The sequence below is a fragment of the Bidens hawaiensis genome, unplaced genomic scaffold (genome assembly GCF_021521415.1).
Source record: "Bidens hawaiensis isolate Kalapana, Puna unplaced genomic scaffold, B.hawaiensis_p1.1 tig00006961_1, whole genome shotgun sequence".
NCBI lineage: Eukaryota > Viridiplantae > Streptophyta > Magnoliopsida > Asterales > Asteraceae > Bidens > Bidens hawaiensis.
In genome coordinates, this window is record NW_027491477.1 from 583,442 (window position 1) to 727,620 (window position 144,179).

General features: G+C 38.7%; 5 protein-coding genes, 1 long non-coding RNA gene, 1 other non-coding gene and 4 pseudogenes across 10 annotated transcripts in view; 4 read left to right on the forward strand and 7 right to left on the reverse strand.

Annotated features, from left to right (window-relative positions):
- Positions 1–1,435: 1,435 nt before the first annotated feature.
- Positions 1,436–6,628, forward strand: LOC143633987 (putative NOT transcription complex subunit VIP2; annotated as a pseudogene). The gene is made up of 14 exons (XR_013153767.1): positions 1,436–1,463; positions 2,303–2,423; positions 2,523–2,631; positions 2,767–2,945; positions 3,280–3,672; positions 3,750–3,941; positions 4,012–4,108; positions 4,158–4,251; positions 5,052–5,195; positions 5,286–5,710; positions 5,855–5,907; positions 5,991–6,032; positions 6,168–6,312; positions 6,389–6,628. The product of XR_013153767.1 is annotated as a putative NOT transcription complex subunit VIP2 (transcript).
- LOC143634014 (small nucleolar RNA snoR35) lies at positions 2,551–2,631 on the reverse strand. The gene has a single exon (XR_013153772.1). It is a non-coding gene; the product is annotated as a small nucleolar RNA snoR35 (small nucleolar RNA).
- Positions 6,629–6,930: 302 nt separating the features above from the next.
- LOC143633986 (ankyrin repeat-containing protein At5g02620-like) lies at positions 6,931–9,151 on the reverse strand (annotated as a pseudogene).
- Positions 9,152–23,289: 14,138 nt separating this feature from the next.
- LOC143633960 (uncharacterized) lies at positions 23,290–27,010 on the reverse strand. The gene is made up of 7 exons (XM_077102165.1): positions 26,897–27,010; positions 26,707–26,812; positions 26,580–26,623; positions 24,816–24,926; positions 24,644–24,736; positions 23,708–23,817; positions 23,290–23,595 (listed from the first exon to the last, which is right to left on the reverse strand). The coding sequence occupies exons 1-7, from the start codon at positions 26,980–26,982 to the stop codon at positions 23,462–23,464; spliced, it is 684 nt and encodes a 227-aa protein (XP_076958280.1). The 5' UTR covers positions 26,983–27,010; the 3' UTR covers positions 23,290–23,461.
- Positions 27,011–30,166: 3,156 nt separating this feature from the next.
- LOC143634008 (uncharacterized) lies at positions 30,167–30,598 on the reverse strand. The gene has a single exon (XM_077102200.1). The coding sequence runs from the start codon at positions 30,596–30,598 to the stop codon at positions 30,167–30,169; it is 432 nt and encodes a 143-aa protein (XP_076958315.1).
- Positions 30,599–53,610: 23,012 nt separating this feature from the next.
- On the reverse strand, positions 53,611–56,370 carry LOC143633961 (nudix hydrolase 9-like). The gene is made up of 8 exons (XM_077102166.1): positions 56,314–56,370; positions 56,167–56,241; positions 55,199–55,255; positions 54,902–55,022; positions 54,671–54,819; positions 54,445–54,588; positions 54,147–54,305; positions 53,611–53,983 (listed from the first exon to the last, which is right to left on the reverse strand). Exons 1-8 carry the CDS (start codon positions 56,368–56,370, stop codon positions 53,885–53,887), a joined length of 861 nt encoding a protein of 286 aa, XP_076958281.1. The 3' UTR covers positions 53,611–53,884.
- LOC143633962 (uncharacterized) lies at positions 54,463–55,336 on the forward strand. Its single transcript, XR_013153761.1, has 2 exons — positions 54,463–55,057; positions 55,117–55,336. It is a non-coding gene; the product is annotated as an uncharacterized LOC143633962 (long non-coding RNA).
- A 2,009-nt stretch (positions 56,371–58,379) lies between the features above and the next one.
- On the reverse strand, positions 58,380–59,546 carry LOC143633963 (dirigent protein 10 pseudogene; annotated as a pseudogene).
- Positions 59,547–80,404: 20,858 nt separating this feature from the next.
- LOC143633965 (ABC transporter B family member 20-like) lies at positions 80,405–85,443 on the forward strand (annotated as a pseudogene). Its single transcript, XR_013153762.1, has 9 exons — positions 80,405–81,022; positions 81,120–81,174; positions 81,292–81,467; positions 81,559–81,759; positions 81,833–82,092; positions 82,173–82,483; positions 82,701–82,924; positions 82,996–83,336; positions 83,422–85,443. The product of XR_013153762.1 is annotated as an ABC transporter B family member 20-like (transcript).
- A 36,159-nt stretch (positions 85,444–121,602) lies between these two features.
- LOC143633966 (aquaporin TIP1-2-like) lies at positions 121,603–122,793 on the forward strand. Its single transcript, XM_077102167.1, has 3 exons — positions 121,603–121,798; positions 121,998–122,248; positions 122,336–122,793. The coding sequence occupies exons 1-3, from the start codon at positions 121,666–121,668 to the stop codon at positions 122,582–122,584; spliced, it is 633 nt and encodes a 210-aa protein (XP_076958282.1). The 5' UTR covers positions 121,603–121,665; the 3' UTR covers positions 122,585–122,793.
- A 20,625-nt stretch (positions 122,794–143,418) lies between these two features.
- The window catches only part of LOC143633967 (transcription factor MYB59-like), a 1,750-nt gene continuing 989 nt past the window's right edge, over positions 143,419–144,179 (reverse strand). The window contains exon 3 of one of the 2 annotated variants that reach the window (XM_077102170.1): positions 143,419–144,179. This exon is cut by the window's right edge and continues 108 nt beyond it. In XM_077102170.1, coding sequence (XP_076958285.1) covers positions 143,750–144,179 — 430 coding nt within the window. In that variant the 3' untranslated portion in view covers positions 143,419–143,749. The other variant, XM_077102168.1, reaches the window with a different exon arrangement.

Sequence of the window (144,179 nt, forward strand, 5' to 3'; positions counted from 1 at the left end):
ATACGAGCATATACAAGAAATTAATCAGAAGGTGCTACAATTATATTACAAAGAAGTATAGTAAAATGACACATGAATAATTACGAGGACATGAAGTTGAAGTTTCCTAACAGAGTGGCTTTTGTTGTTGACATCACCATTTAGGGTTGAGGGATTAATGTTGTTTAATCTTGTAAAACTCCTTATAAAAACCTGATGTTGGAGTGGAAGTAAACATTTGGGTTAGAGATAACAAGGTCTCAAGTTTGAATCCGTTATCCGATTCTAACCGGGTTTTACCGCATGGGACTTTTGGGTGACGAGTTTCCCCGAAACAGTAGATGGCAGGCTTGGTTACCAACATTGTTTATGACGCGGATAAATAAGAGTCGCCTTTTGCCGTTGTGTTATCCCAAATAAGCCATCTTTGGTCATTCAAAAAAAAATAGGTCAAAGGATAACAACCGAAGAGAATTAATCAACTTTTGTCTACCCATTCATTAGTGATTTAGCTCAAATCATTGTTAGGTACTGAGTACACGACATAACTAACTAATTAGGGCTGTCACTTTTACCCGAAACCCGAAACCCAACCCGAGAAAACACGTACCCGAATCCGAACTAGCCCAACCCGAAAAACCCGAACCCGAGAAAAGACTAACCCGAACCCGAACCGAAGTAATTCCGGTTGATTCTCGGGTTTGATTTATAAGTTTCGGGTCAACCCGAATAACCCGAATAAACATTTAGTTTTAAAATTAAATATATTTTTAGGTATAATAGGCTTAGTCTTTGCCACTAATGTTATCAAAATCTTGTCATAATCGATTGTTGTCATTACAATTATTATAGATCGATTGTTTATTGTTAATTTATGATTTCCGTTTAATATTAATAGTAACCGTAATCGGACAACCAAATCACATCCGATTGAAAACGGTTATGGTTCGAGTTAGTTTTACTTTTCATTTGGATTATTTTATCAAGTTGTGTTAGTTTATTATTTGATTATTTGCTTACGAGCAGCGAATGATATGTTGTTTTAATTTTAGCATTATAGTTTTTAAATTTTTTTTTGTTTTGTTTACTAGGATACTCGAATCCCGATTAACCCAACCCGAAAAACCCGTGAGAGATTCAGGTTGGGTTTCGGGTCAAGATTTAAAACTTTGAAACTCGAAGAACCCGACCCGAAAACCCGAAACCCGATAAACGAACCCGAAGAACACCCCTATAACTAATTAAGTAAGTAAGTAAGTAAGTAGTTACAATAATAAACCTCCCTACTTAGAAGAACTACAAAGAAGTCCTTTTTATTTAAAACTATTAAATGTTGACCCCTATACTTCCTGATACGTAACAAAAGAAGAATATTGGAACCCTGACCTCCTTTTTTCTTCTTCGTGTTGAATTCCTTCCTCGTTATCAGCTTTGGAAACACACACACACATCTCAGTGACAGATCCATTTCCATTTAGCCTCAGGTAAGGTAATCACTCTTTCTTATACATGTGAGTTTCAGTATCTTACGACCTAGGGTTTCATAATTCCCCCAATCAGTAGTGGCCATTTGTCATGGTTAGACACTCTAGTTGCTGTATATAAATATATATATATTTTATTATTATTTGCTTCACCTATAGAGTTTTAGTTAACTGCTAGGGTTTGCTGTAATTGTGATATTTATGAAACAACAGGATGCTTGTTTCTAGGTAAATAATGTTTATATTGATGTAAGAAATGTAGAATCAATGTGTAACTAGGTTTAAGCTTGATTTTAACTTCTGATTGAATCCGAAGAAAATTGTACACTTATATTTCTTGATGTATTTTCATTATATCATGACCATGTTTGGTTTATCAAATGAGTGCAGGAAATTGTTTTTCTAAAATCAATTATGGCCATAGTTCTTAACCATTTCTAGGTGTCATGTGATAAAGTATATTTTAGATATATTATGGATGCGTCGGTCGGCGATTTTCGTCTCAAACAAGATGGAGTTTTTAATTGTTATAAGAAAGAGAATGAGTTATAAGCAAGTCCTATCTAAGGCATGTCTTATTATGTTTTGTTTTGTACCGTACAATATCTGATAATATCAGTTGAACATCTTGGTTTAGGGCTATAGGAACCTCACTAATATAGGATACACTTCAAAACGGAAGTATAGTTTATAGTACCCCTGCGACATTTATTTTCATCATTCAAAAGTTGGATATCATGTTATATGATCTGTATGTGCATCTGTTTGTATATCAGTCGTTTCTTACTTTTATTTTAATACCTTTTTCTAACCTGCTCCTCTAATCTTGTTCTTTTCAGATAATAATAGGCTAATAGAGAAGGCTTCGAAGTTTAAATTTTTAGAAGAAATCTTTTATCAAGCAAGGCGTAGTTTAGTTTTCTGCATGACATTTTTGCAATGTCAGGGTTACTTAATAATGTACTGGAACATCTTTCACATAACCCACATTCTAGTCTTTTTACTTTGGATATGTTCTGTTTTTGGTTATAATCAATTTATTATACTTTTTTGCTGCAGTCATCTCTGAGCGTGCCAGCTTCAAATCTTCAAGACAACACCGGGCGACCATTTTCTGCATCTTTCTCAACTCAATCTGGTGCACCTTCCCCTGTTTTTCATCAAAGTGGTTAGTGAGCTCTACTGCTTATTATTTCTTATACGTTAAACTATACGGAAACTTTTATATGTAAACAGGCATGCATTGTCACACCGTTTGACATTATGATATGTAAATATCTTACATGCGAAGTTCTGTTTATAGGATCTCTTCAGGGGCTCCATAACTTGCATGGAAGTTTCAACATGGCCAATATGGTGGCTACACTTGGATCAAGAAATTCAACAACTGCTAATGTACCTTCAAGCGGGCTTCAACAACAAAGTGGAAACCTTTCTGCTGGAAGATTTACATCAAACAATATGCCTGTTGCTCTTTCTCAGGTACTTCTCCAGTATTATTTTATTATATATAGGTTAACATAAGTTTAACAACTTATTGAACTTGGTGTCATCTTATAAGCTCAATTTAACATCAATGTTTGAAACACTAGATTTATCTCTGCAGACAAACTTGTTTTATTGGTATATTTTCATCACTTGTTAGTTTGTATTGTTTCTGAGCTTCTCATCAATGTGATAACTAGCAGCCAAACCACGATCCAATAAAGTTTCATAGTTATTTAAACTTTTTGTCGAAATAACATCTATTCTATAAAATCTCTAAAATATTGATCAAATCTGAAAGTTGATGATAAATCTCACTCATTTGTTCCAGATAGCACATGGCAATTCACACAGTCATTCAGGGCTGAATAATAGAAGCGGCATGAGTGTTGTTGGAAACCCTGGGTTTAGTAGTGGCGCAAATGCAATTAGTGGTTCAATTCCTGGAAGCCTACCTGCCTCTGCACCAATCAGTAACTGTAATTCTATTCCGGGAGTCAGAGTGACACCGGTTTTGGGAAGTCTGGGTTTCCGGATTACCAGCTCAACTGGAAACATTGGCGGCGGTGGCGGCAGCAGTAGCATTGGAAGAAGCTTAAGTTCTGGTGGCGGTTTTTATCGATTCCCGGCCTTACTTCTCGATTAAATCTAAATACTAATAGCAGTGCAGGAAATTTAGGCGTACAGGGATCAAATAGATTAATGGGTGGTATGCTTCAATAAGGTACTTTTCTCATATATTTTCATAATTCATACAAATAATGTATTTTCAATTATGTTTTTTAATGATTATAAATGCAGCTTCCCCACAGGTTATGTCAATGCTTGGAAATTCATATCATTCAGGTGGACCGCTTTCTCAAAATCATGTTCAAAACTCAATGGGAATGCTAAGTGATATGAATAACAATGACGGTTCACCTTTTGATATAAATGACTTCCCTCAATTGAGCAGTCGTCCTAGTTCATCTGGAGGAGCCCACGGGCAAATTGGTAAATCTGGAGTTATATTTGTCACTAATTTTATTTCAGGTGTTTATTTTATTTTTCATTACAATTTCAGGTTCATTAAGGAAACAAGGTCTAGGTGTTAGTCCTATTGTTCAGCAAAACCAAGAATTCAGCATCCAGAATGAAGATTTTCCCGCTTTTGGGGCTTTTTTTAGAACTTGACACCTCATGTTATTGACTGAATTTTAGATATTATTATTCAGGTGGCAATGCTGATTATTCTATGGATCTGCACCAAAAGGATCAACTTCATGAAAACAATGCGTCCATGATGCAATCTCCACATTTCTCTGTGAGTGCCACTTTTGAGTAAAGATGGTAATACGGGTGGGTTGGCAATGGGTCAAAGCTGGTGGGGTTGATCCAAAACACTTGGTTCCATTTTTTCTTCGGTTTTTTATCGATACACTTTGGGCGACTTTTGATCCTTTTGTTTTAGTTATTTCTTCGGTTTTTTATCGATACACTTGGTTCCTTTGTTTCTGAGTTTTGGATTGGGTCAAAATTGCCACCAATATAGACCTATAAACGAATCAAACAGACACGAATGGGGCTTGTTCGTATTTGTTTGTTAACTTTAACAGAACAAATGAACAAACACTTAAATGGACAGATTTTATTGTTTGTTCTTTTGCTAAGAAAATGGACTTTTTCTTGTTTGTTTTGTTTGTTAATATTAAATGAATCGTTCGCGAACATAAACGAACGCACATGTAAGAAATCAAGAACGTAAACGAACAATAGTTAAAAGTAAATGTGAATATCCAAATTATAGTCTAAAATACCATCATCTTTACAGTTATATCCCACATTTTCAAAGTTAAAACTATACATAGATATGAAACTGATTTCAATTTGGACTTAGGGTTTTAACATATGAAGCCAAATTAATTTGAAATTAATATTGGTAATAAATAAATTTGAAAGAATACGTGTAAAGGAATGGACATAAGTGAAGAAATATATACAAACATAAATGAACGAAAATAAATGAACTTACCGCGAACAGTTCAGTGAACGTTTGGTCCGTTTACGGGCCTAGTGTTTTCTGGTTTGTGAGGTTCCATAATAAGTCCATGGTCCATGATGCAGATCGGAAGATCTTCTGGATTCAACTTAGGAGGAACATTTTCATCACATCGGTCACAACCACAACATATTCCATCTGTAAATAATCAAGATCATTTGCATGGTTCAGATATGTTTCAAGGATCACATTCATCTTATCACTCACAGGTTTCCTTGCTTGATCACGATTAGTTTAAGTTTTAACTTTACATTTCTTAATAAGTGGTGTAATATAAACTTGAATTTGAAATTTTTTAGGGCGTTGGATCGCCAGGTATTGGCTTGAGACCATTGAACTCTCCAAACTCTGTCTCAGGTGTCGGTTCATACGACCAACTTATCCAACAATATCAACAGCAACAAAATCAATCTCAATTTCGATTGCAGCAAATTTTTTCTGCCAGTCAATCTTATAGGGATCTCGGAATGAAGTCAATGCAGGGCCACAAAGCGCCCCAGATCGATTTGGGTTACTCGGATTATTAAGTGTAATTAGGATGAGTGATCCTGATTTAACGTCTCTTGCACTCGGAATCGATTTGACAACACTTGGTCTCAACTTAAATTCTTCTGAAAATCTTTACAAGACGTTTGGTTCCCCGTGGTTGGATGAACCTACCAAAGGACCTCCAGAATTCACCGTCCCACAATGTTATTTTGCCAAACAACCGCCTGTTCTTAATGTGAGTCAACTGTTGGTATTGATGACATGGCAAAATGGGTGGTTGGGATGATTGGTCAAAATAGTCACATCCAAAAGAATTTGTTTCTTCCTCATTTTTAGTGGAGATTCTAATGTGTTTAAATATTTGTTGGTATATTTGCAGCAAGGTTATTTGTCGAAGTTCCAGTTAAATACTTTATTCTATATATTTTACAGGTAATTTGAGTTTTAATAATTTCATTTGGTGATTATACTTTATCAACAACTAAAAATGTGTTTCTTGTTTTTGAATTATGTAGCATGCCAAAAGATGAAGCCCAGTTGTATGCTGCACATGAGCTGTAAGTTATCTAGTTTCGTTTTATTTGAGGTCGTCTTTTACAAAAAAAGAAAAAAAGGTTTAGGAGGCTATGCGCTTTAGCAGCTTTTGAGCAGTTGACACAGTTTGTTTTACCTATTTGACCCATTTGTTGCAGGTATAACAGAGGGTGGTTCTACCACCGGGAGCATAGATTGTGGTTTATGCGGGCAGCAAACATGGAACCGCTTGTTAAGACAAATACATATGAGAGGGGATCTTACGTCTGTTTTGATCCAAACACATGGGAAACAATACGCAAGGTAGAAACAAGTTTGTGGCACATGTTTTTTTTCTGTTATTTTTAAAGTTTCAAGCTGTTTTTATGTCTGTTTGCAGGAGAATTTTGTGGTCTACTACGAGATGTTGGAAAAAAGACCGACGCTACCTCAACATTGACTGTTTTACATGTAAAGTTTGTTGATAGTTCATTGGTTATGGTAGTCAGGTTTCAGGTTTAGGATTAGGTTCATGTTGTCTAATCCTTTGTAATATGAGTTATTCACTTGTTCATTATGAATATCATTCTAGTGTCTTTTTTAAAATTGATATTGAACAGTATGAAGCAACTTTATACAACTTTTGTTATTGTTTGTAGGCAAGTTTTAGTGTTTGAAAATGAATTTGACGCTCGGTGTGTAAGTTGTAGGGATGAGCAAATAGTACTAGGTACCGGTACCGAACGAGCATTTCGGTACCGGTACTGGTATTAAGTTTTTGTAAATTGACCCATTCAAGTCTTTGTAAGCTGTATCCAGTGGGTTTATCCAGTGGGTTCAACCATCAAGCCCATTTATTTATAGGTCATGACTGCATTTATTCTATTGTTGCTACAATTAGGATGGAACTTAAAAAAGATTGATAAGATTTTGTATTTTTCTTCAAATCGCATACATTTTCTTGAACTCAGTATTAATCACATCCGGATCGGAAAGTGCAGACATTGACCATGTTGTAGACCTTGACCTTGACCTAATTCCGCCATTTGGCGTCGAGTTTTTTCTTAGTCTTCTCATATTCTTACTTTCGATCCTATGCATGATTACCCAATAACACATTAAACCCAAGGTCGTAACCATTATCGTTGTTCCTATAATGGTCACACAAACCGCTAGCCATTTCTCACGTTCCCCAACCACAATGAACGCGAGTGCCAAAAATGCCACCGACACAAGCACACAAGCTAACCACATTAGTTTGTTTATTATAGCCATCTTTGCTTCTTTGCTTTGCTTTCTATAGCCACCACAGATGTCTGAACCACAACCACTGCTAACGAAATAAATAGAGCCACCGAGTCGAAAACAAAAAATACTATAAATAATGGTTGTGGGGCTATATTCGCCTCACCTAGGGAGAACCCATTGGGTATGTTATTCCGGTCATCTGCATATTGGCCCGGGACTGTAAAAATTGCAGCAAAGGCAACAGTAGCAATCAAAACTGCCACCACGGTGGTAGAGGCTATCGCATTGTTGAGTCCCTCGGCATGCATTTTATTGAGGTGTTTTGCAATGCCTTGGACTTGCCTTTGAGTTTGACGCGTGTGTTCTAGCTGGTGGTGGACCTCGAGCTTTATGTCACTCACGGTTTGCTTTAGCTCTCCGGTTGGAGTTGGTGGTGCTTTAAGTACCCGCGCTCTTGGGACACCGTGTTCTTGTAAGATGGATCCAATGTGGGGATGACCCATTTTATGGGCCGTGTCGAAGGCGGTCTCGTTTGACCTGTTCACGACTTTTGTGTTGGTTTCGCTACACGCCAGTAGCACCTTAACAATCTACAAAAAAATTAAAAAAAAATATTTGTGAGAAAACAGAAACTAAGAATCCTCATAGCCCATTGCATCTTACGTCATAAAGACGTCAGACGCGCTCAAAGAGTACACTGAGTGCATCTGATGTCCAAAACTTCGTAAGAAATCAGATGCACTCATTGATGTCTTAAAATGTCATCACTAGATTAAAATAAATTAAAACTTTATTCTTTTACCAGCACCCGGCCTTTGCGGGCCGCTATATGCAAAGCGGTATTTCCCTTAGCATCAATCATATTAATCAACGATGGATCCGCCTCGATCAACTCCTCAACCACCTCATGCTTTAGCCCTTTGGCCGCCATGTGAAGGGCGGTCTGCCCCTTCTTATCGGTCCTTGCTGCTATCCCCGGCGCCTTCTCCAAAAGAGCCTTCGCCACTTGAAGATGCCTGTTTCTTGAAGACGAATGTAACGCTGTTTTCCCGTTACTTCTCGCTATGGACGCCAAACTACTCTCTAAATCCAACAAATAGTTCGTCACGTCAAAGTTTCCTTGCACGGCCGCTGTGTGCAACGCCGTGGTGTTCGATATATCCACGGTCATAGCTACTCCGGGTACGCCTCCATTAAAACTTTTACCACTTCTGTAAATCAAAAGAAATACAATAGATTTAAAACAAGAAAACTGTATATTACTGGGTCTATCACATCATGCATGTCATATGATATGACAAAAAATGTCATATGAGCTATAATGCTATATGACTTTACCAGTGATCGCATTAGTCATATATGTGTCAGTTAAACACATCATATGACTCGTATGAGCAATTTTTGTATATCATACGACCCGTAAGCCATATATGATGAAACGCTAGTGGTGTATAAAATAATGTGTCTAGTGGTTAAATTAATAACAACAAAGAGTGATTTGGTTACCTAAATCTCCTTGCTTAGCAGCAATATGAAGAGCATCAAAACCATTATTAGCTTTAATGCTAGCAGTTGCAATATCACATTGATCAATCAAAAGCCTAACCAAATCAACATGACCACATTCCGCGGCCACATAAAGCGGTGGTTCACCGGCATAATTCTGTTTCGACAACAACGAAATCAGCTCTTCTTCGCTGTAACAGTCACCTAAAATATTCATTATCGCGTTAATATCCCCGGCCCGGGCTGCAGTATGCAAAGGCGAATCATCCCGTTTTCCCATCATCTGCTTCGACATCTTTTTAGCCGGTGGCAGCCTTGTTTCCATATGAGAAATTTGTATATCGCCTCACAATTAAATTATTTTATCACACAATGCAAATGTTGTCCAAAAGTTACATCACAAACTTCATTATAGATGTGTTGCAAGATCTTGGGCCTCAAAAGTGTGGCCTGTTTAAACACATAAATTATAAATAATAACAATAATAATAATAATAATAATAATAATAATAATAATAATCTATAATAAAAATGACAATATTTGGGATTATATATAAATGAAAGACAATAGGACGAAGGAAGACAATAACCTTGGTAGGAAGAAAGGTGGTGCTTTTGGTGTCTTCCATTTACAAGGAAAAAAGGCCATGAATTGAATATGGCTTTTAAGAGATCAATCAATCTGTAAAATGGTATTAAAAATAATAAAAAAAATAAAGAAAAATCTACGGTTGTACGTGTATCTTTTTGTGTTTAATGAAAGACAGAGAGAGAGAAGGGATGTCTATGGCACATGCATGCAACAAAGGCTTTTAGACTTGTATTATATTTCATTAAAATAGAATCCGAATCACTCATACAAAGGCCTTTTCTTTTTTATTCAAAACGAATATTTGATATTATAGATGGAATTTTCTTTAATATTGTTATTAGTTTATTTATGTATCTAAATTCGAACATGCATTTATCGACATGAATTTTTAATAAACTATTAATAAACTATTTCAGTTTTTAAGTTGTAGTAAAGGCTTTATAATTATATAACAATGTAAAATCATAAAGTGTGTGTTGGCATATGATTGATCGATGAGTTTGAAGTGGACCTTACCCATCAAAGGAGAACAAGGCGTTAAGGGTGGTGGATTGATTTGGCAGCGGAATTGTAATTGGGGTGTTGTCGTTTGGCGGGTTAATGGATGGGGTGGTTTTGCCGCTTTCCTTAACGCCTCCACAACGAACCACCTAATTAGAAACCGTATATGATAAAATTTAATTGAAGAGGTAAACAAGTGGTGGGCCCTACATGTGTTACTATCGATGGTCCATACATGAGCAATGGTCGTAAAAACACTGCTTATTATTGATGCATACACAAACATGTGAACGCAAACAGTAGGGATGAGCAAAATCGGTACTGGTACCGGTACCGGTACCGAAATCGGTACCGATTTGGTACTATCGGTACCGGATCAGTACCAAAGTTTTGAGTTTCGGTACCGGTACGGTACGGGACGGGACCGGTAGTTCCATAATTTTTACCTTCAATCCCGGTACTGTCCCGGTCCTGTAACGGTACCGGTACCAAGATTTCACGATTTTTGGGACCGGTCGGTACTGATACGGTCCCGATCTCATCCCTAACAAACAGTATTATGTACGTACAATAAACGTGACATTATTTTTGTGTAGCTAGGCCATGTTAATAAACATGGGGCAACCGTACTTTACAAGAAAAAAAATCACTTTTAATTTAAGTCTCAGTCCCACTTCCAAAATTGTATGTTTTTTATTCACCACCGGCCATGCACTAGTGGAATATTAGGACAAGAAAACAATCAAACCACAAGGTCGGTCTCCCAATTTTTTATGGTTTTGATATGAAATGGGCGTAAAAAGGTTTGTAACTTCAATGTTCGATTTATGGATGAAGAGATTGTTGTCTTAAGGAAAAAAAAAAACATGACCTACACACCTGGTAGTCTGGAGTGGTATCGTGTTTGTCCTGCCAAGTATGAAACGGCGGGTTTAAATCCTTACAGTGCAAGGTTATGAGGATTTTATGTGAAAATTTTTTGCTGTTAAAACACTTGGCAGTTTGAGTAGTAATTCAAGGGAAAATTCTCTAAATGGTCTAATTTAGAAGAGATAAAACAAAAAACAACCCTATTTTTTTTTCAAGATTCCATAAAGTCCCTTCAAGATCTATCGGCGGAGACATGTTTTGAATCAAATCCGTCTTCTCCGACGAGTTTTGTTTGAGCCAGTTAAAACCATCCACTTGTTTCAAATCCGTCTTCGCCGATGAGTTTTGAACGAAATCCATCTTCACCGATGAGTTTTGAACGAAATCCATCTTGAACGACAATTTTGATCCAAACTTAATACTTTTTCTTTTTTAATATTTAATTATTAGGGATATTGATTTTTAATACTAACAATTTTCCTTCATTGGTAGATAACACTCCCAACTTTCGATTTGTCATCTACCACTCCCAACTTTCACCCTATTTTCCTGTACCATCAGGGATTTACCTTTATACGCTTGGAATGGTGAAAATATTGGTCAAATTGTTAGGGCTATTGGAAAGCTGCTTATGTTTGATAAGGCAAAATTTAAAAGATGTGATGAAAAGAAACGGGCTCTTAGTTATGCAAGAGTATTAGTTAAGGCTCATGCATCTAACGGATTGTTAGATTGTGTTAAAGTTGAGTTTCCACCTAGAGATAGACATCTTGGGAAAGTTGGATATGAGTTTGGGTATAAGTGGAAACCTCCATTATGTACTAAATGTGGTGTTTTTGGTCACATGACTTCATCTCATGATCCACCAATTATGGAAGTTAAACAAAATGAAAAGGTTCATTTAGCCGAGAGTGTTAATGAAAATGAAACGCCTAAGGAAAATGGTAGTATTCTTAAATGGGTCCAAAGTCATAAAATTTTTGATACAGATGGGTTTATGATTGTAACAAAAATGAAAAGTAATCCAGTTTGGGCTAAAAAAAACTCCTCATGGCTCATGCCCAATTAATATTAAACTGGGTGTAGGATTAGGGTCTGCTTCATGCCCAGCTGGTTCAAAGCCCACTTATGCAGCAACTGTTGGATCTAATCAGGCTCGGCCCAATCATGTTTCTCCTATCCAGCCCAGTTCACAACCAATGGAATTAAATGCTGCTGGCCCAAGAGTGAAAACCCATGTGCCAGGTCCAAGATAAATTTTGGTTGGGTGAAGAGGTGCACAAATCGGGTTTTTTAAATACCCGGGTTCGGGTATTACCGGGTACGGATGTGACCGGGTATTGGTAATAATCGGGTCAGGTTCGGGTCGGGTATTGTCTCTAAAAACCATACCCTATGCATCGGTTTCGGGTCGGGTATAGAATTGAGTATTCTAAAACCGGGTATTTGAATACCCTATTATCAGGTATTGAAAAACCCTATTTACGGGTTTTTTCGGGGTTTTTTTCGGGTCATCATCATCATCATCGTACTCAGTATATCCCACCAATAGCAAAGCTATGGTAGGGTCTAAGGAGGGTAAGATGTAGACAGTTTGCTCTCTATGCATCCTTCATTGCATCTTATGAGAACTACATCAAAGGTAAAATAGTCGACCCTGCAACTTTGGATGAAGACTATGATCAGATCGATGCTGATGATTTGGAGGAGATGGATCTACAGTGGCAGATGGCTATGATAGTAAGAAGGGTAAAGAGATTCATGAAGAAAACGGGCAGAAAGTTCATTGGGGAAAGACCAGGGATTGATAAATCACAGGTACGATGTTACAACTGTCAACAAAATGGTCATTTTGCTAAGGAATGTACAAATGAGAGAGTAGAACGAAGTCAGAACAGGCCTGCACAACAGAATGGGGGTGGTAGTGAGAATAGGGCTATTGTATCTAGAAAGAATGGTGGATACAACTGGAATATACAGGTTGAGGAAGTGTTCGAACAGGCTAATTTGGTAAACATAGAAACTGGAGGAAGTGAGCGGGAGACGGGAGAAAATCAAGCATATATGGCAGAAGTGAACGATCAGCTCTCTGAGGTAAGTTCTGAACTTCATTGTATGCAATGTGAAAATCTGTCTGAGCAATTGAAAACAATAACTGATCAGTTTGTTAGTTTGGACGCTCAATTTAAAACATTAAAAGAAGATCATCACTATACTAAAACTAGAGAAAACAGTTACTCGGTAAAAATAAAAGCTAGTGAAAAGGATATCAGAAGTCTTAAAGCCAGTCTAGCTGATAAAATACAAGCAATTGATCTTAGTTATGAAGTGCTAGAAGAAAAAACCAAACTAATTGCTGAAAGAGATAAACAGATAGCTGATTACCAGGTAAAAGTGGTGGAACTAAACAGAAAAATTGAACAATTTAGAAATTCATCAGCTATGCTAGATCACATCATAAGTGTTCAACGTTCCCCGGTTAAAAAAGGGGGAATTGGATTTTCTGAAGTTCCACCACCGTATAACAATAACTATACCTATAATCCTAGTAATCAGAAATCTGCTGATGTTGAGATTAGTCAGACAGTTCCAGTCAAAATTTCGACTAAAGAACCTGAAGTTAATAAGCGCGAAACGAGTAAGCCAATTTCCAATGTAGAGGTTTCTGTTCCTAGCTTTGTCTCATCAAATTCGGACAAGTCATCCGAATCGGGTGAGATAAAGGAAGAGGTAGTGTTACTAAAACGTGGGGAGGAATATAAGCCTGATGAAAAGAATTCTTCCCTAAACCCGTTCGTCCCACCATATGTTAGACAAACGGGTAGTAATGCAACCTCGACATCTGCAACAACTGTTGAGACGAAAGTTGAACACAGAAGTTGTTTCAGATGCAATCAAATAGGACACCTTATTGCTGATTGTCCTCTAAACCAGACAATATTTAGAGGTATGAGGCCTTCGAAAACTGAGAATAAAAGGAATTTTAATTATCATACGGGTAAGATCGCGAACTCATCAAATTTCAGATATTGGACTAATCCAAGATTTCAAAGAAATCGGTCTCATTTTTCCCCAGTTAACTACCAAACCAACAATTATAATTCAGTTAATTCACTAAGGTTTGGATGGCCTCATAGTCAATCCTCGAAAAGGTTTCCTTTCAGAACTTACAGAAACCATCCTCAAACTGACTTTGGGCAACCAAAGTACTGGATGCCGGTAAACAGATTTAACCGACCCAAGACCAGTAGGTCTTGGGTCCCCAGATTTTAATCTTTTTCTTTAATTGTGCAGGAACAGTCGAACAGAGCTGTAAAAAATCTGTGGGTAGTTGACAGTGGCTGTTCCCGGCACATGACTGGTAACAAGAATTTGTTACATGACTGGAAATCTGTTCAAGGAGGAAAGGTTAGTTTCGCTGGAGAGAGTGAAGGTAGAATCACTGGTATTGGAACTGTGACAAATGGAAAAATGAAGTTAGAGAAGGTGAATTTTGTTGAAGAATTGAAGCATAACCTGTTGAGTGTACCTCAGATTTGTGACAAAGAATACACGGTGCACTTTACTAAAAACGAGGCAATCGTCCTTTATCCTGGTTTCAAGATACCAGAGGCATGGGTGGTTATGAAAGCTCCAAGAGAAAAGAACACGTATGTAATGGATATGAGGTCAACTGAAATGACAACAGAAGAATCATGTCTTCTGTCAAAGGCAACTGAGTCTGAGTCAGAGTTATGGCATCGAAGAATGGGACATATACATCTTCGCAAAATGAACTACATTGTCAAGAATGGGCTGGTGCTTGGTGTTCCCTTGAAGAATTTTAACCTTGAAGATCAATGCTTGTCGTTCAAGAAGGGAAAGCAACACAAGAAACCTCATCACTCCAAGAAGGTTAACTCAATCGTCAGTACCCTAGACCTACTTCACATGGATCTCTTTGGTCCAGTGAATGTAAAGAGTCTAGGTGGAACGTCATACTGCTTGGTTGTAACCGATGATTACTCTCGATACTCTTGGGTATACTTTCTGAAGGCAAAAGATGAGGCGGTTCAGTTGGTAATTAACTTGATTACCAAGGTTGAAAATATTGTTGGGATAAAGGTTAAGTACATCAGGAGTGATAATGGTACAGAGTTCAAGAACTACCAGATGGAGATGTTCTGCTTACAGAAAGGGATAGACCATCAGTACAGCGCCCCGTATACTCCGCAACAAAATGGGGTGGCTGAGAGGAAGAATAGAACGCTAATTGAAGGAGCCAGAACAATGCTGGCTGATTCTAAACTTCCCGTGGTGTTCTGGGCTGAAGCTGTTGCCACAGCCTGTTATATCCTTAATCGTGTTTCAACTGTTAAAAGATTAAATAAAACTTTTTATGAGCTCATGCATGGTAGAAAGCCAAACTTGAATGGTCTCGAACCTTTTGGGTCCCCATGTACGATATTAAAGACAAACTCAAAATTTGGTGAGAAAGCCGACGAAGGTATTTTAGTCGGATATGTTGTTGGGACACCCAACAGAAGAGTCTTTAATTTATCGAACAACAAGGTTGAGGTGGTATGTAACACTGACATCACGAGTTACAAATCACCAAAACCTAGTATGGGACCCGCTGAAGCTTTCGACTATGATAAACTGTTCAAATCTTTTAATATACCTTACTTGGATTTTGCATAAGTTGATGAGAAAATTGCTTCACAGATTCTGTATGACGAGGAAAAAAATTTTGTGAAACGTCCGCGATACGACGAAAGTCAACCTTCCTCGTCAAGTGCCGTTGATACTCCTGCTGCCTCTACCGAAGAAGAATTCTACAACCCATTTTTTTCTCAACATCAATCACCCACTGATGAACTCTCTTCGAATTTAGAAAACAATCTGGAAGTTGGTCCGGTTCAGACTACTGCAATTCACAAAAATCACCCTTTGGAGAATGTGATAGGTAATCTGTCTGACGGTGTTCAAACAAGAAGAAGTTTGGATGAACACACATGTGTTTACGCAAGCATTAAAGACACAGGTATCATAAATGAATGCTTGTACGCCTGCTTCATCAGCCAGATTGAACCAAAGAATTATCAAATGGCTCTAAAGGATAACTCGTGGGTCGAGGCAATGCAAGAAGAATTAGCACAGTTTGAGAAAATGGAAGTATGGAAATTAGTTGAAATACCACGGAATGTCACTGCTATCGGTACAAAGTGGGTTTTTAAATGCAAGAGAGATGAGAAAGGGATAATCATTCGGAACAAGGCAAGGCTGGTAGTAAAAGGGTTTAATCAGCAAGAAGGAATCGACTACAACGAAGTGTTTGCTCCTGTGGCAAGATTGGAGGCAATTCGACTATTTTTGGCATTTGCTGCTCACAAAGAGATGAAAGTGTTCCAGTTAGATGTGAAAAGTGCCTTTTTAAATGGTAAAGTCGATGAGGTGGTGTATGTTGAACAACCTCCGGGTTTCCCTGACCCAGATTTTCCTGATCATGTGTACAAACTGAGTAAAGCTTTATATGGGCTACATCCGGCCCCTCGTGCCTGGTACGCAACATTGTCCGATTACTTGCTAGAGAACGGGTTCGAAAGAGGAAAGATTGATAGCACATTGTTTGTCAAGAGAAAGGGGGGAGATCTTCTACTCGTTCAAGTATATGTGGACGACATCATTTTTGCTGCATCAAGAGTCGCCATGTGTCAGGAATTTGAAGCAGTCATGAAAAAGAGGTTTGAAATGAGCGCCATGGGCGAATTAACTTTTTTTTTGGGATTGCAGGTTGATCAGAAGAAAGATGGGATGTTCATTCATCAAACAAAATATGTCCATGACGTACTCAAACGCTTCAAGATGGAGGATAGCACTCCATTTGATACTCCAGTTTGCGTCAATCACAAATTGGGTACTGATTCTGACAGTGATGAAGACGTGGATCCCACCCAATATCGGGCAATCATAGGTTCCTTAATGTATTTAACTGCATCTAGACCTGATATTATATTTGCAGTTTGTCTTTGTGCTCGCTTTCAGGAAAGCCCAAAGGAATCTCACATGAAGGGAGTGAAGAGGATCTTGCGGTATCTCAAAGGCAAGCCTAAGTTGGGATTGTGGTACACGAAAGGGGGAGAACTGGATTTGGTAGCTTACACAGATTCTGACTATGGAGGTTGCAATCAGAACAGGAAGTCAACAAACGGTAGATGTCAGTTTCTGGGAGGAAGATTGGTGTCGTGGCAGTGCAAGAAGCAGACCTCAGTAGCCATTTCCACCTGCGAAGCAGAGTACATGGCAGCATCGAATTGTTGCTCCCAGGTTCTTTGGATACAACAGCAATTGCGCGATTACGGTCTGAATTTCACTCAAACTCCTATTTGCATTGATAACACTGCGGCAATCTCAGTAACTAACAATCCCGTCAAACACAGCAAAACTAAACATATTGACATTCGTCATCATTTTATACGGGATTGTGCTGAGAAGAAATTAATTGTGCTTGAAAATGTTGATTCGTTGGATAATTTCGCCGATCTCTTTACTAAAGCGTTTGACCGATCCCGTTTTCAAAATCTTGTTGAGCTGAATGGGATGATCAATCCCGAGTAACCTTGTTTTTCGTTTTTATTTAAAAAAAAACCATCACTGTCGCTTAGAATTATGTCGGTTGCTTCAGTTTGAAGGACACATCTTCGGATATGTTTGGTCCTTACTTCTACTAGTAGATTATGAGGATAACCATTAACCAGATGACTGAAAGTGACCGGGGGGGTTTATGATGGGTTTTTTATTCTTTCGCTGAAAAGTAGTCGTTCATACTTAGTTAGAAGGACACATACTCGTATGTGGTCGGTCTAGCTGATCCATTAGATCTTCAGGATAGCCGTTACCTGAAGACTTTGACTTGATTGGGGCGATAGAATTAAAATTTTTTTTTAGGGAGATGATATAATTTTTCAAGTCTTTAACTTCGTAAGAAGTTTCAATACAATGTTTAAAAGAAAATTGATCCAACCCTGGAAAGTGATAGAAAAACTAATTCTGTGTGCTTAACTAGTGAAGTTATTAAGCCTAAAAGACTCTAGAACAGCCATTGTAAGTTATGGTAGCTTTATATGGTGCGTAAAAGTAGAAGTGATATAAACTAAATTTCCTCGATTTGATGTGGAGACGCACTCTGAGTTGTGTATGTCTCCATATACATTTTTCCGAATGATAGGCAGAAAAGTGATTACCCAGTCATACACGAGCCCGTAAATGTTCTGATTCCCGAGAAGATAAATGTCAAGTACCTGCAGTGATCCAGATTCGGGACTTGCAGTTGTCTATATTTTGAAGCTGTATTTGTTTCCTTAAAAAAATGTTGTTAAGCCTTTGGAGCTTATGTTATTTCAAATATCAATCATGAGGCAAGAAAGAGAACGGGAAGAAGACTCTAAAGATCGAGATATACTTACTGTTTAATCAGACACTACGGGTCGAGGTCAACTCGGGGTGACTTGGGGAAAGCCAAATACGCTTTGAGAATAGATAGGAGGCATCACAATCTCTCATGTGATGTCCATCTAAAGTTTGAGCTTAATTGAACCTAATTGTATCACAGAAGCGATGAAAACCATACTAAGTTTTATACCTACTTACAACCTGTTTCTTTATGTCATAATACTGCTGAACATGGATCTAAGTGACAGTCACTTAATTAGTATGATTCCTGTTCGGATCTTTTATAAAACATGCCGGTTCTCGTCAAGACTGAAATTTGATCCCGTTTATTTAATTACTGAAATTTTCATTGCATAGTTTGTTTTAGGGTTTAAAACTTGGTTACTTGGTTCTTTGATCGTAAAGTTTAAATCTTTATCGGAGAATTTTAAAAGACTGTTGCATTTTGATCAAATTATAAGGGACTGTTGTGTAAATAAAATAGGCGAAGTTACTGGTAAAGTTCACAAGCGAAGTTGTTCAGGGGCGAAGTTAGGGGTAAGCGAAGTTATCCTTAACTTCGCCTAAGTATTTTCAAACCTATATAAAGGGTTAATCTTGTCAAACTTTTTAAAGAAAAAAATTTTCAAACAGTCAGCGAACTTATATCTTATTCTAACCCTCGGCGAACTTACACATTGAATCGAACCTCGTTATTATCTGTTTCCAATTCGTGTTAAAGGTGTGTAGGCTTGTTATGACATGTAATTCTTGTCAATGGTGTTAATCAGAAATCTTTTTGGTCCGATTCGTGACTTAGTTCATGCAACCCTTTAAACACCCGATAAACATTCTGTCTCTAATGTGTTCGTAACCCAGTTGGTCTTCTAGATCTTAATAAGAAACATCTTATCATGTTTTCATTCACAAATTCACCAAACAATACCATGATCGGACATCAATAATTCGCCGTTTCATATTCAGGCGAAGTTGGGTTTAGGACAACTTCGCCCTAGGCATAACTTCGCCTGCTTATTTTAATTAATTAATTAGCCTGGTTGTTCTCAGGCGAAGTTAGGGTGAGGCGAAGTTATACTCAACTTCGCCTTATGTTTAACTTCGCCTGCTGCTTATCATATTTAATTTAAAAGTTCTAATTTTTATCAGGCGAAGTTAAAGTTAAGGTGAAGTTGTAATTAACTTCGCCATATGGATAACTTCGCTTGCACATGAGATGTTATCATAACTTCGCTCATCGTAACAGGCGAAGTTATGATCTGCTACGTCGATGTTCTAACTTAGACCGTTTGTTGTGCAGATATGGCTGCTGTGGCAGGAGTTGGTGGTGCTGGTGGTGATGAAGGTGGTGACAACAACCGACAGTTCTTTCCGGGTAACAACATGTACATTACTTTGGATCCGGATGCTAGTGGTGTCGACGACTATCGCGAGATCATCTCCTTCCTCGTTCGCTCACGAATTTTTCAATCCATCACTACAACTCTCCCCATTTCTCTACCGAATATTGAAGATTTCTAGCGAACGGTAGAATATGACTGTAGAGTTGAGCCTCCGGTTATGCGCGCCACAGTGAACAATCAGGAGGTGCAGTTCTCAGCAGATCAGATCAGAGTCGCCTTGCAGTTCGGGACTGAAACTAGAGATGATCCTACAGATTATTCAGCTCCATTCAGAGATGGTGCATTTTTACGTATGGGCTATTCGGGTCCTTTGGGTGACACTCAAAGGCGAAAGGGATTCTTGCTGGATCAGTGGCGTTTTCTGATGCACGTGATGATTGTGTGCATGTCGGGTCGTAAAGCTAGTACTGACGGTATGGGGGCAACGATGCAGTCTGCTATGACAGCCCTGACTTACAACAAGCCCTACAGCTTCAGTCAGATGGTGTTTTATGAAATCGATCGTCAGAGACGCGCGGTCGCTCGTGAAAGATTTTTAATGTACCCCAGATTCTTACAGATGATTTTGAATCATGTAGCACCTACGCTACCTCAACGACGTCCCATCCGTTATGTTGAGAGTGTAAGTAAGAGGATCTTTGCGCAATGTAGGTCGTCAAGCGCACGTAGCAAACCAAAGCTTCGTCCGCGGCACACTCCATTGTTTGGTTATTTGGTGAACCCTGCCTATATTGCTCCTCTTGGAGATGAATTTCGGGACCCGGCATCGCAACAAGCTGATGTTCCTCAACCACCACCTGTGGTTCAGCAAGCATTGCCTGCTGATCCTGTTGCAGCTCCGGAGGAACAGGTAGATCTTGAAGCTGCTTTTGGTGGCCAAGGCTTCTTTGATATGGAGCAAATTGATCCAGCTGCAGAGGTTCAAGCCCCAGAAGCTGAGGCTTCTGGTGTGAATGTTTTGATGGTAGCTACGTCTGTAGCAGATTCTGAGAGAACCGATTCTGACTCCTCCACTGATGATATTGCTGAAGCACAACAGATTCTGGTCAGACAAGAAAGAATACATGGCAAGAGAAAGAGAGACTCGGATGACAGTGAATCTGACTATGAGGAGGAGTTAGACAAGTTGATACGAAGATCGAGGAAAGTCAGAGCTGGTGAGAGGTCAGGAGTTGGTGAAAGCTCAAGGGTGGTTCGTTTCTCTCCACCCTCGTTATCTGGTATGACCATGGTTCCTGCTTCTGTGACTGTGACTGTACCGATCACCTCCAGTGTTCCAGTGGTGACAACGTCATCATCATTTGGTATTCCACCAAACACGTTTCAGTTTTCGACTCCGAAGATTGTTTCCTTGCCACCTCCTACTGTTACTCCATCGGAGGTGGTTGCAAGATTTGTTGAGTCAACATTGGTTGCAACTGCGGGGTTATCTGTCACAATACCACCCGCGGTTACTATTCGGCCTGCTTCTGGTATTCCAGTCAGTTTGGGAATACCTCCACCTTATGCTCAAGACGTTTCTCACATGCACTTTGATTTTGATGCTACCTTGTCTGATTCTGAAAGGATAGCGGCTCTTGAAAGGGTGGTTGCTGAACAGTAGAGAATAAATCTAATCCAGACACAAGCTATCCAGCGCCTTGTAGCAGAAAATCAGATCCAATCGTCCCTCCTTGTTGAACACGGTAAACTTTTTGATGCTCTAAAGCAGTTCTTAGCATCTCAGGGGGAGACGAGCTGCAAGGGCGACGAGTTGAGAACAAAGAAGAGTCATGATAGAGACGATGATCCCAATGCATCGAAAGGTGCAGGTGGTGAGTTGCCAAGAACTGAACAAACTCTTGGGACTTCCACATCTCAGGGGGAGTCAACTGGTACAGCAGGTGGATCAGCCGGTGAAGATGTTGTGGTTGTGGATGATGAGGAAACGTTGGGTGATGATGATGTGGGTGATGACGATGTATTACCTGTTGAAGAGATTGAAAAGATAGGTGAACAGATTGTGATCGATAGTGAGATTGAAGAGGGTGAGATTGTGGATGACAGTGTAGAACATGATATTCCAGGCGTTGACAAAGTAAATGTGAGTCAAGATATGGATGTGACGGATGAGTCTGAGTGGGAAGAGCAGCCGAGATGGAAAGAAGGCTACGCTCAGTGGTTTGTAAAGACAAAAAGGCCAGCGGTTCCAACCATGTTCAAGAAAAGTTACAATATCAAAGGGTATGCTGATTCGAAGAAGGGTATTATATGCTGGTTGTATGATGAGCAGTTGAGGTTATTTGTGATTAAACGCTTTGATGGGATTCAGTACTTTAAACGGATGTTGAGATCTCTGAATACCTTTCTTGAGTGTGAGGTGAAGGATTTGGCTAAATTAGGGTTGATTAATAGAAGTGATGATAATATGGCCAGAATTATTGGGAAGATTGTGTGGAAAGAATGTGTGAAAGAGAAAAAGTTTGAGTTGTTAAAACCACAGAAAGGGAAGCTAGTTGAAGATAAGGAAAGAGGAATGAGAGCTGAAGGAAAACCTTGGATGGTGATAAAATATAAGCCGGTTCGGTGTTTGAAAGAAGTGCCGATGAAGAAAATGCCCAAGAATGTTTTAAAGAGTCTAAAGTGGTGGTATGTTGATAGCCAAATAGCTGAAGCGGTTACCAAGTAAATTTGTCTCAAGCTGACTTGCAGGTGCTAAATGATAAGAAGATATTCTATATTCCTGCATGGAAAGATGAAGCCAAGAAGTACCAGAGGGTGGTCTCTGTTTGTGTCAGACAGGGCGTTCATGCTTGAAGACGGGTGACACAAGATTTCTGGGATTACAAGACACGTGAATGAAGATAGAAATATGAAGCTACTGCCAAGGGGGAGTCTGTTGGTACATAATGTCAGTAGTTCAGTATTTAGTGTTTGAGGATTATATAACCTCAGCTTCGGCTTGTTTTGAAATAGGGTTTTTTGGGCAGAACGTGTAAGTGATATTGAGATCACGTGTTGAAGTGTTGCAATACAAACGTGTTTATTAGTATTGTAACGTGTATCGTCTCAACGTTTTATATATCTTACGCTCGTATCGTATTACGTGGGGATTCCGCACCCTCGTGTTACGAGATACTCCTGTGTAGATCCGGCTGGGAACCTACATATTGGAAAAACCCGGTTCCAGGTATGGAACCGGTTAGGGTTTTCGGGTATTACCGGTTACAAATCGGGTCCGGTTCGGGTTCGGATTTTAGTGCCAAAGTGCATACCCTATCCGTACCCTACGGGTAGGGTAGGGTACGGGTTAGGGTATTAAAACCCGAGTATTAAAAAAACTGGTTTCGGGTTTATTTTTTTAGGTTCGGTTCCGGGTTCGGGTTTTTTTTCACCTTTAGGTGAGGGATCAATCTTTGAATTGACGAACCGGTTAAAGAAAATATTTTCAATTTAAATAAGTATAGTTTGTTGGATGACACAGGAGGTTTTAGATTATTCACATGACGATCGTGGCACTTTGGATAAGAAAAAAAACATATAGCACAAATTTTTTTTATTCAAACGTGGATCCAACAAGTCTATTAAGTGAAGCTAATGAGGTGGAATTCGAAGAAAATGAGAAAAATTTACGAAAAGGACTAGGTTTTGGTTTTTCGGATTATTTATTTTTTTGTGTTTTGATAGATTGGGCTTTATTGGGTAGGCCTTGTATGTTTGGCTTTCTTTGAGCTTTGTTCATTTATGTTGGTGGTCCTTAGTCTATGGAATAAATAAGCAAGTGATAAGAGAGATGATTGTGATTCAGAGAATCCATAATTACATTGCACATCTATGAACAATCTACACATATCAAACCAATGATCTTAGCATTGATCCACAATACATCAAATTTGGCAAGAGATGCTATTATCTAAAACCATAATAAACCCATGTCAAGAATTTATCAATGTCTTCGTTCTTCATTTTCGTACATGTCTTCCAAAACTAAATACTGAAGTGAAATCGAATACTTCGCAACCTTTGTTCTCGCCATATCCAGACCACTAGTGCTAATAATAAACGACCCGATTTCATCACCTTCCAACCATAAACATATTGCAAAGTTAAACATGAAAGCATGAATCATAAAATGCTACAAAATGAACATTAAAATGTTGAATTTGAAACTATGAATTATAAATGTACAGACCTTTGATGGTGTAAATACAGTTGACCCATCTGTTGTAAATGTGAAGAAATTTAGGGGTGTCACCAAGGTGTGTATCGGAGAACAAAAGCATACAAGTCCCTCGAGTTTCACTGTGATCATAATATGTGACAAATCAGTTATACAAAAAAAAACACACACACACACACAATCAGCTTTCCGGTAGAGGTGGTGATTTGGACAAGATTGCTTTATGAAAAAACTTATAATTAGTCTTTCCAAAACCTATATGATCTCTTTTAAAACGACCCGTTTTGCCCTTGACTCGTTTGGCTCGGAACCATACCGACCCAAAGCTACCCGACCCAACTCCATTTGGGCTAAAATCATTATGCTTATAGTCGATAATGACCCGAACCTGTTTTGACCTGAACCCGTATTGACTAGTGATCCAAACCTACCTAACCCGCCCAATTTGCCAATTACCATAATTATATTTGTAATCCAATTCAATACGCTTTTTATTTATTTATAGAAAAAAGAAAATGGCAAGCTTATGGATGAAAAGTCATCAGGGTCAACCCGTAGATAAGGTTTTGACCAACCCAAACATCATGACTTGCCCTTTTTGTCACGTCTACTTTGTAATAACAAACATAATTCAGACTCAAATCACTTAAGAATGAATCAATCTGGGTTATGTTAATCTCCATGGAATATTTAATTTAAAACAAAGCGGGTCAAATGGGCTAAAAGTCACTTAAAAGGATATTTGTAATCCATTCAATCTCCTGAATTGTGTTATTCAAAGACTAATATTATTACTATAAAAATATATAGAAAAACAAGTAAAAATGTTTGTCGGAAACATCCAGGTCAACTGTGCCCATGTTGACCCGTAAAAAACGTTTTAACCATAAACCAACCCACCCAACACGTCCATTTTGTCACAATAACAAAAATAACTCATTTACTTACTTAGCATGACTAATTGCATTTCGACACAAAGCTAAAGTTCTAACTATCGCCAGCTCTCTTCCACGTGGACTATTGTACCTCTGTTGGCAATTCCTTCAATAAATATGCAAAACAAAATTATCAAACCAAAGCCAAAATTAAGGTTCTTAATTCAAAGTTGGGGCTTTTATACCTTTCATTGAAAAATTCTCCAAAATCATCAATTATAACCAACCCTGGAAAGTTATCATACATGTGAAATGCAGCAAAAAACTTGTTAATCCCTTCTTCATCCTCCACATACCTAGAAAAATCAAGCAAACTACTAGTTACTGGGAGAAATCTATTATTTATTGAATTGTAGAAGATGACAAACTTTAATGCATATTATGCAACCAATTAATATTAAATAATTGGTTCTTTTTTATAAGTAACAATTCTTTTAACCCATTTAATTTTTTGGTTCTTTTAATTTTCTCAAACAACCTGCATTCGTTATATTTTTATTAAAAAAAAACAATAAATTCGCGATTTTAGGTAATTTTATTTTTCTCTAACAACTTGCACTCGTTAATTTTTTTTATAAAAAAACAAAAAACGAAAAAAAAATACGCAATTGTAGTTAATGTTATATTTTTCTCAACGTTGCTGTATAAAATTATTTAATTAAAAACAGAGTTGTATTCGAAACAAAACATTTTTTTAATTCATAAAGTATGTTGAGTGCCATTTAGGGGTGTAAACAAGTAAAGCCGCTCATGAGTTACTCGAGATCAGCTCGATATAAACCTGAATCAGGCTTCTCTTGAGCTTTTATTGACACTCATTTAATAAGCAATCTCGAGCCTGAGCTACGCATATCAAGCTCAAGCCGGCTTGCGAATCAAGCTTTTTATTTATATAACTTTTATTAAATATACTTAAACAATAACGTATATGTTATATAAAAAAAATTACCTCTCTCATCTCCTAAAAATATGGGCACCTCCATTTATCTCTCAAATCACAAATCCGGTTGAAAATGCGTTACATTATTCACGTTTCCAGTTTCTTTGATTTCTTTTAATTCACGTATACCCGATAGCTTTCAACTTATTTACATAATTATTTAGTTCACTCCTATTAGCCAATTACATGGGGGTGTCTTGATCGAATAAATTTGGGCTCAATGATAGAACATTCAAGATTCAATATAATTACACACATGTAAATAGTTTATTATTCACACATTGTGTTGAACACATATGTACAAGCATATATAAAACAAAGTTATATACTACAAATTACATATATTGAAAATTTACATATATGCATTTTTCTTGATGTTAAAAGAATTTCATTTTTCAAATCTACAGAATTAAAAGAATTGCATATATGCATTTTACTAGATGTTAAAGAATTTTGTTTTGATGAATTTCTAATGAAAATCATATAGAATGTAACAAAACAATTTTAGTTGTTTGTTTCAAAATAGCACACATGAAGATTAAATTTAAAAAAAAAATCAGCAATCATATTAACTAGATTCCTTTAAAAAAATCATATTAAATAAATTTACGAATAAAAAAGTAAAGGGTTTTGAAACAAGAACTGCGGATTGGATTTTAATAATCCCAACTTTGAAAATAGTTGTCACCGGTCCAACTTTCACACTATATGTTTTCAAATGAACTCCGTTAAATAAAAACCTAACGACGTTAAGTTTTTTCCAAAATTCAAACCGATAGTTTAGGGTTTTTGATCGGAATGAGGATACGAGCCGATTGATGTAAAACCTACTTCCAAATGGTGGTCCAAACGACTAAAGGATGCTTCAATTCCGGTGTTTAAACTTTTAACTAACAAAAATCAAGTTGTTTGAAGCGCCATTTCGAGTTAAGCTTTACATCAATCGACTCGTATTCTCATTCCGATCAAAAGCAAAGAGAAGAGAAGAGAAGAGAAAAGGGGGGCATACTTAATTTGGATTCGATCAAACGCATTATCTGATGCATCAACGCCCTGTGAATGAAATTCAAACAACACTGAGTAATTAAGAATAAAACTAGTAAACTAATTGTAACACCAGTGAAAGAATGAGTGACCTTAGAGAGAAAGGGGGGATTTGCGTGTAATTTGCGACGGCTGCAAATGAAAACGGCAGAGGAATTGTTGTTAAGAGCGAATTGGAAGAGTAGCGATGTCTTCCCACTGCAACAAACAATATTATTATTATTATTATTAATGGGTTAGATATAGGGTTTGTGAATATAAAAGAGGAGGGTGAGTACGAACGAGGATGTGGGGCCGGAGAGGAGGATGATTGAATCGTTGAATGGGTTTGGAGAGTTGACGCTGGAGAAGAAGAATCGAGATACCATTATCCCAAATCCTTCCTTCCTTCCTTCCTTCCTTCCTTCCTGCATTTCTTAGCTTTAATATTTTCAAGATTACACTTCATTTAATGAGAGAGTGAGAAGAAAGATAATTAAAAGACAAAAATAGGAAATAAAATATGTAATGAAAATGAAAGAAAAGAAAATTAAAGTTCCTGAGTTTGAAAGAAAGTTATAATCGTAGTTTATAATTATACCCTTTGAGTGAAATTATAACAAAAAAATACATGTTATAATTACATGCATACCATTTCCAACCATGACCCATGAACTCAAAAGTGGTCAAATTACTTTTGTATCTAAACATAAATATTTATTAAAGAGCCGAGCTAGAGCATAAAAATTTACTCATGAGCCGAGCTCGAGCTTTGAAGATAGAGATCGAAATGAGTCGAGCTCGAGCTCCGTGTAAGTTAAACGATCCAAGCTCGAGCCTGGTCGAGATCGGGCTCAGCTTACCTCGTTTGCACCCCTACCCTTGACCTCTTTAGCAAAACTCAAAAGTGCCTAAACTACTCACTTGAATACATGAAATAACTCAGTTATACATGAAAGAAAGTTACACTCAAAACACTAATATTACAGGTTATAGCTTATTTGATCTTGGCGCGATAGGGGCTGCAGCATAGTCAGTGCAGAAAATGGGGAACCATAACTTCAATGGATGAAAGTGTGTGACGTATGAATAAACAACAGCATATATATAATTTAATGAACCAGTAATGATATTTACTATTATTCAACTATCACGCTACTTTTATTAACCTATCACAGTAGCATATATATTATTTATAACTCATGAATGATAGTAATTCATGACAACATTGTACCAAATATCAAACATATACCCTAATGCAGTTAATCGATTCGGTAAATGAATGTAATTTTGTTATACGGGCTACCCGGAATAACCCGACAAAGTTAAAAATTGAACAAGTGTAAATGTGTAATTTCCCTTGACATCACAGTTGACTAAATCCTAGTCAAACTGCCAAACCACAATTTAAATTGGTAAAAATATCAATTTTATGCAGCAATATTCGTAAAAATCACTTATAAAAGTGATATTCAAACGCAACAAAAATGGTAAAAAAAAATGATCAGCCGACTACGTCTTAGTCAAACAGCATAAACTCTGTGCACGAAAATGAACACAAATATAAACGTTGATGCATAAATTCTAATTATACACCTAGTTGCAAATCAAATTGAGGTCAGAGAATTAAATACGCATCTATTAGTAACAAACCATAAAGCAATTAAAGCTACATAAATGCACCTGTGAATCATCATACCTGTAGCATATAATAATAGGTAATAGTAGCTGAAACCACAAATTCATCAAAAAAATAAATAGCTAGCTCTTTTTCTATAAATCGAGCTTGACTCGTGTGTTGTTTTTTTCAAGATCAACAATGAAATAGTCACTGAAACAACATATATACACCTGTTATTTAGCATCCAAACAGACCCGAAATTTAAGGATAAAAAAAAAGCACGCCCGAGTTTGATTGACTGGTAAACATAGTTGCAAAAACAACATAAACAATCCCAAGACAATAAAATACCCAACAAAGAAATTAAAGTCATAAATGTACCAAGTTACTAAAAAAGAAAAAAAAACTCTGACTAGATAAATGCATTATAAACTCGCTTAGTTACCGGAATCCATCATATCTCTTAGTAAATCCAACCGCATCTGAGGAGGACAACTAAATAATGTCCTTCCGTCTGCTTGGTTGGCCGCAAAGTACCTTAAAGCTCTTTGCATTTCATGGGATTCCAAACCCATCGGCTCCAATGCATTGCAAATTATTTCACCCGTGTACTCTTGATGATAAACTCTTTCAAGTATTTTATTTCCTTCTAAAATAGCATTAGCCACACTGTGAACATTACACATAATCAGAGAGGCTAAATCTTCATTTTCTTGTTCAGCTTTCCTTTTTCTACTCTTACATTTCTTTGCACTTGAAGACTGCTCAGGTACCACTTGAATGTCATCATCAATACTGAATTGGGTTTCCAGTATTACATCATTCGCAGCACATAAAGAGTCCAATTCTAGAACTGTTTCTAAGTTAATGATGCCATTCTTCTGGAAGCGAGCATTTTTCTCTTTAGCAGTTTCAGCTTGTGCACCTGATGCCCGGTCCTTTGCAAAAAGTTCAATCATTTCATTAAAGTTTGAGACTTTCTTCGTCTTCAATGCTTCAGCTTCAGGCTTCGACTATTAACAAAAACAAAATAATTAGTTTTATAATCGATCATCTAAATATTCATGTTTATAATTAAAGAAGGGGTGGGTTTTTTTTAACCGCACCCGAACACCGAACCCGACCCCAGGTGAACCAAGACCCATTATAACCAAACCCAAATATAACCAACCTTAAAGAACGATAAGCCCGAACCTGAATAACCCACCCGAAAACCCGAAGAACACCTTTAATAAATATTCATGTTTATAATTAAAGAAGGGGTGGGTTTTTTTAACCGCACCAGAACACCGAACCCGACCCCATGTGAACCAAGACCCAATATAACCAAACCCAAATATAACCAACCTTAAAGAACGATAAGCCCGAACCTGAATAACCCACCCGAAAACCCGAAGGACCCCCTTAAATTAAAGCTTACCTCTATTAACTTTTTACACACTTCATCCTCTTCTTCAATTAATTGAGTAATAGAATTTCATGAGAACCCACTCAATGACGTTCCACGAAACAAATCTTACCATTGAGAAAAATGTTCTTTCAGTGTTTTTAATCGGCTTTTCAAATGTTTTTTGGAGACCTTCATTTGGAACTTTATGCTTAGCTCCTCAACTATATTGTCGTACGCGGTTGAGGCCAAAGTTCCATTAACCCTATTGCCGTTATCCTTTTGCGTTATCATAGCTTGTATGAATGTGTTATCCATATTTTCTGTCCACTTTAGTGTTTCCTTCTTTACGGTTGCTTCGTGTTTGCTCATTATAGTTTTCTACATGGCAACATAAATAAAATTCGACTATTTAAATATATAAATAGTTGCTTATGCTAAATAGAATTACTATATGCACACACAAGTAATAAAAAAAGAATCAAATAAGCAATTAATTAAAACCATAATTACTTAACAGTCAATAAAAAATCTATATGAAACAATAAAATATACTATTCTAAAACTACTTTGACATATCTATTTCATCATTTGGATACATCATATAGTTGGGCCACATGTTTGTTGCAATTGAGTTCTGTTGTTCATATTTGGCACTTCCCTCACATATGTCTCTTGTATTTCGACGTTCTTCCTCTTGCGGTCCATCTAACACCTCTTGTATGACATCATCTTCAAGATCTTTGTCACGGTCTTCCTCAAGTAAAAAGTTGTGTAAAATACAACATGCCAAAAAGATGTCAGATTGTGTTTCGCAAGAGTAAAATGGTTTGGTTATACTTCTAATGATAGGGAACCTCTTTTTCAGGACACCAAATGCTCTTTCAATTGCGTTGTGTAATGATGCATCACGAAGGTTAAAAAACTCCTTTGCATTCTGAGGAGCACGAGTGGAGTACTCTTTCAAATGATACCTAACACCTCTATATGGTGTCATTAGGATACTCGTATGTGGTAAACCCGCGTCTATTAGACAATATCTACCTATAAACATGTTGTAATTAGTATTATAATATATATTTACACAATTAATTAAACTTGGTTTAAAAAAATACCTGTTGGAATAACTAGTTTATCTTCTCTAAGAAATGTGTTTTTTATAATGCTAGAGTCGGATGTTGTACCCTCCCATCCGGTTAGTACATAAGTAAACTTTAAGTCGAATGTACAAGCAGCTAGTACATTTATCGTAGGGTATCCCTTACGACCACGATATCTAGGGGCATCTCTATTAGGTACTTTGACACGTGCATGTGTTCCGTCAATTGCACCGATACAATCCTTAAAAAAAGGATAAAATTTCCTCTTTTCTTGATTTTCTGTCGGGACAATATCACCTTTAGGTTGTTGTATATAACGATCTTCTAGTGATATAATCGCTTGCAAAACTCTATGGAGGCACCGACTAGTTTTTGATACAAAACGACGGTATAACCAAGAGGTAAATCGATTTCTCAAATCGTTACCTACAATATTAGGCAGAAACTAACAATGTGATTCAATATAAACGATGTACAAACACAAATAAACACACGATGGACTTTAAAACACACGTTATTAACATCGGGTGATTAATCCCTTAACGAGGATTACAAGGTGATAAGAATACGAAACAATGTAACCCTACTCACCACACCAACCTCTTGAATGATCGACACCTCTAATGACCTAATACAATCTATATATAGTCCAACATAATACAACCCAAGCCCAATACATAAGCCCACTGAAAACAAGTGGTTTCGGTGTTACATACTCACCACACCCAAGCCCAAAGATCAAGTATAAACCAAATAATAAGCCTGGCCCAATAGTTCATGTACCACCATTACTCTTTGTATTCCCAATTCAAACCATAAAAATAAATGAATAGATACAAATATAGAAAACTAATTGAAAATTGACTATTCGTGCATCACCATGACTTTTCGAATTTTCAATTTTAAATCATAATAGTAAATGAATATATAAATATAATAATTGAACTGAAACTCGACAATTCATGTATCACTATGACTTTTCGAATTTTGAATTTTAAATCCTAATATAAATGAATATAGAACTAAAATAATCACACTGAAACTCGAAAATTCTCGTATTACACCACAAAAGTCAAAATGCGTAATTAAATCAAACAAAAAGATGGGTATCGTGTACCACCAAGACTAGGCATACTTTTAGTTAAAACACATGGTAAAACATTAAGGGTCGGAGTCACATGTCGCACGAACTACCATGACTTGTATGGCATCCTTAGGAGTGCAGCCATATTCATTTTCACAAAGAGGAAGTGGTCACGTGAAAGCTTTAACGTTGTGATTCATATGGCGTTGCATTGGTATGTTTTGGCCTAATAAGTTTCATACCCTTTCCGAACTCTCCAGGTAGGCAACCGGGTCCCGCTTCTGATTGGAATTTGTGTGCATTGCTTATCCTTAGGTTTCAATAACCTTGGTGTCAATAGTTGAAAAGAAGCACGGTCCCCTTCCAGTTACTACACACCCACCAAGTAGAATCATCTTTAAGAAGAAGAAATATCATAAAACCAAAATAAGATTGATTGTTGAAAAATGTTTGAAAATCTTTGTTTTAGGTATGAGCCTTGGACTTGTGTGTGACGTTTATGTACATGAGGCAAAGTATAACAGCATTTGTGTACATGAGGCATGAACAAATCAATAATAACCAAGTAATGTGCATTGAACTAACAAGTGGGGCCCACATTACGTCTAATGTCCTATCTTATAGTCACGGCCCTGATACCAATCTGTAACCCCCCGGCTTAAACGGAAACGCCCGAGTGTAACGTACAGATTATTCAAAACACATGTGACACTATTACGTGGCAATACTATCATTAATTCATTTAAAGCATTCAAGTACACAAGTTTGAAACATAAAGAAATACATAACATATAAAACATCTCAATATTTATTTTAAGATACCCTAAGTCTAGTGTCTTCGTCACGACATCATCCTCTAATAAAGGTACATGTATCATATATATAAATTAATGGTCAAACATATAAATAGTTTATGTACATAGAAATATACATCTTTAAAATGCGCATACTATCTCGTTAGTGCCAAATATGCTCACTTAAGGTTTAAGGAGCTATCTATCATATATTGCTATGGCAAGTTTATCACATGTCCAAATATTAATTATCAATGTTAAAATGGAGTGGATTCTTGATCTTAGATGGTAACCTTCGCACAATTGAACAACTCGTTTAGAATCTCTTGTCTTGGTCACCTATATATATATATTATATATAAGTATTTATATTTAATAAAAAAGTTCAAAAATTAACCCCAAAATGATTAAAACCTCTTATTGAAGTAAAACAACGATTTATTATTAGAAACATTTGTGTCCACGGATCGATACTTGGTTCTTACCAATACTATTCTATATATACGATAGGTACACTTGCCTATTTTGTGTGTGTTTAGTCTTTGTAAAATCACTTTTATAAATTTAAAATATGATCTTGTGCAAGAACAAATCATTCCATCCTTTTATATTTTACTACTACACGCGCACACGCATCAAGTTTTTGGCGCCGTTGCCGGGGACACGGTACGTTTCTAAGAACGATCCAAGTTTTAATTTAATCATTGTCTATAATTGTACAAATTTTTAACTTCTATTTTATTTTGTTTTACCTTTAGTTTTTTACTAAATATTTAATTTTACGGCTAGCCTACTTTTTAACCTTTATTTGCCTTACTTTACTTTAGCTTAACTAATTTAGACTTTAGTTAAAATAACTTAGCTTAACTCATAGTTTAATTTAGAGTAACTTTAGCTAACTTTTACTTTAGTGTTTAATTTTGATTTAGTCCCATGTATGTCCTCTACTTTTGAGCCCGAGCTTGTTTCTCCACTTTCTGAACCAGAACGACTCTTTCGTCGACAAACTCGTAAACAAACTACAGAAATCGCTGAAGCAATCAAAGACGAATCAGTAGACGCCACTACATCAGGAGAAAATCAAACTGAAGAAATGATGGCGGCCCAGAACAATGAGCCGAACATGAGCCAGTACGCCAAGCCATCTCTCGAAGGCTACGGCAATGGCGTGGCTCCACCCGAAATTACCGAAAATTTTGAAATCAAATCAAGCACCATTCATATGGTGGAAAATTCAGTTCAATTTCATGGTCTCCTCGACGAAGACCCTCTTTCTCACATATCGCGATTCTTACGAATTTCCGGAACTTTTAAAATCCAAAACTGTTCAGAAGATCAAATCAAGCTTAAACTCTTTCCTTTCTCTCTGAGGGGCCAAGTCCTAGAATGGATAGAATCTCTTTCTTCTGGTTCCGTTACCACTTGGAACCAGATGGTTGAACAGTTTCTCCTCAAATATTTTCCGCCCAATAAAACTGCCAAATACCGAGCCAGCATTACTAGATTCCGGACCGATGATGATGAATCGTTACACGCAGCATGGGAAAGATGCAAAAATCTTCTAAGAAAATGCCCACACCATGGACTGAGCGTACGGTTACAAGTTCAAACTTTCTTTGACACACAATCCAGTCAAAACAAACAGGCCATCGACCAGATCGCTGGTGGAGACCTGGGATCCAAATCACCTAACGAAGCATTTGAAGTCCTAGAGAAGGCCGCAAAAAAAAGTTTCGCTTACAACCCACCAAGATCTACACCTACCCATAAAGGAATACACCACGTTGATTCTAACACTCTTGTCACAGCACAGCTTGAAGCCCTTTCTAAAAAATTCGAGCTATCAAAAACCAGACTCACCTATGACACTTGTGGAGGAAATCATAAGACAAGTGACTGTAAACAAGTCATTATGGACATGGAAGAAGTCGATTTCATCGCTCGACAGAACAACGCTTTCAGCAATAACTACAATCCAGGATGGAGAAACCACCCGAATTTCAGCTGGAAAGGCGGAGGTAACACTTAACATTTACCCGGATTCGAAAAAAGACCAATGAATCAACCCTTCCAGCCTAAACCTCAATTTCAAGATCAAAGTTATAGTAGCCATCAAAACCCAAGCTACTCTATAATCGAAGAAATGTTAATCCAACTAATGACCAAAACAAATGAAGCAGAAAAGAAAGCCGACTCAAGAGTTGTTGATATCAGCGGAGTATTATTAAAACATGAAGCCGATCTCAAAAGTCAACAAGCATCACTTCAGAACCTAGAAACCCAAATCGGACAAATTGCCCGAAAATTATCCGAAAGACCACCTGGCACTCTTCCAAGCAACACAATCACCAACTCGAACGCAACAGTTAACGCTGTTACACTCAAGAGCGGTACAACCACTGTTGTCTCACCAGTTATGGAGAAAAAGTCTCCTGACGAAACGTAGGAAAGGCTGACCCCAACAAGCACAGTACAGTCTAAGGAGCCAGTCTGAACCTATGTTCCGCCTATTCCGTACCCTATAAGACTGAAGCAGGAACGATTGGAAACCTAGTATGGGAAGTTTCTAGAACTCTTTAAACAACTCCATATCAACATCCCTTTTGTCGAGGCTATTTCTCAGATGCCAAAATATGCCAAGTTTCTCAAAGAAGTGTTGACAAACAAAAGGAAGCTGGAGGAGCTCTCGCATTTCCCCCTAAGTGAAGAATGTTCAGCTGTCCTCCAAAGCAAGCTACCGACAAAGATGACCGATCCAGGGAGCTTTACTATCCCTTGTCTCATAGGAAATTTATCCGTTAGCAATGCCCTGGCTGACCTAGGAGCTAGTATTAAATTAATGCCCTATGCGGTTTTTGCAAAACTAGGGATAGGAGAACCAAAGCCCACCCGCATGAGCATTCAGTTAGCTGACCGATCCATTAAATATCCTCGGGGTATTGTTGAAAACATGCTTGTCAAAATTGACAAGTTTGTTTTCCCAGTAGATTTTGTGATTCTAGACATGGAGGAAGACAAAAGCGTACCTCTAATTTTAGGAAGACCTTTTTTAGCCACCGCAAAGGCTATCATTGATGTTTGCACCGGTAAACTCACTCTCAGGGTCAATGACGAGGCAATCTATGCAATATCCGTAACAGCACGATGACACCTTATATTGTGTTGACATCATAGACTCCATCGTAAGTTGCTATATGCGAGATTCTTCCATCAACACTCCCTCAGAAACACAAGTCTTAGACAAAACACTCAACAAACCCATTTTAGAGAACGAAAATCTCAACAATAACTACCACGAAGAATCAGAAATGATATACGAAATCAGTGAAAACAATGAAAAATCAAAAAAATCAATCGAAGAACCACCAGCCTTAGAATTAAAAGAACTACCAAAACATCTCGAATACGCCTTTCTAGAAAAAGATTCTCAACTTCCAGTAATTATTTCATCTCACCTTTCTAAAGAAGAGAAATACGAGCTTCTTAAGGTTCTTAAAAACCATAAGAAGGCCATCGCATGGAAGATCATGGATATCAAGGGCATCAGTCCTTCTTTCTGTACTCACAAAATCCTCATGGAGGAGGAATATAAACCCGTGGTCCAACATCAAAGACGTCTCAACCCTAACATGCAAGATGTGGTGAAGAAGGAAGTAATCAAACTGCTTGATGCCGGATTAATCTACTCGATCTCGGATTCACCTTGGGTTAGTCCCGTTCAAGTAGTACCCAAGAATGGAGGAATGACGGTTGTAATGAACGGAAAGGACGAACTAATACCAATGAGAACCATCACAGGCTGGCGAGTTTGCATTGACTACCGAAAGCTTAATGATGCCACAAGAAAAGATCATTTTCCACTACCTTTCATAGGCCAAATGCTCGAACGATTATCTGGAAAAATGTTCTACTGTTTTCTTGATGGATTTTCCGGATACTTTCAGATTCCCATTGCTCCTGAAGATCAGGAGAAAACCACTTTTACATGTCCATACGGAACCTTCGCCTACCAAAGAATGCCATTTAGACCATGTAATGCTCCAGCCACCTTCCAGCGTTGCATGGTGGCCATCTTTCATGAAATGATCGAAAACTCTATGGAAGTCTTCATGGACGACTTCTCAGTCTTTGGAGACTCCTTCGATCACTGTCTGAATAACCTAGACAAAATGTTGGCTAGGTGTGAAGAAGTAAACTTAGTACTCAACTGGGAAAAATGCCATTTTATGGTCAAAGAAGGCATTGTTTTAGGTCACAAGATATCCCAAGTAGGACTAGATGTTGATAGGGCCAAAATAGAAACCATATCCAAACTTCCGCCGCCAACTTCAGTCAAAGCCATAGTTTTCTAGGACACGAAGGTTTCTACCGCCAATTCATAAAAGACTTCTCAAAAATCTCAAGACCTATGACCAAACTTCTGGAAAAAGACGCACCATTCGTCTTTTCTGAAGAATGTGTTGAATCATTCAATACATTAAAAAACAAACTTGTCAACGCACCAATCATGACCACACCCGATTGGACCCTTCCATTCGAAATCATGTGCGATGCAAGTGACTTTGTAGTTGGAGACGTACTCGGACAACGCAAAGAAAAGCACTTTCACCCAATTTACTATGCTAATAAAACTCTTAACGATGCACAGGAGAATTACACCACAACAGAAAAAGAGTTACTAGCAGTAGTATTTGCCTTTGAAAAATTTAGATCATACCTAGTTCTTTCCAAAACCATAGTTTACACCGATCATGCCGCAATACGTTACCTATTCAACAAACAAGATGCTAAACCCAGACTCATCCGATGGATCCTACTACTCCAAGAATTTGACATCTAGGTTAAGGACAAGAAGGGAGCAGAAAATGTAGCCGCAGACCATCTTTCACGTTTAGAATGTCCAACTCCCAAAGAACTTCACGAAGAAATTATCAATGATAATTTTTCACATGAAATCCTCATGCGCATTCAAGGAGTAATAGAAGAAAAAGACGAAAGTCCTTGGTATGCCGACTTCGAAAACTACTTAGCTTGTGGGATCCTTAGAAAAGAGCTTAGCCACCAACAGCGGAGGAAATTCTTCTCCGATCTTAAGTTTTACTTCTGGGAAGATCCATACGTATTTAGAATAGGTGCGGATCAAGTCATTCGTAGGTGCGTAGCATGCAAGGAGGCCTTAGACATTCTCAAACACCGCCATGAAGGACCAACAGGTGGACACCATGGTACCGCCACCACGGTCAGGAAAGTGTTTGATGCAGGATTTTTCTGGCCCACTATATACGAGGATACACATACTTTGATCCAAGCATGCGATGCTTGTCAAAGAGCCGGGAACATCTCATCAAAAAATGAGATGGCTCAAAAGGGCATTCAAATTTGTGAAATCTTTGATGTATGGGGAATAGATTTCATTGGGCCATTTCCTAACTCATTCGGAAATAAATACATCGTTGTAGCAGTCGACTACGTATCTAAATGGGTAGAAGCACAAGCTCTTCCCACCAACGATGCTTGAGTAGTTGTACGATTTCTAAAAAAGTTATTTTCAAGATTCTGTACTCCGAAAGCCCTAATCAGTGACAGAGGTACCTGCTTCTGTAACACCCTGATGGACAAGGTCTTAGCACGGTATGGGGTTCATCATCGATTTGCAACACCAAATCACCCTCAGACCAGTGGGCAGGTAGAGGTCTCGAATTGAGGAATTAAGAGAATTTTGGAAAGAAGTGTGGGGATGAATCACAAAAATTGGGCAGAAAAGTTAGATGACGCATTGTGGGCCCTTAGGAAGGCCTACAAAACTCCCATAGGAATGACACCCTTCAAGCTCGTTTACGGGAAGGCATGTCATCTGCCAGTAGAGTTAAAACACAAAGCCTACTGGGCCCTCAGAGCAGTGAATTTTGATCTAACGTCCGCCGGAGCAAACCTGGAAGATCAAATTCGTGAGCTCGGGGAACTGAGAACACTGGCCTACGAAAATTCCTGGTCCTACAAGGAAAAGACTAAACGCATACACGACGCTCATTTAAAAGGAAACAAAAAATTTCAAACTGGCGATCGTGTACTGTTATACAACGCCCGTTTACGACTTTTCCCAGGAAAACTGAAATCCCGGTGGACAGGTCCATACGTAGTTGAATCAGTTTTTGACTATGGGACAATCGAAATTTCAAATTCAAATGGCCAGAAGTTCAAAGTGAATGGACATCGATTAAAACCATACATCGACGGTCCACTTAAAGAAGTGTTGGAGGTATTAACCCTCCAAACTTTTTAAATAAGAAATTAAGAAAACAAGGTCGGGCCCAGACCTTCACAAAACTAGGCCCTGTAAATATTTATTTTACTAAAATATATATATATATATATATATTAATTTTAGAAAACCACGGGGGTGTGCTTTCAAAAGCACGGTCCCGTGCCTAAAAATGCGGGCCGGCATCTATGCTGCAAAAATCTCAGTCAGACTGGTTTGTAACAGAATTGTCAGAGCAAAAACACGGGGGCGTGCTTCCAAAAGCACGGTACCGTGCTCGGTTTCCTGTTTGGTTATAAAAGGCACCTTGTGTCATTACATTCCTTGCACAAACCAAAACCAAAAACCTCTGAAAATTCAGCATGCCAACTGAGATGAGTGAGGCAATACCCGTTTCCCGACATCCGAGAAACGATGCCCGCCATGTTTTCAAAACCGAGCTTCTCTTGAAACTTCAAGCACTCGTGAAAGAAATCACCGAAATGAATCTCCTTGTGGAATTGCGACTCGTGCAACTCACCGAATCAGTAGAAAACATGAAATGGAACTCCGAGACATCAACGAGCAGCTCCAGTTTCAAGTTCTCGGTTTCACGTATTTTCCACCACCAGGACCATTCGGAGGAGGAGAGCCTTTCGGGGAACTCTAGGAAACTTAACTTTCTGTTTTCATTTGTAAACAAGTGCATTAAGCACAATGTGTTAGGACTTCGGGCTTAACCCGATTATTTTCTTTTCTTAGGAAACCCGGGCTTATCCCGTAATTGTTTTAGGATCTTTATTTAATGAAAAGTAATTTTTAAATAACCAAACTTCCAAATTATCACAATAAACGTCATTCTAAAAATTCTGGATCTTGAATCATGTTGAAAATTAAAAAAGAAATTCACTGTGACAAAAAGCACGGCCCGTGCTTTCCTAAGCACGAGGCCATGGTCCCCCCAGAATCTTCAACATGATACGTGCTGACTCCGTACAATTCTCTGACTCAGAAACATTTATTCCTCTAGCAGCACGGGGCCGTGCTTTTAAAAGCACGGGGCCGTGTTCAACTTTCCAGTCTCTATATAGTGCATGCATAAATTCACTAATTCATTCACACCAAACACAAACTACCTAAATGGAAGGAAAACGGGTTGAATGGAGGCCAGTGAAGAAAGGGAAACAGCATGAATCTTCCTTCCTTGAGGAGGAAATCATGAGACTCCAATGCATTGTAAGAGATCAAGTTGAGAGCAACATGCAAACCGAGGCTCGAGTAGTCGAGTTAATTAACAAAGTCGACCTGCTTAGTTTCGAGAATTTCCATGTTGTGGATGGCCACCACAAAGATGTGACTTCCAAACTTAACTTTCTCAACCGAGAAATCGTTACGCTCAACAAAAAGCTTGACGAACTTTTGGAAGCCAAACGAGCACCACCACACATCCAGGACTTGTTCGGGAGTGGTGGCCGTTGAAGTTCTGACTTCGTTTCGTGTTTAAGTTGTTCCCGCTAATACTATGTGTTAGGACCCGAGAATTTTTGTTGTACTGTTCATTTCATCTATATTTAAATTATGTCTTTAGTTTTATGTTTTAATGAAATCTAGGATATTTAACTACCATGTTAATATAATAATAATAACTCAGTTAAAAACAAACCAGCTAACCAGTTCAACAAATAAACAAAATTTAAAAACAGTACTGTCTGCACTAAGCAGCACGGTACCGTGCTTCTAAAAGCACGACGCCGTGTTTTTGGTCACAGAGTAGTTACGAGTTTTTATCTAAATAAAATAACTTTCTCCAACCACCAACCCTAATATCACTGCATTCTGAACCGAAAACCGCCGACCTTCAAATATTTTGCTAATTTCTTCATCAAATCTTCGATTCTAAACCTAAGGTATGTTAATTTAACAATTGCATTATCCAAATCCGTCATTTTAGGTTTAGTTTAACCCTAAAATCGCTCAAATCGAACAAATAGGGTCAAAACCCGAAGAGGATATGGGTTAATTTGCTTGCATATGATGAATAGACTGTTGAATGTTTAATGGTTAGGGTTTAATTGAAAGAAACAATTCGGGTTTTGGGTGTTAGAATTAATACTCGACACACCATTAAACCTAATTGATATAATCGGTTAGAAACGAGGGTTCGAGTATGAGTAAGTTAGAAATCGGTATTAAAAACACGAGCCGTGTCCAAAACAACACGAGTCGTGGTCAACCAAAAAAGTCAAACATCAAAGGAAACTGAACCAGAAGCACCAGCACGGGGCCGTGCTTCTGAAAGCACGCCGCCGTGCTTTGCTCTCTGTTTCAGCAAAATTGAAAATTTTTCATGAATTTTGACTAATTTGAGTGTAAATTGCAGATGGCCGAGTATGGGGAAGAGTTTCACGCATTCCTAGTCTTCGGAACCACAATACAAAGGACCGAATGGCAAACAAAATATTAACTTATCTCAACAACAGATATCCTGAAGCCCACTTCCATGCATGTGAAGAAACCCTGAGACAAATCAACCAATGAGACCGCTATCAGAACATTGTGAAGGGACCTTGGAGACGGGTTTTTAACCAGACAGGGGATTCAGTGACGGAACTCACAAAAGAATTCCTGGCCTCGTTCAACATAAAGAAGAAAAAGTTTGACATGCGGGATAACAAGGCAATCGAGTTCCAATGTGGGGGTGTTTAACATACAACTTCTGTCACCCAACTGAGAGTTGATTTGGGTATTTACACGGCCGAGGAAACTGACACAGATATCTGGTTCGAGGCTAAAACAACATTTACATATGAAGGTGATGATGATGAAGCTGAAGCAGGTGCCATAAGGAAAGAAGCTTGGGAACAGTTGAGTTATGGAACAACAACGTATAGACCGAGCGTCTCAAAAAGCACAGCACTACATGACCCGCTGATGAGGTACATCCACCGTTTGCTAAGTCATACCGTTACAGCTCGAGGACAGAGTGAAGGGGTTGTACTGCATGAAAAACGAAATACCATGCAATATCACTATGCTATTTTGCAAACTTTTCATGTCAAATGCTAATGCCCGAGGAAATACCCCGATCTTCGGTGGTCCCTGGATCTACAACCTCTACAGGGCTTATGGTGCAGACACAGAAGGAACTCCAAGCCCAGACCCGATAGCTCTCAACCTTGATTCCTGTGAAAGCACGCAGATGATTCAACAAATCAGCCCGGGTGTGTGGAGATTTTGTGATAAGAACAATCAAGTTTGGGACCCAGAAGAGCCATCAGAGATGATGATACAGGATGTGCATGAGAGACGACAATCACCACCCAGACAACAACGCCGCCGAACCTACCATCAGAGAGGAGGCCCTTCTTCATCAGGGTCCGGCCCTAGTTCGTCACACGATAGCCGATACTCTTTCGAGGGTATATATGGACTTATTGATCAATTCTCAGCTAACACTACCGCCTCATTTAACAGGATTACAGAGCAGATGGCTGCCTCATATGCACAGCGAGCAGCTGAATATGCAGAGACGAGGCGAGAGATTGATCGTTTGGGCTATCGCATGGACAGGCAGTGGGGACCGTTTGACCTGGACACGGGTAACTGATGACTGGCAGCACTGGTAGGTCGGGCACGGGCATGGGTTGGTAGTATTTTATGAACTTATTATTTGTGTTTTGAACAATTTACTTTTCGCCATACTTGTTTGTTTGTTTTTATGTTGGTTTGAATATTTTTATGGCCGTGGGTGCCATAGACATTATGTTAGGAACTAATTTAGCCCGATAGGGCAAGGGATGGATGATTCCATACCCAATTTTCAGCAGTTTATGCTTGGTTGTTTGTGGATGTTTGCATTTTTATATTATACAGGTACAAAAAAACAGGAAAACGGACGAAAAACAGGGGACGCTCTGTCGAAATTTCGTTAACCCGTAGGGAAGTAACTCTCCATTTTAACCCATAATACTCAATTAGAATTTTTATATTTTCATGAATCTTGTCACATTGAGGACAATGTGAGAATCAAGTGTGAGGAGGGGAATTAATTGACCAATTGTTTGTACAACTAATTATAAAAATTCTCTAAAACAAATATTTTTGCAACAAACAAAGACTACTTAAAAAACCTAAAGAGAAAACCAAGAAAATTTTTTGCAAATAACCAATCATTACATAAAAGTGAAAAAGTAAGAAGAAGTTTTGTAATATTGAGAATAAGTTTATAAAAAATATGGCGTTAATACCCAATTTGTCCGTTACTGTGAGATAAACCTCATGCCATATAAATATTTTTTCGGAAGCTTTGAGTGAGTCATATGTTTCGTGTGATTTAGAACTTGTCGCAATTATTCATTTCAAGACCGCACGAAGCGTTGTATAAGGAAGAAGGTAATATTCCATCAAACCCACTACCAAATTACAAAACCCAAAAACCATATTACTTTATCCATTTTCACCGGTAAAATACAACACTGGTCTTTTACCGACAGACCCTAAAGAACAGGAAATGCATTCTTTCGATTTCAATTTCCTTCGCTGCATATACTTCACAAAACCTAGGTTGCCTCCAGAACTTAGGGAGAGAATCTTTCTCTTTAGCAATGAGATGAGAAAAGAGTGGCGCCAAAACGAACAAAGGCCACTATTATGTGGAATTTCCAAAAACGCAATGAAGAGAAGAGCAAAAAGATATGAACGATGCTTAGGTTGCAGAAACTGGTCCCACGAAGGAAGGTGTAGAAAAAGTCAAACTCAGTCTCAGCATGAATATACCGAACTAATGAGGGTGGGGGCTATTAGGCTCAAAGTCGAACGATCCATTAGAGTTGGAAGTTATATTCAGAATAGGATTGAGGAAGAATTGATCCACATCCTCGATAAAACTGGTCTTGACGATCTGACCTTAAAAGAGTCATTAGGTATATATATATAAAAACAAAAACTCGGAGAAAAGGAGCTAACCATTGAAGACATCTCAAAACTCCCGACAATCAGTGGAAGTTGTATTTACCATTCTCATTAACCCTTGAACCACCACAAAATACCAATTCCTACTAACACTAAACCGAAATCCCTTTTTACCTTCTGATCTATGCAACCCTTCAAAAGGTGGAGATTTGAACTTGTTACAAGCTTATTTATCACAAGTTGCATTTTGGCTAAAGAGTGTTCACAAACATACATCACAGGTATGATCAGATATAAAACCGAGTGTGAGTGAACATTGTGAGAACGTGACGTTTTGCATAAACGGAAGCTCATAAAAACAAAAAGTTCCCTCTTATTTATCACTAACATAAAGATTGGTTATTTTGTTTCATCTTCTTGGAGCTCACTTAAGGAATAGCTATAATCCAAATTTGCTGTTTTTAGAGGATATTTATAAGAAGATAGCTTGAGGACAAGCAATGTTCAAGTGTGGGGATGTTTGATGTACATAGAAATCTACATCTTTTCGGCATCAAATAATTTCTAAAAACTGCAATTTCTATCTAATAACATAGCATAAATGGCTACTTATCATAATAAAACATAATTTCAGGTGAAACCAAGCCCCAAACAAATAAACAAGCAAAAAAACGAAGAAAACACAAGAAAACAAAGAAACACGCCCCCATGCCTCAAGAAACACGCCCCCATGCTTCTGACACAAGAAAAGACAAAATTTGGAAGCAAAAGCACGGGGCCGTGCTCATCATGCACGGGGCCGTGGACGAGAGTACAGAAAAGACAAAGAAGAATTGAGCACATGTCACTAAAAAACACGGGGCCGTGCCAACCAACCACGGGGCCGTTGCCACCTCACAGAAAAGACAAAACAAATCTGGCACATGTCATAAAAATGCACAGGGGCGTGCTCATCAAGCACGGGGTCGTGCCTCACCATCCAGATTGCCTATAAATAGTGGCTCATGTTGCACTCATTTGGTGTGCATTGAAAAGAATTCTCTCCGGTTTTCACTTATAAAAACACACACTAACACTCACTTTGAAGATTTAGTGAAGAGTTTGAAGGCTTGGAGGTCATCACCACTAATCATCATCATCAACCATCATTACCATCATTAAGAAGAAAGATTCATCTACATTTGGTTAGATTTTTACAAGTTTAATCATGTATTTGTTATTATCAATCATCTTAATGTTTATCATTATGCTCATTATGAGCTAAACTCCTTTTACCATCTAAAATCTATGAAGAAGCTTTGTTTTACTTGATAAATAATCAAGACATGTGATGTAGTCTAGTAAAGTACATGGTTATATTACAATTATCTTTTGATGAGAAATGGTTCACCATCTTAAATCACTAATTCAAAGTTGGTGGTTGTCAATTTCATTGGCAATCGTTCATGATCGATTCATGTTCTTGAAAGGTAGAAATACTTTGATACATTATCGAAACATGGATCCTTATATTGTACTTAAAAATGATGAGATATAAGTTATGGTGTATTTTTCTAAACCTTGGTAATCCGAAAATGGATTTGCTTAGGATATCAAATTAGTTAAAGAAACCATATGTTAACAGAATGTGTAATTATAATCTACATAAATCAACCAAGGGGAGGTTGTGTGATGAAACAACCACCCGAAGTTGTTAGAATTGGTATTTGAGAAATCGGAGTCAATCCTAATTTTCTACTTTACGAAACTACTTGTCAACTTAAATTGACATCATTGAGATGGTATGACATTAGGAAAGGGTAGGCTTTAAAATGCGCATACTATCTCGTTAGTGCCAAAGATGCTCACTTAAGGTTTAAGGAGCTATCTATCATATATTGCTATGGCAATTTATCACATGTCCAAATATTAATTATCAATGTTAAAATGGAGTGGATTCTTGATCTTAGATGGTAACCTTCGCATAATTGAACAACTCGTTTAGAATCTCTTGTCTTGGTCACTTGTATATATTATATATAAGTATTTATATTTTATAAAAAAGTTCAAAAATTAACCCCAAAATGATTAAAACCTCCGATTGAAGTAAAATAACGATTTATTGTTAGAAACATTTGTGTCCACGGATCGATACTTGGTTCTTACCAATACTATTCTACATATACGATAGGTACACTTGCCTATTTTGTGTGTGTTTAGTCTTTGTAGAAATCACTTTTATAAATTTAAAACACGATCTTGTGCAAGAACAAATCGTTCCATCCTTTTATATTTTACTACTACACGCGCACACGCATCAATAGTTGATGAGCTTCCATAGTTTGATATAAATACATAAAAATCTAAAATTCCATGAACAAGTGTAAATGAGCAAGTAAGGTCCTTTCCAGTTGGTAACAACCAACGTACTTGGATAATAGCGCAAGTATGTGTCTTTTCCGTTGGTAACAACCAATGTACTCGGATCGGGGGTCCCTATTCCACTCATAACAAATAGTCCTGAGTGCATAGGGGGTCTTATGATCATACTTATTGAGGAAACCATGAGCAAGTAGTCTTTGAGCAAGTAATCAAGTAAGCACACAAGTCTATGTGACGAATTGTAGTTTATAAATAATGAATAAATGAAATTGTAATGTTGATAGGATATATATGATACCCCTAAAATAGTTAAAAGGGTAAAAATGAGTGTGAGAGTCTCACCTTGAGATTGAAGAGAACTTGAAATGTTAACCGAAAGCGAGTTAACAAACCGAAACGATCGAATCTTATAAACTATAATAATACAAAATCAAGGACTAGCTACCGTGATTATAAAGTTAATTAACTTGGTTTTAGATATTTTGTACTATTTTAATATATATTTTATTCTTTTATGGCATTATTTTATAATATTATTTTAAGCTTTAACGGAATTTTAACAATTAATTATTATTTATTATTATTTAACTACTAATTTAACTATTAATTTAACGCGAGATTGAGGATTATAACATTCATGGAATATTGATTTTAACGAAAATTTTAACTTGAAAAGAATTACGTTAGCGTGTTATAAAGTTAACAAAGTGATATTGAATAATATAATATTAATAGGATTTTCATGAAACTTTAATGAAAACAAAAGTCGGTTTTTAGGTGAAAAGTGATAAATATGATTTATAACTAATATTATTTAACTTAAATTTATTTCATTAAATATATAAAGATTTTTAATATACTTATCTATCTATTTTAATAAAAGCCTACAATTTTTGCCACTTGTCAATCTCATAGCCCTCCTCATATTTTTTTCAACCAATTTTCATATATGGTCCTTATATTTTAAGTGATTTCAATATATGACATTAAAATTATAGGTTTATTCCAAGTAATCCATTACTACATATAATAAGTATTCTCCATATGGATTGACAAGAGACGTTAGTGAATTTTGAAGTGTTAACTAAAGTTTTTATTATGATTTATATTCAAAATAATAAATAATAAACATTCGATTCATAATATGTGGAATGAGAACAATCGACTTGGACTAAAACCTGATAACGTCAGCAGCTAAGGCTTAGCCTTTAATACCTAAAAATACATATGATTTTAAAACTAAAAGTTTTCGGGTTGACCCGAAACCTAGAATTCGGACCCAAGAACCAACCCGAATTACTTCGGTTCAGGTTCGGGTTAGTATTTTCTTGGATTCGAATTTCCAGGGTCGGGTTAGTTTGGGTTCAGGTACGGGTTTTTTTGGGTTGGGTTTCATGTTATGGGTAAAATTGACAGCCCTACTTTCAACGATTATAAGTAAGAATCACTACATTCACTTTATGCAACTTTAAATCTTCTAATATTCTTCTAACTCAGAATAATCACACTATTATTTGAACATGGTTTAATGTTAGTATGTATTTTTCATTTTCCTGGCAATTACATTCATATGAAATAAACAAATAATTTTGTTATATTTAAATTTTCGGTTTTTATGTTGCTTGGATTTTTTAGTTGTAAAATATAAAGTCAATTAAAAATTTGTCATCTACAGAATATTAATGGCAACAAATTTATCATGATCAATCAATTTCAAATTTTAAAGATTCTAAGGATGATTATATCATCAAAGTTCATGTATATGGTTTTTGGGTTAATCATGTTTTTTTTTATAAACATCAGCAAATGTTCTCAAATGACATCATATTAATTGATTAACAGCTATGATATTTTATGTGTATGAATATTTTTTTATTAGTATCATGGATATATATTATGAGTTATCTAGAGTTAATATGTACTTGGAGAACCTTTTTTGTCACACGGACAACTATATATGGCTATATCGAGAGTTATAAGCAGGCCTATATGTTACTTTATTAAGAGTTACAAGCAGACATGGACTAAAGATTTTGATTTTTGATAAAACAATGTATATCTACTAATACAATCACAAATGCAGTGTAAAAAGAAGTTTTTATCTATTTATAACATATTTGTGTAATCTTAGTTATGTAATTTGTAATTTTAATTTAATTGTAATTGTATTAACAATATATGATCAATTTGTTGATTGTATTTTACTTAATTGTCAAAATTTAAAATTTTCAAAAATTACCCGTGTAATACACGGGCCTCAAACTAGTTGATTTATAAAAACAATAAAAGAAAAGGGTTTTTAAAATAAATACTAAAAACGGCTTGACCCGGGTTCAAACTCGGGTCCTTCTGCCCAAACCCATGTGTCTTAACCACTAGACCAGGAAGTTATTTTGTTAACATACTAGAAACAAAAATGTATATATATATTATACTACAACTTCATCTTCGTCAATCAAAACCCTAGAATTTAAATCTGTTAATCCGTTCATTATTTGCTCAATCTTTGTTAGGGGTGTTAATTTACGGCTAAAAACTAAACGAAAACATACATTAATTACATGGATATGTAAAGAATTAATGGTGAACGGAGCTCCCCGGAGTTCGAACTTAGGACGAATGATTACGGGATTTAAAGAGTTTGTTTGGTTGATAGGGACGAGTTTAGATGATGTTAAGGGTCCTATTTATATTATCAATTTGAGCGTATAGATGTAAATGCTCATTATTGAGTTTTTGATTATTATCCGGCGGTTACCCGGATTAATTTAGGTATTATATGATGTTATAACATGTTATGGGTGTTTAATATAATTCACCGTTATAGTCCAACGAATTACGAGCTTTTAAAAACGCACATTTTAAGAGGTTGAAGGTCGCCAGATATGTAGGGCCGCCATCGGTGGCGGCTGCCAGAAAATCGTGGGTACGGGGGTGGGGGGGGGGTGGGGCTTAGTAATTTAATATAATTATTTTATTATAATTTGACAATGTTACCATTTACACCCTGAAGTTTATGCATATATATAAATCTTATTTAAACTTTAATTACACTTTGAACCTTGAACTTTCAAGTGTTATATAAACTTGATATAATTTTGTATCCTTGGATTATTTTAAAATTATACCTAGTTAGTTTGCATATCGTTTAACATAATAAAAACTTTAAATCTCGGAGTCCGTTAATTAAACAAATTGAAACGAACAAACGATAACCGTAAATTCTTGGAATTCAACATGAATAGAAAAGGAACGATCGATATGCTTAAATCATCGAGAATATTATATTAATGATAAACGATGAACAAAAATACCCTGAAATGACAAAATGGGTTGGTTTAATGGATCTAAATTCAAATACAAATAAAAGTTGACGAGCGTCACCCAAATACAAGAAATGAAACTTGCAATTATAATATATTTTTATAAAAAAAACCCCAAAAAATTTAAAATGGATCGGGTTTTCAGGGTTGAAAATTAACGTTATTAATTCTTCAATTAAGTGCTTTCAAACTATAAGTTGTTTGAGATTTTAGTTTTTTTGCGATCTTCAGTCTTCAGCTCTTTCAGTATCTGGTAACATCAGTCAATCCAATCTTCAGTACTAGCGTCTTCAGTCTTTATCGAGGAGGGTATCAATCTTTGTACTTGTAAATCAATTTTGACTTTTATTTAGTGAAGGACTAATCAGAGAGTGCATAAATTTGGATCACCGGTTCTTACTTGACTCAATAGACAGCCCTTGTGGTATGTTTAAATTTTGGTTTTAATCCCCAAGGTCGAGAAATTGCACGCTTGGACCAAAGGTATGCACAAACGTAACATGTTTCATGTTTGACCCCTAGAGTGTATGCACGTTAACCACTAAGTTGTAGGGCAACAATTTAATGAACAAAATACAATGAAAAATAAATACTACTTGAAATAAAAATATAGTATGAATTATAATTGAAAAAGGAAATGCCAAAAATGGGTAGAAGAGGAGAAAGTTAAGCTCGTGTTTGACATACTTCTCTTAAAATAAATTTCGTGTCTTCTCCAAGATTCCTTCTATAATACAATATGAACAACAAATTATAATACTAGAGTAGACCATCGTGTTTTCACTATTTTTCTAACATAAATTTTAAAAGAATTAATGAAAGGTAAGATGTTCCAAACTAAGGTTAATTAGCTTTATACATCTACTAAAATGAGCATATCTTCTCACACAATTTTGATACAAAACACCTAATTAAAATTTAGTTTATCAAACATTAATTATGTTACAACTAATTACAATATATCATCTTTTGCTAAACGTTTAACTTCAGTTTTTTCAACTATAATGTTAGTTTTTTAGTTAAGATTTTTCAAGGATAAGCTATAATTCATGTTTTAGTTTATAGGAAAAATATAATATTATTAAAAGTAAGAAAATTATAATATAAATAATACGTAAAGAATCACAGGTGAAGTCAATAAATTCTATATCAACAGTAGGAATTGAAAAGCAGAGGATGAAATTACTTGATGGTTGTGTCACACAATATGTTAAACTAGAATATTAGAATTAACTCCTCTTTGCTTATGAATCAACAAATTTTATTGGGTATGTTTGGCAAAACTAGCTGGTGGCTGTTAGCTATAAGCTGATGGCTAGTGGTTGAAAGCTGATAGTTGTTAGCTGTATTTTTTTAGATATATTTATGTGTTTGACAGAGTAGCTGAAGCTTTTAATAAAACTAGTCGCTTACTTGCGCCGTGTGGCGGAGTGGGCGAACAACCTGACATCAACCGCATAATCAGTGTTGGTATATGATTCACCAGCTGACAGTGCACACATAACCCGAATGTAGACGTGTAACTCGCGCAAGGCAGTAAGCGTGTAACCGGTGACGAAAATCAAGAAGCAAAACTGAAATCTACAGTAATTTCAAATAGATAATTATTTAAACCAACTTGTTTTGATCTGAATCACTTTCCGACCCAGCATTGTTTTAATATGAAACATGTTCTGATCTGATCCCTTTAAACTCAAAACCGTACCGACACGAACCGAACTAAATTAACCTTTTGTATTGACTCGTTCTGGCCCTAATTTGGTCATACACATGACCCGAGCTCGCATGACCCGACTTGTTGCCGATCCTAACCGGAAAAACGTAGTCTGTTAATTTTTTAAAGTTAAAAGTGTATAGCAATATCACTTAAATTAAAAAGAATATAATATTTGTTTTTAGGATGTGATTTTTTTAAAAATATTAACGTGCGAAAAAGTTATGGTCTCTTAAAAAATCGTGATGTAGTTAGTTTTGAATAAGGGTTAAATGCGCGACTATTATATAAATTTACAAAAGTTGATAGAAACTAAGTAAAAAACTTATAAATTCAAATATAAAAGCTTGTAGTATTTTTCTCAATCGCTAGTAGCGTTTAAATATGGAGTTTTTTCTCCTAACCCAAAAGCTTCAAACTCTTTCAACCAAACAAAACTTTCTATTGAATATGAATTTTTTTTTAAAAGCTTGAAGCTAGAAACTTTTAAAAACTCTTAAAGGCTTCCTACCAAACATACCTATCGTAAGATGAGCAACTTGTGTGGTCTAAAAATCATCTATGCAACTGAATTCTAATGTTCGGTATATAGCAGGCGAATATTGTGTGACCATACTTTGATGTTGTGAAATTAAAGCTTGATCATTCAAGATAATGGAATGGAACCATTTATAAACTTCACCATTTCAAATGTCATGGTGTAATATTCCATGCATTTCAAACACTTAACTTTCATTCAAGCAATATATGGACACATCTTAAAGCTCTTATAAAAAAAATAAGTAAATAAATAAATAAAACACTTGTTAATTACATACACCAAATATACATAAAACTATAAGTGTTCATAGTTAGTAAAAATTATTCACTTATATTTTAAACGATTTCAACTAGTTTTGTCAAACAAAGCCATAAAACAAACTTTTTACATTGATATGTTCTTGAATTCTAGCTAGAGAAAAGTCGGTATGTATGAAATAATCCATTTCATATAAAACACTTCACTCTTGTTTTGTAGTAGTTGTCTCTCTAATTTTCTTCCTTTTTTAAGTCTTGAATTAGCCTTGTTTTGGTCGTTGAAGCTAGGGCAGTTTTCTGTTATATATATCTTTAATTTTGGATAAAAAATATTTGTTTTCAGAATACCAAATGTATTTTTGTCTGGAAGCTGAGGCCATGTGATTAAATGAATAGCTAATATAATCACCGAAAACCAAGTGGCAAAATTCTCTCATGCCACAACTGTATCTATGGTATGGTTTGCGACCATTGGGAAGCTGGAGATTCTAATTCTCCACCCAAATGGAATTTAATTTTAAAATTCTTATTTTACTTACAAATTTGCAATACAAAATGTGTCTATCTTCTAATATTTTAAAAAAATATATCCAGCTTTTTAATTATAAAAAGAACAAGACTTTCGGCACATGTTCCTTAAATCTTTTTTCATCAAAACTTTGCCCCTAGTCTTATTTGATTTTTTTCTTTTTTAATACTTCAGGCCATTTTATGAAAATTTGTTTCCTTTTATTTATCTAAATCAAACACAAGTTATTTATTTTATGTTTTTTTCCTATTTATTTACTATTTTGTGTAACTATTGCTAGTTATTGCCAAGGGCGATGTTTCCGCTGGTGTGTGTGTGTGTGGGTGGGGGGTGGGGGGGGGGGCTTCCCGCTCTCAGATTCCCCCTAAATTCTTCTTCTTTTTACCTTTTCTTATCTCGATTGGGGTGAGCAAACAAACACCCCGAAATTGTTTTGTACCAATTTGTTGGCGTGTTGCGTGGCTATCATCCTGATCCTTCATCTTTTGGGCACTCCCTCCGTAAATATATTCACATGAATATCAAATGTGAAAATGATTTATTCAACATTTTAAGTCATATCATATCAATTAGTAGAACTAGAAAGCACGTGGTGTATAACTTGACTTGATTAAGTAATATATTTGAATTATCACTCTAAAAGTCTAAATGATGATTTTGCTTACAGTTTTGGTTAAAGATTTGACAATTTATATCCACAAAACATTATAGTTTAACAAATCCAAAATTTATTATAAGAATGTAATTTTGAACAATTTTGGTACATAAATATTATCAAATTTATAACAGTACATGTGGGCTGTGGCTAGAAAGAGTGCCACAAGAGGCAAGCTACAGTCGTTAACTATCGCCTACCGTATAGACAGGGTGTTAGCGGTGACAGCCGTTTTGGCATATGTGACAGTGCTGACTGTGGTCGTGTCAGCGATGGCGGTGGTTGTGTTGGCAACAACTGGTAGTTGACCATGGCGTTACGTGATGCTCACATTTAGACCCGCTGCGGGTTAGCTAGATTACTTTCATTTGAGCAACTCATTGTATAATTTGAGTGATCTAAATTAACCCATAAAGCTAACAAAAATTACCCGCATCAACCCAGCTCAGGTGTAAACTAAACAGTGCAGAAAAATGATACAACTTGCCAATATTACTTTCATATCATTAGTTACTACAAAACGATTACAACTTTGATTTGCTAAAACTCACCAAGCCGAGACTAGTGGCCATCTAATTACCCAAAAACAGAAACTAAGTATGATAAACAGTTTATAACAAAATCGATGATCAATAAAACAAGAACAAGTAGTTAACAATTTTTACCATACTCATATTCAAATGTGGTTTTGTTTAGATAAACAAGTATCATGAGGTCCCAAATTCAAATTAAACAAATAAATAATAATATGGGGGTTGGTAGTTTGAATACATTCACTTGACATCATTCCCAGCTTCTAACATCAACTTGTAAAGCACAAAACCTCCTCGATGGCAACCGGGCATTTTGGATGCCATGTTCTCCAACTCACTCTGAATAATTTACAAAAAATTCAGAAACAATCAACAAAAAAGTTTATGCAAGTCAAACCGAACCCACCCTGTTTCAACCACCTGTCTTGGCCCGTTACCCAAACCCGCCCATCTTGCTACCTATATTTTGAAAAGATAAAAATGATAGTATTTAATTACTCACGTGGCCGATAGCATATAGTTTTGTTGATTCATACCCATCTTGTGCACTGGAATAGAGTTCTTGAACTTGTGTTGATTCAAGATTGCACTTAATGAAGAAAAATGCAACGGGCCTCACATTCATTACCCTGCGTGATATACCGATAAATAAAGGCTCGTTCTGCATCAAACCAAATTGTAACACATTAAAGGTTTTTCTTAAAACCTCAAGATTAATAATAATAATAATAATAATAATAATAATAGTAATAATAATAATAGTAATAATAATAATAATAAAAACTTGGATAAATTCTGACCAAGGTTGCAGCAGGCACTCCAATCTCTTCAACCACTTCACGGATAACGCTGTCAAACATCTCCTGAGAAACTTTACTGTTGCTCGATTCTGAGTTTTGCATCCCGTTTTCACACTTATATGATGTAATACCAACTTCGTCCGGCTACAAACGGTTGACTTTTTATATTATCATAATTGACCACAAGCCGCCAACTATTACATTGAGAAATATAAGAAATTTGTACCTCAGGATGGCCACCTGGAAAAACCAGGTATCCGGGAAATTCACCAACATTATTACTTCTTTGGAGCACAAGTATCTTATTGTCAAACGTTTCTACAACTGCACCGTTACCTAATGGACTAGACATGTGTTGACACTGCTTACAATCATCTACAAAAATATCAAATTGGGATTTTGCAGATAACTAGATACCATTGCATGTAACATGAAAAAAATGCATTATTTTACTTACCTTCGGACGAAACAAGAAATCTTTCCCATAAAGGATTTAGATTTGTCCCCACAAAAGTCTTATAATCTGTTAGACCAAGGTGAAGGCATACATTGGGTCCCACGACATCATGTCCTCCATACTAGTTGCAACAAGAATTAAAATGGTTAAAGAGTTGTGTACATAATGCTGTCATCTTAAATTGCATCCAAATTATTAATAAATTTAATTAACAGGTGAATGTAACTTGACGAATTCGATTCCTTAAAGCAGGTGAAGGTGTTATAAAAATCGGAGTTGTTAGATAACTTAACGCACCCTAAACTTTTTACCATTGAACAATGATGAGCTTTGTTGAACTCTTTTATCCCATATCTGAAAATGAGATAAAAGGAACCATATTAGCTGTATAAAAAAGACATACAGAATAATAAATCAATGAATTAAATCAAAGAAGACACCATAAACTAACTTAGGTGTGTTCAAGAAACCCGAAACTGAAACCGAAAGAAATCCATCCGATTAATGAAGAACTTTGTCCTTAAATTATATTTCATCGATCCAAAATCTTCCACCATGAAATAATCAAGGCTAAATGTACACAGTAAAGTAATTGAAACAAAGATTAAGGTTTACTAATATTAAGCCCACCAGCCCCATTTGGTATCCAGGGTTACTAGGGCTGTAAACGAACCGAACAAACACGAACAAGGCCTTGTTCATGTTTGTTTGTTAAGAAAATAATGCGTTCACGAACGATTCACAAACACTTACCGAACAATGTTTTATGTTCGTGTTCGTTCATTAAGGAAATGAAGGGTTCACGAACACAAACAAACACAAATAAAATCGATAGAGCCTAGAGACTGAGACCGATATATTCATCAATGTGAATAATGAAAGCCTGTAAACAAACGAACACGAACACAAGCATGTTTGTGTTTGTTCATTTTACTTTAAAAGAACACAAACACTTATTATTAATTGAACAAATATTTATGTTCAAGTATTATATTCATATTGATGTTTATATACATATATATATTATATGTGAAAAATTACATATAAAAATTATAATCCAAATAATTCTAAATCATCCCGATCAATCCTAGGAGGTACCCGGCCACTCGACTAGCGACTTTTGCAACACTCACATACTAAAGCCCTAAATAGGTTCCAACATCATGTAGGCCTATTTCAGCAGCTCCAATAACTAAGTAAAATCTACAGATTTACAACTAAAATACAGTTTTAGCAATGGTAAGAAAGAAAGAAAGAAAGAATACCTGAGAAATGGAATATTCCAAGTCAGTGTCCGGATGAGGAACTCTATCGTACGATTTGTCCAAATTCACCGATACCTAAATGTAAAAGTTAAAAATCATAGATATTATTCGACAAATAAGTAAAGGATCGGAAAAATGAAATGTTACCTGCGAAGAAGAGAGACCAGAGGGACATGAGAGAAGCAGTTTGAATGCATTCTCCATGATCGTATCGTACGTTTGTCTTGGAATTGAGTTGGGGTTTTAGGCTGAGGGGTGTTGGGGGCGCGAGAGGGGGCGCAAGCCAATAATATTGTGACGTGTGGCAGAGAGAGAAACTTGATAAGATGGGTGTTGGTTGTGGTGCTCGCGCCCCTGGCCCTGGTGTGGAGGGGCGCGAGAGGGGGCGCGAGCGGTTTTTTTTTTATTTTTTTATAAATGTATTAAAAAAACGTATTATTAAAAAAACTCATAAATTATTTAAAAAAACACACATTAATTAAAAAAACACATTAATATCTAAAAAAATTAAAGTACAAAATAAAAAAAAACATTAAATATCCAAACTATAATATGCTAAAAGTGAAAATAAAGCTAGCCATCTAAATTATAATAAAGCTTCAAAGATCAAGGGCTAAAAGTGAAAATACATTTAAATTATAATATGCTAGCCATCTCCTTCATTCCCGTTTTTCCGATTTGGGTTTCCGGCCGTCGGAATCCGACCTTGGCCACCTTAAAAAGCCTCCTTAAACTATTATTTTAACTGGATTCCCAAGCCCAACGGCTCTTCACGCATTCCCAAGCCCCCTTTACGCCTCTTCCCTCCCGCTACCCCTCTTGCGCCTGCGTTGTTTTTCGTGCTCGCGCCCCTCTCGCGCCTCGGTGGTGTGGTGCTCGCGCCCCGGGGCGCGAGCGGCTGGCCTCACGCGCCCTTTCTCGCGCTCCACACCCCTCAGCCTATAATTGTAATTACTTAGTTAGAGTTTATTAGCCGCTTTTATTTATGTTTATTACATAAATCAAATCAAATCAAATCATATCAAATAATTAATTTATTACAAGTCATTTATTTCACAATTAAAGTAACCATTAGGTCAGTAAACTTTTTTTTTTTAACGGCCAACTAAGTAATGCCGGGTACTACGTACGCGGCCCCCATTGGCTAAAGATAGCCCGAGCCGGCCACTAGTCTGGACGGACGGAGCCCCCTAGCGGTCCACTTGTTGAGGGATTCACCGGATAAAACCCGACCGTTTGGCACGACAGCGAGGAGCCGGTAAAACCGGGTGAGATCAGGAACTCTGGCAAGCCAGGGCCATCCCTCATATCTCCCATATAAGTTGGTGGTAGTGAGGTTTGATCCTCCTACCTCTCATTTGTAAAATGAGTGTTCTACCATTGAGCCACAACCAACTTATATATTAAGTCAGTAAACTAGTAGTGAACAATTCTTGCACGGTTTGACGGGAAATTTGTTTATGTTCAAACGGACATGAGCAAAATGTTTGTGTTCATTTGATTAAACAAACTAACATGAACACATGTCTTGTTCGTTTATTTATGTTCGCAAAGTTCGTCTATGCTTATTCATTTATGTAGGTTCATGTTGGTTTACATATTAAAAGAAAATAATTAAACATTATTTGTACTTTACAACTTAAATCATCCTAATATGTTTTACACTTGTTCATTGGTGTTCATTTATGTTCATATATGTCCGTTTTCAGTTATGTTCGTGAACTATTCGTTTAGATTTTAAATGAACGAACATGAACATGTTTTCTATAACTTGTATAGATGTCTAGAGTAAATTCATAAGGGTGGGAGGGGCGGGCGTTCAATGGTTTATTTTCGCGTGTTTTCTAACTTGATTGTACGAACATGTTTTATAACTTGATGGATTTCTTTCTTTCTTTCTTTGTTCTTTATAAAAATAATAGCACGTGATGATGAGGAATCTTCATACACCCTGATAAATCTACATAAACTTGTTAATTTTGAGATGACAATCCCTCATTGGTCTATTTATTATCCGTCCCTTAATTAATCTTCATGCACCCGAATACCCATGTTTTCTAACTTGCATAGATGTCTAGAGTAAATTCAATTAAAATCATAATTTAATGGTTTCATTGATGATATAAGCATAAAGAAATAAATGACATAAACCCTTGAATGTTTTCATATTTGCACACAAGTTTCTCATAAAAATCACATAAACATAAAAATGATAAACCACACACACAAACTAATAAGCAAGATACACTGTAAAATGAAGCAATGTCTCTGTACCATCATTGTTCTGCTGATCAGTACCCTGGAAAGTCTTCACCACAGCATGCCCCTTAGCATTCACATACTTCCCGGTACCGCCCATCACTGCCAGCTGAGACTCCGCCACCGCGCTCCTGTGAACCCCCATAAAACTCAAACTATCAATATAACTCCCATGCATAAACATCACAGTAAACGCCATTGTTTGACTCTTCCCGTCTATCGAGCTTGATACGTAGAACCCTTGAGCCTTCCCAATCAAACCGGACCCTAGCTCGTGCCCTTCGGTCAACTCGTCATCAATCACGGTCAATGTCCCGAACATGAATTGTTGTAACGCGTTACCTTGAGGTAATTGTCCACCGTTAATGGCGGCAAAAAGATTATTGTTATTTTTGTTGTTATTGTTTTGGAAAACGTTTGAGGTGGTCCCACCCACCTAAGCCAGTGAGGAACGGGAGATTATTATTGTTGATAATCCCGTTGTTCCCATTGTCTTGTGGGACCCCATTGTTAACCGGGAGGTTGGCACCGTTTGGTTTTGCAAACGGGACCTGACCGTTGACAACCGGGTTAGTCACGGCTCCAGTGACGGCTTTAGCCGAGGGGTTTGACCCGCCAAGAATGTCGTGCATGAAGAAAGTTAGTGTGTGGTCAGGTCCTTCTACCACGGGGACCACACTTGCACCGGAAGCGGGGTTAGGTGGGATAGCGCCTAAGGGGGTCATATCATCGCCCGCTTCTGGTGCAACCACTGGGGCCACGGGCTCTGTGTCCTCGATGAGGGTTCGAGCCGAGGCGGCTAGGAAAAGAAGGGAGAGGATTGTAAAACAAGTGAAGGTAGAGGTTGCCATTGGAAAAGTTTGATCAAGTGTAGAAGGTGAATGATTGATTGATGGTTTTATGTGGAATGTTATGTGTGTATTTATACAAGGAAAAAAGAATAAATTGGTGTAGTTGATAATATGGAGTTGGTGCCATAAGAGTTAGTAAGCTAAACTCATGTTATTATTAGCCAAACAACTCATCTTTACAAATCCAACTCGTATTTATGATTATCAAAGGTTATTTAGATCTAAAGTTTTTGTAGTGCTGGATTTGTGTTTCGACTGCTTCAGAAGTTTTTTCTTTTTTTTTACGGTCAAGTTATATAATTAATTTTCAAATATTCAAATAATAATATAATGAGGGTAAAAAAACGGAATTAACAACTTATAAGTATGGCTGCTGGGATTCGAGCTCAGGTCTCCACGGCCACAACGTGGAATTCTTACCACTAAACTACAGCCACTTAATGTTATTTTGTTGATTTAATTAACCTAAGAGTCTAAGTCTAATATTGTTTGTTCCTAAAACTTTTTCCTATGATACATAACCACCAATTGACGTAACCAATGTTGAGTCTTATAAATGGAACATATATTCATCCACATGTCTATTAATTTAGGTTGCTCTCAATGGGTAGAGTACTCAATTTTTAAGTACAGCTAGGATCTCCTGACATTTTTCTTGATACTCACAAGTTTAAATACTATATATTAATAGCTTAATCTTTCATATTTCTTGTAAATGTTGTTGAGATCATATCTTTAATATGTTATTGAACTATTGGAGGCTGAGTAGTCTTGAGGGAGATGCGTTTCTACAAACGTGAAGTTCGGTTTACGTAATCGGAATGATGATTAATACTTGAATGATAGTTGTATTTGTTACTTCAAAAAGTAGTTGTTTAGAAATATTGGTTTTAAAGATGTAAGAAATCATTCCCAACAGATGAAAACACAAAGAGAACAATGGTAAGGAAACTGCATCTTTATTATGTATCCTTACTATCATGTATTTATAATACATTAATACGTGTCTTCTGGATTTTTTGTTATATCTTTAGTTTGCGACTCGATCCAAACTGCATAAGCAACTACAGAATCTATAATCGAGCAATAGAGTTGAAAAAAGTTCTTAGTTCGGCAAATATTAACTAAACGGATTTTAACAAGCTACATATAAGAACACATTATCTGATAAAAACGCGTATATATACAGTTATTTTTATAAGGGAAAACTGTACATTCATAATCTAGGCCAAATATTACCAAGTGTTGTTTGTCATTATAAGAAAACGGCAAATAACACCAAAGAACCGTATGTTGGTGATTGACTACGAATTCAATTTTCCAAGTTACATAAAAACCTATATATATAAAACATGCATATGCAACCACAACAGAGTATTTCTTTCTTTGTTATTTGTTTTGTATAATTATCCCTTCAATATAAATAAAAGGTGAACTAATAAAATTATAAAATAAAAGTGTTTGTAACTGAAGAGGTAGGTCCCAGCAGAGCCTAGTTGGACCCGCAGGACTCACCTTGAAGAGAGACGTCTGCGCAGAAACCAACTGGATCCGCAGGACCCACCATGCTCAGAGACGTGACGTCCTTACGCGCAGTACGCCAGCTGTTCCCGCAGGGAAAGCCTCCCAATGGTGAAGTACCCCGCTTGTTCCCGCAGCTGCGGATACAAGCCATCAGGGAAGGCTACCCGCACTAATAGCAAGGCTACACGCACAAGGCACTAACTCTTGATACTTCAGTAATGTCACCTGAAGGAATGAGCAAGGCGGGAATACTCCCGCCCAAATGAGCCAGTCCGTATGCTTCTGGAAGATCTTTTGTACTATACCTGCCAAGGTATGGGCAAAATAGACGATCTAACCAAAACAGCCCATGAACCAATCACAGGGTGACAGCTCACCGACAACAGTACGAGGAGGAGCACCCTCTAGTACTGTTTGTCACTATTAGCCGCTGCCTACTCACCAACCCTCACTGTGGGACGTGCGTAGCCTACAGTTGGTGGAACAGTGCATAGCCGACAGTAAAGGAACAGTATACAGCTGGCCCTGTCACTATCGGCCGCAGCCTATCCACCAACCAGCATGGCTTGTGTGTAGCCCACTGTTGGTAGAACATGAATACTATTCAGCCGGCTGTACCTTCTTGGAAACTTACCTTCGGCTATAAATACTCCAACACCTTGGAATGGTAAGGACACTATCGGATATCTCATTATCTTATCTTCTCTAGCAATCTCTTAATATACACTTATATTCAGAGCAATCTAGTCTGATTCTCACGCCGGAGGGTGGTCACAAGGAGGAACCCCCCCTTCTCAGTGACGAGCTTACGGTTTCTGTTTTGCATGTCACCTGAAGAACAACTTTCTTTGCTGGACCTCATCCTCGTGGGAGACATCTATTTAACCCCCAGATTATCCGTAATCTGCCCGGGGTTAATTAGTGTTTCTTCATTGGCGCCATCCGTGCATAAAAGCTAGAACTAATTCTTAGTTTTTTCAAAATTTCAGAAGAAATGGTTAACGTTACTCCGGTCCCAAAGCCAGTAAGTGACCAAGAAACCCCGGTAACCACAACCCCAGCAACTGGGGGGAACACCGGCGGTTATACAAATTTTACGAACACTACCCCGGTTACCCAAGCCGGGTCAAGTGCAGTAAACAATATTTCACTGGGGTTCACTGATGCCCAGTTGGAGAAACGGACGAGGGTCCCTCGCCAAACACTCGATCAAGTTAAGGCATGGGCCGAAGCACGTCAGAAAGAGTTCCAAGCCGAGTTGTATGAACGCTTGCGTTCACTTCAACAGGCTGACGAATTCGGCAGTACTCGCCAACATCTCAACATGAACAGTGAGTGCGAGTACTCGGACGATGAGTGGGAAGAATCCGATACCGACGCAAACCCTCGCCATAAGGCAAAAGGGAAGCGTAAGGAAACGGACTTCCAACCGACAAGGAATTTTGGAGAAACCTTTAAACCAACGAACGCGGGGAGAAACCCACGTGACTTCTCCAAAACCTTTAGACCAACTGCTGCAAATGCAGGAAAGTCCAAGTTTGCAAGGGACATTGCGGAAGCAATCGCCCCGAGAAGTGCCAAACAAATGTCCAACATCGGCACTTATGATGGTCTATCCGACCCAGACGACCACTTGAGCAGATTCATTGCGGGGGCAACCGTCAGTAACTGGACGGAACCCACGTGGTGTTATATGTTCCAGATGACACTGGTTGGAGCGGCCAGGGCATGGTTCGATCGTTTACCGGTCCACCACATCTATGATTGGGCGGACTTTCAGAACAAGTTCAGCCAACACTTCAGCCAACAGAGGAAATATACTGAAGAACAGTGGACGATCCTCAACTGCATTAGAGAGGAGGATGAATCTTTACTAGACTTCATCACTCGCTTCAACTCCAAAAAGCTGAGTCTGGGCAACATAAGTGAAGATCTTGTTCGCGCCGCTTTCATCCAGGGCGCCGAATACCCAGAGCTTATCCGCACGTTGACGGGTAAGGACGGCATGCCATCCACATGGGATGCCATCATGACGGCGGCCAAGCGCTTTGCCGAGACAGAGAAGCAACTGGGTAGGGATCTTCCCCAGAGTACACACCTCTACACGCAGAGGACCAGAGAAAACAATGTTCGGATCGCCCGGCAGAACAAAAAGAGGAAGCTAGGTATTTGGCAGTCAAGGGTAAACTTTGACACCTCATCCAGCTCTCGCCCTTTTGTTGGCGGAAGGGATAAGACACACCCTTCAAGCCGAAAACACCGGTGGACGCCACTCACCAAAAGCTTCATCATCATCATCATCGTACTCAGTATATCCCACCAATAGCAATGCTATGGTAGGGTCTGAGGAGGGTAAGATGTAGACAGCCTCACGGAGATATTTGCCACCGAAAAACTACCATGGCCAAAAGCTCCAATGATCCGGCAGCGACCTAATGCGGATCAAAGCAAATCCTGTGACTTCCACGGGACAAAGGGTCATAGTACGGAGGAGTGTACATCCTTGAAGGATATTGTTGAAACATTCGTCAAGGATGGAAGACTTGCACACCTTGTGGCATCAATCAAGAAGGGAGGAAGGAATGATAACCGGTACAGAGGCAACGGACGAAAGCCCGTTGACATCAGCATCAACATGGTTCATGGCAACATCAGAGGAAGAAAAAGGCGAGCGACAGAACCATGCGCGTGGAAGGAAGCTGAGGTGCGCTTCCCGCGAGTGCCAGGAGGACCCAGCAAAGAAGGCCCTATCGTCATCAAAAGCCAGCTGGGGCACTACATCACTTCTCGCACTCTTGCTGACAACGGCGCCTCGTCAACGGTGATGTACAGGCAGTTCTTCGACAAGCTAGATGACGAAGACAAGGAACGCCTGGAAACGGTCTACGCCTCGATGGAAGGGTTCGACGGCAGCACAAACACCCCCCTGGGTATCCTATCTTTCCCCGTCACTCTTACGGACGGGAATCACTCACGCACAGAAGATGTGGATTTTGTCGTGATGAGGAAGCCACACCACACATACGACATTCTCTTCGGAAGAGACGGGATGGCAAGATTCAACGCCGTGGTATCTTCAGTCCACGGCATGATGGGATGGGCAACAGCTGAGGGTGTAGCGATGATCACCGGCATTCCCCAGGTATGCATCGCATCTGTCTCATCTAAACCCAGACCAAAGATGGCTAAACCAACCATCACCGAACCGGAAAGATGGGCCTTCAATGGCAAATACCCTGACCAGGCCGTTACCATTGGCCCAACAGTCGTTGATCCCACACGCACCTTACTCAAACGCTTACTACAGAAAAACGCTGACATCTTCGCGTGGACAGCAGCTGACATGACTGGCGTACCCCGAAGTAAGGCAGAGCATAAGCTCAAGTGCGACCCGGCTGTTACGCCAGTCGTACAAAAGCGCAGAGTAATGGGGCCAGAACAAACTAACGCGTGTAGAACCCAAGTCAAGGAACTCCTTGACGCAGGCATCGTACGCGTTAGCAGATATCAAACATGGGTTGCAAATCCCGTTATGGTACCGAAGAATAACAAACAATGGCGCATGTGCATAGATTTCAAGGACTTAAACAAAGCATGCCCCAAAGATTGTTATCCGTTACCCGAAATTGATCTTAAGGTGGATTCGTTAGCACCGTTTCGCCTTAAATGCTTCCTGGATGCGTATAAGGGGTACCATCAAATCCACATGGCCGTTGACGATCAGGACAAAACCGCATTTCGGACGCCCGATGGCACATTTTGTTACCAAATGATGCCATTTGGACTTAAGAATGTCGGGTCCACATACCAACACCTGATGGACAACCAGTTTCAGGCCCAAATTGGGAGGAACTTGGAAGTCTACATGGATGACTTGGTCATCAAAAGCCCTGACGCAGAAGGGATGTTGAAAGACATCGAAGAAACTTTCAACACGCTCAGGAAGATAAACATGAAGCTCAACCCGAGCAAGTGTTCCTTTGGGATGGAAGAAGGGAAGTTCTTGGGGGTCATCGTCACTAAAGATGGCTTCAGAGCGAACCCTGAAAAGGTCGAAGCCATTATCAAAATGGAATCACCTACTACCATCAAACAGGCTCAGACACTGAATGGACGACTAGTCGCACTTAATCGCTTTTTGGCAAACCACGCGGATAAGTCGTTTCCTTTCGTGTCAACGTTGAGAAACTGTTTAAAGAAAACGCACTTCAGCTGGACACCAGAAGCGGAAGCAGCTTTTCAGGAGATTCGGTCACGCTTGATCGAACTCCCAACGCTCACAGCACCAGAAGCGGGGGAGGGGTTAATCCTATACCTTTCTGCAACAGATAGAGCAACCGGGGCGGTCCTGCTAGTTGAACGGAAAGGCATCCAGATGCCAATCTATTATGTCAGCCGTATCCTAACAGACGTAGAAACCCGGTACTCTACCCTCGAAAAATTAGTCTTAGCACTTGTACACGCTTCACGCAGGTTAAGACGATATTTCCAGGGTCACCCAATCACCATTCTCACCAACTTCAAACTTGCAAACGTTCTACGCAAACCCGAGTTATCGGGACGCCTAGCCAAATGGGCAATTGAGTTGGGGGAATACGCGATAAAGTATAAGCCAAGACCAGCCATAAAAGGCCAGGTTTTGGCCGGCTTTATTGCGGAAGTGCCTGCATCGCGAGAAAAAGAGTGCCAGGAAGAGGCTCAACCCTCTCCAGCACAGGACATCAATGATGTCTGGCGACTCTACACTGATGGAGCAGCCAGTAACGAGGGTTCAGGCGCAGGGTTGAAACTAACCAACCCAGCAGGCCAAGAATACACTTACGCTATTCGACTGGATTTTCCAAGTACGAATAACGAAGACGAGTATGAAGCATTCTTGGCCGGGCTGAGAATTGCGCGTAAGATGGGAGTGAAACACTTGGAAGCCCACGTGGATTCCATGTTAGTAGCCAACCAAATCAACGGGACGTACACGGCCGTGAACGACACAATGGCCCTGTACCTCGCACAAGCAAAAACCCTTATGCGCGATTTTAACGATTGCAAAGTCATACACGTCAAGTGTAGCGAAAACAAATCTGCGGATGCGTTAAGCAAGCTTGCATCATTAGCCTTCACCCACTTGGGAAAGGACATCCGCATTGAACTCCTCGAGGCACCTTCAGTCCCGCACAAGGAAATTTGTGTCATCCAAACCGGCACAGAAACGTGGATGACACCAATAATAAATTACCTTGCGGCAGGTAAACTACCAGAGTCAAAAACACAGGCAAGAAAACTACGCTGTAAAGCACTGAATTATCAACTCATCGATGACATCCTTTACAGACGTAACTTTCTTGGCCCACTCTTAAGATGTGTGGACAACCAAGATGCTGACTACCTCCTAAGGGAAGTACACGAAGGCATCTGTGGAGTACACGCAGGTCCACGCGCTGTTGTAGCTAAGCTAAACAACGCGGGATACTTTTGGCCGGGGATGCATACGGATGCGCTGGCATACATCAGAAAGTGCAGGTCTTGTCAGCTCTACGCACCCAACACGCATCGCCCGAAGAATGAACTTGTTCCAGTCACCTCTTCATGGCTATTTCAGAAGTGGGCCATCGATGTGACAGGCCCATTTCCTACAGCAGCAGGAAATGTTCAGTTCCTAGTGGTAGCCATCGACTACTTCACCAAGTGGATAGAAGCAAAACCCTTAGCCCAAACAACCGCGAAACATATCAAAAAATTTATTTGGGAATTTATTATTTGTCGTTTTGGACTTCCGCAGAATTTGGTGAGCGATAACGGCACCAACTTTGTTGACAAGAAGCTACAAAAGTGGCTGGAAGAACTTCAAATCACCCACACTTTTACCTCAGTGGCGCACCCGCAGGGTAATGGTGAGGTAGAAAGAGCAAATAAGAGCATCGTCGAAGACATAAAGAAAAGACTCTTGGAACACAGATCCGGCTGGGTGGACGAGCTTCCGCACGTCCTTTGGGCAAACAGAACGCTGAAAAAGGCCAGTACGGGAGAAACCCCGTTCAGTCTCACTTATGGCACTGAAGCCATGGTCCCGGTCGAAATTGGTTTACCCTCACCAAGGGTCTTGATTCAGCCAGAAGACAATGATGTGGAAAGACGGTTAGACCTTATGCTAACCGAGAAACGCAGAGACTTAGCCGCAGTGCGTGAAGAGAACTACAAGCGACAAATGCAAAAGTACTACAACACGCGGGTAAAACTCTGCAACTTCAATGTAGGAGACTACATACTGCGTAACAACGAGGCTTCGAACCAACAACGCCCAGGAAAACTGGCCCCGGTCTGGGAAGGGCCATACATTATCAAAGAAGTTCTGGGAAAGGGCGCATACCGGCTCGAAAGGCTCGATGGCACTCCCATCCCAAGAACATGGAATGGAGCTCAATTACGCAAATGTTACATGTAGATCAATTCCAAACTTGTAAAGAAAAGGCCTAGAGCCACTTCTAATGGAAATGATTCTCCTTTCACAATGTGTTGATAGCCTTACCTTTATACTTATGAACTTCCCACACTGATGTGCCGGTATTCACCGCATAAATATGGGAAGAAGTAAGTCGTTACGTGTGGAAGGCGGCAAAACCCGCATAAACACATAAAATGGTAAAAATTTCAAAAGAAAAGATAAGGAAAACTTTCACGCAGGTCAGTCATAGGTAAACTTTGGTCATCCCACTAAATGAAAGTGCCTAACCGCACAAATCATGATAGAGGAAACTGAACTAACCTATTGACAACCGCGCGTCGAACGGTTAACTTATTCAAAATACTTAGAAAATTTCTAACAGAAGGATGAGGAAAACCTCCACGCAGGTCAGATGTAGGCAAAGTTTAGCCATCCTACTAAGTGCAAGTGACGATCTTACCCGCACAATCACGAACGAGGAAGCAAAACTTCAACCTATTATCTACCACGTTCAAAGGTTAACTTATTCTAAACACTTAGAAAATTTCAAAGGAAAAGATGAGGAAAACTTCCACGCAGGTCAGATATAGGTAAAGTTTAGCCATCCTACTAAGTGCAAGTGACGGTCTTATCCGCACAATCATGAAAAAGGACGCAAAACTTTAACTTATTATCTACCACGTTGAAAAGTTAACTTATCTAAGTACTAAAGAAATTAAGTTAAATCAGAATATGCGTGAAATAAACAAGGCAAGGGATTGGCAAATAATCTTTATTCCATCGAAATCCAAATATTACAAAGATTGCTGGGTACATACCCGTATACAAAAGAAGCTATACAAAAATAAAAATCTACTCTAATGGTGGAAAGGGATCTTCAGGATCAAGCTTCAGGACCACTTCCACTTGGACCCGCACCATCAGTAGAGCGTGGCGGTTCAAGGAAAGCTTTAAGGATAGCTAGCCCATCATCAGCAGCAGCAACTTCGTTCACCTTCTCCACCACCGGATGCGGGAAGGCGGCATACTGGTTCACTGCTTGGTCATAAACAGCTTCAGTATCCACATCATACAAAGGGAAGTTGGAAGGCGGGATGCCTTTCTCAACGAACCCTAGACCAAGCAGGAAGCCGGCCTTTTCCCCATCCTCATGAGAAGCGTTGAGGGCTGCGCTCATGGCATCGTCGTATGATGTGTCCGTGAAGACTCGATGCACAACCTACAAGAAAAAATACAAGTGTCAGAACCTTTTCTATGTACAAAGAAAAGTGTAAAGATATGAAATTACGCATACCTGAGACAACGCTTCTCGAAGAAGCCATTCCTTGGTAACCAGAGCTTCCTGGAGGGCAGCTTGAGCTTGGTTACGGGCGCGTTCGGCTTCACTTTTGTTGAGGTTGGCAAGCAACACTTCTTTAGCCGCAGCCTCTTAACGCCCTTTAGCTTCCGCTCAGTATGGTCAAGCACCCCCCTCTGGTCCAAGATCTCTTGGAGCTTCTTGGCGTCTTCCATCGCCAAGGCATCATGAGCCTGTTGGAGCGCCTCTAGTTTGGCTTTAAGTTCCTCATTCTCGAGGCGTAGAGGCTCAGCAACAGCTTCAGCCTTGGTGGCCCTCTTAGTTGCGTTCCGTGCAGTTTCCTTAGCCAGCCGAAGCTGTTCGTTAACAGCTTGGGCAGCCTTGGAACGGGCCTCGAGACGGGCCTGAACTTCAACTTCAAGGGCCTTGAAGGCCTTCTCCTTCTCCACAGCAACGGCGGAGAGCCTCCTATTCTCCTCCCGGACAGCCCGCGTCTGAGCTACTTCTTGGATACGAGCTGCTTTTAACTTGTCGTTTTCACGACAAAGCAGCTCGACGCGCGGCTGCATCCGGGCCAGGAAAATTCGAAGCTCATTGGTTAGCCTACCCTCCTGGTAGCTAGCCATTGCTTCCCCCAACGCACCACTGGGAGCTGCGTGACGAGCCCACTCCACGCACTCCACAGGCGTGCGAAGGGTTGTTCCTCGGCGGATGTTCCATCGTGGAACATACACTTCATTGGAATCCGACACTGCAAAAAACAAAAAGCAGTTAGGAAAAGATGATATATAAAAAAAAAAGGCCAAAAGAACCCTACGCACCTGTAGGGTCGACAACAGGCCGATAGCCGCCAAACCCATCACCTGAACCCAAGGGAAATCCATCCAACAGGTCAGGCAGATGGGAAGGAGGCAGAGGTTGGCGAGAAGCCCCAAGCATACCTGAAGGATCGGCCGTCGTTGCCGATGACGGAGGAGGCATGGTGAAGGCCGCCGCGGTAGTAGAAACCAACGGAGGTGAACTCACCGTAGGTGAACTCACAACCGTGGTCGCCGCTGCGGAGGAGCCCGCAGAAATAGTCACCACCGGCTCAGTGAAAGATTCAGTAAATATGGCACTGATAGCCGGCGGAGATGTCGTCACAGTTGGAACAGTTGGCTCATCCGGGTGAGCAACTGAACCAACTGAAGCAGGCGCAGACGCCTGGGTCATCGCCTCAGGTAGGTTGACCAAACCTACCGTCATGGGTCCGGAGGTGCTCCTCCCCGCTCCACCCTGGAATGCGGTAGCATCCACGCCTGCACAAAGAAGATAAGTATAATGATGGAAAGCTATGAAGTTAAAAGTAAAGGAAGTTTGTACTTACGGGTTTTCTTGAGCCTAAAAGTGCGAACAGGCGGGGACGAACCCGATGGAGCCGGCCTCTTCACGCCGCTCACCGTCGTTGTCCTGGGCTGCTCGGAGGTGACGGTCGTCTCAGCCTCCGGAGCAGTGGTCTTATCACCACCAGGGTTCCCCGCCACCTCCTCGCTCTCGGTCTCTGAATCAGACCGAGGCACCGGATCGGCAGTGGAGGCAACCTTCGCCTTCCTCTTCCCGCCGGCAGCCTTCTTCTTCCGCACCAACGGAGGACCATCTGCGGATTCCTCATCAGAAGATGACAAGATTAGAGGAATTCCAGCAGAGGTTTCAGCATTGAGAGGTCGAGGGTTGAATAACGCCTTACCTGGCCGCGTGGCGCTCAGAATAGGGTGGCCTGGCGGGTAGACCTCCACAAACCGATCCCTCGTTTGCTCCAAGATGGGCAACTCGTTCTCATCGAGAGCACGAGTACCCATCCGAGTGGGACCATCACTCTCTCGCGGCTGCAGGAGAGACTGCAAGTCGTTCCCCTCTGAAATAAAAGAAACAAATAGTTAGAAGACAAACCTATATAAACAAAGAAGACAGAGCATACCGTAAGGGACAGAGTTCAAACCGTATTCGAGGACGATGGGAACCTGTGACGCCTCCTTCCACACCCGGCTCATCCCAAGCATCACCATCCCAGACTCCGCAAAGCGGTATACCGGAGTCTGGACCCGGGAGATCTTGGCGAACCACTCCGCCTCCTAGTAGTTGAGGGCGTGAAGGGCGGGGAGTGCTCTCCCATTCTTAAAGGTCATCGCAAGGGGGACGACGCGAGCGGAGATATAAAAAAACTCACGCTTCCACGACCGAAGACTGCGCTCGGTAGCGCAGATCTTCAACCCCTTGATCCGATTAACCAAGGTGTACCACCCCTGGATGCACCTCCAAGAATAGAAGGTCATCAAACGGTCAACATGGGGCTCCACGCCCAGAATGAGGCACACCCACTCAAAGTGGCGGATCTTGGCGATCGCCATCGGGTGTACCTCCGTCAGATGCACACCGTGCCTCTCCAAGACACGGTATACAAACTTCGTCAATGGGAACCTGAGATTCCCATAAACGAAGAATGCAGCGTACACCCCTATCTTGCCCTTGGGGGCATCGTACACCGTCTGGTGTGGCTCCGGAAACTCAGGCTCGAACGGCTCGAGCATGAACTTCCGGACGATGTACTGAAAAAGCTCGGCAGGAAGAGCGCACTGGCACTCGCCAGCAGTGCTCTTGTCGTCCTTATCAGAAGTGGACGACGGCTTCTCGACGAACACGTCAGACTCCTCGGCAAAAGAAGACATGTTTGGATGTACAGAAAAACGATTTCAGAAGAATGCTCGACGGAATAGTGAGTATTCGCTGGAAATCGTTTAGAAGATGAAGAGAAGTGAAAGTGTGGATTGCAAAGGACCCTCTCCCCCTTTATATACTCATCGCAATTAATGCGATGAATTTAATGCAGAAGAGAGAGAAATCGCAGGTGCAATGAAACTATGACACGTGCCAATGAGCAAGCTGGCAACAGCTGTTGAAAGGACGTGTGCCATTAATTTCGCGGCCACGCGCCCGAGAAATCGCGCCCACGCGCCTGAAAAAGCGCCTGGAATGACCATATACTGTCACGTCGCCATAACTTCCTGCACGTCCTGACACTGTCAGAAGAAACCGTCGGACGACGTTTCAACAGTTTGGACTGTTCTTATCCTTTCACCAACTCTTCGAATTTCAAAATTTCAAAAAGATTCAAAAGTAAGCGGGAAAATACCCCTTACCTTGGCAACCAAGTAACTATAAGACAGGTGCGGGTACAGTGTTAAGGCAAAACCCTTCACATACTTAGCACCCGCAGGGAATTGACGCCAGGAATACCTTGGAAGTAAAGTAACTGTAAGACGAGTGTGGGTACAGTGTCAAGGCAAAACCCTTCACATACCTAGCATTCCGCAGGGAATTGAAACCAAGAAGGATCTTCTGGGCCATGCTTGCGGAAACGGGAATAAATTCCCCGCATAGCGGGAACATCGAGAACTATATTGTTTGAAACTCCAAGATGGAATTGGTGGTTTTAACATAATTGATCACTATGTTCAAAACTACCAAAACCTCAAGGAGAATCCACACAAGTGGGACTCAACGCTCCTGACTTGCGAGGAGGTTACAGACCTACCCGCATCATACCCAAATATCAAGCAGGAAAGTCGGGAATTTCTGCAAGTGACATTAGGACTTCCGCGGGAAGAATCCCCATGGAAAACCTTAAAACTAAACCCTTTTCAAAAACCCTTTGCTTAAGTCCAAAAGTTCACCTCACTTATTAAACATTCATGAGAAGAACATTGGACTGGGGGGACTTGAAGAGGTAGGTCCCAGCAGAGCCCAGTTGGACCCGCAGGACTCACCTTGAAGAGAGACGTCTGCGCAGAAACCAACTGGATTTGCAGGACCCACCATGCTAAGAGACGTGACGTCCTTACGCGCAGTACGCCAGCTGTTCCCGCAGGGAAAGCCTCCCAATGGTGAAGTACCCCGCTTGTTCCCGCAGCTGCGGATACAAGCCATCAGGGAAGGCTACCCACACTAATAGCAAGGCTACACGCACAAGGCACTAACTCTTGATACTTCAGTAATGTCACCTGAAGGAATGAGCAAGGCGGGAATACTCCCGCCCAAATGAGCCAGTCCGTATGCTTCTGGAAGATCTTTTGTACTATACCTGCCAAGGTATGGGCAAAATAGACGATCTGACCAAAACAGCCCATGAACCAATCACAGGGTGACAGCTCACCGACAACAGTACGAGGAGGAGCACCCTCTAGTACTGTTTGTCACTATTAGCCGCTGCCTACTCACCAACCCTCACTGTGGGACGTGCGTAGCCTACAGTTGGTGGAACAGTGCATAGCCGGCAGTAAAGGAACAGTATACAGCCGGCCCTGTCACTATCGGCCGCAGCCTATCCACCAACCAGCATGGCTTGTGTGTAGCCCACTGTTGGTAGAACATGAATACTATTCAGCCGGCTGTACCTTCTTGGAAACCTACCTTCGGCTATAAATACTCCAACACCTTGGTATGGTAAGGACACTATCGGATATCTCATTATCTTATCTTCTCTAGCAATCTCTTAATATACACTTATATTCAGAGCAATCTAGTCTGATTCTCACGCCGGAGGGTGGTCACAAGGAGGAACCCCCCCTTCTCAGTGACGAGCTTACGGTGTCTGTTTTGCAGGTCACCTGAAGAACAACTTTCTTTGCTGGACCTTATCCTCGTGGGAGACATCTATTTAACCCCCAGATTATCCGTAATTTGCCAGGGGTCAATTAGTGTTTCTTCAGTAACGGAGAATATTTTCGTTTATAGTAATTGTGTTTTATATTACTGAGGAAGAAGAACAAATAAATACATAATGTTTTAGCCTACACATAGAAATAAATAAACAATTATGATTGAAAAATCCCTTTGAAGATGTAGCAACGGTATTTGATTTTCAAATTGTATGGCTATCAACTAAGTCTTTAAAATATTGCAGATTTTATTATTTTTATTTTCTAAGGGGGTGTTTGGCCTAGCTTTTTTAACAAAGTTTATAGCTTTTTTAGTTTTTTTTTTATAAAATAAGCTTACCTTGGTGTTAGGTTTAGTTTTTTAAGCTTATGCTTTTTTAGCTTATATAAGCTCATTTGAAAAAACTTATTTGATTATGGTTTTTTAGCTTATTTGATTAAGCTTATTTATTTAAGGGTGTAAATTACTCATTTGTCCTCAAATGATGGTGGATTAGTAATTATTACTCTAACAAATTAAAGATTGTTGGATTAAACAACTTTTTAAGACAAATAATTAACTTGTAGAATATAAGCTAATCTAAACACTTAAAAAAAGCTTATCAAATAAAAGGAAAAAAAACTATAAGCTAAGTTTATATATAAACAAAAGCTTAAAAATAAAAGCTAGGCCAAACACCCCCTGTGGGAACTTTTATCCTAACGATTGTTCATAAGACACTACATATTAGAGAACTTTTATTGACGAAAATACGTCATTGATTAGTTAGCGAAGATTACAATTGTCAGTAACACGTTGGTGAAATTCCGTAAAGTGCGTGTGTGGGTAAAGACTTTCCCGACTGAACATCAAAGATTACATTACCCACGAATTTAGCAGCTGAATTATCCGGTGATAGAAAACTTTAACAACGTATTTTGGTTTCGTTTCAACAAATTTACCACATATTTTGTGGTTGACCTAGATTGGCCAAGTATGGTCGTGAATTACCATTTTTTTACGGCGATTGACCTAAATTCACAAAGATCTTGATTAACCTATGATGACCAAGTATGGTTGTGAAATGTGAATGACCATTGTTAACCTAAATCAACCAAGTATGTTAGGCCTAGGATAACTATCATCGACCTTAGATAGACAACCTATGATTGTGAGTGCCATTGTTGAGATTGTTGACCTGGATTCATAGTACGTCACCCTTACTTTTCACAACCATAAACCTAAATCTAAACTAATATATATTGTAGGTTTCTTCATCAACTCACAATGACACAATTGTAAGTTGGGACCAAACCTCAACTTCTCTCTCAATAATTTCATCAAACATGTTAAGAACTTCATCCTACTCTCTCTGCTCATAAATTCTGAAAAACAAAAAAGAAAAGCTCGTGTAGCTGCTGGGATTCGAGCCTAGGTCTACACGGCCACAACATGGAATTCTTACCACTAAACTACAGCCACAAGATGTTAATTTAAAAAGACAAAACTAAATAACCCATATGACAAATTATTTTGTTTTAATTCTTAAGCTCATAATTATTATTACATTAAAGGCTTGATTATACATTACATTATTCTTACCGGCCGTAATCTTTCACATTTCTTGCAATTCTTGTTGTGCTCATACTGTTAATTTCATACATCAAGGGTTACTCAACGATTTGAATCTTTGATTTTTAACAATATATTTTTAATAACATAATATTTGTTAAAAGAAATAAAAAGATATATTTATAATTCTAGGCAAAATCTAGAATTTTTTTGTGTTTGTCATTCTAAGATAATATTAAGCGTTAAGCATATGTTTATAACTTATGAATTTAAAATTTTTGGTTATTTAATACCTATAGCCTATAGCTAGGGGTGATAAAACAAACCCAAATAGGTTGTTTTGGATCAATATGAATAATTTTAAAATTAGAATGGGTTAAGACTTAAGATAGATCAAAAGAATTTTTCAAGGAGGTCAAGATGGGTTTGGAAAATACTAGTGACTTTTGTTTATGAGTTGGAATTGACTAAAACAAGCTGCATTAAATTTTATTTTAAACAAAACTCACGAAACTGAATATCAATCAATCAATCATATCCAGTGGAATCCCACCCATAGCAACGCTATAAGTAGGGTCTGGGAGAGTGGGATGTAGGCACACTGTACCTCTATCTGATGGGGTAGAGAGGTGGCTTCCAGTGAGACCCTCAGCTCAAAGTAACATAGTATGTGAGAAAATAAGTGGCATCAACGTACAATAGTAGTATTATTGATAATAACACTTAGTAAAATTACCAATACATGTAAGATAACGAAACTGAATAGAAACCGAGAAATCGTAGCCGAAATCGTTGAAACCGCATAGATACCAAAACCAACCGAAATGGAAAAAAAAAAAGCAAAACTGAACCAAAAATAAACCCGACAAAAATCGAACCTGAACCGATACAAAACCGGGTTTTTTTTAATGAATGAGGATGACGGGGGAAACATTTTAGTTATTTTACATTTTGCGTTTTTTATTTATGTTTTGAGTCATTATTTTGTTATTATTTTTCTGAATTTTTTTAAGGGTTTTTGAAACTTTGTGTATTTTAACATACATTTGGGTTAAGATGGGTTAGCTTTACCCATCTTGACCATACCCATCCTAACGCTCTATTTTAAAATTCATCATGACTCATACACATCCTAACTCATACTCATTCTAACCCATTATCCAAACTCAACCCAACCCAACCCACTCACATGCCACCTCTACCATAGCTATAAAACATATATATGCGCCAAGCAATGTTTAACACTGTAATCTTTCATAAGAGTTCAGCGGATCGTACAAAGTATGCAATATATCGATGTTGAAGAACTGTAACTTTGTTTTAATAGGATCGGATTTGTCATTCAAAAGGGGTTGCAGCGCAACTTGTTGCCCACTTACATGCCTCTCTATTGTAGCTGAATTCTTTTGGTAACTTATTTAATATATTGCTTACTAACATCCAAAAAACAAATAATAAAAAATTTTCTTTGTTTGTTTTGTAAAACACTGTCAACTTCTGTATAAATTTTATACAAGGTTGATATGATAGATGCATTAATGTAAGTGTTTGAGTTGTATATAAATTGACAAGATAACAATAATATACATAAACATAGTCCACAACCAATGAAGTACATATTTGTACGTAACATAACTTATTGGTCCTCAACTTCCCTCCAGTTACTGATGTACGTAATATATGTATCAACAAAGTACAAATGATTCTTACGGTAAGGGGGTGGGGGTGGTCCCGTGATGTAGCGTGGAACACTACCACCGGTCCTCCCATCACGCATGATGGTTGAAAACCGTGGTGGTGATCACGCTTGGAAAAGTGACCGTTGGTTGGGGTGGGGGTTGTGACTGTTGGAAAGTTAAAACAAAAGTTAATTTTTTAAACAATATAAATAACATACCATTCCAATCCAAGTCAAAATCAAATCCAACTCAAATCCAACTTCAAACACTCTCAATCCTCTACTATAAACAAAATTCTAACATCACACAAATGGAGGGTTCAAGGAAACGTGGTTCGGGTTCAAAGACAACCCAATCCCGACCAAAGGTTCGAGCAAATCTTGGCGAGCCGGCGAGATTCCGGTTACAAGATGAACCCGACACAACCCAACCATTCCAACAACCACCTTTTCAACCACAACCGTTCTAAAACCAACCTTTTCAATCACACCCATTTAATCCACCGTTTCCATCAACACCGTATCAAAACCAACCGTTTATTCCACCTTTCTCTAGCCAATTTTTTCAAAACAATCATTTTCAAACGTTTCAAACTCAACCTCCATAAACGTCTATCTATCCCCCTAGAGGATAACAATGTTATACATCAATTTGCACGTGCATTTCGTGATGAAGATGACGATATGGATGAAGATGAACCAGTTCAAGAAGATGATGATGATGACGATGACAATACGGGAGCCGGTTCGGGTCGTAGAATTTGGCCGCCCGAGGAGGAGGTTGCCTTGACCAAGGCTTTTTTACACACATCCGAAACAAAAAAAACACGCAAACCAACAACGACGAGACTTGTTTTGGAAACGTGTTATTGCACATTTCAGCAAACTTCCCGGTTCAACAGTATGAAACAAGTATCAAATGACTTCCAAGTTGGGAGACTTGAATCGAAAAATGTCGAACTTCAATTCTTGCTACATCCAATTGGTAATTATTTTTTTTTTTAATTTATTAGTTTAGTTTTTTTTATAATTTATTACTTTATTTTTACAATTTTGATATATATATTTTTCTAAATGATTTGTAGACCCGAACTCCACAAAGTGGAGCGAGCGAGGTGACTATCATAAAGAACGCCTTGAGCAATTATATCAAGATTTTCCGACATAAATGTTTTCCCCTCTTGGACGCGTGGGAGATTGCGAGACATCACCCGAAGTGGGAACCGATTCCCGTGGTCGACATGGATGGACCCACGGCTCCAATGAAGAAAGGAACTTCAAAAAGATCAAAAACTTCCGAATTCGGGAACTACACGTCTACCGACAGCTTGTCAAGCAACATGTTGAACATGAACTTGAACGAGCAACCCGGAGACGATCCCGACGAAGACATACCCACCCCCACACGCCCGAATCGCAAGAAAAGTGGGGAATCGTCAAGATTAGGAAAGGAAGTGGTGGCCGATGACTTCAACGTATACAAGTCGGCTTAGTTGGCGAATATGGCCGAGGCGAAAGAGCGAAAAAAAGAAGCTCATGCTTTAAAATGAAACACGAGGATACGTATATAAACCATTTGAACGAAAAACCAAAAAAACATTGATTTTACCTTCCTCCTTCAACAACACGAAAATCTTGACGAACCCTTTAAATCAATCCTACTTCAACGCAAACGCAAAATATGAGAAAAGTGGGGTTGGGCAGCGCCATAGTTTTTTTTTGTCCGCTTTTTTTAATTTATTTATCTTTGTAATGTATATTTTATTTAAATGCAATATTTATTTAACCTTGTTTTATTTTTTATATAATTTAAAAAAACCACACACCACCATCGCTACTAAATTTCATCACTAGTGATGAATTTAGATAGGGTGATGTGACACATCATCATTGGGTGATCAAAGTGATGAAAAAACCATCACAATGACCCCCCCCCCCCCCCCCCTAAGTATTAATAAAAAAAGACAAATCATACGCTGCATCTCACGTCATAGACTCACGTTCACTCTCTAAAATTTCAAGGAACTTTCAAGGAATTTGAATAATGTATTAACGATGGGTTTAGACCCCCCCCCCTAAGTATTAATAAAAAAAGACAAATCACACGTTGTATCTCATGTCATAGACTCACATTCACTCTTTAGAACTTTTAAGGAATTTGAATAATGTATTAACGATGGGTTTAGAATACTTCTATCCCAAATTTGTCATGTGAGATGACATGATCATAGGAGACTAGGTAAATCTTGGTTCACTTATGGCTTACTAACTCGATTGTATCATATGACACACACAACTCTTTTTATGACGTACGTAGGATCGAAGGTGATAAAATTTCCTTTTCTCCAAGTAATGAAAAGGTGAATTAAAACGAATGAAAACGTTAAAATACAAAGAGAGACAAACATGAGAATAGTGACAATGATTTGTGGCAAAATAAATAAATAAATAAACCTAAAAAACAACAAAAAATCATGACTCAAAATATAAAATAAAATGAAAATTAAAAAAAATAAAATTGTACCCCCATCTTTCGAGTTAAAGAAAACGATGAAAAATGCACAATGATGAAAAAAAACACAATGATAAATAAAAAAATCACAATAGATCGCAAAATATAACACAATGTGAAAAAAATTATAACATAATGTTAAGTAATATAACACAATATTAAGTAAACAAAACACAATGTCAAGAAAAGAAAAACATAATCAACGAAGAAAAAATACAATAATAAATAAAAAGACACAATGATTTTTTTTCTTAACACTTTTTTTAAAATGAGAAAGACGGGAGAAAATTCTTGTTTTTTTACTTAGTTTAATAAAATTTTAATTTTCTGTGATGATTTCTTTTTTTATAATTTTTTTGAGAGGTTTTTCTTTTCTTTTTTTATTTAATCTGCCACAAATCATTTTTATCTTTCTCATATTTGTTCTCTTTTATAAATAACATGACTCTTAAAGCAAATGTGTGTTAATTGCATGTTAAATTAATATCATGTGTTGAAGCCGATCGAAACCTAAAACCTACTTTCAAAAAAAGGGCTAAGAGTCAAGAGACGAAAATGGTAAATCAAAACTAGGAATCATAGCTCGTAATTAAAAAACTGTAATCACCAAATCGGACAAAGAAAATATATTAATTAATGATAATAAATGAAACAAATGCCTAGGCGTGTTTTTAATAGTAAAATTTCTTTTAGTATTTTTTTAAATGTAAAAATCCCACCTGAACAGTAATATAATCGATTCAGAATAACCTACTATAAGATAAAAATGTATTTAAAGCAACAAACATAAAACCTAAGTAGATTATTATTTTATAAAATGTGTCATCGAGTTAAAACATAACTAGTTTACTTTTAGGAGTTGATGTTATGTGGTGTTGTCACTTGTCCATACCATGTCATCCATATTTCTTCCGCCAAACAATTTCACATGGTGAAGAAGAGGGTGACAAAGGGCGGGGCTCCCCTTTAGGTGCTACTGCGTTAACAAGACAACAGACTCAACAGTGTAGGGCTATAATCAAATTTAACCAATCACATTCATCCACACATATTTTATATTAAAAAAAAGAATAATAATTATGTTAGTTAAAACTTAAAACCATTACATTTTTCTAATAGAAACGTTAGTAAAACCTCAATGCTTACTGACGGTAACGTGACTTAATGTTTTTCACGTTTTAGTTAAACCACTACAACACAATAAGTTGATTTTGGGATTTCATTTCAATTGTATTTGTTGTTGAAATTTATCATTTATTTTTTTAAGAATAGGAAAATACAATGTTTGCCTGAATTTTATTGTGATAAATACGAAAACAAACTCCAAACATCACGTATAAGAAATTAAAAATTAATTAGTAATGGAAAGGAAACACAATGTTTGGCTGTTTATATTGTGATGGAATATAAACGAAAACAAACTCCAAAAAACATGCATAAAAAATGAAAAACTAACCGTTTGTTTCCTCAGGTTTAACGCTAACGCTAGGCCACACTGGCGGGAACACATAAACAGACAGAAATGAGAATCAACAACCCATGCCAGATTACAATCAAACAGTACTCAAGTCAACCTTTTGATTCTTGACTTAACATTTATACCTCATAACCTCTAATTACTTCTTCTTATAAACATTCACATTTCACAATCAATAATAATCATATTAATTTCTCAATTAAACTTTTCATCACAATGATGCTTGAAATTGGGTGGGCTCCGCCGCACAGCGTGGGTCCTCTGACCCCAGTGTCCGAGAACTCCGAGGTCCTGGACTCTCCAGGCTCATACTTGGGCGCAACCAACAGTCGCCAGAATAGTGTAGAAGAGACTGGTAATGTTGAGGATGAAGTGATTACACCCTCGGCAGTGCCGTTTATAGCCTTGTTTAATTGCGCAGATTGGTTTGACTCGATTCTTATGGTGGCCGGGTCGTTGGGTGCTGCCGTTCATGGTGCATCGCTTGCGGTGTATTTACATTTATTCGGAAAGATTATTCATTTATTGAGCTTCCAGAGTAATGAAGATGAACTGTTTGATCAATTTACTCGGGTATCCTTCAAACATTATTTTTGAGTGATTTATTGTAGTCTTATTTTTCAAGACTTTCTAACATAATGTTATTGTTCTTTTCTATTTTAATTTGCAGTATGCTTTGTATATTGTGTATATAGGCTTGGCTGTTTTTGCTGCTGGATGGATTGGTAAGATAGAAACTAATTATACATCAATTTTGAGCAAATAACATGTTTACAGATTTAACTTTTTAAATTAATTATGTTGTTATGCATTGATGTCTTCTTGTATATTTGAACTTGCAGAAGTTTGGTGTTGGATTCTAACGGCTGAAAGACAAGCTGCTGTAATAAGAACAAAGTATGTTCAAGTAATATTAAACCAGAACATGAACTTTTTCGATACATATGGAAACAATGGGGACATAATGAACCAAGTCTTGACTGATGCTCAAGTAATTCAATGTGCTCTTGGTGAAAAGGTATAAATATATTCCACAGTTAGTATTTGCTTATATTTTTTTCCTCTAGTCCTTGCATATGTAATATAGATAACAATTTTTATACTTTCAGGTTCGAAATTATATTCACAACATTGCAGCATGTTTGGGTGGGCTTGTCATTGCATTTATAAATTGCTGGCAGATTGCATTTGTAGCATTAGCGACAGGTCCAATAGTTTTTGCTGCAGGTGGGATTGCGAATATATTCCTCCATAAGCTTGAAGAAAACCTTCAAGATGTGTATGTTCGTGCTGCAAATGTTGCTGAAGAGGTGTGCTATTCACATATCTTAGGGGGTCTTAAAGTTGATTTTATATTTATTGAATAAAACATTTTTTTTGCAGGCGCTATCAAACATTCGGACACTATATGCATTCACAAATGAAGCATTGGCCAAACATTCGTATGCATCTTCTCTTCACGAGACATTAAAATACGGTATCACAATAAGCCTTGTTCAAGGACTTGGAATTGGATTCACATATGGATTTGGAATGTGTTCTTGTGCTTTGCAACTTTTGGTAGGAAGGTTTTTAGTTACAAGTGGGAAATCCAGTGGTGCTGAAATCTTGACTGCCATTTTTGCTATAGTTTTAAGTGGCCTGTAAGCATCTTTTTCCTTTTAATTTCTTTACACTAAGGACTTATAGTTGTTTTCACTTGTTTATTAACATTATCTTGTAGTGGGTTGAATCAGGCTTCTACGAATGCACACTCATTTGAGCAAGGTCGCATAGCTGCATACCGACTATATGAGGTTATAAGACACTCTGGTTTGGCTGCTAATTCAGATGGAGATACTTTAGTTTCTGTGCAAGGAAAGATTGAGTTTCACAATGTTTTCTTCAGTTATCCCTCTTTTCCTGCAATTCCTATCTTAAGTGGATTTTACCTTACTGTCCCTGCTAAAAAAACCGTGGCACTTGTGGGAAGAAGTGGATCAGGAAAAAGTAGCTTGACTCACCTCCTGGAACGCCATTACGATCCTAATCTCGGTAAGATTATTCAACGACTATTATCTTTTTTTAATTTTTAGAAGTGTTACTGGATAAAATAGTAACCAAAGCTAGCCTGTTTCTGTTTCGCGTAACCAACTTTATTAACTTTCAAAAGTTTTCACTTTTGGTTACCAGAAACAGAAACCGAACCATAGTTTGTTACCTTTTTATGGAAAAACCATTGTTTTTAATCTGAATGTTTGTCATGGAGCAGGAGAGGTTCTTTTGGATGGAGTAAATACTAAAAGCCTGAAGCTAGAATGGTTGAGACACCAAATAGGGCTTGTGACACAAGAACCTGCTTTAGCATGTTTAAGTTTATCAGAAAACATCGCTTATGGACGTCCCAACATAACTTTGGATCAGATTCAGGAGGCTGCTAAAATAGCAAATGTGCACGCGTTCATAAGCTCTCTTGAAAAAGGATACGATACTAAGGTATGCATACATGGTTTATTAGTTTTAGTTTGTTCAGAAACCATCATTTTCTTACACTTCTTTTTTAATAGGTGGATGAAGTTGGTTTAGCATTGACAGACGAACATAAGATACGGATTTCAATTGCTAGAGCAGTTCTTTTAAACCCTTTAATTCTGTTGCTTGATGAAGTTACCAGCAAACTTGATTTGGAAGCAGAAAATGCTGTTCATGAGACCTTACGAATGATTACACTCGGGAGATCAACTATAATGATCGCCAGGAGAATAAATCTTGTGAAAGATGCTGATTTCATTGCTGTGATGGAGGGTGGTCAATGCGTTGAAATGGGCTCACATGATGAACTGATTAGCTTACACGGGTTGTATTCGGAGCTTCTTAGATGTGAAGAAGTAGTCAAACTTCCCGAAAGGCACATTACTTTACTTTACTTTTTATTTGTGTGGATGTACATATGTATGCTTGTGATGGTTACATGGATTTGTGATATATTTCAGGTTACCAAGTAAGAATGAAAATGACAATGAATCAGGTGAGGGTATTGAAATGAGATCTAACTCAGACCATAAATGTAAAGGTGAATATTCTAGTAATCGAGTTGGTGACGTGGCTCGGTTATTGGAGAAATACAGCAGTAAACATCAGAGTTTGCCATCTTTAGGGAGACTTGTGAAGCTAAGTTTACCAGACTGGTTGTACGCGGTTTTGGGAAGCGTTGGGGCTTCTATTTTTGGATCTTTGAGACCAATCCTTGCCTATGTTGTCGGGCTGATAGTGACCGCATATTACAAACCCAATGCACATCGATTTGATGTTGACAAATGGTGCTTGATAATTGTGTGCATGGCTATTATTGTTTTAGTAGCCACCGTGTTACAACACTTCTACTTTGGAATCATGGGAGAAAAAATGACAGAAAGAATAAGAAGAATGATGTTCTCGGCCATGCTTGAGAGTGAAGTAGGATGGTTTGATAAAGATGAAAACAAAAGTGATAATTTGCTGTCGTGGTTAGCAAACGATGCTGCATACGTGCGTGCTGCTTTTAGCGACTACATATGCATTCTTATCCAAGATTTTTGTGTTGCTTTTGCTGCTATAGTTATTGGATTATCTCTAGAATGGAGGTTGGCTTTGGTGGCTATGATAATCATACCATTTGTTACTGTCTCTACAACTGCGCAGGTTCTTGTCTGTTAACAGTTTTTTTTATATACATACAATGATTTAATGCATAAAAGAATGTTAATTATCAATTTATTATCTTTATTCAGAGAAGGGGATTTTCTGGCTTTTCAAAGGGCATTGAGGAGCTTCACAAGAAGGCTTCTGTATGTCTTGAAGATATGGTAAAAAACATCACTATTGTTATTGCATATTGTGCTGGAAACAATGTGTCACAACTCTACAAACAATATCTCAAAATGGTTTACAAACAAACTTTACTTCAAGGGCTGTTAACTGGATTCGTGTTCGGTTTTTCAAGATTTCTCTTTTTCGCTTGCAACGGTGTTCTACTTTACTACACTGCTATTTCTGTAAGAAATGGCTATATTGACCTTCCAACTGCCCTTAGAGAATACATGGTCTTCACTTTTGTTACCTTCGCACTGGTGGAACCGTTTGGGATCATGACACCTAACACAGACAAAAGACGAAAAGATCTTGTCCAGGTATTTGATATTATTGATCATGTACCCGAGATTAACCATGATGACTCTACTGCCCTTAAACCTGTTAATGCGTATGGAACGATTGAGTTTAAAAATGTTAACTTTTATTACCCGAAAAGTCCAGAAATCATGGTGTTGCGAGAGTTATCCATTAAAGTTGACAGTGGACACACGGTCGGTATAGTCGGGGTCTCCGGTTCTGGGAAAAGTACTTTACTTTCTTTAATATTAAGGTTTTATGATCCGGTTTCCGGGCAGATACTTTTAGATGGAAAAGATTTAAAACTTTTTAATCTAAGATGGTTAAGAAACCAGCTCGGTTTGGTCCAACAAGAACCTGTAATATTTTCAACAACCATTAGAGAAAACATTGTTTACGCGAGACATAACGCAAGTGAAACGGAGATCAAAGAAGCAGCCAGAATCGCAAACGCGCATCATTTTATTAGCAGTTTGCCTAAAGGGTATGACACGAAAGTGGGTCCAGGTGGGGTGGAGTTAACACCTGGACAGAAACTTAGAGTGGCTATTGCTCGTGTCGTGCTGAAAAATGCACCCATCTTGTTGCTGGATGAGGTGGATAGTGGTGTTGAGCACGAGTCAAGACGTGTGGTGCAGGAGGCGCTTGATAGACTATTAATCGGCAGCAAAACAACGATTTTGGTTGCACGTAGAGAGTCGATGATGAGACGAGTTGATAAAATATTGGTTGTGAATGGAGGGAAGATCGTGGAAAGTGGGACTCATGATTCTCTTGTGGCAATTAAGGATGGTGTTTATGCGAAGCTGACGCAGCCTCGTTTTGTAAAAGGACCAATGCCTCATTTTCTTGGTTTTACACGATAACTTTTGTGTTTCTGTTATGCAAATATATATTTGGTTTCGTAAATCCTCATGTATTTCAGATTTGCACAAAGAGGTTGCAAAAGCTCAAGTATATAAAATGATTCTTTTTATTGTTAGCTGGTGGTTGTTATAAAATGTTGTTTAAGTTGTTTGTTTCCTAAGCAATATTCCTTGCCTGTTTTCGTTTTCTGATTGCTCCCATTCACGAACAGTCCAAAAACACGGACACCATATACTAAATGTCGAAGATCGATTTGAAAATATTAGGTGATATATGTCTTGATATATATTAGGCTATGTTTGACGATCATAGGCTATGATTGATCATCACTTACTGACCATGGTTGATCTAATGTGACATATTGGGGGATACACGTCTTAATTAATCATCTTAGGTAGGTGTGATTCATAATGTGTCACCCGTGCCATATTAGATCGTAATAAGCCTTCACTGACGCGGGTGAAGATTATGAAGGACCCGAGGTGCCCCTGTCACCCCTGTTTTTTTCGCTTCGTAGTGTAAGTTTTCACAATTTCGTTCGAAAATTTTAGTAGGTGTTGAGTCCGGACCTCCCTAAAATACGTTTTCGCGACTTCGGTCACCCCTTTTGAAGAAACACGGATCTACTCCCCTTGATGGGTCCTAGATCCGATGAGTCAACAGGGTAGGATACGGATAACAACCAATTACGATATAAGCCCAATTCCCTGAAGTCCAGTGACCCGAACCTGCAAAACAAACACCGTGAGCTCGTTTACGGGAATGACAAGAGGGGGGTCTTCCCGTAACCACCCTCCGGCGTGAGGATAAGTACAATCCTGACGAAGATAAAGTACTTAAGTATATAGAGAGAGTACAGTGGGAGTGAATGAATACCTCATGAAGATTGAGAAGGTATTTATAGCCGAAGGGTGTGGGAAGGTAATTGGGCCAGCTGTCCTTTTTAGAAGATGCTCTCGTAACCACCTGAACACGTGTCCTCAAATGATAGGTTCAGCTATACGTTGCATGTGCATGTATAACAACCTGGTCGCGTGTCCTTATGAGATAGGATGGTAGAGAACTCTGGCCATGTGCACGGTTATAACGACCTTGCTAGGTGTCCTTTATTGATTGGTCGGGAGATCACGTATTACCCAAGAAAGCATCTTGGTAAATCTTCTAGAAGGTAATCAGTTAATTATAGCTGTCCTGCTGGCACTGCCTCCTAGTCACTTATGCGGACGAGTATTCCGTCTTGCGGATGACTTCTGAGGGTGTCGGGATGCTTCCGCATACGTCATATGGGTGTTTCTTCCTTAGGCGGTTAAGCGGGTGATCCGTATGTCCCGCGGGTGGCTTGAAGGAGGCTTCCTGTTGACCCGTGGGTAGTACTTAAGGGTATTTGGGTCTTTTTGGTACCCTACCTCAACAAGTCCGCCCAGTCCAGTGTTTCTTCCGCGTGAAGTTTTTATGCGGGTGAAATTTTGGACTTAATGTGTATTTGGGGGGTTCTTTATTCTGCAAGTTGGTAGGAAATATCCCTTGTTGTGAATGTGGATAAACATGAAAAATGACAAGTTGGCCACTCGCAGGCGCGTGGGCAAGTGACATGACGTTTATGCCGACTGTCACTGTACCCGGCTGTACAACTTTTTCTCTTTTTCGAATTTTCCGCGTGACGTGGAGACTGTCTATTAGGCGATGATTTCTCTCTCCAATGTTTATATCCCATCACATTAATTGCGATGGGTATAAATAGTGGAAGTTAAGTTCTTTTCGAAGTTTTATCGCCTCTGAATCTTGTCTTTCTTTCTTTCGATTCTTTTTCAAACTCAGATTAACCATTCAACTTCCATCACGATTGCTCGTTGTTCTTCATTTCTCGCCGAAGTGATGGCTGGTCGATCATTAATACCCAGTATTGACGAAGTTGTGGTCGATTGGGACCGATCTGAATATGAAGATCTGATCCATACATACGGTATTCTACCGGAATGGGGACCGGAGTTTCCCATTTCTGGGTCAGTTGCCAGTCTGCCACCACTTGGTAAAATGGCCGTATATGCTGACTATTTCATCTATGGGAATTTCCTTTTTCCCATAACTAAGATTTTTATGAAGATTTTGAGTGCTTATGGGATCCATTTATCCCGGTTACACCCTCGTGCCGTCATGAAAATTCTTCATTACGAGTTTGTATGTATGGCACATGATATGTTACCTCGACTTGATCACTTTCCTGTTTTCTACCGAGTGATCAACCGAGGTGGATGGTTTAAGTGCCAACCGATAGTCGACAGGATTATCGATCACGTGACCAAGATGGGTTCAAAGAATTGGCGCAACAGGTTTTTCTGGATAACCGAGGATGTGGTACCAGGTACCATGGTCCGACGTCCAGCCAACGAAGCACTCCCGGAGGTTGTTACAGCTACTCATGAGGGCCGGGAGTGGTCATCCTTGTTTTGAACCCCACTCCTATGCGGGTGTTACCCGAGGAAGCCCTTGTATGGGCGTGCATGAGCCGTCTGTGGCCATCTCCATATTTGGAACATGTTTTCATTGGTTTGGATTACCGTAAGTTGTCCTCTTTCTTTTTTCTTTTATTTGGAGCTTTATGATTGAGTTTTTACGTCTCTCTCACAAGTCCGGGACCCATGTTGAATGCTCTTTTAAGGACAAGGGTTGTACGAGGAATAGTATTCGCGATGCGAAATACCAGCCCATTCTTGAGAAGACTAAGAAACACTTCCTCTTCCCCGTAAAGGTGCGTGCCGAACCTATATTTTCGGATGCTACCTTTCAGTCAGGTGCGTACGTTTTAAACCCTGCTCTACTTAATGCTCTTACTTCTGATGGGATAATCTTTATTCTATCGTCGAGTGATGATTCCGCAACTCAAGAAGAAGGGAGCTCTGATGATGCTTCTGAAGTTTCATCTGTCTCGTCCCTATTGACAGAATTGGATCGAAAGAGGAATCTTCGGTCTTCTCAGGCAAGTGATGCGGGCGTAAGCTCTGTGGATGCCGGAAAGGAACCGAGGACTAAGAAACAACGGACTCATCGTCCTAAGAAGCCGAAGTCTAGTCTTGCTGAATACATGAGGACGGTGACTGGTACGAATTTAACGTTTTGTGCTTCGTTGTTTTGATTGGTAGCTAAATTGTGGTTTTCTTGTGCAGATCCATCGATTGTTGGAGATGTTATATTGGACAAGTTACCATCGCCGACGCCTACATCTGAGAAACAACCGTCTCCTTCTTCGGAGAAGGAAGCGGAAGACAAGTCTCTTACCCCTCCTGCTGAGACAAATGTGGAGGGTCTAAATCTTCAAACGGAGGGTAATGATTCTTTGAATTACCTCTTTGAGACTGGGGAAATTACCCGTTCTCAAGAAAATAATCCTGCTGTGAATGCTGAAGGTTTCAGAACCCAAGAATCTCCACCTCGTCCTCCTCCACAATTTTCTTTCACTTCCTCGCCTCTACCCACGGGTGAGGGAGGGGATTTTCAGTTTGGGCGATCGTTTCATGACGCCGGAGGGGAAACATCACAAGGTGCTCCTCAACAGTCTTCCTTAATCCCAGTTCGCCTCCATGCATCAAGTTCTGATTATTATGGAGAGGCGAATCCGGGGGAGGATTACCAACTATTTACTCCCAACTTGGACATTGTTAATGGGTCCCGGTTTACTGACCCAGAGATATGTATGGCTTTCATTAAGCAATGCGTGCCACCTGCGGATAGAGCTCACCAACATGGACGTTCTCGCCACGATCTTCATACTGATTTTTCTTCGTCCTTGGCCAACACTTTGGCTTGTGGGCAAGAAATATTACGTGAGTGGCGGATGATGGGTGGAAAGCTAGGCGAGGCTTCTCGAGCTGTTGAGGAAGCTAAAAAAGAGGCTAAGGAGCATCGCTCAATGAAAAACACGGCAAAGTGAAAGCTATCTGATGCCGAGATCGCACTTAAGGGTGAAAAGGACCGGCATGCTACTGCTGCCCGTCAGTGGAAAGAAGCCTGCGAGAGGCAAAATTCAGTTCATGAGGCTGCTCGTGCTGAAACTCAAATGAAAAAAGATGACTTGGCACGGGCTATTGAAGCTAATTCGGATTTAGAAAGCCAAGTAACACGCCAAGGCAACCGGATCCAGGAGCTTGAAGCAGAACTGAAGCTACAGAGAGAGCAATCTGAGCTTAAAGATAAAAATGCTGCTAAAATGTAGGCTGCTTATGACTCTTTGCTGCAATCCCGTGCAGAAGCGGAAGCCCGTGCCATTGAAGCTTTCAATGGCAAACAAAAAATGACTGACGAGTTGCGGGAGTTTCGGGGCAGGGCGGAGCGCGCAGAGCAAGATCGACAGTGGTTACTCACCCGAGGGCTTGACTCTGTAAGTTTCCTTCATCCGTCTTTCATTACACATCTAATGCTCTTGATGCTAATGAATCACTCTTTTCCTTTGTCATGTCATTCGACACATTAAAGGGAGTTCTAAGCTAACTGATAGCTTTGCTAACTTGATGACTGCTTCTTCCCAGACCGGCCGTTTGACGGGCTTTAATGAAGGGATGGTGTACGCTCAAACTGGTCGTTCTTTTGAAGATCATCCGCTTTACGGCCTTGATGTTAAGCAGGAGTATGATATGCGGATTAAAGAATATGACGGCCTGATGCTCCCAATACAAAATATGCTTCCGGATTTGCTTCAGCCGACGATGGTGTGCAACAACTGAGGAACTATTTGGATGACGAATCTGAGGATGCCTCGTCTAAGGAAACTCCATCAATACCTCCGGAGGACACATCAGCTCCTAACCCTTAGGATAGACATGAACTTTAAGATTTGTAATAGTTTCATCATATTTTTGTAACCGTCTTTTGATGTTAATGAAAAGAAACTTTTTGTCCTTTATGAATACTATATTGCATATAAAATAATATTATTTGTGAGATTATAATGAGTTATCCACAATTTGAATTTTGCAAGTGGGATGGTTATGATGGCGTGGCGGAAAGAGAAATGTCAAAGGACAACTGACGAGACGTGCATGACACTTTTCGACAGCCTATTTTTGCTTTTTCGTCTTTCGTGTCTGACGTGTCGATCATCCAATGGTCCGTTTTGTCTCTCTCCTCTGGCAATCAATCGGTCGCATTAATTGCGATGTGTATAAATAGATCACATGTGGTCTTCAATCATCTATTGATTTCTTCTCTATTTCTCTCTTTGACAGCAGATTTGAAACTTCTCTATTTTATCTTTCGACTTCCCAATCCAATCATATTTAGATGGCGAGTGACAAGAAGAATGCTCCTGCTATTCATGAGGATGGCACTAACCTTAATGAGAAAGATTACAACGATGTTGTAAACGTATATGGTCTGGCGCCGGCATGGGAGGCTGAGCGTCCGGCTGACGGCACGGTTACCACTGCTCCGCCGGTAAATAAAAATGCCGTTTACGTTGACCACTTTACAACGGGAAATTTACGATTACCCATGACAAGGTTTGTTCAATCAATTTTGACGACATACGGAATTAATCTATCCTAGATTCATCCTTTCAGGATGTTAAGAATTCTACACTTCGAATTCTGTTGTCAAGCCCACAACTTTGAACCGTTTGTTGGCATGTTTGCCGTATTTTACAAGATGACCTACCGCGATGGTTGGTATGGCTTTGACACCACTGGAACGGGAGTTATCGGCACTGAGTGGACCCGCAGCTTAAACGGATGGAAGCCGAAGTTCTTTTGAATCCGGGTGGATGTTATTCCCTTTACAATGGTTCATCATAAACCGGATGACGGAATGCCGGTAGTCTCCGCCTCCGCATACAAGGACCTTCCTTGGTTCATTACTTTGACCAAGACACCGACACCCATGCGGCCCATTCATGAGGGGGCGATGGTAAGTGTTAAGATGAGCCGATTATAGCCTTTTCCCAATTTGGAGCCTTACTACGAGAAACCAGACAAAAGTAAGTACGAAGTTAATTTTGTTCTTAACTTCCTCCTGACTCCTAACTTTCATTCTTGTTAACGCATGTGAGGGTTCCGTTTTTAGTACGCTCTTAGACCGCGAGGAGGGTCTGATGGTGAGTCGTCCAATTGACCCAAAGGACGCGCCCATCTTGGAGCGTACGCACAATAATATCCTTTTCTCTACACTCAGCCCGGAACCGGTGGTTTCCGAGGCAATGTACGCTAAAGGTGAGGAGTTTGTACTGAAAGGTGAGGGCATTTTACAACCCCGACCCATTACTGCTGCTACCTCCAGCGGGGTGATAGTACTTCTTTCGTCTAGCGAGGAGTCGTCACTCTGCGAAGGAGGGTTATCAGTTGATTCTACTAAATCGTCGCGTTTGACTGTAGCTCTGACCCGCAAGCAAGATTTAAAAGCAACCACCAGCCAGGTGGCGGGTGGTGAGGACGCTGACGCCACCACTGAGGGTGGTCATCAAACGACTGGTGATGTTAACGTCGAGGTGGAGCCTCATGGTGTTGGTGCGGGTGTTTCCAAGGCAGCTGGCAAATGTAAAGTTCGACTTACCAAGGCTGCCCCGTCAAAAAAGCATAAACGGGCGAATTTGGAAACACGCCTTCACCAACTTTCTTCCGAAGATATCTCTTTGGATAAGTTTTAACGCTTTTCAAACTTGACAACTGTTACAAACCAAACATGTGTCTGATGTATGATTGTCGTCCTACAGTAGCCCTGAAAGATTTTTCTGAAGACGTTTCAGGTCTGAAGAGCTCGACTCCACCACCGCCTAACACCGTCAAGGACCCAATTGTTATAATTGATATACCTCTCATATTAAAAAAAGGAGATTGGTAATTTCGAAGATTCCGTTATGTCCCCCTCCTTTAACGTTCATCATTTCAGAGATCAGGGGGGTAGTGTGTTTGCCTACGGGCGTCAAACACCTCCGTCTCCTCATGAAGAGGATGCTGCAGTACATCATCCGCGTTGGTCCTTACGCCAAAATACCACTCTTAACGACGTGGATGTGTGTTTTGAGTATCTGCGGGAGAGCCTTCCTCCCGCGGAGAAGAAAAGTCAACGTGACCGCATTCTCCAAGAGTTTCTGAACTCTCATTCTTAATGTATGGCGAATGCGGTTTCTACCAGTTAGGAAATATGTCGAGACTGGTTGAGTATGAATGAGGAATGGGATGATCTTGAAGCAAAATTGGCTGAAGCTAAAAAGGAAGCCCTTGGGGCTATGGATGAAGCCAAGGAAAGCCGCTACGCTTTGGAGGCGGAGAAGGCTAACCATTTAGCTGGTGAGGAAGCCAAAGCTGTTCTCCTACAATAGCTGGACGAACGTGATGAACCGATAAGAATTTTGCAGGCTGAATCGGCAACCAAGGATAAGCGTCTGACCGACCTCGCCACCAAGAGCCGGGAACAGGCCTTGGAATGTGCTGGACATAATATGGAGCTTATCCGGGTTAAGTCGGATGAAAAGTGGTTGTTGGAGGAAGGAGTCCCACAGGTAACTGTACCTCTTTTTTATTATCATCATCGTATGTCAGACATGTTGTTTACTTCTATCTTCACCAGGTCATTGCCCATATCCGGGATGGTGATGAGCTTGGGGACTGTGTTGCCGTGTTTCTAAATGCGTCTAAGCAAGCCGGTCGTCAGATAGGCTTCCAGGAAGGCTACAAATTTGCCTCAGAAGGCAGGGTTCCGGAGGAATTCATCTTGCACAGCCAGAATACTGCTGCGATACTTATCGAAAAGACGAAAACTTATGACAAATTAAAGTTTTCAATTGAGGAGCAGATATCTGAGCTTGCGGATCAAGATGATGGCATAGACCAATTGAAGTCTCTTCTTGGTCTTGATGAAGAGGAAGAAGAAGATCAAAATGGTGCGAAAGGTGAAAACGTTGAAGGCGAAGATGCTGCCCCGTTGACGTAGATTTATCTTCTTTGTAATTTTCTTGTAATCCCTTTTGATAAATAATAAGAAATTTATTTTGTCCGGTGTACTTTGTCTTTTGCTTCAAAATATAAGTATTTGTAGGACCTTCTTACTTGTCAATAAAGGATTACAAATTAACAAAAGTACAAGAGACTATCATAAAATTTTCATAGATCAGGCATAAGCCGAATTACAAAATATGAAATTACATAGCTTCTTCTAGTCTATTTAGGCACGCAGGCCAAAACATGAAAGGAAACCGTACGTACTATATGTAACACTTCTTCAACCGAGCCCCGTTCCAAGTTCTAGGAACCTCAGTCCCGTCTAACTTTTCTAACTTGTAGGCACCTTTAGATAACACATGTTTAACTTTGTAAGGTCCCTCCCAAGTTGGGGCCAACTTGCCCGGAGGCTCCTGTTCGGAAGCCTCATTGTTGCGGAAGACAAAGTCTCCCTCATCAAACTCGCATTTTTTGACCCGCGAGTTATAATATTTCTGCAGTTGGCGTTTATAATTGTGCTCGCGGATCGATGCCAGTTCCCTCCTCTCTTAGAGGAGGTCAAGATTCATCCGGAGTTCATGATCATTATCATCGATCAGCAAGACTCTCATGGATGGAATCCCAATTTCGGCTGGGATCATGGCCTCAGTGCAATAAGTGAAACTAAAGGGCGTCTCAGAATTACTAGAATTCTTTTGGGTGCGGAAGTCCCAAAGTACATGGGGCAATTCGTCAACCCAGCCCGTCAGTTTACTTCCTAACCTTGCTTTGATCCCTTCTTTTATTGTTCGGTTGGTTCGCTCAACCTGACCGTTTGCTTGCGGATGGGCTAAAGATGTAAAATTTTGAATGACCTGAAGTTCTTTCAGACATTCCTGTAGTCCGCTGTCCGCAAACTGAGTCCCACTGACACTTACCAGTTCCTGCAGAAGACCAAACCAGCAAATGATGAATTCCCAAAGGAATTTCTTAACACTTGATGCTGCTATTGATGCAACCGGTTTGGCTTCCACCCATTTGGTGAAGTAATCAATGGCCACTATCAAAAACTTGACTCGTCCAGGGGCTTCTGGGAAAGATCCCATAATGTCAATAGCCCATTTATGAAATGTCCAAGCAGATGTTACCTGAATCAGTTCGTTTTTTGGACGCAGGGTATTGGGGGCATGGCGTTGGCAAGAATCATATTTCCTGATTTCTGTCTAAATGCATGCCAGGCCAATAATACTCCACATTCATGATCTTTGCCACAGTCATCCTAGGGCCTGCATGTAAGCCACACATGCCTTCGTGAACTTCTCAAATTAAGTAGTTTGCGTCTTTCGCGTCCACACATCGCAACAGCGGCCCTAGAAACTATCTCCGGTACAAAACACCATCATTCATCTGGTAATTCAAGGCTTTGTGTTTTATCTTACGGGCCTCATCTTATTCTGCTGGGAGGACCCCATATGATAGATAAGCCTTGATCGGTGTCATCCACGATTCGACGCCTGTTTGAATTACCAGAACTTGATTTTTTGGGACGGACGAGTGATCCAGGACTTCGATACGAATATCCTTAGGAAAGTGTTCAAAATTCGTTGAAGCCAACTTGCTAAGGGCATCTGCTGACTTGTTCTCGCTCCTTTTGATGTGAATAATGTTGAAGGAAGAAAACTGACGTATCAAGTCCTTTTCTTGCAATAAATACGAAGCCATGACATCATTTTTTGCTTCGTAAGTTCCATTAATCCGTCCAGCAATTAACATGGAAGCCACCCGTTCCTCCTCATGTTTAACCCCAAGCTTTTTAGCTATCCGCAGGCCTGCCAGAAAAGCTTCATATTCCGCCTCATTATTAGTACTTTTGAAGTCTAATTTTATGGCGTATGTGTGATGGCCTTCGGGGTTGACAAGCCTAAGGCCTGCGCTAGATCCATCACTGCTTGAAGCCCCGTCCGTGAACAGTGACCAAATTTGTCCTTGTTCAGGAGGTGCTTGGGGTTGTTGTTCGATTAAACATTCTTTCTCTTTGTGCTGCGGAACCTCGGTAACGAAGTCCGCCAACACCTGCCTTTTGATTGCCGGTCTGGGTTTATATTCTATCGCATGTTCACCCAATTCGATGGCCCACTTCGCCAATCGTCAAGACAATTCTGGCTTACTCAATACATTTTTGAACTTGTACCCCGTTACCACGTTGATGGGATGTCCTTGAAAGTACTTGCGGAGACGTCGAGCGGCGTAGACCAGAGCTAGGACAAGTTTTGCCAGCATTGAATATCTGGTCTCCGGGTCTGACAATGTTCTGCTGATGTAATAAATCGGCGTTTGAACAATCATTCTATCCGTCAATAATACAGCTCCTATGGCAATATCAAATGCTGATAGGTATAACGTTAGAGTTTTCTCCTGCATAAGGTGCTGTCAACGTGGGCAATTCCATTAAGCATTTTTTTTACCTCCGCGAATGCTTGTTCAGCTTCCGCGGTCCATTTAAATTGTGTCTTATTGAGGCAATTTCTTAATGTTGAGACGAAAGGGTAAGATTTAGCTGCATGGTTTGCTAAAAACCGATTCAGTGAAACTAATCTTCCGTTGAGTGTCTAAACCTCTTTGAGGGAAGAAGGAGAAGGCATGCGGGCAACAGCTTGGACTTTATCGGGATTAGCCTTGAAGCCCGCATCCGTAACAATTAAGCCAAGGAATTTTCCCTCTTCCATCCCAAATGAACATTTGGCCGGATTCAACTTCATGTTGATACCTCTCAAGGTTTTGAAAGTTTCTTTGATATCTCTTAGCATCTGATCTTCCTCGATGCTTTTGATTACTAAGTCATCCATATATACTTCCAAGTTTCGACCAATCTGATCCTTGAATGCTTGATCCATTAATCGCTGGTACATGGCACCCGCGTTTTTCAGTCAGAAGGGCATCATTTTACAACATAATGTCCCCTGATCAGTGCGGAATGTTGTCTTGTCTTCATCGCCTGCCGCCATGCGGATTTGATGATAGCCTTTATAGGCATCAATGAAGCATTTAAACTTAAACGGGGCCACATCGTGTACTTCGAGATCAATTTCTGGTAGTGGGTAGCAATCCTTTGGGCAGGTTCAAGTCTTTAAAGTCTATGCACATCTGCCAAGTCCCGTTACTCTTTGGAACGATGACCGGATTAGCCACCCATGTCTGATACTTGATTTCCCGGATGATTCCGGCGTGAAGTAAATCTTGCCCTTGCTCATTCATGGCTTTCGTCTGTTCCGGACCCATCTTCCGCTTTTTCTAGACAATTCGTGTAAATATCGGGTTTACCCTTAATTTATGTTCCGCAATACTCCGCGGGACACCAGTCATGTCCGCGGGTTGCCAAGCGAAGATGTCCATATTCTTGGTCAACAACTGCTTTAAGAAAGTCCTCACTATTTCTGAAATAACGGGTCTGATTACGACTGTCTGATCAGGGAATTTTTTATTCAATACCCACTTTTCCGGTTTGATCCTCTGAGTCTGTTTTGGAACTTTGCTGGGTTTTGAGCTTTCTGTTGTAAAGCAGTGTTGATTGACATGAATGATTGCCACCCCGGTGCGGGTTGGAACCCCTACTACACCATGAGCTGTGGACGGGTGAGCATTGAAGTCTCCAATTGCTTCCCGCCCCAAGATAATGCCATGCTTGAAAGTTGCTGGTAGGATCAAAAACTCAACTTCCTCGAAATTGGAATGAGTTCCATCACTGAGCGTGACCGGAAAAGATATAAACCCCCGTGGGTACATCACCTCTCCTTCAAAACCGGATACTGGAGCATGAATAGGTTTTAACCTTTCTTTGTCTTCATCATCGAGTTGTTCGAAGCACTGTTCGTACATAATGTCAGATGTACTACCAGTGTCGAAGAAGACGTACTGCGATCTGTAATGACCAAAGAGAGCAGTGATAATCAAGGGATTTTTGTTACATGGCCCGCCTTTAACTCTTGGGAAGATCATAGGTTCATTCTTCCATTCCTCGTCCAAGAATTCTCTTCTCTTTCCCCTAACCTTATGTCTACCTTGAATCATGTGAGCATTTAAATCTTTAACTTGCTTTTTGGATGGGCCCTGGTTATATCGTGCGGGAGCTTTGCCAGTCCTGGGTTTTGTGCCTTTGACCAAATGTTCAAGTTTTCCTGATTTCACAGCTGCTTCAATTTCGTTTTTTAAGGCCACACACTCATTTGTGTTGTGCCCGATATCGTTATGATATGAGCAGTGTTTTTTTTATTGTCGAGGAACGATCTTCTTGGTAGTGGTTGGGGTTTTCTGAAATTCACATTCTCGGTGGTGAGAATGTCTGAAGGAATTTTTGATAATGGAGTCCAACTATTGGGGGATCGTGCTGAAAATTTTGCTTGTTTTTATTGCCGATTAAAGATCTTGAATCAAATGGTTTCGAGGTCTCCGCATTTGGCTGGAGTCTAGACCAAATCGTTCCTTTCACTTGTTTATTCGGTCGTGGATTTTGAAATTCCACCTTCAACTTCTGCTTTGAATTGTTATACCCCAAAGTTTTCTCCGTTCTTGCGTATAACTTCGCCGCAGTCATAATATCATCCCATTCTTGTGGCACTCCATCTCTGCTAGTTAGTGTGCGGATCAACGCATCACATCTAACATTCTTGTGGAAGGCACCACGAAGCATGTATTTGCTGATTCCACCGATGTTCAGACTTTCATCGTTGAATCGGGTGATGAATTCTTCCACAGATTCGTTATCTCGGCGAGTAACATCCCAAATTTCTGACTGATCACGGATGTGCTTCTTTTGCTGACTGAACTGATGGGAAAAATTTTTCACCAAGTCATCCCAACTAGAAATCTGACCATCTGGTAGTTTTTCAAACCATTCACGCGATGCCCCTGTTAGTGTCAATGCGAACATGTGACACCAATAAGGGAGCTTCCATCCGCTGACACCACCTACTGCCACAAAGTTTTGGAGATGATCGCTTGGATCAGTCATTTCATTATACTTGCCAACCGATGTAGGTATTTTGGCATTAACTGGGAAAGGTGCTGTTGCGATGCGTGCTATGAACTTTGATTTTTCGGCAAAGGCTGGTGGGCGATATGGTTTAGTAAAATCTTCCTCTGCTTCACTGTGATACTGAGTATGGTGGACTACGTTCTGCGGGCGGCTAATCTCCTCCCGCGAACGCAGTCTTCTATCACCATTGTAAAAACTGTAACCACCTGGCCGATAAGTCGAATCATAACTGTCGAGCTCATCCATGTAAGACGGCATCCGCATGTCTATACGAGGACATGGACGCAGTCTCCGTATTTCACCAAAATCTTGCTCCTCTTGCTGACTGTGACGTATCTGACTTCCTCTCCCCATTGGTGGAGGAGAAAGAGGTCTTCTGGGAGATTCATCATAAGTCAGAGTGCGGGCATGGAAACGTTCATTGCGCACTCTACGTTCATACTCAGCTGCCACATTCTCTTGTTGAATTCGGAGCCACTCCTCTGGAAATATGGCCCCCCTAGATATGGAATTATGGCAATGGGTTCGTGCCAGATCGGATTCACCAGAATCATCTTCCAGACCCAACTCTGAACGAGTCTGGCGGGTCTCCCTCATAATTCGTCTGAGATCACCCAAATTCGTACCTTCCGGTGCCGTGACACGTCCCAAAACGGTAGGAGTTGTTCCAACTGGTGCTGTAACACGCTCGAGGGTATAACCTCCGGGTGTTGCATCAGCTGTTCGTGAACCAGGAGCTGTGAAACATGTAAAAATACTTGAAGCAAAGCCTTCAGGTATTTCTGTACCAGTGACACGTGAAGTAGGTGCAGGAGTTCCCGTCGGCCCTTCAGGAATTTGACTCATATTGTACAACGAACCAAAAACACAGAATTATTATTGTTCTAACAAAAGCACAGATGGCGCCAATGAAGAAATACGGATCTACTCCCCTTGACGGGTCCTAGATCCGATGAGTCCACAGGGTAGGATACGGATAACAACCAATTACGATATAAGCCCAATTCCCTGAAGTCCAGTGACCCGAACCTGCAAAACAAACACCGTGAGCTCGTTTACGGGAATGACAAGAGGGGGGTCTTCCCGTAACCACCCTCCGGCGTGAGGATAAGTACAATCCTGACGAAGATAAAGTACTTAAGTATATAGAGAGAGTACAGTAGGAGTGAATGAATACCTCATGAAGATTGAGAAGGTATTTATAGCCGAAGGGTGTGGGAAGGTAATTGGGCCAGCTGTCCTTTTTAGAAGATGCTTTCGTAACCACCTGAACACGTGTCCTCAAATGATAGGTTCAGCTATACGTTGCATGTGCATGTATAACAACCTGGACGCGTGTCCTTATGAGATAGGATGGTAGATAACCCTGGCCATGTGCACGGTTATAACGACCTTGCCATGTGTCCTTTATTCATTGGCCGAGAGATCACGTATTACCCAAGAAAGCATCTTGGTAAATCTTCTAGAAGGTAATCAGTTAATTACAGCTGTCCTGCTGGCATAGCCTCCTGGTCACTTATGCGGACGAGTATTCCGTCTTGCGGATGACTTATGAGGGTGTCGGGATGCTTCCGCATACGTCATATGGGTGTTTCTTCCTTAGGCAGTTAAGAGGGTGATACGTATGTTCCGTTGGTGGCTTGAAGGAGGCTTCTTGTTGACCCGCGGGTAATACTTAAGGGTATTTGGGTCTTTTTGGTACCCTGCCTCTCACCTTTGATTGAGCCCAAGCTTCACATTGTTCACTAGCCAACACTGGAATTCATTAACCCTTATTTACCAAAAATTAGGAAAGGGGGGGGGTTATTATAATTGGGAATTTTGGACGTAAATTCGAAATCATTGACTCTCAACTTTAACCACCATTGAACATTAATTAATCTTATTGACTAATGTTGGGTCCCAAACAACTCGTTTTGTCAAAGATAACGAAGTGATTTCAACAAAAGTGTGTGGAAATATAAATCAACTTTCGAGAATGGAGAATAGAGAATTTCAAACTTTATATCATTGTAAATGATAATACAAGTGACTGAAAGAATGCTATTGAGCAAGTACGTGATGGCACGATTTAGAGCGATTAATCCAAAACAGTGGGTTAAGCTCATCATCTTCATGTTGCAATGTCTTGCCTTTAGTATGAGATCAAGGTCCGAGGTCAAGTGTGCGACTAAACCAGCACTTATTCTACTTGTTCTTCACGTTTCAGCTTTTGTTAGTCCATCCCTTTGATTTTCTTCTACGCTTACAAATAAAGATAATTAATCCTTGACCGGTTAATTATGACAATTAACATCGACCATCATTGATCAATTTTGACTCTTATTGACCGTTTGACCAGTTTTGTTCTTATTTGATCCTAATTGATGAACAATGTTAACCATCATTAACCCTAATTGAACAACACTGACTATCATTGATCTAAAGTGACCCTAGTTGACCAATATTAATCCTAATTAACCCTATTATTAATAATGGTTGAATTGGCCATCATTGCCTATTATTCACCCTAATTGACCAACGAAATCCATCATTAATCAATATTAACCCTCATTGACAAGTATTGTTCTTAATTAACCCTAATTTATCATTATTGACCGCAATTTAGCATTGTTCCTTATTGACCATCATCGATCAATATTAACCTCAAGTGGCCATTATTGATCAATGTTGACTCAAATTGACCAACGCTTGCCATTATTGATCAACTAATGTTTTACCCAACGCGTTGCGCTGGGGCAGGTCGGTTAAACATGGGCGGAGGCAAAGTCCAAGCGTTGTCGGTACGAAGCAAAAAGACAGTAAGTCGACGCGAATTTGGTCGGTTTCGGTTACGTGTTATTGTACGGAAAAAACCAAAAAAAATTATAATAATTAAGGTGCCAATGGGTGGTGTTGGTCGGTAAATCTTGAGTGTCAGTAAAGCCCAACTGATTTCGTTGCCGTGTGTTGAAGCGGTTAGTCTATGGTTAGTAAACCCGTTTGTTTGTAAAACCCGAGCGTTATCAGTCCCGAACATGACAAAAGTGAGTTGGCGCAATAACCGCTTAATTACCAATTAAAGAAAACAAAAACAAGTACATTACTTGCCCAATCACATGCTCCCAAGTGGACCAATCATCCTGGGCATTGGTAAATCCCGAGCATTGTTGGTCTCGGGCGCATGGCGGTGTGTCGAGGCGAATTAAGTTGGTTTCGTTTACATCCGTTACGGTAAAGAAACTAATATGAAAATGTCGGTAAAACACACCCCAGTTTTGTAAAGCCCGGGTGTTGTTGGTTCCGGACGTGACAACAGTGAGTCGACACGTATAACCAATTTAACTATCACTTTAAAACCCAAAAAGAAAACAAAAAAGAAAACAAAAAAAAATTAGTCAGTTGACACAATCAAATTTTACCAAGTGGACCAATCGGTGTATAAATAACGTCACCAAATTATTTTTTATTCTATATAATAATATGTATTTTTTTTTCATTGGGATTTCACGGTATTCATAAAAAATCATCAATGAATTATTCCGTTAATGAAAGGCAATAGTCAAGAGTTCCGAAAATCTAATGGATCAAATATGATTCATATAACGTCGATTCAAACTTCTGAAAACAAAGGAATCTACATCTTGTATCAAACACATACTTGTTCATCTTGTATCAAACACATACTTGTTCATCATGTCAATACCTTTTTTTCTTAATTTAAATATTAAAACTTTTTAAACTATATATTACAGTAAAATGGAAGATTAAAACTTGTCTTTTCGTTAGGTCAAACAATTATGCGGTCAGGACTAGGCATCAAAACACAATGCTAATACTTAATTATATTTGTCGTGATCTAATGCAAATGTAAAACTGATTTAACCCATTAAAAACATTATCTTAAACTTTATTATAATCATATACTTACGTTACAACCATATCTATTACATAAACTTCTAGTCCATTCTAATAGAAACAATTGGCTTCGAATATTAACATTACTAGGATAGTACCCGTGTTACACACGGGTTGACATTAGATAAGTAAGAAAGTGTATATAAACAACGATAAGATATCATAAAACTTACAACAAAAAAGATATCATATATCTCTATATTGGAGATATAGAGAATAACATTGTTTACATAAGCAGTTACTAATTTCACAAATTTAATTTATAACAAAAGTCATGAAAATATTAGATATTAACAGTCTTATACCAACATGATCTTCAAAATTCCCGTCCTCAAACAAAATCATCCGGCCTTAAAGTCTGAAAAAAACAAACAATGGAACTCAATTAACAATTAAACAAAAATGTTAACGTATATCATAATGGCTTTATGTGAACACGGGTTGAAAATAGATAAATAACAAAATCAATATAGACAAATATACCAACCATCAACCTCTTCAAAATCTCACCAAAAAAAGCAAATTACCTTCATAACTTAACAAACAAAATAAACGATTATAGAAGTTTATTGTATGTTTTTGGAAGTTTTTAGTTATGAACTAAACTAATAACTTAAATATAAAACACAAAGTAAACAATGAAAGTAAAAAAATTTAAAGTAATCAACTACATAACTAAGTTATTGGTGTTACCTTAAACTTTATCTTCAGATTCCAAAGAGTTTGGAAAATCATCAAAATTTGATTCATAGTTCTCACACTCTAACAACCATTTTACCTTCTCGCTAACATCATTTTCCAAATCTAAATGTGTCATTTCTTTTATAACATTAGCAGGCTTCAAGTGATCCAAATCTCTTAAAAGAAACAGATCTTTTGATTCCAATATTGATTTAGGATAATACTCGTGTTACATACGGTGGAACATATTTAAAAACATTATATATATGTAACATCATATAAATTTAATAAAATGCAAATGTTGTATTTATAAATAAATGATACTTTTACATGAATTACAAGACATCATAACTTATTTGAATCAAATACAAAAACATTCAAAGACTAACAAAGATAAATGAAACGTTAAAATATTTTATAACTTATATCATTAGTACAATAATAAACAAATAAAAAATTAGTCTTCAAATCAATAAAACAATTCTACAATGTCGATTCAACAAAACTTTTATCTCAATATTGATTCAAAGGATGAACTATATCTAAGACATTAATTGCACATCAATAACTATAATGTTTATTACTCTAAGATAGTACCCGTGTTTATTTGCACATCAATTTAAAACATTTATTACAAACCATGTTTGAATTAAATATTACAATTTTAAAAAACATTTATCACTAACTTCATTTTCCAAATCCAAATGTGTCATTTCTTTTATAACATTAGCAAGCTTCAAGTGATGCAAATCTCTTAAAAGAAACAGATCTTTGGATTCCAATATTGATTTAGGATAGTACGCGGTAAAACATATTTATAAACATAATATATACGTAACATCATATAAATTTAATGAAATGCAAATGTTGTATTTATAAATAAATGATACTTTTACATGAATTACAAGACATCATAACTTATTTGAATCAAATACAAAAACATTCAAATACTAATAAATATAAATGAAAAGTTAAAATATTTTATAACTTATATCATTAGTACAATAATAAGCAAACAAAGAAAATTAGTCTCCAAATCAATAAAACAATTCTGCAATGTCAATTCAACAAAACTTTTATCTCAATATTGATTCAAAAGATGAACTTTATCTAAGACATCTATTACGCATCAATAACTGTAATATTTAATACTCTAAGATAGTACATGTGTTTATTTGTACATCAATTTAAAACATTTATTACAAAACATGTTTGAATAAAATATATTACCATCTTGAAAAACATTTATCACTAACTTCATTTTCCAAATCCAAATATGTCCTTTATGTTATAACATTAGCAAGCTTTAAGTGATCTAAATCTCTTAAAAGAAACAGTTAATTGGATTTTAATATTGATTTAGGATAGTACCCGTGTTACACACGGTGGAACATATTTAAAAACATAATATATATGTAACATAATATAAATTTAATGAAATGTAAATGATGTACTTATAAATAAATGATACTTTTACATGAATTATAAGATATTATAACTTATATGAATCAAATATAAAAACATACAAAAACTAACAAAGACCATCTAAGACATTTATTACACATCAATAACTGTAATATTTGTTATTCTAAGATAGTACCGCGTTTATTTGCCCATCAATTTAAAACATTTATTACAAACTATGTTTGAATTAAATATTACCATCTTGAAAAATTTATAGTTAGTAACCTACCATCTTGTAAAAAAGTTAATAAACCATGTTTGAATTAAAAGGTCTAACTTTTAATTTTAAAATGTCATATTTTGACTTTAAAATGTCAACTAATATATATGCATTTTTTTAAAAATCCAAAATGTGTCCACTGTCTTTTCTTTTCCTTGAAGCAAAGTTAATACAATTAATACAAATTAATTATTTGATTTCGGTCAAAACATAATTAAATTCCAATTTATTATTATTGATAAATACACAATTATATGTATAAACATGCATAAATTATTCTTCACTTAAAGACCATTAAAAATTTACGGTTACTATTTTCAACATTATTAGTAACTCTTAATAACATAATAATGGATTGTAAGAGAATATTAACTTGTACAAAAAATATATAAGATTAACTTATTTACTTGATGTTCAAAAAATATTCAAATTAACTTTAATATTAACTTAAATATTTTCGAATACCAAATTAACTTATTCACTTTTACTATCAAGTAATTATTTTTAAATAATTCAAATTAATTTTAAAATCGGTTTGTTTATAATATAAATAGAAATGATTTGCAATTAATGTAAATTACAATATGAAAAATGGTTGAAGGTGTAAATTTATAATTATTACCTATTTATAAAATTTTATGGTTGTCTATAACGATTATATATTTATGTAAATTATGAAAGTGTAGAAATAAGAGGGATACTTATTAATATAAATGATAAATAAATTTGTAATTGTAAATCATGGTTATATGAAAAAAAATATATGGATACTTATTACAAATTTGTAATTTGTATAATGAATTATGGTTATATACAAAAAGTATATGGATACTTATTTTTCCAATTAACTTTAATATTTAAACGAATTACCTTAATTCATCTAATGATTTACATATTTCCTTATTTACTTTAATATTAATGTTTAAACTTTAATATTTGAACTAACAATATAATATTTTAAACTTTGACAATTAATTTATTGTTAATATAAAAAAAATTAACTTATATAATTTAGTATTAGCTTTAATATTTTCGAAAATCAAATTAACTTATTAACTTTGACTATAAAGTAAATATTTTCAAATAATTCAAAATAACTTTCAAATAGGTTTGTTTATAAATTAAGAAAAGTCTAAGTATATCAAATGTGTTAGGACTATAAGTTAAGGAAAGTCAAATAATTCAAATAATTCAAATTTATGTAGTATAAATTAATAATTTATTTATGTAAACTATAATATAAATAGAAATGATAAATAAATCCGTAAATTATAATATATTGTAAAATTATAAGATAAATACAAATCATATAGTTTCCTATTATGTAAAATATGGATACTTATTTTCAAATTAACTTGTACAAAAAATCTACAAATTAACTTATTTAATTGATGGTCATAAAACATTCAAATTAAGTTTAATTTGAAAATAGGAAAATTTTCAAATACCAAATTAACACTCTTCAATCTTGTTTAATTTTAAATTTTCGAATACCAAATTAAGATATTCACGTTGACTATAAAGTAATAAATTTCAAATAATTCAAATTAACTTTAAAATCAGTTTGTTTATAAATTAAGGAAAGTCAAAGTATATAAAATGTGTTAATGAAATAATTAAATTACAATATTCATGTTAATTAAGTTATTTAAAGCAATAATGGAAGTCAAACTAAATAAATGGTATTAATGGAATAATTCATAACGAATAGATTAAAACACGCGTGAAAAAAAATATATATCAAACTTATCTCGGATCTCCGATATACAATCATATTTTATTTTTCATAAACACAAGAAGATGAATATACATGAATATTAGCAAAATAAAATATACATCAACATTAAAATAAAAAAAATACATATTATAAACTCATAATCATTCCGTGAAATTAAATTATATGAGTCGGCAATTACCTGAAATAATAAAAACAAATATTAATATTGATATTATGGATTATTTAAATTATAACTAATAACCGAAAAATTTTAAACGTGTTAACCGAAAAACGAAATTTAGAGATGTTACCGGAAAAAAGATTGTATAAGCCGTGACACTCACCTGAAATTATAAACTAAAATATTAATGATGATATTATGCAACAATTGTTATAGGAAAAACACATATATGGAAAATGTTACCGAAAAAACTTACCGGAAATACTTACCGGAAAAACCTAACAATTGAATATAAGATTTTGATTAACAAACTAAAATGAAATCTTCAGCAAATTAATTGGGTATAAGATTTTAAGTAATTTTTGATATATTATTACTATCTAAATTTATGATAAAAGTTTATAAATTAACTTATACCAAAAATAAATATAAGAATAATTGTTTTTAAATTATTTTAGTCAATATATACCAAAAATATATGGAAACTAATATATGGATACTTCTTTTTCCAATTATATTTAATATTTTAAAACGACTTACCTTATTTCGTCTAATTATTTACATATTTATGTAGTGATAATATAAATAGAAATGATTTGAAATTAATGTAAATTATAATATGGAAAATGGATGAAGATGTAAATTTATAAGTATTACCTATTTATAAATTATGAAAGTGTAGAAATAAAATGGATACTTATTTTTGTAATTAACTTTAATATTCAAACGAATTACCTAAAATTGTCTAATGATTTACATATTTCAAAATTTACTTATTACTTTAATATTAACGTTGACTATAAAATCACTATAAAATATTTAATTTCAAATAATTCAAATTAACTTTAAAATCAGTTTCGTTATAAATTAAGGAAAATAAAAGAATATAAAATGTTTTAATGGGATAATTAAATTACGATGTTTATGTTAATGAGTTAATTAAAACAATAAGGAAAGTCAAACAAAATAAATGGTATTAATGAGATAATTCATATCAAATAGAATATCCCAACGCCGGAAAAAAATATACATCAAACTTATCTCGGATCTCCGATATACAATCGTATTTTATTTTTTATAAACACAAGAAGAAGAATATACATGAATATTAACAATTAACAAAATAAAATATACATGAAGATTAAAATTAAAATCTATACATACTATAAACTGATAATCATTCCGTTTAATTAAATTATATGAGTCGGCAAATACTTAAAATAATAAAAAAGAATATTAATATTGATATTATGGATTCTTTTAATTATAACTAATAACTAGGTGTTAACTAAAAAACGAAATTTAAAGATGTTACCGGAAAAAAGATTGTATAAGCCGTGACACTCATAGGAAAATGTTACCGAAAAACGTTACCTGAAATAATAAAAAAGAATATTAATATTGATATACGAAAAATGTTACAGAAAAAACTTACAGGAAATTCTTACCAGAAAAACGTAATAATGGAATATAAGAATTTGATTAACAAACTAAAATGAAATCTCCAGCAAATTAAACGGGTAAATAACTTGAAATAATGTAAAGCAACAATTGTTATAGGTATAAAACATAGCAGGAAAAAATTTAACGGAAAATCTTACCGGAAAAACATACCGAAAAAACGTAACAATGGAATATAAGATTTTGATTAACAAACTAAATGAAATCTTCAGAAAATTAAACGGGTAAATAACCTGAAACAATGTAAAGCAACCATTGTTATAGGTATAAAACATAGCCGGAAAAAATTAACGGAAAATCTTACCGGAAAAACTTAAAATGTCCACATATTACCTTCATGCCCGTTTATGATTTACAACCTAAACTGATTTTAATAAAATCAGTTAACAATAAGAATAAACATAAAAAGGTTAGAAGAAACAATAACCGGAAAAAATAATAAGGTTGCCGGAAATAAATAGATAAACAATCGGAAGTTTATTATAAAATACAAACTTACCGGAAAATTGATACAAATCTTGAATGATATTCGCCGGAATATATTAATAGGTGAAAGAGAGAAAAGGTTGAATAATGTAAAAAATTAAGAAATGTTATGGTTTAAATATAGGTTAGTGAATGAGTTGGCATGATTAAGAAAAGTATGGGTGACATGGCAATGAGGTGGCATTATATGTGGACACCTTAGAATGATGATATGTGGAAATTGCTCCTTGCTTTAATAGCATGTATAGATTTCCATCGAGATGTTCTCTCCCGAATCTATTGTGTATTGGTTAAACTGAACATTGTTGTCAGCAAATTTAATTAATAATAAATAATATACTTATTATAAACTTGTTTTAAACATTAGAGATGCAAATAAAATCTTAGAAAAAGTAATAGTCCAATGATTATAAGGTGACATCGGTCGGCCCAAATGATTACGACACAGCCACACACTACAAAAAAAGTTCCCGATGGTCGGTTTATAAAAAGTCGTCCATTATTGGCATACCACATTTGGACGGTTCTAAAACCTCACCCACTCTCAATCAACGATCCAAATCTATTCCTGAAGAGGTAGGTCCCAGCAGAGCCCAGTTGGACCCGCAAGACTCACCTTGAAGAGGGACGTCTGCGCAAGGACCAACTGCTTCCGAAGGACCCACCATGCTCAGAGAAGACCTTACGCGCAGTACGCCAGCTGCTCCCGCAGGGAAAGCCTCCCAATGGTGAAGTACCCTGCTTGTTCCCGCAGCTGCGGATACAAGCCATCAGGGAAGGCTACCCGCACTGATAGCAAGGCTACACGCACAAGACACTAACTCGATACTTCAGTAATGTCACCTGAAGGAATGAGCAAGGCGGGAATACTCCCGCCCAAATGAGCCAGTCCGTATGCTTCTGGAAGATCTTTTGTACTATACCTGCCAAGGTATGGGCAGAATAGACGATCTGACCAAAACAGCCCATGAACCAATCACAAGGTGACAGCTCACCGACAACAGTACGAGGAGGAGCACCCTCTAGTACTGTTTGTCACTATTAGCCGCTGCCTACTCACCAACCCTCACTGTGGGACGTGCGTAGCCTACAGTTGGTGGAACAGTGCATAGCCGGCAGTAAAGGAACAGTATACAGCCGGCCTTGTCACTGTCGGCCGCAGCCTATCCACCAACCAGCATGGCTTGTGCGTAGCCCACTGTTGGTAGAACATGGATACTATTCAGCCGGCTGTACCTTCTTGGAAACCTACCTTCGGCTATAAATACTCCAACACCTTGGAATGGTAAGGACATCATCTGATATCTCATTATCTTATCTTCTCTAGCAATCTCTTAATATACACTTATATTCAGAGCAATCTAGTCTGATTCTCACGCCGGAGGGTGGTCACAAGGAGGAACCCCCCCTTCTCAGTGACGAGCTTACGGTGTCTGTTTTGCAGGTCACCTGAAGAACAACTTTCTTTGCTGGACCTCATCCTCGTGGGAAACATCTATTTAACCCCCAGATTATCCGTAATCTGCCCGGGGTCACTTAGTGTTTTTTATTGGCGCCATCCGTGCATAAAAGCTAGAACTAATTCTTAGTTTTTTCAAAATTTCTGAAGAAATGGTTAACGTTACTCCGGTCCCAAAGCCAGTAAGTGACCAAGAAACCCCGGTAACCACAACCCCAGCAACTGGGGGGAACACCGGCGGTTATACAAATTTTACGAACACTACCCCGGTTACCCAAGCCGGGACAAGTGCAGTAAACAATATTTCACTGGGGTTCACTAATGCCCAGTTGGAGAAACGGACGAGGGTCCCTCGCCAAACACTCGATCAAGTTAAGGCGTGGGCCGAAGCACGTCAGAAAGAGTTCCAAGCTGAGTTGGATGAACGCTTGCGTTCACTTCAAGAGGCTGACGAATTTGGCAGTACTCGCCAACATCTCAACATGAACAGTGAGTGCGAGTACTCGGACGATGAGCGGGAAGAATCCGATACCGACGCAAACCCTCGCCATAAGGCAAAAGGGAAGCGTAAGGAAACGGACTTCCAACCGACAAGGAATTTTGGAGAAACCTTTAAACCAACGAACGCGGGGAGAAACCCCCGTGACTTCTCCAATACCTTTAGACCAACTGCTGCAAATGCAGGAAAGTCCAAGTTTGCAAGGGACATTGCGGAAGCAATCGCCCCGAGAAGTGCCAAACAAATGTCCAACATCGGCACTTATGATGGTCTATCCGACCCAGACGACCACTTGAACAGATTCATTGCGGGGGCAACCGTCAGTAACTGGACGGAACCCACGTGGTGTTATATGTTACAGATGACTCTGGTTGGAGCGGCCAGGGCATGGTTCGATCGTTTACCGGTCCACCACATCTATGATTGGGCGGACTTTCAGAACAAGTTCAGCCAACACTTCAGCCAACGGAGGAAATATACTGAAGAACAGTGGACGATCCTCAACTGCGTTAGAGAGGAGGATGAATCTTTACTAGACTTCATCACTCGCTTCAACTCCAAAAAGCTGAGTCTGGGCAACATAAGTGAAGATCTTGTTCGCGCCGCTTTCATCCAGGGCGCCGAATACGCAGAGCTTATCCGCACATTGACGGGTAAGGACGGCATGCCATCCACATGGGATGCCATCATGACGGCGGCCAAGCGCTTTGCCGAGACGGAGAAGCAACTGGGAAGGGATCTTCCCCAAAGTACACACCTCTACACGCAAAGGACTAGAGAAAACAATGTTCGGATCGCCCGACAGAACAAAAAGAGGAAGCTAGGTATTTGGCAGTCAAGGGTAAACTTTGACACCTTATCCAGCTCTCGCCCTCTTGTTGGCGGAAGAGATAACACACACCCTTCAAGCCGAAAACACCGGTGGACGCCACTCACCAAAAGCGTCACGAAGATATTTGCCACCGAAAAACTACCATGGCCAAAAGCTCCAATGATCCGGCAGCGACCTAATGCGGATCTAAGCAAATCCTGTGACTTCCACGGGACAAAAGGTCATAGTACGGAGGAGTGTACATCCTTGAAGGATATTGTTGAAACATTCGTCAAGGATGGAAGACTTGCACACCTTGTGGCATCATTCAAGAAGGGAGGAAGGAATGATAACCGGTACAGAGGCAACGGACGAAAGCCCGTTGACATCAGCATCAACATGGTTCATGGCAACATCAGAGGAAGAAAAAGGCGAGCGACAGAACCATGCGCGTGGAAGGAAGCTGAGGTGCGCTTCCCGCGAGTGCCAGGAGGACCCAGCAAAGAAGGCCCTATCATCATCAAAAGCCAGCTGGGGCACTACATCACTTCTCGCACTCTTGCTGACAACGGCGCCTCGTCAACGGTGATGTACAGGCAGTTCTTCGACAAGCTAGATAACGAAGACAAGGAACGCCTGGAAACGGTCTACGCCTCGATGGAAGGGTTCGACGGTAGCACAAACACCCCCCTGGGTATCCTATCTTTCCACGTCACTCTTACGGACGGGAATCACTCACGCACAGAAGATGTGGATTTTGTCTTGATGAGGAAGCCACACCACACATACGACATTCTCTTCGGAAGAGACGGGATGGCAAGATTCAACGCCGTGGTATCTTCAGTCCACGACATGATGGGATGGCCAACAGCTGAGAGTGTAGCGATGATCACCGGCATTCCCCAGGTATGCATCGCATCTGTCTCATCTAAACCCAAACCAAAGATGGCTAAACCAACCATCACCGAACCGGAAAGATGGGCCTTCAATGGCAAATACCCTGACCAGGCCGTTACCATTGGCCCAACAGTTGTTGATCCCACACGCACCTTACTCAAACGCTTACTACAGAAAAACGCTGACATCTTCGCGTGGACACCAGCTGACATGACTGGTTTACCCCGAAGTAAGGCAGAGCATAAGCTCAAGTGCGATCCGGCTGTTACGCCAGTCGTACAAAAGCGCAGAGTAATGGGGCCAGAACAAACTAACGCGTGTAGAACCCAAGTCAAGGAACTCCTTGACGCAGGCATCGTACGCGTTAGCAGATATCAAACATGGGTTGCAAATCCCGTTATGGTACCAAAGAATAACAAACAATGGCGCATGTGCATAGATTTCAAGGACTTAAACAAAGCATGCCCCAAAGATTGTTATCCGTTACCCGAAATTGATCTTAAGGTGGATTCGTTAGCACCGTTTCGCCTTAAATGCTTACTGGATGCGTATAAGGGGTACCATCAAATCCACATGGCCGTTGATGATCAGAACAAAACCGCTTTTCGGACGCCCGATGACACATTTTGTTACCAAATGATGCCATTTGGACTTAAGAATGCCGGGTCCACATACCAACGCCTGATGAACAACCAGTTTCATGCCCAAATTGGGAGGAACTTGGAAGTCTACATGGATGACTTGGTCATCAAAAGCCCTGACGCAGAAGCGATGTTGAAAGACATCGAAGAAACTTTCAACACGCTCAGGAAGATAAACATGAAGCTCAACCCGAGCAAGTGTGCCTTTGGAATGGAAGAAGGGAAGTTCTTGGGGGTCATCGTCACTAAAGATGGCTTCAGAGCGAACCCTGAAAAGGTCGAAGCCATTATCAAAATGGAATCACCTACTACCATCAAACAGGCTCAGACACTGAATGGACGAGTAGTCGCACTTAATCGCTTTTTGGCAAACCACGCGGATAAGTCGTTTCCTTTCGTGTCAACGTTGAGAAACTGTTTAAAGAAAACGCACTTCCGCTGGACACCAGAAGCGGAAGCAGCTTTTCAGGAGATTCGGTCACGCTTGATCGAACACTCCCAACGCTCACAGCACCAAAAGCGGGGGAGGAGTTAATCCTATACCTTTCCGCAACAGATAGAGCAACCGGGGCGGTCCTGCTAGTTGAACGGAAAAGCATCCAGATGCCAATCTATTATGTCAGCCGTATCCTAACAGACGTAGAAACCCGGTACTCTACCCTCGAAAAATTAGTCTTAGCACTTATACACGCTTCACGCAGGTTAAGACGATATTTCCAGGGTCACCCAATCACCATTCTCTCCAACTTCAAACTTGCAAACGTTCTACGCAAACCCGAGTTATCGGGACGCCTAGCCAAATGGGCAATTGAGTTGGGGGAATACGCGATAAAGTATAAGCCAAGACCAGCCATAAAAGGCCAGGTTTTGGCCGACTTTATTGCGGAAGTGCCTGCATCGCGGGAAAAAGAGTTCTAGGAAGAGGCTCAACCCTCTCCAGCACAGGACATCAATGATGTCTGGCGACTCTACACTGATGGAGCAGCCAGTAACGAGGGTTCAGGCGCAGGGCTGAAACTAACCAACCCAGCAGGCCATGAATACACTTACGCTATTCGACTGGATTTTCCAAGTACGAATAACGAGGCCGAGTATGAAGCATTCTTGGCCGGGCTGAGAATTGCGCGTAAGATGGGAGTGAAACACTTGGAAGCCCACGTGGATTCCATGTTAGTAGCCAACCAAATCAACGGGACGTACACGGCCGTGAACGACACAATGGCCCTATACCTCGCACAAGCAAAAACCCTTATGCGTGATTTTAACGATTGCAAAGTCATACACGTCAAGCGTAGTGAAAACAAATCTGCGGATGCGTTAAGCAAGCTTGCATCATTAGCCTTCACCCACTTGGGAAAGGACATCCGCATTGAACTCCTCGAGGCACCTTCAGTCCCGCACAAGGAAATTTGTGTCATCCAAACCGGCACAGAAACGTGGATGACACCAATAATAAATTACCTTGCGGCAGGTACACTACCAGAGTCAAAAACACAGGAAAGAAAACTACGCTGTAAAGCACTGAATTATCAACTCATCGATGACATCCTTTACAGACGTAACTTTCTTGGCCCACTCTTAAGATGTGTGGACAACCAAGATGCTGACTACCTCCTAAGGGAAGTACACGAAGGCATCTGTGGAGTACACGCAGGTCCACGCGCTGTTGTAGCTAAGCTAAACAACGCGGGATACTTTTGACCGGGGATGCATACGGATGCGCTGGCATACATCAGAAAGTGCAGGCCTTGTCAGCTCTACGCACCCAACACGCATCGCCCGAAGAATGAACTTGTTCCAGTCACCTCTTCATGGCCATTTCAGAAGTGGGCCATCGATGTGACAGGCTCATTTCCTACAGCAGCAGGAAATGTTCAGTTCCTAGTGGTAGCCACAGACTACTTCACCAAGTGGATAGAAGCAAAACCCTTAGCCCAAACAACCGCGAAACATATCAAAAAATTTATTTGGGAGTTTATTATTTGTCGTTTTGGACTTCCACAGAACTTGGTGAGCGATAACGGCACCAACTTTGCTGACAAGAAGCTACAAAAGTGGCTGGAAGAACTTCAAATCACCCACACTTTTACCTCAGTGGCGCACCCGCAGGGTAATGGTGAGGTAGAAAGAGCAAATAAGAGCATCGTCGAAGGCATAAAGAAAAGACTCTTGGAACACAGATCCGGCTGGGTGGACGAGCTTCCGAACGTCCTTTAGGCAAACAGAACGCTGAAAAAGGCCAGTACGGGAGAAACCCCGTTCAGTCTCACTTATGGCACTGAAGCCATGGTCCCGGTCGAAATTGGTTTACCCTCACCAAGGGTCTTGATTCAGCCAGAAGACAATGATGCGGAAAGACGGTTAGACCTTATGCTAACCGAGGAACGCAGAGACTTAGCCGCAGTGCGTGAAGAGAACTACAAGCGACAAATGCAAAAGTACTACAACACGCGGGTAAAACTCTGCAACTTCAATGTAGGAGACTACATACTGCGTAACAATGAGGCTTCGAACCAACAACGCCCAGGAAAACTGGCCCCGGTCTGGGAAGGGCCATACATTATCAAAGAAGTTCTGGGAAAGGGCGCGTACCGGCTCGAAAGGCTCGATGGCACTCCCATTCCAAGAACATGGAATGGAGCTCAATTACGCAAATGTTATATGTAGATCAATTCCAAACTTGTAAAGAAAAGGCCTAGAGCCACTTCTAATGGAAATGATTCTCCTTTCACAATGTGTTAATAGCCTTACCTTTATACTTATGAACTTCCCACACTGATGTGCCGGTATTCAACGCATAAATATGAGAAGAAGTAAGTCGTTACGAGTGGAAGGCGGCAAAACCCGCATAAACACAAAACGGTAAAAATTTCAAAAGAAAAGGAAAACCTTCACGCAGGTCAGTCATAGGTAAACTTTGGTCATCCCACTAAATGAAAGTACCGGTCCTAACCGCACAAATCATGATAGAGGAAACTGAACTAACCTATTGACAACCGCGCGTCGAACGGTTAACTTATTCAAAATGCTTAGAAAATTTCTAACAGAAGAATGAGGAAAACCTCCACGCAGGTCAGATGTAGGTAAAGTTTAGCCATTCTACTAAGTGCAAGTGACGGTCTTACCCGCACAATCACGAATGAGGAAGCAAAACTTCAACCTATTATCTACCATGTTCAAAGGTTAACTTATTCTAAACACTTAGAAAATTTCAAAGGAAAAGATGAGGAAAACTTCCACGCAGGTCAGATATAAGTAAAGTTAAGCCATCCTAAGTGTAAGTGACGGTCATACCCGCACAATCATGAAAGAGGAAGCATAAACTTATAATCTGCCACGTTAAAAAGTTAACTTATCTAAGTACTAAAGAAATTGCTAAGTTAAATCAAAACATGTGTAAAATAAACAAGGCAAGGAATTAGCACATAATCTTTATTCCATCAAAATTCAAATATTACAAAGATTGCTGGGTGCATACCCGCATACAAAAGAAGCTATACAAAAATAAAAATCTACTCTAATGGTGGAAAGGGATCTTCAGGATCAAGCTTCAGGACCACTTCCACTTGGACCCGCACCATCAGTAGAGCGAGGCGGTTCAAGGAAAGCTTTAAGGATAGCTAGCCCATCATCAGCAGCAGCAACTTCGTTCACCTTCTCCACCACCGGATGCGGGAAGGCGGCATACTGGTTCACTGCTTGGTCATAAACAGCTTCAGTATCCACATCGTACAAAGGGAAGTTGGAAGGCGGGATGACTTCCTCAACGAACCCTAGACCAAGCAGGAAGCCGGCCTTTTCCCCATCCTCATGAGAAGCGTTGAGGGCTGCGCTCATGGCATCGTCGTATGATGTGTCCGTGAAGACTCGATGCACAACCTACAAGAAAAAATACAAGTGTCAAAACCTTTTCTATGTGCAAAGAAAAGTGTAAAGATATGAAATTACGCATACCTGAGACAACGCTTCTCGAAGAAGCCATTCCTTGGTAACCAGAGCTTCCTGGAGGGCAGCTTGAGCTTGGTTACGGGCGCGTTCGGCTTCACTTTTGTTGAGGTTGGCAAGCAACACTTCTTTAGCCGCAGCCTCTTCAACGCCCTTTAGCTTCCGCTCAGTGTGGTCAAGCACCCCCCTCTGGTCCAGGATCTCTTGGAGCTTCTTGGCGTCTTCCATCGCCAAGGCATCATGAGCCTGTTGGAGCGCCTCTAGTTTGGCTTTAAGTTCCTCATTCTCGAGGCGTAGAGGCTCAGCAACAGCTTCAGCCTTGGTGGCCCTTTCAGTTGCGTTCCGAGCAGTTTCCTTAGCCAGCCGAAGCTGTTCGTTAACAGCTTGGGCAGCCTTGGAACGGGCCTCGAGACGGGCCTGAACTTCAACTTCAAGGGCCTTGAAGGCCTTCTCCTTCTCCGCAGCAACGGCGGAGAGCCTCCTATTCACCTCCCGGACAGCCCGCGCCTGAGCTACTTCTTGGATACGAGCTGCTTTTAACTTGTCGTTTTCACGACAAAGCAGCTCGACGCGCGGCTGCATCCGGGCCAGGAGAACCCGAAGCTCATTGGTTAGCCTACCCTCCTGGTAGCTAGCCATGGCTTCTCCCAATGCACCACTGGGAGCTGCGTGACGAGCCCACTCCACGCATTCCACAGGCGTGCGAAGGGTTGTTCCTCGGCGGATGTTCCATCGTGGAACACACTTCATTGGAATCCGACACTGCAAAAAACAAAAAGCAGTTAGGAAAAGATGATATAAAAAAAAAAGGCCAAAAGAACCCTACGCACCTGTAGGGTCGACAACATGCCGATAGCCGCCAAACCCATCACCTGAACCCAAGGGAAATCCGTCCAAGAGGTCAGGCAGATGGGAAGGAGGCAGAGGTTGGCGAGAAGCCCCAAGCATACCTGAAGGATCGACCGTCGTTGCCGATGACGGAGGAGGCATGGTGAAGGCCGCCGCGGTAGTAGAAACCAACGGAGGTGAACTCACCGTAGGTGAACTCACAACCGTGGTCGCCGCTGCGGAGGAGTCCGCAGAAACAGTCACCGCCGGCTCAGTGAAAGATTCAGTAAATATGGCACTGACAACCGGCGGTGATGTCATCACAGTTGGAACAGTTGGCTCAACTGGGTGAGCAACTGAACCAACTGAAGCAGGCGCAGCCGCCTGGGTCATCGCCTCAGGTAGGCTGACCAAGCCTACCGTCATGGGTCCGTAGGTGCTCCTCCCCGCTCCACCCTGGAATGCGGTAGCATCCACGCCTGAACAAAGAAGATAAGTATTAATGATGGAAAGCTATGAAGATAAAAGTAAAGGAAGTTTGTACTTACGGGTTTTCTTGAGCCTAAAAGTGCGAACAGGCGGGGACGAACCCGATGGAGCCGGCCTCTTTACGCCGCTCACCGTCGTCATCCTGGGCTCTCCGGAGGTGACAGTCGTCGCAGCCTCCGGAGCAGTGGTCTTATCACCACCAGGGTTCCCCGCCACCTCCTCGCTCTTGGTCTCTGAATCAGACCGAGGCACCGGATCGGCAGTGGAGGCCACCTTCGCCTTCCCCTTCCCGCCGGCAGCCTTCTTTTTCCGCACCAACGGAGGACCATCTGCGGATTCCTCATCAGAACACAAGATTAGAGGAATTCCAGCAGAGGTTTCAGCATTGAGGGGTCGAGGGTTGAATAACTCCTTACCTGGCCACCTGGCGCTCAGGATCTCGTGGCCTGGCGGGTAGACCTCCACGAACCGATCCGCCGTCTGTTCAAGGATGGGCAACTCGTTCTCATCTAGAGCACGAGTACCCATCCGAGCGGGACTATCAGCCTCCCGCGGATGCAGGAGCGACTGCAAGTCGTTCCCCTCTGAAATAAAAGAAAAACAGTTAGAAGACAAACCTATATAAACAAAGAAGAAAGAGCATACCGTGAGGAACAGAGTTCAAACCGTATTCGAGGACGATGGGAACCTGTGACGCCTCCTTCCACACCCGGCTCATCCCAAGCATCACCATCCCAGACTCCGCAAAGCGGTATACCGGAGTCTGGACCCGGGAGATCTTAGTGAACCACTCCGCCTCCTGGTAGTTGACTGCGTGAAGGGCGGGGAGTGCTCTCCCATTCTTAAAGGTCATCGCAAGGGGGATGACGCGAGCGGAGATATAAAAAAACTCACGCTTCCACGACCGAAGACCAAGGTGTACCACCCCTGGATGCACCTCCAAGAATAGAAGGTCATCAACCCGTCAGCATGGGGCTCCACGCCCAGAATGAGGCACACCCACTCAAAGTGGCGGATCTTGGCGATCGCCATCGGGTGTACCTCCGTCAGATGCACGCCGTGCCTCTCCAAGACACGGTATACAAACTTCGTCAATGGGAACCTGAGATTCCCATAAACGAAGAATGCAGCGTACACCCCTATCTTGCCCTGGGGGGCATCGTACACCGTCTGGTGTGGCTCCGGAAACTCAGGCTCGAACGACTCGAGCATGAACTTCCGGACGACGTACCGAGACAGGTCGGCCGGAAGAGCACACTGGCACTCGCCAGCTGTACTCTTATCGTCCTTATCAGAAGTGGACGAAGGATTCTCGACGAACACGTCAGACTCCTCGACAAAAGAAGACATGTTTGGATGTACAGAAAAACGATTTCAGAAGAATGCTCGACGGAATAGTGAGTATTCGCCGGAAATCGTTTAGAAGATGAAGAGAAGTGAAAGTGTGGATTGCAAAGGACCCTCTCCCCTTTTATATACTCATCGCAATTAATGCGATGAATTTAATGCGGAAGAGAGAGAAATCGCAGGTGCAATGAAACTATGACACGTGGCAATGAGCAAGCTGGCAACAGCTGTTGAAAGGACGCGTACCATTAATTTCGCGGCCACGCGCCCGAAAATTCGCGCCCACGCGCCTGAAAAAGCGCCTGGAATGACCATATACTGTCACGTCGCCATAACTTCCTGCACGTCCTGACACTGTTAGAAGAAACCGTCGGACGACGTTTCAACAGTTTGGACTGTTCTTATCCTTTCACCAACTCTTCGAATTTCAAAATTTCAAAAAGATTCAAAAGTAAGCGGGAAAATACCCCTTACCTTGGCAACCAAGTAACTATAAGACAGGTGCGAGTACAGTGTTAAGGCAAAACCCTTCACACACTTAGCACCCGCAGGGAATTGACGCCAGGAATACCTTGGAAGTAAAGTAACCGTAAGACGAGTGCGGGTACAGTGTCAAGGCAAAACCCTTCACATACTTAGCGCTCCGCAGGGAATTCAAACCAAGAAGGATCTTCTGGGCCATGCTTGCGGAAACGGGAATAACATCCCCGCATAGCGGGAACGTCGAGAACTATATTGTTTGAAACTCCAAGATGGAATTGGTGGTTTTAACATAATTGACCACTATGTTCAAAACTACCAAAACCTCATGGAGAATCCACACAAGTGGGACTCAACGCTCCTGACTTGCGAGGTTACAGACCTACCCGCTTCATACCCAAAGATCAAGCAGAAAAGTCGGGAATTTATGCGTGACATTAGGAAAACCGCGGGAAGAATCCCCACGGAAAACCTTAAAACTCAAAACCCTTTTCAAAACCCCTTGCTAAAGTCCAAAAGTTCACCTCACTTATTAATAATTCATGAGAAGAACATTGGACTGGGGGGACTTGAAGAGGTAGGTCCCAGCAGAGCCCAGTTGGACCCGCAAGACTCACCTTGAAGAGGGACGTCTGCGCAAGGACCAACTGCTTCCGCAGGACCCACCATGCTCAGAGAAGACCTTACGCGCAGTACGCCAGCTGCTCCCGTAGGGAAAGCCTCCCAATGGTGAAGTACCCTGCTTGTTCCCGCAGCTGCGGATACAAGCCATCAGGGAAGGCTACCCGCACTGATAGCAAGGCTACACGCACAAGGCACTAACTCGATACTTCAGTAATGTCACCTGAAGGAATGAGCAAGGCGGGAATACTCCCACCCAAATGAGCCAGTCCGTATGCTTCTGGAAGATCTTTTGTACTATACCTGCCAAGGTATGGGCAGAATAGACGATCTGACCAAAACAGCCCATGAACCAATCACAGGGTGACAGCTCACCGACAACAGTACGAGGAGGAGCACCCTCTAGTACTGTTTGTCACTATTAGCCGCTGCCTACTCACCAACCCTCACTGTGGGACGTGCGTAGCCTACAGTTGGTGGAACAGTGCATAGCCGGCAGTAAAGGAACAGTATACAGCCGGCCTTGTCACTGTCGGCCGCAGCCTATCCACCAACCAGCATGGCTTGTGCGTAGCCCACTGTTGGTAGAACAGGGATACTATTCAGCCGGCTGTACCTTCTTGGAAACCTACCTTCGGCTATAAATACTCCAACACCTTGGAATGGTAAGGACATCATCTGATATCTCATTATCTTATCTTCTCTAGCAATCTCTTAATATACACTTATATTCAGAGCATTTTAGTCTGATTCTCACACCGGAGGGTGGTCACAAGGAGGAACCCCCCCCTTCTCAGTGACGAGCTTACGGTGTCTGTTTTGCAGGTCACCTGAAGAACAACTTTCTTTGCTGGACCTCATCCTCGTGGGAAACATCTATTTAACCCCCAGATTATCCGTAATCTGCCCGGGGTCACTTAGTGTTTCTTCAATTCCTTATTTCCACATGGCAACATCCAGACTACTTGGAGGCGCCTTACACGTAATATGGAATACGGGGCCAATCCCAAACCGGCTACCGTGCTACAACCGGTTTTTTTATAAAATTCTAATGTTGCACATTACACTTCTATATATAACTGTCACTAACCAAGTGCAATGTTATAACTTATATGCATATAAAAATCAGGTAACATTTAAGTAAGTTAACAAGTGTTAAAAATGCCGATTTCCAATATTGCCATCGGGACACTGGAGGTTGCTAGATCGCCGGATGCCTTAAAAGCGGCGCTTGCCGAGTTTATTTCAATGCTCATTTTTGTTTTTGCCGGTGAAGGTGCTGGCATGGCTTTTGGTGAGTCATTGTCTCACTTAGAAGACTTTTTATTTTTTTTTAATTAAAGTAGAAGTAACATTTGTCGTTTTAAAAAAAATATTAATGATGTGACAATTATTTATAGGGGTAGTGTAACAAGTAAAAAGCTATGCATTTAAAAATACAATATCACTTTTCATGAAATGAATTGATGATTTGTGATTTTTTATATTTGCAGCAAAGCTAACTGATGGTGGAGCTGCGACACCGGCTGGGCTCATTTCAGCTTCAATATCACATGCTTTTGCACTCTTTGTGGCCGTTTCGGTTGGTTCTAACATATCAGGAGGTCATGTGAACCCAGCCGTGACATTCAGGTTGTTTGTGGGTGGTCACATTTCGTTTTTGAGGAGTGTTTTATATTGGATAGCTCAGTTGCTCGGCTCGGTGGTCGCTTGTTTGCTTCTAAAGATTGCAACTGGTGGTTTGGTAAGTTTGTGAGCAAAATATATTCATCTCATTTACAAGTAACAATAATAACAACTAAGTTATTTGAATATATATATATTTGTGTAGGAAACATCGGCTTTTGCTTTATCAGCGGGTGTAGGTGAATGGAACGCGGTGGTGTTTGAGATAGTTATGACTTTTGGATTAGTGTACACGGTGTATGCAACAGCCGTTGATCCTAAGAAGGGCGATTTGGGGATTATTGCACCAATAGCAATTGGTTTCATAGTGGGTGCAAACATCTTAGCTGGTGGTGCATTTGATGGTGCATCCATGAACCCTGCGGTGTCCTTTGGTCCAGTTGTGGTCAGCTGAACCTGGAACAGTCACTGGGTCTACTGGCTAGGCCCGTTTTTGGGTGCGGGTTTCACGGCACTTGTCTACGAGGTTATCTTTATTGGGTCAAGTACTCATGAGTGTCTCCCAACCACAGATTATTAAGAATCAGATTGAGTGTCTTGAATTGTGTTTATGTTTTGTTTGGTGTTTTTAATTTTAATTAGTCTGGTGATAAGCCTTTTGGTTATGTACTCAATTAATCGAATATTTCCTGTTGCATCAAGTTGTGAATTTATTCATTTTGGGCCATTAGAAGTGTTTTGTCCCAAACATAACAGATAAACAATTAAAAATGTCTGGACCCGTTAATTAACTTAACAAGAAATAGCAGATATTCTAGGTCCAAAAACAAAAACATGGATTAATAAATGGAGTATATTTCAACAATCCCCCTTAATCCATTTAGTAGGTTGAGCCATACAAACTTGTAAGCAATCCATTTACATACACGGTCATTAGGTTAACCCTGCAATCTTTTGGTAAACCTAACTTGTAAGCAATATATTTCGGACCATTTATCGTTCCTTGAAGCCATTTTGCAACTGCCTTAATTCCTCTTTCACAAATACTTAGAGATCCAAAAGTTCAATCTCCAATCCATTTGGTGTCTTTTGGTTGTTTGATAAAATCATTAAAAGCCAGTTGACAAGTTGATCTTACGAAATCTATCCTAAATGATTACTTGAATTCCATTACATAGTTATGAATGTAACATATCAAAGACAGTTACACAAGTTTCCATTGAACTAACGGCAAATGGCTTTATAGTATGGAATTCTACTTCAACGTCATCACAAATTATGGATACCTTTACACGTATGATCATAGTAATCTTCAACAAAGGTTTCATACTTTCATCTATAACTATGAACATTTTTCTTTAATTTGGTCACATATATAACTCACACTATATAGGAGTAGTCTATATAATTTGTGAAGCATATCATTTATACCCAAATCTTACACCAATTCCGTATTCAGTACGCGGTACTAAAAAAAATCCTTGGCTTTTATAACGTTTAGTAAGGGTGCCCTACGTACTTAATTACACTAGCATTTTGATGCTTAATGACGATACCTCAGACAAGTGAAACAACGTACCTTATTCCTTAGAATGAAACCACCGGTGGCATTTGCTGCATTATCATGGATAATCCTCTCATGAGTACACCTCGCTTAAAGCCTTTTGCTTTGTGGATTGACATCTTTGAAATGATCACCCTTTGGTTCAACTAACCACCCCACACTTGCTTTTCGATGCACTTTTCCAAAGAGACGTTGCCAATTTTTAATCCCGCAAGGCCCCTAGTAATTCTCTTATGTCCATTCATCAAACCAATATTGTCTTCCCCGCAAGCATGCTCATTCTCAACAACTTGTTCAGAGACTTTTGGTTTCCAATCATCTTTTCCCGTAACAATAGGTGGCACAAGAGAATCATTTGTACTTGTAGGTGGGTTTGAATAAAGTTAGTAAAACTAGAAATTCGCTAAAGGGGGAACAAATTCATAGCTTTTATAACAAAACCTTCAAGATTTGCTTAGATAGCAGCGATATGGGAAGTTAATACAAAAGAAGACAGCCTATTGTACCTCTTTTAAATAAGTAAATCAACTTCAACCTACAACAGTTGAGTTTTCTTTTGTATTCGCTCCCCATGAAAGCAAATTGAGTGAATTCGCGTTGTCACCAAGATACATGAACTTGAGTGTGTTTCTATATAAACCATGAATTAGCCCCCATATAGGGAATTGCCTAGCTTAACAATCTTTTTCCAATATCACCTAGAAGTAGGGGTGACAATCTTGATCCATGGGTTGAATGGGTTGTATTAAAATTTATAAGATGGGTCAGAATGGGTCAAATTAAAAAAAGAAAATGAGTGAAACGGGTCAAAACGGGTTGACATTTTTCGAGGGGTTTTTTTTATGGAACGAGAAAAACGGATGAAACTTTTTGGTATTTTTACTTGTTAAGTTTTTTATTTATATTTCGAGTTATAATTTTTTAATTATTTTTTTTTGAATTTTTGGTGAGGGGTTTTGAAATGGGTTTTGAAATTGGGTCAAACTAAAAAAAGAATAATTGAAACGGGTCAAAACGGGTTAACATTTCTCAGAATAATTTTGTTTTGTTTTGTTGTTTTTATGGAACGAGAAAAACGGAGGAAACTTTTTGGTATTTTTACTTTTTAAGTTTTTGATTTATATTTCGAGTTATAATATTTTAGTTATTTTTTTTTGAATTTTTTGGTGAGGGGTTTTGAAATGGGTCAAAATGGGTTGAGATTTCAAAACCATTTAAAAACCCCTCACCAAAAAATTCAAAAATTATAACTCGAAATATAAATCAAAAACTTAAAAAGTAAAAATACCAAAAAGTTTCCTCCATTTTTCTCGTTCCATAAAAAAAACTCGAGAAATGTCAACCCGTTTTGACCCGTTTCGATCATTTTCTTTTTTTACTTTGACCCATTCTGACCCATCTTATACATTTTGATACAACAAATTCAACCCATGGATCAAGATTGCCACCCCTACCTAGAAGTATCATTGGTTTTATTAAATCACACTACTACAAAAACATCTATTAACACAGGTTATAAAAATGGTTTACAACGATATGATGGCCAACCGTTGAATAAGATGAAATTCACCGTTTTAAAAAGAACAATTTTCTAAACTCGTTGTAAATAAGTAGAAATAAGTATTGTTAATTGAACTTATTGAAAAGTAGCGTTGTTTATTGATAGCTAGTGCTGTTTAAAATATTGAAGTTTCCTTCACAACCGAATACCATTGTAATTAAGAAGAAAAGTAGCGTTGTTTATTGTATTTATTCAAAAGTAGCGTTGTTTATTATAAACTAGTGTTGTTTAAAGTTTTGAGGTTCCCTCCCACCATTATAGATAAGAAGAAAAGTAGTGTTGTATTGAACTTATTGTAAGGTAGCGTTGTTTATTGAAAGCTAGCGTTGTTTAAAGTTTTGAGATTCCCTCCCACTAATGTATAATGCTTTCAGTTTCCTCCTTTGAAAAATTTCATAAATTTTATCTTCTCTCTTTAACCTCTAAATATGGCTTTCTTAAAATCTCTCTCTCTCTCTCTTAATCCATTGTTCAAATTGCATATGCGTTTATCAAAATTTGTTTAAAATGAGGTATACTTCGTTGATTGTGTTTATAATTTTAGTTAGGGTTTATGAGGCTTTGATTTGTTATGTTAAAGATGTAGATCTCAGTTTACTTTATGTAATTTCAGTAAGGATTTGTTTATTATGCGCTTATGTTTAATGATCAGAATATTGCATCTGTTTAGGGTCATCGTTATGGTGAGATTGTTGATTGTTTGATGTCTCTGATTTAGTTACTTAATTACATATCCATTCCGTGATTGCCTTCATTCGCTAAACATAAATTTGCTTGTAAAAGGAAGAAGTTTTTTCTGTAATGATTCACTATAATTATGTATCTCGCTCTTTCGCTTTTTTAAGTTTTATTTGTTTGGGATAATTAATATTTAAAAAAGAGAGTGATTTATTGTTTTTGTAGTTATTCGATAATGAAATAATCATAAAATTAAAGAAAAACATAATGAACACCAAGTGTTTGATAAATAACATAAATGGGGATTATATATTGCCATAATAGTACATGCTTCCACTTCAAGCTCATCAAGTTCACAAAAAATATAACACTTACCAACAAAGTAATTTTTTTTGTTTGTTGATTTAGGTGATTTGAGAATTGTAAGGCTCCGGTCCCGGTGTCCTACTTTGGCGTTGGATTTACTCATAAACACAGTTCTAAATATCATATTGAAATAAAACTTTCGCGGAATAAATAAACCTTAAATCTTTCATTACATAAGTCTCAAATTAAAATAACATAAACATGTCTTTTTTAGTTCAAACATTAATAATTAAGTCTTCAGATGCCAGCTTCTTTATTCCTCTGCCATGTGCCCGCCTCAAGCCAGCTGCCTCATCTTACTCACCTGCGTGCATACTAAAAGTCAGCTACGCTGAGTGAGTTCTAGTTAATTAGACAACATACAATACGTTCACCAACTTACTTATATGTATCCAAAGACACATATTACTTTCTTTATACTTATTTCATACATATATATATATATACACACACACACTTTCATTCATACTTTATACTTTCATACTTTCATTCTATACATACTTACACATTTTAAAGAGCATTTCACCCTACTTTCCTCAAGTATTATTAGGGCCCGGTTCCCTCTTGCCTCGAATATTATTAAGGTCCGGTTCCCTCTTACCTAGAATATTATTAGGGTCCGGTTCCCTCTTTCCTCGAATATTATCAGGGTCTAGTTCCCTTTTCTACCATACAACCATACCTTACCTTTCTTTGTCATTATAAGTATAACCTTCATTCATACCTTCAATATTTACATTTGCATACATACATTATTCATACATACTTCTACACATTACCTCCCTTGATAATATGTGCAATATCCGGAGATCGTTCACGTACCGACAAACATCCATTCATAATATAAATATAACTATAACATATATCATTAGGACATACACTTACCACTTAAGTGTAACATCCTAAAGATTCTAATAATAAATAAAGAAAGTTGCTTTAAATTGTCGTGCCTTTAATAATATTAACTAACGTCTAATATGGAAAAGATCATGGACTTGGATTTAATTAAGATGGGTTAAGGATAATGGGCCTTAGGTCCATGGGACTTGGGGAATATAAATATCCTCCTAAACCACCATAAAACCCTAAACCTCATTTCATTCCATCTTAATCTCTACACACTCCAAACACACACACCATACGCGGCCGAGCAAGAGAGAGGTGAAATCCGAGCAAGAAAACGTGGTTCAAGATTTATACAAGATCCAAAGTTCATAAGCTAGCTAACCGAGACCAAAACGAAAACATAAAGGTATGATTTCGATCTTAAAGTTCATGTTTTAATAGACGCTTAGCCATGAAATTTGAAACTATAATAGATCGGGTCTAAACGAAACGTAAAGTAACGAACTTGATGCTAGGACGAATCCAATGAACCCATAAACATATACGGTTCGTATAGGATAAACCGTAAATCTTGTATTTGTGACAATCGTCAATTTTAGGTTAACTCCGTTAACTCAACTCCGTCAATTCAAACTTAAGATCATTGAATCTATAACGCACACCTCACTACATTTATACTAGGGTTTAAATGACGCTTGACAACTACTACATGTGTAGTCTTTCGGGAATTGCACCGAAACGCAAACGAGTTAACGCAAACAATTGGTGAATAAACGAAAAACGTCAAAACAATAATTATGTGATAATTATGTGTTAGACTTATGTGTTATGTGATAACATTGTATAAACGTTAACTCAATGTGCTAGAACTAGTTATTTAGGCTAGAAAAGTAACATTTGGAAGTTGAGGGACTAAAGTGTAACATGTTATTATAAATAATAACATAAACCTACCACCCTAACACTCTTTCTCTCCTCCCAAAACCGATCGGCCCTCCCTCTCATCCCTTTGGCAGCCGTCGACCTTCATACACACACATACAATCAAGATTGTTCAAGTTTGATCGAAGATTAAGGTGCTAGGAAGGTATAAACGACTATCCTATGCATCCTTTATACTTAATTTCGATTTTTAATGGGTTAATTACAAACCCTAGATTCCGAAAATCTCCATATAATGTGTTCATATGATTCGTTTGATTTGATGATGTATTGATGATGATTTGATAACTAGATTTGATATTATTACATGTTAATTGTTGTGTCTTTGATTTTGAGATCAAATAAAACCCTAACCATGTATGAATGGTGTAATTGATATGCATGGATAGTGGTTATGGTGTCTAGAATGTTATATGAATGAATTGTGGTCTATAGATGGTTAATATGTTGAGTTTTGTTGCAAACAGTTTCTGGACAGATTGTGTTGTTGATGTTCAATTGACTGTATTTGGGTGTAAATGTGAAAATTGGTTGAGATTATTGATACTAAAGTAAACTAGGTTGAGTCTAGTTTCTAAAGAATATAAATTTGCAATTTTTAGACGTGTAAAAGTTAACCTTTATGATTTTACAAAAATGTTGTGCAAAGCTGAGTTATTAGACCTGCTGTTAGGTTGTTTTGTAAATGTTATATCTCATGAACCACGAGACCAATTGGGTTGGTTCCACTTCTGGAAGTTGACATGTTGAGTTAGAAACCTAACCCAAGTGGTCTTGCATTTGTTGGATTTTTCGTTTAACGGGAATTTCAAATAAAATTCTGTTGCGCATGAATTTTACTGTTATGAGTTTGCTGTAATGTTTTGATCATTGTGAGAAACCTATGTGGAATAAAAATAAAATAAAATATGTTCTGGAAATCTAATACATGTATGCTTTTGTGATGATTTTTGGTAAATTAATTGAGATGCTATGATCGGTGCAATAGTACAATCTTTCAAGTAGAATTTCTGTCTCGGTGAAACTAGCTGCTGAATTTTGTGAAAATGAATGAAACATGATAATTGCTAGTTAATTGTTATGTTTTGACAAATTGCCCCTGCGGGAAATACTTGCTATATAATTGTGGTGTTTTGACCAAATTTCCCCTGCGGGGAATAGTTGCTAGTGATGTACATTATTAATATATGACACGTAAATAATTGTTCACACATGTATCGTATCACAAATGTACTTGTTAAGTCACACACGATTCACAAACAAACACGAAACGTATCTTGTGCTTAGGAATTATGTGCCGGGTCTAGAGACTCGATATTAGTTCCGATACTTAGAAAATCTCCTTGTTGTTTTAGAACGCTAGAGAGAGTTTTCTGTGACGCGCATCACTTGGTGATTTATTTTGGGAATTCTTCACAAACAGTGAGTTTCACTTACCCCTTTAAACTGTTTTAAACGCTTTTCACTTGGGGGAGATAACATACTCCGAAAACGCATTTAAGGTTTTGTTAGTAAATTATATATCACTTGTAAAGGCTAAGTGGCAAACGAAACAATTGAAGTCCTACACATCGAACCGGTTAATATTTGGATAATAGCGAGTCACTGTTGAGTAGTACTACTGGGTTTGACAAACCCCACCCAACGCTAAACTCGACTGGAGGTCGAGCGGGTGTAATTTTGGCTAACACGTACCATGGTCTGGATGACCTGGTGACAAGGCACTTGATAAACAGTCAGCTTCGGTGTCGAACACTTAGTAATACTTGTTGTATAGGCTAGCTACCTATCGATATATAATTGATTTAACACTATCTGGTAACGCAAAACGCTGAACGCAAACGCTAAACGATTTTTTAATATAAACTTGTGAACTCACCAACCTCGTGTTGACACTTTTAGTATGTTATTCTCAGGTAGCCGAGGCGGGCGCGCGGTATAGGATCATGCATGGTTTTTGAACATTCTGATATGCAAACATGTTTTTAACTATTATTACTTGGGTTTTTAAGTCGTCCTGCGTGACGCAACTTTTGTCTTTTAGTTTTTACGCTTCCGCATTTATTTTCATTTAAACGTTTTTATGGTTTGATTATAACTAATGATTCCGATCCTGTTAGTTCACACCCTCTGACGGTAAAACTCCGTTAGTGGATTTTGAGGGTGTGACAGTATTAAGCGTTTTTGAACTTAAAGGTCCAAACTTTACGTGTTTTCGTGTCAAACCTTATCCAAAAACGACCATAGGAATGATCGCGGGTTAGTCAAATACCATACCCATGGATTTCTCGGTAAAACGATGATGATTTTGGGGATTTAGGATGAACAGTGGTGGCTGCTGCAGACGAAGTTCGCTTGCAAGCAAGTTCGCCTAACTAATTAACTTCGCCTGAGTTAAGTTCGCTCAAAGCTAACTTCGCCTGAGTTAAGTTCGCTCAACGCTAACTTCGCCTGAGTTAAGTTCGCTCAATGCTAACTTCGCCTGAGTTAAGTTCGCTGAATGCTTAACTTCGCCTAATGTTAAGTTCGCTTAATGTTAAGTTCGCTTATTGTTAAGTTCGCCCCTTGGACCCTGCTAGGGGCTGCCGCCCCTAGACCCCGCTGCCAGGGGTGCTGCCCCCGGACCCCCGTTCGTTGTAGTTAATTGATACATGTAAATATTATACAGTTAGCCGTGCACAGCTCAAGAATGGAATAACGATTAACGGAGAGCGTAACAGGATTCAGGTGAGTTTCTAGCCCCATTTATGTGTTATGTTTTCGGGGCTGTGTGCATACTCAATATGTTTGTTAATACGCTTATCCTAAGAGATAAGTGTATGCCTTATGTGAATAATGTGAAATGTATGAATAATTGCTTGATGGTACGTGAACGATCTTCGGATATTGCACGTACTGTCAGGTTGTAACGCTATATATAAGGTAAGTAAGATATGTATGCTTATGTGTATGAACGTGATAAAGTTAATAAAAGAAGGAAAGGATGGTTGTATGGTTGTATGGTTACGGAAAGGGTACCGAGCCCTAATAATGCTCGAGGTATGTCACACCCTCAAAATCCACTAACGGAGTTTTACCGTCAGAGGGTGTGAACTAACAGGATCGGAATCATTAGTTATAATCAAACCATAAATAAAGTTTTCAAACCACGAAAACGTTTAAGTGTAAATAAGTGCGGAAGCGTAAAAACCATAAACCAAGCGTTGCGTCACGCAGGACGACTTAAAACCCATTAACAATAGTTTAAAACAAGTTTGCATAAACAGTAACGTTCAAATTAATGCATGATCCTATACCGCGCGCCCGCCTCGGCTACCTGAGAATAACATACTAAAAGTGTCAACACGAGGTTGGTGAGTTCACAAGTTTATATAAAATAAAGTTTTGCGTTTACGTTTGCGTTTAGCGTTTTGCGTTTAGCGTTACCAGATAATGTTAAATCGATTATATATCTATAGGTAGCTAGCCTATAAAGCAAGTATTACTAAGTGTTCGACACCGAAGCTGACTGTTTATCATGTGCTTTGCCACCAGGTCTATCCCGACCATGGTAATGTGTTAGCCAAAATTACACCCACTCGACCTCCAGTCGAGCTTAGCGTTGGGTGGGGTTTGTCAAACCCAGTAGTACTACTCAACAGTGACTCGCTATTTTCCAATACTAAACGGTTCGATGTGTAGGACTTCAATTGTTTCGTTTGCCACTTAGCCTTTACAAGTGATATATAATTTCATAACAAAATCTAAAAGCGTTTCGGAGTATGTTATCTCCCCCCAAGTGAAAAGCGTTTAAAAAGTTTAAAAGGGGAAAGTGAAACTCACTGTTTGCGAAGAATTCCCAAAAACAAGTCACCCAAGTGATGCGCGTCGCAGAAAACTCTCACTAGCGTTCTATAACAACAAGGAGATTTTCTAAGAGTCGGAACTATTATCGAGTCTCTAGACTCGGCACATAATACCTATGCACAAAATACGTTTCGTGTTTCGTTTGTGACTCGTGTGTGACTTAACAAACACATTTGTGATACGTTACGTGTGTGAACAACTATTTACGTGTCAAGTGTTAATGTTGTACATATTTAGCAAATATTCCCCGCAAGGGCAATTTGGTCAAAACATAACAATCATCTAGTAATTATTCCCCGCAAGGGCAATTTAGTCAAAACATAACAATTATCTAATAACAGCACGTTTCATGTATTTTCACAAAGTTCAGCAACTAGTTTCATCACGACAGAATTCTACTTGATAGACTACCCTATTCAACAGATCATAGTATCTCAATTAATTCACCAAAAATCGTCACAAAAGAACACATGTGTTAGGTTTCCAGAACATATTTTATTATATTTTTATTCCACATAGATTTCTCACAATGATCAAAACATTACAGGAAACTCACAACAATCAAATTCATGCGCAACAGAATGTTATTTGAAATTTCCGTTAAATGAGAAATCTAATTAATGGAAGACCAATTGGGTTAGGTTCTTAACTCAACAAGTTAACTTCCAGAAGTGGAACCAACCCATTTGGTCTTGTAGTTCATGAGATATAATATTTATAAAACAACTTAACAGCAGGTCTCACAACTCAGATTTGCACTTCAGTTTTGTAAAATCATAAAGATTAACTTTTACTCGTCCAAAAATTACAAACTTGGACTTTATAGAAACTAGACTCAACATAGTACACTGTAGTATTAATAATCTCGACCAATTCTCACATTCACACCCCGTTACAGTAAATTGAACCTCAACAACACAATCTGTCCAGAAACAGTTCGCATCCAAACTCAACATATTAATCATCTATAGACCACAATCCGTTCATATGACATTCTAGACATCATAATCACTATCCATGCACATCAATTACACACTACATACATGATTAGGGTTTTACTTGAACTCAAAATCAAAGAAACAAGCGATTAACATGCAATAACATCAATTTTAGTTATCAAATCAACAATCAATACATAATTAAACATCATCAAATCAAAACAAAGCATATGAGCACCATATATAAAACTTTCGAATCTAGGGTTTAGAATTAAACCTTCAAAAGCACAAAAACAAGCAAGAGGAAGGTGAGAGATGACTAGAAATGGGTGTAGGATGCTTCAATTGTGAAAAAAAAGATCAAAAAGAGGTGATATGGTGGTGTGTGTGGGCTGCCGATCGCAAGGGAGAAGGGGGGGGGGCTGCCGTCGGTTTTGAGAGAGGGAAAGAGAGGATTAGGGTTTTTGATTAATATTATTTAATAACAATATGTTACACTTAAGTCCCTCAACTTTCAAATGTTACTTTTCTAGCTTAATTAACTTAGTTCTTGTTTCTTGTTTAGCATCACACATAATATAATCAAGTAACACATATGTTAACATAAGGTTATCACGTATTTGTTGTTTTGATGTTCGTCATTTGTTCACCAATGGTTAGCGTCAACTCGTTTGCGTTTCGGTGCAATTCCCGAAAGACTACACATGTAGTAATTGTCAAGCGTCATTTAAAACCTTATTTTAAATGTAATGAGATGTGCGTTCTAGATCAAGTGATCTTAAGTTTGAATTGACGGAGTTTGAGTTAACGGAGTTAACCTGAAATTGACGAGTGTCACAAGGTATGATGTATGGTTGTATGGTAACGAAGAGGGAATCGAACCCTACTAATATTCCAGAACTAGGGAACCGAACCCTACTAATATTCGAGGAAGGAGGGTACAGAGCCCTAATAATACTCGAGGAAGGAGGGTACCGAGCCCTAATAATACTCGAGGAAGGAGGGTACCGAGCCCTAATAATACTCGAGGAATGTAGGGCGTAATGCTCTTTATAACATAAGATATGAAAGCAAGTTAGTACAAAAGAAAGTATGAAAGTATGAAAGTATGATTGAAAGAATATAAGTCTATGTGTATTGTATAATGTATGATTAACTAGAACTCACTCAGCGTAGCTGACTTTTAGTATGCACGCAGGTTAGTAGGATGAGGCAGCTCGCTTGAGGAGACACGTGGCACTGAATAAGAGGCTGGCATCGGAAGATTCAAGACGTTTAAGTTTAATGTTTTGTTCATTTTGAAAGACAAGATGTTGTTTTAAGACAAGATGTGTTTTGCTATGAAATGTTTTACGAAAGTTTTTATATTCCGCGAATGTTTTAATTAACTCTGATATTTAGAACTGCGTTTATGAGTAAATCCAACACGAAAGTAGGGCTACCAGTAACGGGGCCTTACATTAAGGTAAGTGTATTAGCATTCACATTGAGTTTACACACAGCCCCGAAAACATAACAAGGAAATGGGGCTAAAAACTTACCTGAATCCGGCTACGTTCGGAGTTAATAGTAATCCCCTTCTTTAATTGAGCACGACTAACTGTTAAGCATATATATTTGTTAAGTAACCTCGTAACTACTTTTGTTGGCACTTTTAGCTAATTAATGTATTTATGGTTATTTGCTAATCGGGTCTAAACTGGTGGGCTAGCTATATTTAAGTTAGCAAGCTCGTGGGCTTAGCTAAGTCTGGCCCAGCAGTCATCAGGTTCAGATTGGGCTGAACCAGGTTGAATCGAATCGAATGGTTCAATTTCGATTCGAATGGGCCCTTAATTCGAATCAAGCCTTTTATTCGAACGAACCTTCTGTTCAATTTAAACATTCTATTCGAGTGGGTTCTCCATTCGAATCGACCTTTTATTCAAACGAATCCCTGCTTGCTTCGGTATTCTATTTGCATGGACCTCTTTTTTTTTCTTCCCTTTTCTAATTGAATGCTCTCCATTCGAATACTTGCTTCTCATTCGAATATATCCACTGTTGGGGTAATAACACTCTTATTATCATTATCATTTCATGCGTTAACACCCATTCTCATATTTTAGCGTTATATCACCCCTTAAACGTTTTCCTTTCCATCCTAGACCAAGATCTAGCTTACCTATCAATAAAGTTTACACGTTTATTGATTTCGAACTTATTTAAGCTAGATCTAGGGTTATTATAAGAACCGTACATAGTTACGAGTTCATCAAGTTCACTTTTAACATCAAGTTTACATTTTTCTCAGATAATAAGGTCCGATTTACTATCCTACTAAGTTTCATGCAAAACTGACTTCGTTTACCCGTTCTTTTCACAAACCGAACACTACTCGTTTTACCCGAAACGAACCAACTAACTCGTTTACTATCAAGTTCAATACTTTATCAATAATCATGACCCGATCTATCATTCTACCAAGTTTCATGTAAATCCGTGCACGAAAAGTAAGCTTTTTTTTTTAACAAAAACGTACCTTTGAGGTTTTTGTCTCAAATCACTCGAGAAGCCAAAAACCCTATCAAACGAATCCAACTTGAGTGATTCAAGCGGCCACGGAACCGTCTCACCGAGATCTACCAGCGTCACCAATTGCCAACACCGGAATCCGCTGCTACAGTCGCTGGAAAATTGAACCAGTTGCCGGAAAACTCAATTTATAGTTGCTACGGTTTTGATAATAAAATCCGGACTTCTCGACCTCTGATCGAAGATCTGATTTGTGGGAATCTTCATTTATATGCCATGAACTCTCAGTTAAAATTTGAGACCGATCCGACGATTAGATCTCTGGGAATCGTTGTGTCTTTGTGGGTGGTTTTCTCAAAAACGGGAATTGGAGAAGTGTGTGTTTTTGATGGTGTAGGCTATGGTGTAGAGATGAATGAAAATGGAAAGGATTAGGGTTTAAGGGGTATTTATACTCCCTTAAGCTAGCCCTGCTTGCGGTGCGCACATATGATGTATATATGTGTGAACCCTCGGGTGGGCAAAAGTGAAATTGCACTAATTTTGACGTTATTTTACTAATCTCGTGAAAATAACGTTAAAAGTGACGGACGGTTAATCAGGCATCATGTAGTGGCGTTGATAGCCGAAAGACAAGGGTACATGCACCGATCAGCCGGTGTCCCGATGATTGAGTGCTATGTGCCTTATGTCCAAGGCTTGATGCAAAACTACTATCGAGCCTGGGGTCTCACCGGAAGTAGCCTCTCTATCCTTATGGGGTAGAGGTAAGGCTGTCTACATCTTACCCTCCTCAGACCCTACTATAGCTTTGCTATTGGTGGGATATACTGAGTACGTTGATGATGATGATGATGATGATGATTATACTCCCTTAAGCCCATAGACCTTAGACCCATCTTTCCTTTTTGATCCATAATCAATTCCATCTAATTAGGCTACTTATCCTTTCATCTTTATTATTTTATTATTTTCTATTAACTCAAGTAAACTTTTCCACCATAAATAAATAATATATTAATTATTTATTCTTAGAAATTTCGGGATGTTACAAGAATACCGACCATCTACTTAGGTTTTGTTAATTGCAAGTAGTACTTGGTACGTCGCATTGTAGATAACGATTTTTTGACTAGTTTTCAAGTAAATTCCCGGGATACAGTGAGTTTAGAAGGTCGCCCCCGATGAGTCAAAACTCGCTACCGAACGGGATTTGCCAGGCTAGAACTACATGTAATTAATAAAACTACCTTCAAGTATCCGTGGTATTCTCAAGCCACCTAGCATTTACTGTAGTGGAGTGGCATCCCAAACCACATCACCATGTTAATCTCCACCAAAGTTCACCAAACCAATTCTAATAGGCTCCAAGAAGAAGTGAGTCTCTTTGGGCGCTGGCCTGGTAATGGGCGCAAGAGCTTAGGGTGTGAGTCCGCATTTTATTTGCCATCCAATAAAATTATCCAACTCATATTTTCATATTAAAAAACATATTAAAAATAATTTTCTTTTTTGTTTAAACTCTTACGTGTCTTTTATGTGAAAGTTAGTGAGAGCATCTGTTGCTACATTGTAGTCACATTTTCACTTTTTATTTAAATCACTGTATACGATTTAGACATGCAAAAGTTCACTACGTCACTAGAACTTGTAAACGCAATCCCAACATTGATAACGACCAAATATTCAATAATTAATGTGATGTTTGTTTAAGAGGTAAAATGTTTGCTTTTTGCGGACCACATCGGTAGCCATCTATAGAAGAAGAGGTGGACCAAACATATGCAGTTTGCAAGAAAAAAAATTGTTTGTTTTCAACTTATGAAGACTTGTAAAATAAAGTGAAATTTAAACAATTTTTCAAATTCTCAGTTCAATCCTAAACATAAACAATTTTTGAAGTGCTCAATTTAAACCTAAACAATTTTTAAACACACAAATCAAGTTCCTAATTTAAACCTAAACATATTCAAACCAAGTGACACTAATCACAAAACATAACGTAATCGGTTATATTGCATGCGGGTGGAGATTTGTCGACGGGTGTGGCATGAAGAAGGTGGTGCGGTGGCTATTGCGGCAGTGGGGGTGAATGTGAAGGGGGAGACATCGGGTTGAATGGAGGTCCGACGACGGACGACTGTGGGGGTGGAAGTGAGGGAGTGACGACGGTGGGGGTGGAGGAGAGGAGGATGTCTTTTTTTATATAAGGATTAGGGTTTCTAACTTTGAAAAAGTTAGAAGACTATAGTTCAGGTCTTCTAGGATAAAAGGGCGCACATACATTTTTAATGCAATTTTTTCCAAAAAACAAACACACTGCATACCTAAACGTCTGCGCGACGCAGACAAAAAGACCTTTTATGAAAAAACAAATAAACAAACAAACACCACCTAATTAAAATATGTAGTAAAGTTGTGATGAATTTTTTTTAACAAATTTCCAAGCTAATACTTGTTTGTTTGTATAGGAATGAGTTATTTGTTTACTTTTTATTTAGATCTCATCTTTTAAATCACAATTATTTTACCAACAACTTGAATTAAATAGGCCTCTAACGGTTAGAAAATCCTAACCGAGAGAATTAAAAACCAAATTACCTACTAAGTAACTGGTTTTTTTAACCATGCAACCATTTCAAATTAAAACTGCAATAACGAGATTAAAGCCATAAATAAGAATCCGAAACAACATAATTGAAAAGAAGGTCTTTTAATCAAGTTTCAAACTAAACCACGACGTTTTTCTTCTTCACCCGTCTAGTAGAATCAAACCAGTTCATAATGTTTTTCGGCCCAAAACAAATTGTAAAATTTAATTCCAACGAACGACCTACCAGTACTTTTCATAACCCGAACGCAATGGTCTACCAAACAAATGATCCAAAACCTCCATCTAGTTTTTACAAAGAGGACAAGGAATGGAGGGAATACACCTTTGATGGAATGGTTATTCTCTAGTTGGTAAACGGTCCATAAACAACCGTCAACTTAAAATGTTAACCTTTTGTGGAGCAAAATTGTTCGATCTTGTACAACAGGACACATCCAGTAACTCTCTCCGATCAAGAAACATTCTAATACATTTATCCACTAACTCTCTCTGATCAGAAAACATTCTGATACTTTTAACAGGAAATTATCCTCATGATCATGGTCATTTGAGTTTGATAAAATATTTGAATTCAAAATCCCAACTAAATCATTTAGTGATCCAACTCCACCCCACATCTTGGATCTCTTCTCCAATCCCAAACCCAACCCCAAGAAGAGTTAACCAACCTCTTACATAATAACAATTTTTGTTAACCTTTAAGTTGAAGAGTCTGGAAAATCTTGAAGATAAAGAGGATTCTCCGATCCAAATGTGTTTCCAAAACAAGGTTTTATTTTCGTTTCCTACCTTTTTTCGAATGACCAAGAGAGACAATTTTTTTATCATTTAAACTATTCACCGCTTTAATAACGTGAGACCAAATACCATTCCCTTTTATATTATGAGACATCCCATCTTGCTTAAGTTTCGAGCCATAAATTGCCTTTAGAACCCTCACCCGTAAAGAATTTGGATTATTAACGAATCTCTATCTCCATTCATATAACAAAGTAAGATTAAAATTAATTATTCAAACGGCCTATATCTAAACCCCAGCCCTTTAGATTTATCGGCCAAAACAGAATTCCACTTAATTAACCCAATATCATCTCCGTTTTTCCTCACCCCCTCCCCAAAAATTCTTCGCCTACAAGGCTACAATAATTCTAACTTTTTTTTTCTAACACCGCGGTAACATAAAAAGAGAAATAGTAACTCCCCAAAGATCCAAGGACATAAGTGATTAAAGTCCAATCTTTCACATTATAACTAACTAATTACACAAATAAATCATAATGAAATAATTGATTTTCGTTTATTTTGTGGGCTCTAAACTTTTTCCATAGCCGTTCGTGTGGGGGACATAAAGATCCTAGTTTTAGATTTATGGGTAGATGTTAAAAGAGGCCAAATTTGGATTTGTCAAGGTGGCTGCTGATCTGCGAGTTACAATGGTGGTAGGATGAGTTGTGGTGGTTGTGTGAACTGTTGATATGCTAAGAATAGACTACTAAGTCACTGAGCTTTAGTTTACGTGGGTGACATGATATATACTGCAAAAACTTCACTTTTCAGTGATTAGTATAGTCCCTCTCATGAACCCCACCCAACAGGTGTTTCGTTTGTCCAATAATGACATAATATTTGGATTTAATTTGCCGGCAGAAATTAAGTCCTACGCTACTAGTAATTATTAAGCTTAAGAAAATGGCCAAACTAATTAAATGTGTCACCTCCTCATCTATACATGCAATTTCTGCTTCTCACTGACGCGATAGTTTTCCAGGTTGGTTTCCAGTCTAGTTCTAATTGGGGATCCGGTCTTCGGTTCTGGTATTCCCATTATATCGGTCTTTGGTCAAGCCCGGGTTGGGCGGGTAGGTTCACCCTTGTCCAATACACACCTCTAGACTAGAGATAAATAAATTAAACACAAAACAATAAGATACCTAAATGAGTAAAGCATAAAACATTCAATGGTTTATCATATATACGTACATGGTTCTTACGTTTAATACAAAGTCGCGAGTTGGGTTCTATTTTGTTAATTGAGGGGCTGTTAATGTTTTTGATACCGTTCAAGTATATATATATATATGCAAGAGTACTTATTAAACATTGGTGAAGCGCTGACAATTAAACTACATTTCTAAAAATGAAATTACAAAGAAAAATAAAATGAAAGCACATTATCGAGGGACCACAAAGTGAATTCAATCTCACCACGGGGTTCAACATAAGTACATAATTAATCCATTAGACGGTGCCAATTAAACGAATAAGTTGGCCGTCTAAACAAAGGTATTCTCATTGTCTTTTCAGGCCATCAAGCGGTACAACTTTTTATATAAGCTTACTTTCTCTTTATTATTATATTAAAATATGCAAGTTGAGGAGCGTTTATTGTTGTTTATTTAACTTCTTTATCTATTTATTGTCTTTATAATGCATCACTAACTTTTTTGAATAAACCGTGCTAAGGCTTTTTCCATAATATTTATTTAAAGATAACAAATAGTTAACAATTTTAATATTATTAAACCCCTATAAACATATAATGGGATTCATTTATATTGGGGTATATGATTGATTTGTTTATGATAATAAAGATGAACTCACTGTATATACAAATAAAAATTGCTACCGACAGCTCGATCTTAAACTGTTAAATACCTGTCATTTAATTGGTAATTATTGTGTTTTCCGGATGATGATAAGTTTCAATACTTATTATCAATAAGATGGTGTGCGTGTTTATTCTTCTTCTTTTGGCAAAAGAGTAAGGTGATTAGGAACATCAAAAGTAGAGGGCACCACGAATGCTTGTAAATCTGTATGCACATCAATGTCTTATCACCTTTTTTTTTCTTTTTCGGGATTAATTACTTTATTGAAAATAAACAAAAGTTTCAGTCATGGTTGTTGTCCATTTAAACTCTCAATTGGACGGTAAAAGAAATATCAAGTGTAACCATTCGTAGAGTTCAAATCGTTGCTTTTTATTACTTAGACACAACCTAGCTAGCTACAGTAAATCTATAATTATTACGGTATACAGAACATTATATGTTATATATTGTGAGAATGTCACTAAACAAAATAAATAATTATATATATATATATATATATAATTTTAACAAAAGAAATTAATGATATAAATATAATAATTATTTTTTTAATGTCATATCTCCAAGTCTAAAGTTATGTTATATATATATATATATATATATGTTCACGCGCGTAAAAGCTATAGAGAAAGTATATGAAAATGAGTGTTTTTTTTACATGTACAAAAAATTATTTGTGAATATTTTACTTACATGTAAAACACATTTTCAGTTACCTCATTTTTTGTAGTTTAATCCCCAATGAATCTAAACTGGATGTGAGTCAATGGTAAAATACTCACTTTATTAGTGAGAGATAATGGTTCAAACCTCACTATTACCAATTTATATGGGAGATATGAGGGATAACCATGGATTGCCATGGTTCGAGCCCTGATCTCACTCGGTTTTACCGGCTCCTCGCCGTCGTGTCGTTTGGCGGGCGTCGGGGTCGGGTTTTATCCGGGGAATCCCTCAATAGGTGGACCGCTAGGGGCTCTGTTCGTCTGGACTCGTGGCAGGCTCGAGCTACCTTTAGTCATTGGGGGCCGTGTACAGAGTACCCGGTGTTACTTAGTTGTTCGTTCAAAAAAAAAATTCCAATGAACCTACCTATACACAGCATTTGCGTAGATGATGTTACCAATACATACGTGTACCTAGGTACACATGTAGGTAATCGATTCAAAACTTAAAAGAGATGAAAGAAAAACTAAAAAAAGCAACATATATAATCAAGTTAGTTAGGTATTTTTTTACGTAGACGCGTTTGTTATTAACAATAATGAAAATTTGAAATATTTAAGTATTCTTAAAAAAGAGGATTAAAATCTATAATATATATAAACGAAAACATAAAAATCCTACGTGTCGCGATGTGGTCGCTCCCCCTTTTTTTAGAGTCACAAGATTTGCTTGATTTTTAAATGAATGCTTCTCATGCATTTGACCTGAATTCATGGGTATGAGTCTTACCAAACCCAGATATTTCTTAAACGGGTTATAACATCTCCTTAAATTAAAAATTATTCTCACCAAATTATTGATGTAAAAATCCTATATAATATGATATATTAAAAATTAATATCTTATTTATTTTAAAAAAGATATATATATTATTTAAATTAAAAACCAATTTTATAGTAAAAAAAAATAAACTGGTCTGGGTCTCATCAAACCATAAGTATATTATTAACTTTCATAAATACTATTTATAATTAGAAAAACCAATTTTATAATAAAAAAATAAACGGGTCTTGTGTCTCATCAAAACCATATAGCTTTTAAACCGGGTTATTGCATCTCATTTGTTTGTGAAACAATTTATCATCAAACCATAAGTTTATAATTAACTTTCATACAACAGAAAAATATAAATTCAATAAATAAATAAATATTAGAACAAACAATATTAAACAACCCCCGTAATACGGGGGATAAAAACTAGTTTATCTATATATGTTCTTGTAAAGTTTAATTATGTGTACGTAATGATTCTCTTGGCGGGGTTTCTTTCCTTGAGAAAGGATTAAATAAGGATTTTGCGTAATTTAGCCATTTAAAGATTAAAAACAATTGTAATTATTCTCTTACTATATGATTTTATATCTAAAAAATATGTTTGTAGTATATAAGAAAAATAGCTTAAATAATTGTTGATCTACTTTTAAACTAGTTTATGCGCATGTTTGTCGCCATTGTGTGTGAGATATATAGCCTTAAATTAAAGAGAATTATACCGTGCATGCATACTTGTATTAAACTATACCAAAACTCCTACTAATCATTCCACTACCGGCCTAAATAACAAGCCAAAAGCTCGATAAGTGCATTGTGCTTTAAAGTGGATACACACATTAAAGCAATTCATCCTCAGTTTGAATTTAAATATATTTGGAATATTTCGTTTATCCATAATAAGGTTTATAAGAACTCCAAAATATTATTTATAGTTTTATACAATATACGTACATTCGTAAAAAATCAAATTTGTTTTTATTATATGTCATAAATCTGCTAGCAGATTTTGCTCACTGCTTGGAACCCTAAACCTAAACACTCTGCAAGACTTTTGTACAAAGAAAAAAAAATACTCGAAGAAATTGCATGCTTATGTTCCTCTGCTGTATTAATATTATTAAGAGTGTTTAGATGATGAACGTTAAATTGGAAATATGTAAATACTAACTACTAAGTACCAAAAACACAAAAAATTAAGCTACTGGTCACTTTCACCGACGGTTTACAACCATTGGATATATCATCGGTAAAGGTGTTACCGACGATAATATGTAGTAACAGTCCGTCGAACTAAGGGTTGGGTAATTTGATTTACAACAAATTACAGATGGATATTATCGACAACTAGCCGGCGGCCAAAATTATCGCATGATAATCCAAGTATTATAAGAATAGAAATATATTGAGAGAAACATAATTGTTTTTATTATAATAGAAGTTATGCAAGGATACATAAAAATTCTTCTGATAAATGACACACATATAGCAAAGTTTATTTCATGTTCATCCTTAATCTAGGTACATACCTGAAAAGTAGATGCATGCATATTAAAGATTTGACCTTGATGATCTATAGTACTGAAAAGAGAGATTACTAGAGTGCTTTGCTGAGGATTATTGAGTATATCAACACCAAATCAATTAATCAATTAGTTCTGAACTAAATTGTTGGCTTGTTAGATCAAAAGTGTTTTCAGCGAACTCTTCTTGGCCGTCCATCGTCCATGAAGTGCTCAAACAGCTGTCCCATGTCATCAGTGAAGGTGCTATTTCACTATAAGGATCAAAAAATGGCTTTATATTTATACTATCATCTTCTAATAACTCTAAATCCTTCCATATATCTTCCATCCAGTTATTACACCCTTCTTGTCCCTTACTTGAATCACTAACACTAGTAGCACCATTCTTGAAATTGTTATTGTTTTTCCCTTTCATGACGGTTATCTTTTGGACTCCCCCGGTGTCATAGAAGCTTCTTTCTTTGGTCTCGATCATTGGAATGGACGCCACGGTAGTACACGTTGATGAAGAGGAAGAGCAATGCGAGAGTGACGGAGATGCACATCCT

Coding starts and splice junctions, on each gene's coding strand:
- LOC143633960 (XM_077102165.1), bottom strand. CDS start 26,982: ATGGTATCTCGATTCTTCTTCTCCAGCGTCAACTCTCCAAACCCATTC. Junction 26,813..26,896: donor CTCTCCGGCCCCACATCCTC/GTTCGTACTCAC, acceptor TGTTTGTTGCAG/TGGGAAGACATCGCTACTCT. Junction 24,737..24,815: donor GGAGAATTTTTCAATGAAAG/GTATAAAAGCCC, acceptor TATTTATTGAAG/GAATTGCCAACAGAGGTACA.
- LOC143634008 (XM_077102200.1), bottom strand. CDS start 30,598: ATGACACCATATAGAGGTGTTAGGTATCATTTGAAAGAGTACTCCACT.
- LOC143633961 (XM_077102166.1), bottom strand. CDS start 56,370: ATGGAGAATGCATTCAAACTGCTTCTCTCATGTCCCTCTGGTCTCTCT. Junction 55,023..55,198: donor TCAATGGTAAAAAGTTTAGG/GTGCGTTAAGTT, acceptor TGTTGCAACTAG/TATGGAGGACATGATGTCGT. Junction 54,306..54,444: donor GAGTGCCTGCTGCAACCTTG/GTCAGAATTTAT, acceptor GGTTTGATGCAG/AACGAGCCTTTATTTATCGG.
- LOC143633966 (XM_077102167.1), top strand. CDS start 121,666: ATGCCGATTTCCAATATTGCCATCGGGACACTGGAGGTTGCTAGATCG. Junction 121,799..121,997: donor AGGTGCTGGCATGGCTTTTG/GTGAGTCATTGT, acceptor TTATATTTGCAG/CAAAGCTAACTGATGGTGGA. Junction 122,249..122,335: donor AGATTGCAACTGGTGGTTTG/GTAAGTTTGTGA, acceptor ATATTTGTGTAG/GAAACATCGGCTTTTGCTTT.